At 47.4% G+C, this 119,281-nt stretch overlaps 12 protein-coding genes, 3 long non-coding RNA genes and 2 other non-coding genes across 31 annotated transcripts; 7 read left to right on the top strand and 10 right to left on the bottom strand.

The window, feature by feature from the left end:
- Positions 1 to 780: 780 nt before the first annotated feature.
- Positions 781 to 11,920, bottom strand: Eef1g (eukaryotic translation elongation factor 1 gamma). The gene is made up of 10 exons (NM_026007.4): positions 11,736 to 11,920; positions 10,587 to 10,745; positions 9,736 to 9,799; positions 9,455 to 9,597; positions 8,974 to 9,117; positions 6,325 to 6,454; positions 5,853 to 6,057; positions 1,471 to 1,643; positions 1,252 to 1,376; positions 781 to 1,017 (listed from the first exon to the last, which is right to left on the bottom strand). Exons 1-10 carry the CDS (start codon positions 11,745 to 11,747, stop codon positions 859 to 861), a joined length of 1,314 nt encoding a protein of 437 aa, NP_080283.3. The 5' UTR covers positions 11,748 to 11,920; the 3' UTR covers positions 781 to 858.
- An 830-nt stretch (positions 11,921 to 12,750) lies between these two features.
- Positions 12,751 to 25,129, bottom strand: Tut1 (terminal uridylyl transferase 1, U6 snRNA-specific). 2 transcript variants are annotated; one of them, NM_197993.3, is made up of 9 exons: positions 24,940 to 25,129; positions 23,384 to 23,574; positions 19,559 to 19,874; positions 19,118 to 19,218; positions 16,139 to 16,617; positions 14,832 to 14,941; positions 14,587 to 14,697; positions 14,308 to 14,400; positions 12,751 to 13,927 (listed from the first exon to the last, which is right to left on the bottom strand). In NM_197993.3, exons 1-9 carry the CDS (start codon positions 25,019 to 25,021, stop codon positions 12,801 to 12,803), a joined length of 2,610 nt encoding a protein of 869 aa, NP_932110.1. In that variant the 5' UTR covers positions 25,022 to 25,129; the 3' UTR covers positions 12,751 to 12,800. The 2 variants fall into 2 exon arrangements, with proteins under 2 accessions (NP_932110.1, XP_030106934.1); XM_030251074.1 differs by lacking the exons at positions 23,384 to 23,574; positions 24,940 to 25,129 and adding an exon at positions 23,625 to 23,978 and having other exon boundaries at positions 12,753 to 13,927.
- Positions 25,130 to 26,660: 1,531 nt separating this feature from the next.
- On the bottom strand, positions 26,661 to 37,041 carry Mta2 (metastasis-associated gene family, member 2). 3 transcript variants are annotated; one of them, NM_011842.3, is made up of 18 exons: positions 36,579 to 37,041; positions 35,429 to 35,496; positions 34,855 to 34,948; positions 33,088 to 33,205; positions 32,892 to 32,955; positions 32,577 to 32,694; positions 32,211 to 32,313; positions 31,825 to 31,924; positions 31,521 to 31,709; positions 31,362 to 31,436; positions 31,176 to 31,234; positions 30,839 to 30,936; positions 30,565 to 30,704; positions 29,782 to 30,010; positions 28,572 to 28,661; positions 27,931 to 28,049; positions 27,677 to 27,825; positions 26,661 to 27,471 (listed from the first exon to the last, which is right to left on the bottom strand). In NM_011842.3, the coding sequence occupies exons 1-18, from the start codon at positions 36,604 to 36,606 to the stop codon at positions 27,306 to 27,308; spliced, it is 2,007 nt and encodes a 668-aa protein (NP_035972.3). In that variant the 5' UTR covers positions 36,607 to 37,041; the 3' UTR covers positions 26,661 to 27,305. The 3 variants fall into 3 exon arrangements, with proteins under 3 accessions (NP_035972.3, XP_030106793.1, XP_030106792.1); XM_030250933.1 differs by lacking the exon at positions 36,579 to 37,041 and adding an exon at positions 35,929 to 36,488 and having other exon boundaries at positions 26,662 to 27,471; XM_030250932.1 differs by lacking the exon at positions 36,579 to 37,041 and adding an exon at positions 36,242 to 36,488 and having other exon boundaries at positions 26,662 to 27,471.
- Gm10353 (predicted gene 10353) lies at positions 36,571 to 42,898 on the top strand. The gene is made up of 4 exons (NR_165499.1): positions 36,571 to 38,309; positions 40,412 to 40,515; positions 41,662 to 41,849; positions 42,155 to 42,898. It is a non-coding gene; the product is annotated as a predicted gene 10353 (long non-coding RNA).
- Positions 37,379 to 49,298, bottom strand: Eml3 (echinoderm microtubule associated protein like 3). 3 transcript variants are annotated; one of them, NM_001374671.1, is made up of 22 exons: positions 49,009 to 49,298; positions 47,991 to 48,162; positions 47,657 to 47,914; positions 47,458 to 47,571; positions 45,652 to 45,719; positions 45,415 to 45,538; positions 45,021 to 45,191; positions 44,805 to 44,874; positions 44,609 to 44,719; positions 43,915 to 44,010; positions 42,502 to 42,657; positions 42,201 to 42,342; positions 41,681 to 41,832; positions 41,474 to 41,599; positions 41,267 to 41,398; positions 40,432 to 40,499; positions 39,845 to 39,933; positions 39,676 to 39,773; positions 39,457 to 39,544; positions 38,284 to 38,382; positions 37,928 to 38,058; positions 37,379 to 37,831 (listed from the first exon to the last, which is right to left on the bottom strand). In NM_001374671.1, the coding sequence occupies exons 1-22, from the start codon at positions 49,028 to 49,030 to the stop codon at positions 37,628 to 37,630; spliced, it is 2,691 nt and encodes an 896-aa protein (NP_001361600.1). In that variant the 5' UTR covers positions 49,031 to 49,298; the 3' UTR covers positions 37,379 to 37,627. The 3 variants fall into 3 exon arrangements, with proteins under 3 accessions (NP_001361600.1, NP_659121.1, XP_030106738.1); NM_144872.1 differs by having other exon boundaries at positions 47,657 to 47,917; positions 49,009 to 49,267; XM_030250878.1 differs by lacking the exons at positions 37,379 to 37,831; positions 37,928 to 38,058; positions 38,284 to 38,382; positions 39,457 to 39,544; positions 39,676 to 39,773 and having other exon boundaries at positions 39,780 to 39,933; positions 45,652 to 45,766; positions 47,454 to 47,571; positions 47,657 to 47,917; positions 49,009 to 49,089.
- Positions 49,299 to 49,604: 306 nt separating this feature from the next.
- Rom1 (rod outer segment membrane protein 1) lies at positions 49,605 to 51,579 on the top strand. Its single transcript, NM_009073.4, has 3 exons — positions 49,605 to 50,377; positions 50,737 to 50,983; positions 51,074 to 51,579. Exons 1-3 carry the CDS (start codon positions 49,788 to 49,790, stop codon positions 51,290 to 51,292), a joined length of 1,056 nt encoding a protein of 351 aa, NP_033099.3. The 5' UTR covers positions 49,605 to 49,787; the 3' UTR covers positions 51,293 to 51,579.
- Positions 51,580 to 51,724: 145 nt separating this feature from the next.
- On the bottom strand, positions 51,725 to 58,587 carry B3gat3 (beta-1,3-glucuronyltransferase 3 (glucuronosyltransferase I)). Of its 2 annotated transcripts, none has more exons than XR_003952823.1 (5): positions 58,313 to 58,587; positions 56,981 to 57,155; positions 53,063 to 53,257; positions 52,589 to 52,879; positions 51,725 to 52,225 (listed from the first exon to the last, which is right to left on the bottom strand). XR_003952823.1 is itself a non-coding variant. In NM_024256.2 (5 exons), exons 1-5 carry the CDS (start codon positions 58,392 to 58,394, stop codon positions 52,127 to 52,129), a joined length of 1,008 nt encoding a protein of 335 aa, NP_077218.1. In that variant the 5' UTR covers positions 58,395 to 58,568; the 3' UTR covers positions 51,725 to 52,126. The 2 variants fall into 2 exon arrangements, 1 of the variants encoding a protein (NP_077218.1); NM_024256.2 differs by having other exon boundaries at positions 53,063 to 53,423; positions 58,313 to 58,568.
- Gm36629 lies at positions 57,119 to 60,362 on the top strand. Of its 4 annotated transcripts, none has more exons than XR_003952913.1 (3): positions 57,119 to 57,211; positions 57,301 to 57,352; positions 57,644 to 60,362. It is a non-coding gene; the product is annotated as a predicted gene, 36629 (long non-coding RNA). The 4 variants fall into 4 exon arrangements; XR_003952914.1 differs by having other exon boundaries at positions 57,301 to 57,765; positions 59,074 to 59,163; XR_877713.2 differs by having other exon boundaries at positions 59,074 to 59,161.
- A 1,856-nt stretch (positions 60,363 to 62,218) lies between these two features.
- On the bottom strand, positions 62,219 to 80,904 carry Ganab (alpha glucosidase 2 alpha neutral subunit). 4 transcript variants are annotated; one of them, XM_006526677.2, is made up of 26 exons: positions 80,802 to 80,885; positions 79,567 to 79,765; positions 76,593 to 76,697; positions 76,331 to 76,439; positions 73,899 to 74,026; positions 71,567 to 71,746; positions 71,045 to 71,110; positions 70,214 to 70,283; positions 69,953 to 70,040; positions 69,774 to 69,870; positions 69,348 to 69,528; positions 68,342 to 68,495; positions 68,018 to 68,253; positions 67,800 to 67,926; positions 67,605 to 67,684; positions 67,222 to 67,365; positions 67,001 to 67,097; positions 66,386 to 66,487; positions 66,007 to 66,250; positions 64,596 to 64,660; positions 64,343 to 64,419; positions 64,185 to 64,259; positions 63,923 to 64,036; positions 63,691 to 63,803; positions 63,457 to 63,557; positions 62,289 to 63,336 (listed from the first exon to the last, which is right to left on the bottom strand). In XM_006526677.2, exons 5-26 carry the CDS (start codon positions 73,985 to 73,987, stop codon positions 63,227 to 63,229), a joined length of 2,610 nt encoding a protein of 869 aa, XP_006526740.1. In that variant the 5' UTR covers positions 73,988 to 74,026; positions 76,331 to 76,439; positions 76,593 to 76,697; positions 79,567 to 79,765; positions 80,802 to 80,885; the 3' UTR covers positions 62,289 to 63,226. The 4 variants fall into 4 exon arrangements, with proteins under 4 accessions (NP_032086.1, NP_001280550.1, XP_006526740.1 ...); NM_008060.2 differs by lacking the exon at positions 79,567 to 79,765 and having other exon boundaries at positions 62,219 to 63,336; positions 80,802 to 80,904; XM_006526678.2 differs by lacking the exon at positions 71,045 to 71,110.
- Positions 80,905 to 81,070: 166 nt separating this feature from the next.
- Positions 81,071 to 85,974, bottom strand: Ints5 (integrator complex subunit 5). The gene is made up of 2 exons (NM_176843.3): positions 85,813 to 85,974; positions 81,071 to 84,202 (listed from the first exon to the last, which is right to left on the bottom strand). The coding sequence occupies exons 1-2, from the start codon at positions 85,890 to 85,892 to the stop codon at positions 81,226 to 81,228; spliced, it is 3,057 nt and encodes a 1,018-aa protein (NP_789813.1). The 5' UTR covers positions 85,893 to 85,974; the 3' UTR covers positions 81,071 to 81,225.
- Positions 85,975 to 88,201: 2,227 nt separating this feature from the next.
- Positions 88,202 to 90,078, bottom strand: 1810009A15Rik (RIKEN cDNA 1810009A15 gene). 2 transcript variants are annotated; one of them, NM_025463.3, is made up of 4 exons: positions 89,997 to 90,078; positions 89,713 to 89,837; positions 88,861 to 88,958; positions 88,202 to 88,550 (listed from the first exon to the last, which is right to left on the bottom strand). In NM_025463.3, the coding sequence occupies exons 1-4, from the start codon at positions 90,033 to 90,035 to the stop codon at positions 88,441 to 88,443; spliced, it is 372 nt and encodes a 123-aa protein (NP_079739.1). In that variant the 5' UTR covers positions 90,036 to 90,078; the 3' UTR covers positions 88,202 to 88,440. The 2 variants fall into 2 exon arrangements, 1 of the variants encoding a protein (NP_079739.1); NR_104416.1 differs by having other exon boundaries at positions 89,713 to 90,078.
- Lbhd1 (LBH domain containing 1) lies at positions 88,202 to 95,083 on the bottom strand. The gene is made up of 6 exons (NM_001286103.1): positions 94,882 to 95,083; positions 94,646 to 94,805; positions 91,711 to 91,926; positions 89,713 to 89,837; positions 88,861 to 88,958; positions 88,202 to 88,550 (listed from the first exon to the last, which is right to left on the bottom strand). Exons 1-6 carry the CDS (start codon positions 95,029 to 95,031, stop codon positions 88,520 to 88,522), a joined length of 780 nt encoding a protein of 259 aa, NP_001273032.1. The 5' UTR covers positions 95,032 to 95,083; the 3' UTR covers positions 88,202 to 88,519.
- Mir5136 (microRNA 5136) lies at positions 90,187 to 90,262 on the top strand. The gene has a single exon (NR_039598.1). It is a non-coding gene; the product is annotated as a microRNA 5136 (primary transcript).
- Positions 90,191 to 90,574, top strand: 5730408K05Rik (RIKEN cDNA 5730408K05 gene). The gene has a single exon (NR_027866.1). It is a non-coding gene; the product is annotated as an RIKEN cDNA 5730408K05 gene (long non-coding RNA).
- On the top strand, positions 90,276 to 90,425 carry Snora57 (small nucleolar RNA, H/ACA box 57). The gene has a single exon (NR_169267.1). It is a non-coding gene; the product is annotated as a small nucleolar RNA, H/ACA box 57 (small nucleolar RNA).
- Positions 95,084 to 98,027: 2,944 nt separating the features above from the next.
- Uqcc3 (ubiquinol-cytochrome c reductase complex assembly factor 3) lies at positions 98,028 to 98,947 on the top strand. Its single transcript, NM_001160356.1, has 2 exons — positions 98,028 to 98,255; positions 98,345 to 98,947. Exons 1-2 carry the CDS (start codon positions 98,136 to 98,138, stop codon positions 98,492 to 98,494), a joined length of 270 nt encoding a protein of 89 aa, NP_001153828.1. The 5' UTR covers positions 98,028 to 98,135; the 3' UTR covers positions 98,495 to 98,947.
- A 4,347-nt stretch (positions 98,948 to 103,294) lies between these two features.
- On the bottom strand, positions 103,295 to 107,413 carry Ubxn1 (UBX domain protein 1). Of its 2 annotated transcripts, NM_146093.2 has the most exons (10): positions 107,376 to 107,413; positions 107,205 to 107,290; positions 107,049 to 107,102; positions 106,847 to 106,953; positions 106,674 to 106,743; positions 105,256 to 105,447; positions 105,115 to 105,166; positions 104,706 to 104,822; positions 103,609 to 103,801; positions 103,295 to 103,439 (listed from the first exon to the last, which is right to left on the bottom strand). In NM_146093.2, exons 2-10 carry the CDS (start codon positions 107,261 to 107,263, stop codon positions 103,390 to 103,392), a joined length of 894 nt encoding a protein of 297 aa, NP_666205.1. In that variant the 5' UTR covers positions 107,264 to 107,290; positions 107,376 to 107,413; the 3' UTR covers positions 103,295 to 103,389. The 2 variants fall into 2 exon arrangements, with proteins under 2 accessions (NP_666205.1, NP_001348973.1); NM_001362044.1 differs by having other exon boundaries at positions 107,205 to 107,413.
- Between the last annotated feature and the right edge of the window lie 11,868 nt (positions 107,414 to 119,281).

The following is a 119,281-nucleotide window of genomic DNA, read 5'->3' as shown; positions in this document are numbered from 1 at the left end:
GGCTTAGCAGCTAAGAGCACTTGCTCTTCCAGATGACCTGAGTTTAGTTCCCAGAACCTACACAGAGCAGCTCACAACTGCCTGTAACTCCAGCTCCAGGGGCTCCAATGCCCTCTTCTGGCCTCCAGGGTTCCGGAACAATCATGCATTATGTACACACACACCTTTAAAACAATGGATATGACCAGAGCTGATCCCCAGCCAGTGGGTCTAACAGGCCAGTACATACCCCAAGTGGCTAGTCTTCTAGAGTATGAAGCATTTAAGCTGGACAGTGCCATCCAGCCACTCACCTACCTATGCCGCAAGGCATCTAGGAGGAAATGAGCCCTCCCTATCCCACCATCTTCTGTAGAGCACTTAACTGTACTGGAGAGATGCAGGCCCTATGAAGACTCCTGAGCATGAGGACTGCATACGAGGTTACTCCAGAACCCAACCCAGACAGACAGAGAACAGCAGCTATGACAGAAAACACCTCTGCACACTGTGAGCTACCCCTTAGCTCAGCAGACACTTTCTTCAATGGTTACAGTCTGGGAGACACAGCTTCTAAGAATTTGGTAATAATTAAGCCCTATGTCACCACCCAGTCTGTTTCTCATCTTCCCCAGCTAGAACAGCATCATTGTAGGAAGCAGGGCAATAAAGACAAAACTGAGGCCAGGCCTCTACTTCTGCTCTTCTGAAAACTTCTGCCCTGCCACAAGGATGTCTCAGGCATCGGCAAAAACTTTGAAGAAGCCACCAATCACAAAGGAGGCAGGACAGGAAAAAGTTCAATGTTCAGTTTTCTTTAATGACCCCCATCTCCCTTGAAGGGTAGGTGCAGGCAGCTAGGCGACTGGCAAGACTTGTTCACTTGAAGATCTTGCCTTGATTGACGGCTTTGCCCACATGCTGGAAGGTCCCCTCCCAGGAAAAGTACTCTCGAACCAGGGTCTGGGTTTCCTCGCTCCCAGGATCCAGTTTCCGCCATGTATACGACTCATAGTCCACCTGCCAATCTGGACTCAGCTGAGGATTTTTAAAAAACAAAACAGTACAAAGGCATGTGGTTAGACACTGGACATCGAGGCACCATTTCTGTCCAAATTCTAGCTCAGACATGACAGCAGATGCCAGGATTCCCACTGATTTGAGCATACTTCCTATATTTAGTCCAGAATTCTTCCTTCATACCCACTGGCCATGGCTCAAGACTCCTAGTTTCCCATATTATTACCTCCCTCCCCCCAACATCTTCCTTACCGGAAAGGCAAGCTCTTGGCCTCGGAAGACCCAAACACCAGAAATGGAGCTGCTGTTGTTGGTTCCAAAGAGGATAACACTAGCAAAGGCATTCTTCCTCAGTTTGTCCAATCGCTGAAACATCCCTGGAGGGGGGGAAAGGGAGACTTATCTAGTCTCTGGAATCATGTCACCCACTACCTTGGCTCCTCTTCCTCCCAGACCCACTCCTCTTCTCACCAGTGATGAGGTTGCAACTCATGAAGGTCTGGGTCAGCTCTTCAGGGAAGCGGTACTCGGCATACCACAGGGACCAGCCATCTTTATCAAAGTGCTCCCAAAAATATGGCAGTGCCACAGAGAGGGTGTCCTCATTGGAGTACTTACGCTTAAACTCATCCAACACAAAGGTACTAAAGAGAGAAGAAAACATAGGAGCTCCATAAGGAGCAAGCCCTACCGAGACTGCAGAGCATCTCTAGGCCAGTGGCCTTTTCAGTTAGTACTTACAAGTATGACGGAAGTGGTCCCTGTAATGTAATGCAATGGCAGACACTAATAGCATGAGTAAAGAGAACAAGAAGCATGACATGAAGAGCTAAGACATTTCTCTGTCCACCTGTCTTGACATGCACAGACAAGACTCAGAGCATCCAGTGAGCCAAAACCTTTTAATGTCATAAAGTTAAAACAAGCAATTTAACTATCATTTGTTCAAGGTTTCATTCTGGTCATGTTCATTGTTTTGTGGTTTTACATACATATTTTTTTAGAGTGTTGGGTATTAAACTTGGAGGCGGAGGTTCACACACACTTAGACAAAGTGCTATACATTCTAGTTACACCACCAGTCCTAGCTTTTTGAGGCAGGATCTTGTTAATAGTCCCTGTGAAAGACAAGACTCAAAGCATCCAGTGAGTCCAGCAAGGAGGACACAGGTGGCTGCTGCCCCCAGGTGGTGGCTAAGAGCAAGGTAGTCTGTTTTTCTCTCTCTAGCCTCTCCTGGACAATGCTCAAGTCTGAGCCTCCCTCCCCGCCATACAGGCCTTCTCAGGTTACAGGCTGGAACCAGAATTCGGAGAACAGCCACCTCAAATCTTTATTTACACCCAGGTCCTCTAGTTCTTCTTTGTCCACTAACAAGTTTACATACTGAAAAGCTCTTAGGTCCAGGTTATCTTCAAAGTAACCTGACACTCCAGGTCAGCTGCCAAGAAAGCTAGCCAGCATGGGCACAGGAGGTATTACTTTCCCATGGCTCGGGTCCTATTTTTTTCTTTCCTTCAATTATAAATTGGTCCGCAACCATCTTTAAGTCCAGTTCCAGGGGCTGTGCCCCCTCTACCCTCTTCTGACCTCCTCAGGCACTAGACATGCACATGGTACATATAAAATAGAAATAAATCTATAGAAACTGTTAAAAACTGAACATGGACTGAAGAAAATCTGTAATCTCACTAAGTGGGACAACTAATACTTCATGTCCTTTCCTTTGGCCTTTGTTTCCAAAGATGCAGCCATGAGTTACCAAGTTTTGTGTGCAACAATTTAATCCTGTGACATGCTAGGGCTAATTCTTACCAGGTATGGTAGAGCACACCATAATCCTAGCATTTGAGAAACCGAGTAACAAAAAATCATGGGTTCAGGGGGCTGGAGAGATGGCTCAGTGGTTAAGAGCATTGTCTGCTCTTCCAGAGGTCCTGAGTTCAAATCCCAGCAACCACATGGTGGCTCACAACCATCTGTAATGGACTCTGATCCACCTTCTGGTGTGTCTGACAGTGTACTCACATAAAATAAATCTTTAAAAAAAAAATCATGGGTTCAAAAACTGCCTGGAATCCTATGTGAAAAGAATTTTTAGCAGCTAAATCTTGTACTACATACAACCTACCACAACCTGTTAAATAAAATGAATTAGCAGAGCGGTTTAAATTACTAGCATAAATGCTCCTGCAAGTTGGGGATGATGGTTGTGCCATACTCAGTGCTTGGGAGATAGCAACAGAAGGATCAGGAGCCCAAGGTCATCGCCCTCAGATACATGCCAAGCTCCAAGGCCAGCCAGAGCTACACAAGACCCTGACTCCAAAGCTACAGTTTAAGGCTCTCTTGTTATACTCAATCCTTTAACTCTTGAGTTATATTGTTACCTTTCTCTCATTTCATAGCTGAGGTTAAATGGTAAAACTTTTCCAAGATTACTAGCAAAGACAGAAGTCTGCTCTTTAACCACAGGTCCCAGATTGGTCTGCAAATGTCCAGGAGACAACTCATCTGAGAGGCCTAAAGGCCTCACAAACTCTCCTCCTTCCAGCAAAAATGTATGACTAGAAATTTCTTCAGACTCCATGTTCCCCCTTGCTCCCAAATAGTGCAGATCAGGTATGGTCTCTGCATCTGTTATCTCCGCAGGGACAAGATGCTGTCTCAAAAAGCTAGGGCTGCCACTTTATAAGCATGTGTGAACCTCCAACACTCTACAACCACAAAACAATAAACATGACCAGAATGAAACCTTGAACAAATGTATGACATTAAAAATACTAAAGTCAGGCTGTGGTGGCGCACGCCTTTAATCCCAGCACTTGGGAGGCAGAGGCAGGCGGATTTCTGAGTGTGAGGCCAGCCTGGTCTACAGAGCGAGTTCCAGGACAGTCAGAGCTGTCCTAAGGAAAGGCATTGTAGTAGCTTGGGACTGAGCCAAGGAGGCTCAGGAATTAAGGCCACTTCTTTGCTACACAGTTGAGACCAGCCTTTGATATATTAGAATCTGTCCACAAAACAAAACAACTGGAGAGAGAGCTCTGGTTAAGAGCACTGACTGCTCTTCCAAAGTTCCTGAGTTCAATTGCCAGCAACCCACATGATGGCTCACAACCATCTCTAATGGGAACTCATGCCCTCTTCTGGTGTATCTGAAAACAGTGACAGTGTATTCACATACATAAAAGGGGGAAAGAAAAAAAACCTTCCACAAACCAACAGCAAACAAAAATCCTAAGGGAAAAAACACTTTCAGCGTCCCATCATGTAACATTAAAAAACAGACATTTAAATAAACATCCTCAAAGGTATGCCAGCAAGACGGCTCAGTGGTTAAAGGTGCTTGCCTAGTGACCCGACTTTGATCCCCAAGACTCACAGACTCATTCCAATTGTCCTGACTTCATACACATCAACGCTGCGCCTCTACAGTTTGTCTACGGCTGGCAAGAGCAGGCACACACTCACACATAAATTGTAAAAAAATTATTTTTAAGGAGAAAAGGCAGAAGGAGCAAAGCTGTTCAAAGATTTTGTTTTATTTCGCTTTGTTTATTTCCTGTCCATAATATGGATCAACTTACTATGTGTAAGAAGTGTCTAGATTACAACAACATATGTTAGATACACTGTAGATTTACTTTTTACATAACAAAACTTTGCTCATTAAATCTATCCTGGTGCAAGGCTGGAGGTTAGTAATTTGAGTTCAAAACTCAATGTATTCTTAAAAAGCAGGGCTGCAGATGTCCTGAGAGGCTGAGCAATTGTCTTAAATGAGCTGGGGTTCCATCCCCGGCACCTTCCAAATCTTCCATGCACACACACAACTTAAATAGCAACTACAGCTGGGCAGTGGTAGTGCATACCTTGAGTTCCAGCACCCGGGGGTCAGAGGCAGGAGGCTCTCTAAGTTCCAGACCACTTGGTCTTCAGAATGAGTTTCAGGACAGCCAGAGTTATACACAGAAAACAGTCTCAAGCCCACCCGCCACCCCTCAAAAAAAAAAAGAAAAAGCAGGAATGCTACATCTGAAGTCTTCTTGGTCTCATACCAAAAAAGCAAACAAAAACTAGAAATTAGGACTCTCAGACAGAAGTCCCTGTCCTTTGGTATAATCCTTGCTGCAATTTCCAACTCTACAGTCAAGAGTATTTCTACATGCTGGTTTACAAGGCAATCACTTAAAACATCACAAAATGTAGGTGGGTCAAAACTGAGCCTGCATGGCTGCTCTGTAGTCAACTTGACCAGGCTAAATGAGTGAGTGGACCCCAGCTTTCATGTCTCTCTGCCCTTCCCAAAACAACTAAAGGGACGGATATTTTGTCTCGTTTTCCCTTTGTTTTTCCTCAGTTGTCCCAGCAATGAAAAAGTATTATGAAATAGACCATTATTGTGCACAGGAAGGTGGCTTTAGGAAGGGCAGAGATGCTAGACTTTGGGGACACACCTGTAATGCTAGTACTTGAGGTGCAAGGGCACAAGGTCCAGGTTCAAGGCAGCCTGGTCTGCACAATAACAAAGGAAGGCATGGTGGCATGCATCATGCTTGGGAGGCACAGGCAGGTCTATAGACTGCCTTTGAGCCACAGGAAGACCCTATCTGAAAAAAACAAAAACAACCCCCACTACACTCCACTTTAAACAGGCTTTTGTCCTTCTGTTAGAAAAATTCCAAGAGGCTGAGGACATGGCTCAGTGGGTAAAGTGCTTGCTATGCAAGCATGAGGAACTGAGTTCAGACCCTCAGCACAACCTGGACACATGAGACCTGGACTATACTTACACCCATCAGTATTGTAACAACCTAACATCGTAGCCCTAGATGTGAGAAGAGCACCAGCTTACCTCTTGGGCAGGTGAGCGAAAGGGTCCTTGGCCTTGGGCTCAGCAGCCAATGCCTGCTCACACTCATCCATCTCTTCCTCAGGAGCTGGGGCAGCTGCCTTTTTTTCCTCCTTCCGCTCAGCCTGGGGTTTCTGTTTCTCCTCTCGTGAACCCTTTTCTTTCCTTGGGGTATCTTTTTTAGGCTGGCTCTCTGCAAACTTCTTAGCTAGCAAAGGATGGAAGAAAGTAAACATACAGCCTCTTTCTTTTTTCTCCCAAACCCGGCAGCAGGCAGGGAAAGTGATGGCTCGGACAGCCTAAGAAGCCTCAAGAAGCAAAACACACATCGTCACACAGCACTGCAGTTTGATGTAAACGTCAGTTACTGGGTGACACCCACGTTCTCTGGGTGAACAAGGCTATGCAAGTCAAAGGGTTGACAGGCGCCAACTGGACCCTGACCCTATCACATGCCCAGTCTCTTCAGACTTACCATCAAACTGAGCCATCTTCTCACACAGCTTCACCTCCCCCAAGATAGCCCTGAACTGGGGCTGGTTAATGCAGGTAAGGAACCACCGGTTGGTATTGGGGAAGGCCTGGCGAAAAGAAGGCTCTAAGACCTGCCAAGAGGGAATGGCAGAAACAAGATCAATAATGGAAAGGCCATGAACAGATTTCAAACCACAGCAAAAGCCCCTTACCTCCAGGTCCACTGTCCTCTCCATGCCACATCAGAACCTTAAATGACTACACCTCCAGGAAGACTCCTTTTCAAAGAAAAGTTTTCAAAGAAGACTCCTTTTATGTGTATTGAGTGTTTTACCTACATATACACATATACGACATACATGCAGTGTTCCCTGAGGCCGTAAGACAGTGCCAGGATCCCTTGGAAATGGAGCTGTAGATGACTGAGGCATTATATGGGTGCTGGTAATTAAACCCTGGCGGAAGGGTGGCCATTGCCCTTAACCACATAACTGTTGAGCTCTTTCCAGTATTCTCTGTGTTTCAGTCAGCTTTATTACATAACCCAAGTGAGCCTTTCACATCAGGATCCTCCCATCTCCACTCTGCTGTGCTGGGAGTATAGGCGCTTTCTCCCTCGTCTTTAGTTCAGTCGAGGATGGCTGTTCCCAGTCCTTCATGCACCATTGCTACTTAATGATTTCATATTCTGCTCTTTCATCTATTCTTTTCTTTTAAAGTTTTATTTATTTCATGTAAGTGAGTACTGGTGTGTCTTCAGCCACACCAGAAGAGGGCATCAGATCCTATTACAGATGGTTGTGAGCCACCATGTGGTTGCTGGGAATTGAACTCAGGACCTCTGGAAAAGCAGCTGGCGCTCTTAACCACTGAGCCATCTCTCTAGCCCCTCTTTCATCTATTCTTAATTTTAAAAATTTCATGCCAACAATCCCAGCACCAAGAAAGCAAAGCAGAGGCAGGCAGAGCTGAGTTTTAGGGCAGCCTGGTCTACAGAGAAACCCTATCCCCCCCACCCCCCCAAAAAAGATTGAAAAGGCTGTAAGAAGAGCCTGTCTAGAGTACCGGGGGGGGCTAGGAATGTGGCTTAGTAGCAGGTGACCCAGACATTGGTCAAGGCACCGGGTTCCAAATCAGCACCCAAATGGGGTAGAGTGGGGTGACTACCACACTTATTTTGCTATGACAACCCTCCAAAAAAAGATACTTCGTGTGTGATGCTAGGAATGGGACATAAAGCATGCCAGGTAAATCACTGGGCTCCACGCTAGCCCCGCACTGCGACTCTAACACACACAGAAGGCACAAGCAACCCAAGACTAGATAGAGCAGCAACACAGCACGTGCCCAGCAGACACAACACAGTCCTTCCTTCAAACCTCGTCCTTGAAAAACTTACATTCATTCTTATGTTTTAGTGCTTTTCTTCCAAGTATATCTGTGCCCACTTAGATCATAAAACACCGGCTCCCCGAGTTGGCGTTATATAGTTTTAAGCTGCCATTTGTGTATTGGGAAATAAACATAGCCTCTGCAAAACAAGAACTCTTCGAGTGCTGAGCCATCTCTCCTGCCCCACACTACCATCTTACAAGCTCCTGTTTGGTACTTTTCTGTATCTGGGTGTCTTGCCTGTGCGTTTGTCTATGCACCACGTGCATTCCTAGGGCTCACGGAAGCTGGAACATCAGATCTTCTGGAAATGGAGTTCCAGTTGTGAGAAGCGTGTGGGTGCTGAGAATCCACCAGAGTCCTCTGGAAGAGCAGCAAGCATTTTTTAAAACTATTGACTCATCTCTCCAGCCCCTGTCATTTTCTACTTTGTCAAAACAGGAGTGGGTAGAAGGGTAAATCATGGAGACAGATCACAGAATTCAGTTAGTCACGCACCGCAAGTTCTGCAGTGACTTGAACATGTACTTGCTGTGTGTTGTGGCCATGGAAGGATTATAATGAACCCTGTGAGGCACACCAGTCTGGCAAACAATGGCATTTTTTTTTGTTCTCACTGGACTGTAATTCTGAACCAGAATGGGTCCAGAGCTGCTGCCGCCTAGAAATCAGCAACACAATATTAAAAAAAAAAAAAAAAACAAACATGGGGGTTGGGGGCAGCTGGGGATGGCTACCTGGTTTGATTCCTAGCACACACATAGTAGCTCACAGCCATCTGTAACTCAAGCTCCTTGGGATCTGCATGCATGCACACACATATGCAAATACATGTAGACATAAGCTGAATACCACCTTGGACTTATCACAGATAAATAACTATGAGAATTCTTATACCACTGCATCTTTAAACACTGAAGTTAAGACAGAGACCTGAATCTGCCTCCAAAAGCTCTCGCTGCTGCAGTCACTATCCCTGTCTCTTACATCTTTGATTTTTGCTTTCTATTTTTGATATCACTATGTAGCCTAGGGTGGCCTTAAACCAGAATGATCCTCCTGTCTCAGTATCTCAAGTGCTGGGATTACACAAGTATGAGCTACCACACGCAGCCTTTATCCATCTTTAATAAGATGGAAACAGTCACAGTTCTCACTGTTGGGATCCCTACAATCATTAACTACTGGTCTGTCTTAAGCAAAAACAGGGTTACCCTAATACAGGTCTAACCCCTGTCACATGGGATATAAACCTTACCTGTTTATAGAGCCACAACAGGGTACAGACAACTGTAATATCAGCCAGTGTCACTCGCTCGCCCACTAGAAAAGTTCGAGTCTTCAAGTGAGTGTCCAGCAGCCCCAGGATTCGCTTCACCTCCTCTTTCGCATTTTCAGTGGCCTGTTGTTTTGAATACTCAAGCTTAGTGGGTACCAAGTCCCTTTCCTCAGATCCCCCCACCAACAGAACTAAAGAAGCCATTTAACCAGCCATCGACTCAACCCCCACCCTCTATCATTAGACTCTAGAATCAGTTGAAACTTATCAGAAATGAAATCACTCGTGTTAGATATCTTCATGATCAACATGACTTTATTTGCACCATACTGATGGTAGCCACTTTAGTCTGCATTGCCCCCACACTCCTGCTATCTTTTCCTTCATCTGTCTCCCAGTCCCAAAATGTAGGCTCTGACTCTATCTCTGGCCCAGCTTCTCCCCAAGTTCCAAAGCGTACCTGTTTGTTGTGGTGCATAATGCCCAAGGTGGGGAACACCCAGGTACTAGCTGGAGGAACGATGTCACTGTCAGCAAAGCTGACCCACTGCACCACCTGAGCTGCCGCCTCTGGCGTACTTCCTCGCAGCTCCTCATTGCTTACTGCAAAGGCAGACATAGAGCTTAGAACTTTGACCTCATGCCAAAACCAAGCCGGGTCTCTGATTCCACCTTGTCCGCCACAGCCGCTTCTACAGCCTTACCCCCATACCCTCTCACGCCTGTATCCCCACAAATTACCATAATAGGCAATGGCATTGCTCTCAAACACACAGAATCCATCATCACCCTCAAATGCTGGAACCTGTGGAGAAAGTAGCAGAAAACATAAACACAGAGATTTCTCAGTAGCCAATTCTCCAGGCTGAATTGTTCTAAATAATATGTTAAGACAGACAACTCTTGCTACGCTAATTCATGACATCTCAAGCTCAGAAGTGAAAATTACTTAGTATCCCTCATGATATGAATTCACAAGGGTGAAATTCAAACATAGCTAAAGTGTGGTGCCCCATACCCTTGTCTGAAACCAGCCAGCAAGCTACTGAGACCCCACCTCAAAATAAACAAATTCAGATATGGATGCCACCCAACAATCCCACAGCTTCACTGCCCAAATCATTAGGTGCCATCCAGACTTAGCATTTGCCTCTATATTTAGATTTGGATATTTAGCTCTACTCATGCTCTATGGGGTAAGAATCCAACTCTCAAGACATACTTAGTACATACATACAGATAACACCTGGTGAAAATACATTTTATCCTACAAATATAAACCAGGCCTGGAACTCCTGACAGTCACTGAACAGCTGTGAATACAATGGAACTTCATAATTACAATGGAGACAGGATCTTACTATACTTATAGGCTTGCTTCACACAATCTCCCTGCCTCGGTCTCCGGGAGCTTTCAAAATTATTTTTTTCCTTTGGGCAGTCAAGTTCAGAGGCTTTAATAGGTTACATTCCTAGCCCCTTAAAATTTCTTTAAAAAAATATATATATAAATAAATACACACACACACACACCATGGGGGCCATCTCCAGAATAATGGAATTCTAGAGATCCCAGATGCTTCCCCACTCACCTTGCCGGCAGGAAATTTTCGGAGAAATTCAGGGGTGCGGTTGGTTTGGCCAAAGTGGAAGTGGGGTGGTGCGGAGAGCACGCGGACCTGAGCCCCGCTGTACTGAGCAGCGATGAGGGCCTTGAAGGCCCTCCAATTTTCAGGGTATGTGTACAGGGTCTACAAGAGAAAGGGTGAAGGATGGACTAGAGGCAAGGAACCCTGAATGCCACTCCCCACGCACACTTCCATGCAATTCCAATGTGCACAGCTTAGATTCACTCCTAGTGAACCGAGTATGCCCCATGTAATCAGAGTCCTCTGAAATACCAAGAAGAACATCCCAGCTGCTAAATAAAGCTTACCGACAGATGTGACCTCTCTTAAGGACATCTCTAGAGGCATTCTTCCCTTCAAAACTTCTGGTCCCATCTGCCTAAACACACGAACACTCACACCCATCTCTCCCAGAACCCTTGTTTCATTCATTGGCGGTGACCCGGAGTCTAACTACTTCCAGGCTGCTATCACTTCAAAAGCACACACACAGACCAAGGGATTTCAAAGTTCCCCTCAGAATCGACACGCTGAATTCTAATGTTCATCAGTTATTCTTCCTGAAATGCCTTTCTTTGCACATGGCGAATTAGCAACCCTCTGGTCCTGTCCTGCAGTGAGTTCCCAGTTGTCTCCCTACTAAAATCTCACCAGCAGGGTCCATATGGGCTCACTTCACCCCCCCTTTATTCCTCTGGCTCCCAAACCTCCCCGAAGGTCAACTCCCAACGTGCCAGTCGCCCCTTCCCACAAAGACCCTCTCCTTTCCACGTCCTCGTTGTTGTCCCACAAAACGGTGGCAAAAGTTCCACCAACCTGCTCAGACGCCACACCTCAAAATGGCAGTGAGGTTAAACACTTTTTAAAGGTCCAGACAATGGAGACCCAGCATCTTTTTTCTCCTCAACCCCAGAACGTTCCACCTCTAGCCTCTGAGCCCCAGCCTCAGTTCCCCTCCAGGCCCTAGAAACCATGCTCTCCGACCGTACGGCTTGTGAACCCCAGATCGGCTCGCGGCTTGGGTCTGAAACTCCCCTGGCGCCGACTGGCCCCACTCAGGCAAAGGATGGCGGTGGATAGGGTGACCCTAATCACCGGAGCCGGCAAACTTACCCCAGCCGCCATGGTGATTCCGCAGAGAAAGGGGGTGGGGCTGTCGGTGCTGCCGCAAAGTAAGCCGCAAAGGAGACAAGGGAGGAGGAAAGGAGAGAGCAGTGTGGAAACAGCGGCCGGAAAGCGAGGACGGCATAAAAGGCATACGCACGACAGTTCCGTCTACAGCCCCGCTGAGTTGGAAAAAGCGAGGGGTGGGGCCCGCAGCCTGGAGCGCAGAGAGCGGGCGCCTGCGTAGTATAACTCTGGACGATCCTGCCCCGCCCGCGTCGCCGACCAATCGGAAGCCTGATAGGAGACGGAGCTCACCCAGGGAGGGGAAAAGTGTGAGAACCCGGCGGAAGCACCGCCCCTCGAAGGCTGGTATCTGGAACCCGTGACAAACTACAGGAACTGCCTTAAGGAAGGGGTGGCAATTTACTGAATTCCTTTTGTTCCTGTTCGGGTTTTTTCTGTAAAGGGTCTGTCTGTTCAGCTGGGGCCCACGGCCGAAAACATCTGAAAGTAGGTCTGCTCCGATTAAACTCCGTGCTGTTAAAACTTACACAACAAAGCAGCACGGACCAACTTGCCACGTCACCAGCACCACTCAGGCTTGGCTGCGCCCCAGAGGGTCGGGTAAGGCAGCCCAGTTCTGATACAATAGTTTACACATATCCAAATTTGAAAATAAATCTTGACTCCAGCTTATGGGCAATTTGAACTCTCTTTCACGTTAAAGGATAGAAAAGACAAACCCTAAACCCAAATTTGTGGTTCCCATCACCTGGAGCAGCAGGACAAGTCTCGTGTGGGCAAAGGTTGTTCTCAGAAATCAGTGCCTTTGCCTCGTGGAGGTGGCACTCCCTAGGAAAGTGCTGGCAAGTGGGAAGGAGAGCTCTGAAGTGGAAGTCATAGGACTGTTTTAGAGTAGTCAGGCCAGAAGCTACATTGAGGCAAAGAAAAAAGGCGTTACCAGGAGGAAAACAAAGACCTCGTAATGGTCTTATGAGGGAGTATGCAAAAGAACATTAAATGTCTGTATGAAATAAACTAGCAGCTTTATTGTTTTTGAGGTTTGGTTCCTCACTTGAGGAGATTTTTAAGTGCTTGAGGGATAAAACCCTGTAGAAAATGATGAAGACCAGGGAACAGGCCTTGGGAGTCCTGGAGTGGGGCCACAGTGAGTGTCTGCTCAGCCTGGGAGGCAGATGCCACAAAGCTGAGGAGGGGCTCCCCCGGCGGCCTCTCTTGCTCACTATTGGGTCCTTTTAGTTCCTGGGTCACACGAGCTTCCATTGCCAGCCACTCTGCTCCTGTGGTGGGACCTCCTCTACCTTCTTCCTTGGTTTGTTGCTGTAATCGTCTCCGGGCACGCCGCCTCCCCTGCCATACTTGGTGCCACAAGGCACAGCGCCAGCTCACTGATGATGGGTGTGATGCCTCCTTCCCTGTCTCACCCTGAGACCCTTCTCCAGCCACTTCAGGTTTCATGGGATTATGCTCAGCTGCCTTGTCTAGACAGTTTGCAGTCATCAGGGGCAACTCCTCCTCTGGTGGTCCCGAGTGCAACAAGGCCCAGTCCTGAGGTGTCTCTCGAACCTCTATTACCATTTCTTCTACCTCATTTTCACTGTGGTCCCCTGCACATCCCTGTGGCTCCTCTTTCCCTTCCTCGAAGCTCTTTTCTTGCCCACCAAGTCTCTGTCTTTTGTTCACCCCTCCCAAGGGAGAGTCTTTAATTCTGGCACCTTCTGACCGTCGTCTCTTGGTTCCCTGTTCTATGTGGCATCCTAGTGCTTCCCTTAACACATCCACCAAAGCCATAATGACCTGTGGAAAGGGGGCAGAGGGTAAGGGGATGAGCTTGGCAGACAGCAGGGAGCTAGGGGAGCTGGGCTGCAAAAGCGGGAGCAGTCCCCAGTCCCGGCCCCGGGAGGAACGCTGCTGGTACTGGAGACTTCGGCAGTAACTGGCTGCTGCCCCACAACAGCTCTGCAGACGTTTAGCCACCCGGCCGGTCACATTGGCTGCAACATTGTGACTCAGGTCAAAGGGGTCCTGGAGATTCATGGGGCCAAGGCGCAGCCCTTCCCAGAGATCAGAAGGCAGGCCCTCTGCCACCATCAATGGCCGACCTTCCCGCAGGGACAGCAGGGAGCCAGAAAGATCCAAGCAAGATACGCAGGAGAAGAACTGGGCCAGCAGGGAACCTGATGGAGGCAGATTAGAAAAAAGGGGGTCACCTGGAAGCCATAACTGGGACATCCCTGCAGCTACTTCAGTGGGACTCTCTTCCCTTCATAGGACTTCAGAAGTGTCCTGAGAAACCCAGCCATGCCCTGCCTGACCCAGATGCTTCTGCTTGGCCTAGAGAGCAGGGAAACTGGGGAATACACCTCTTACTTGCCTGCCCAAGATACGTGTTTTTCCATCCATAAAACAGCTGCCATAGGCTACTATGAAGACCATGCCTTACACACAAGTATAATATATGTCTCTTATTCTTGAGCATGCCTTGCACACAAGTATATGTCCCCTATTCTTGAGCCTGTCATCACAATCAGTTTTCTACCAGGTTCCCCAGACTCACTGAGAGGCTCCACGTTGGTGCTGGGCTCCAATCTTGAGGCATCCTTAGGGAAGCTACAGTCCCAGCCATCAACTTCTACCTGTTCCCCTTCACCTGTGACAGTAAGAAGAGACAGTCAGCCCAGAGCCAGTCAGCCCAGAGTCTGCCATTGATGGTGGCAGAGGGCCTGCCTTCTGATCTCTGGGAAGGGCAGAGCCAGAGATCTCATCTCGGGGCTTCTGAAGTGTGAAGGGGTGAGATGAAGCTGAGGTCATGACAGTAGAGGCCGTTCTGCAGTACCTGCTCTCTGGGTAAGCTGGGCCACAGTAGGAAGTACTGGAGGGTCTCTGGTCTGAAGGAAGTAGATCACTAACAACGTCAAGGCGTAGTTATTGAGAAGGGGGCCACCTCCTGGATAATAACCAATAATTCAAGTTAGGAAGAAGTATTTACAAGCCCTGGTTTCTGTGCCCACCTCTTTTTTTCTTGCTAAATCCCTGCCTTTGCCTGACACAAACTTGGGCCAAGTCTGTTCTCATTCTTACCTGACAGCCCATTATGCTGAGCCCAGCAGCGTAAGGTATACACAAGGGGCCGGACTCGACCATCCATCTCAGAGCAGAGATTCAGGAAACGTGAATTATATAAGGCCAACCTAGGACAATGGAGAAGCAAAGGTGTTAGAAATTTTCCCAAAGTTCTACTGACATAATGATCTTATGAGGGAGTATGCAAAAGAACATTAAATGGATCTTAGGGATGTGGCTCAGTGGTGGGACATTTACCTAGCACTGATAAAGCCCTGTGTTGTATCCTGAGCCTAGGGATGAGGTAGGGGGGAATATGTATCCACTGAACCTTAGGCAATACTACATTCCAAATGCTCACCCTGTACTGTCACCATTCATAAGACATGTTGTTTATTTATATAGGACTGCTCAACGGCCAGGTGTAGTAGCACGTGCCTATAATTTCAATACTCAAGAGATTGAATAGGAATATAGAGACACTGCCTCAGAGACACAGGACCAGTGAGATGGCTCAGTGGGTAAGAGTCTGCCACCAAGACTGACGCCCTCAGTTTAATCCCTAGGAATTATGTTACAAGGAAGAGAACTGATTCCCACACGTCATTCTCTGACTACACTCAAGATGAGATGCGGACACAAATATAAGAAGCATAGTAGCAAGAATAGTTTATTCAATGCAAAGTGATAATACAGATCTGAAAGAAATATGCGGGCCACATGAATGAGAGTATTCGGAGGCCCAGTTATAATCTGTGGCCTCCTTTTATGGGGTTCAAGAGAAGGCATTTGGTTGCAAAGCTCTTAATATACAAAGAAACAAAGCATGGAGTAGGGAAGGAAAAATAGTGAAGGAAAACCCTGTTTACTTTTAACCTAACAGTTCCTAGGTTTCTGTAGCTACAGAACTCTTTCCTACGCTTTTAACCCCAAAGGAGGAGGCAAAGGCCTATGAGCTCAAGGTTAGCCTGTCTCAACACAGGCTGTCTCAAAAAAACAAAACCAACAACAAAAAGCAGTACTGCAGAGTCAAGCATAGCAGCACATGCCTGTAACCCCAGGAGTTAGGAAGCTAAGGCAGGAGAATCACAGGCTTGAGGCCAGTCTGGACAATGGAGCAAGACTCTGACTCAAACGCACAAAGTATTCCAAAGGAAAAAAAAACACTGAAATGGAAGCCAGGTAGGAGGTGACATTCGTGGAAGAAAGGAGGACTGAACCAAAGAAGAAAAACAAATTCAGCAGGCATAAGCTCGTCCACATCAGGACCCCCTCCTCATATACCCCAGACCTTAGAGCCAGCCTTCAACCCCACACAAAAGTACCGGTTACTGAGGGATACATCTCCATGAAGACCTGAAGGCCGATGACAGAACTTGACCACAGGACGCCGGGCAGAGGGCACAGTTTGGACTCGGTACACTCCAGGGACACAGCCACGGAGAATAGATCCCACCAGCTCTAACACTGCTGCTGCCTCCTCCTTCTCGTCCTTTGAGGCTTCTTCTGCTAATTCTAGCTCTTTCCCCTGTTTCCCCTCTTTCCTGTCCTCCTGCAGTGGTGAAACTGGAGGCAGAGACTGAGGAGAGGTGACAGTGTCAGAGCCCAAAGCAGAGTCGGGTGTCTGTGGTGCCAGAGAAGATGGGGTGTCAAAGTCCAGGGACTCAGACTCTTGAACAGAAGTTGGAGACAGTGAGTCTAGAGGAGAAGCTGGGGTGCAGGCCAGCGCCTGAGGATCCAGGGAAGAAGCAAGGGCTGAGTCCAAGGATGAAGTCTCTGGAACCTTTGGAGCCTTTGGGTCTGGCTGTAATGGAGATAAAAGGGAATGAATCCTCCTCCTCCTCCTCCTCCTCCTCCTCCTCTTCCTCCTCCTCTTCCTCCTCCTTCACCTTCTATGTACAGGCTTTACTCTGCAGCCTTACATAACTCATTTATGTAACTCATTCTCCACAGTCCTTTGAAGCCAGGCAATGGTGGTACATGCCTTTGATCCCAGCATTCAGGAGGCAGAAGGATCTCTGTGAGTTGGAGGCCAGCATGGTCTACATAGTGAGTTCTAGGACACCTAGGACTACATAGAGAAGCCCTGTCTCAAACAAACAAGAGAAACAAGGTGTACACACAGCTCAGACTGACCTTAAGACTTTTCCCTTTCCTTTTACGTCTTCGCTTTTTTGCCTGCATATATGTCTGCACCACATGCACGCAATGCCTGTGAAGGCCAAGCAAGGGCATCAGACTCCTGGAACTGGAATTATGGACAGTTGCAAATGGAAGTGTCTGTGCTGGGACTCCAATCCTTGGTCCTCTGGAAGAGCAGCCGGTGTTCTCAGAGACTTCTTTCCACCCCCATGGCCTCCAACTTTTCACAATCCTCCTGCCTCAGCCTCCCAGAGATTTAGAGTCATGCTTTAAATTAGTCTGACAATCAAGGCTGTCCAAAAGACTACTAAAGCATACAGCCTATTGCTGCTGTCCTTAATTGCCCCCCCCAACACCCAGTGTCTGCAGAAGACATTATGGATTTCAGGAATAGAGCCCAGAAACCCCTGAGCTGGAAATGACCTGAATGCTTCCTCTGTGAAGACTAGCATTCATGGTACCAGAAGATATCAGTCAAACTTCCAAAGGAACAAGGCGACAAACACCCTTAACCTGCTATCGATGCCTATGGAACAACATCAATAACCAACATAGCATAATACCCCTAAGAGTGCAGTAGTGACACACATATTTGACAGTAACTGGCAGCTTTCTAATTGGACTTAACACCTGCTCAACCAGAGGATAACCATGCCTGAGAATGGAAACAGATTACCTACTTGGTGCTATGAAGTCATGGATCTTGAAGAGAACCAACAACCACTACTTTATAAAACCAGCATAATCCCTAACAATCATTTTTTAAATATTATTTTTGTATTTATTTATATGAGTACACGGTAGAGTGTGCATCAAATCCCATTACAGATGGTTGTGAGCCACCATGTGGCTGCTGGGAATTGAACTCAGGACCTATGCGAGAGCAGTCAGTGCTCTTAACCTCTGAGCCATCTCTCCAGCCCCCTAACAACAATCTTAAACATTTGTGCTTATAACCACAGGAAGTACTGACTTCACCCCTCATCAAGGAAACTTTTTTTTACAATAGACAGAGATCACTACAGAAAAGCACAGCTAATGAAAATGCAGAATTGTGGAGCCCAGTCCCATCTACAGAACACTCCTGCACCTAAGGCTCGGTGGACATTGTGAAGGAAGGAACTGAATAAAGATAGTAAGAGCCACAGAATCGGGGAGGCTGTGGTGTGTTGGGATGATATGTTTGTGCACTGTGGAAAGGTTATCTCTGTATTATTCAAATGCTGATTTCTGTACCACACAGAGTACAAGCTGCACTTTGATACTGTTATTCTTATGGCTGCATCATATTTTGTGCACACTCTCTTCAACACCTTCTGATTGGTTTAATAAAGAGCTCAATGGACTATAGCAAAGCAAGAGAAAATAGATAGAACTTCCAGGCAGAAGTAGAACTCTGGGAAAGAATTAAGCAAGAGGGATTTGCCAGTCAGACACTGAATAAGAAACAGGTGCTAGTACTCAAGAAATAACAAGCTACGTGGCAGAATGGAGATTAGTTTAATCTAAGAGGTAGTTGGGAACAAGCCTAAGCTAAGGACAAGCTTTCATAACTAATAAAAGGTCTCCAGGAGGCCAGCATGGTCTACATAGCAAGTTCCAAGGCAGCCATAGCTACATGGTGAGACCCTGCCTCAAAAAATACAAAAACAAAAACCCATTAGGCCAGATGGTGATGGCACATGCCTTTAATTCCAGCACTCAGGAGGCAGAGGCATACAGATCTCTGAATCTCAGAATTTGAGGCCAGCCTACATAGAGAAACTCTTGTCTCAAAAAACCAAACAAATAACAACAAAACCAGTAACACAGACTTTTGCTTTTTCAAGACAGGGTTTCTCTGTGTAGCCCTGGCTGTCCTGGAACTCACTCTGTAGATCAGGCTGGCCTCGAACTCAGAAATCCGCCTGCCTCTGCCTCCCAAGTGCTGGGATTAAAGGTGTGCGCCACCACTGCCCGGCAGTAACACAGACTTTAGAAATGTCTATCTTCCTGTGACACTGTTATCTTTCACTCTCTCTAATGAACATCCATCCATATCCACATTCTCACAAGTACAGGAAGGCCTCGGGTTAAGAACCATCATGTCTACCTGAGACTAAAATGAGTTTAGGTAAAGCATCTGTCTGAAGTCACACAACTGCATGCTCCCCTTCACTCACCTCGGTCTCTTCCATATCACCCATGTCCAAGAAGAGGTCGAGATCACAGCCATGAACATCAAAGCTATTTACAGTAGAGCCAAAAGGATGGACCACACAGCCTGGGTACCAAAAAATAAAGATAAAAAAGGTACTAGGGGGCTGGCAAGATGGTTCAGAAGGTAAAGACCTGATAAGCTGAGTCTGACCCCAGGACCTGTGCAGGAGAAGGAGAACCAGCTCCTGAAAGTCACTCTCACCTCCATAAGCATGTGTGCCACTCGTCTGAACATAGAATAAAGAGCGGTAAAAGGACAGGGAGCTCCCCATTCAAGAACATACTCAACTACAAAGACAAAAGAGCAAGAAACGAAATACCTACAGCTTAGGGAGGGTTCAAAAATAGGAGATGGAGACTGACAGAGGTGTAAGAGAAAGCTCAGATTACAACAGGGGACTCACCAGGGAAGAACTCTGTGAAGACCTCCTGCATCAGGGCCACAACAAGGTTCCGAAGCTGCCGCTCAGCCTCAGACAACTCCCTCAGTTCCACAAGCTTCACCATCTGGGCCCCCACATCCGCAGCCTCAGCCAGTGCTTGGACCAGCTGGTGACTACTTGAGTCCACTCCTTTGGGAGACTTGGAAGCTGGGCTCTGGAACTCCTTCTGCTCCCTTGGCCGGACTCGAAGTCCATGTCCCCCAAGGCTGTGCTTGGGCTGTGATAAGACAGCCTCCCGAGCACTTATGTCTCCCATCTCCACGATGGCAAACACCCCCTGGAAAACCACATGAGAGCAAAGATGATGGTCTTTGGCAACCAAAAATCCAACCAAAAAAAAAAAAAAAAAAAAAAAAAAAGTCTCAAAACAACAACAACAAATCCAAACATATGTTTTAACAGTAGATGAGAATCTTTGAAATGGGAACCAGCCCATATACTGGGAATATTTACTTGTTTTGTAAGAGGGAACATACTCAGATGTGTCGTCGTCATCGTCGTCATCGTCGTCGTCACCCTTATCCCATACATTTTTATTCCAGGCTGCCAATTACAATTTCATCTCTTGCCTTCTACACTTGACAGTAACTTAATTTCAGAGGTTAAAATAAGATCCATCAAGCCATGCTTGGTGGCACATGCCTGTAATCCCAGGGGAGAAGCAGGGCCTGGTGAGATGAGCTCTCTGGGCCTCGCATGGTGAAAGAATACAACTGACTACTGAAAGTTATTCTCTGACTTCTCTATCTGTGCCATACATGTCCCCCTGCTCACCTACCACACACACACACAAAACAAATAAAATGTAACTACACAAGGAGCTGGAGTGATGATGGCTCAGAGGTTAAGAGCACCTATTGCTCTTTCAAAGGACCTAGGTTTGGTTGCCAGCACCTCCATGGCAGGTCACAACCATCAGTTACATTAGTTCTAGGGGATACAATACCCTCTTCTCACCTCCAAAGGCACCGGGTACCCACAAACATGTGGGGTAAAGCTCACACACATAAGTCTTTTTTAAGAATTAAAATGCAAAAGCCAGGCATGGTAGTGCACACCTTTAATCCCAGCACTTGGGAGGCAGTGGCAGGTGGATTTCTGAGTTCGAGACCAGCCTGGTCTACAAAGTGAGTTCCAGGACAGCCAGGGCTACACAGAGAAACCCTGTCTTGAAAAACCAAAAAAAAACAAACAAACAAACAAACAAACAAACAAACAAACAAAAACTTTAAAGGAGTTAGAAAGATGGCTGGGGGGCTGGAGAGATGGCTCAGTGGGTAAGAGCACCCAACTGCTCTTCCGAAGGTCCAGAGTTCAAATCCCAGCAACCACATGGTGGCTCACAACCATCCGTAAGGAGATCTAACTCCCTCTTCTGGAGTGTCTGAAGACAGCTACAGTGTACTTACATATAATAAATAAATAAATCTTTAAAAAAAAAAAAAAGAAAGAAAGATGGCTGGACAGTGATAAGCTTGGTTCCCAAGTTCACAACCTTCTAGAGTTAAAGGCACTTATGCACAACTTTACACACAAACACATGTGTACATAATTTAAAACAAAAACAAAATCTTGGTCAGGCTCAGTGGCACACACCTTTAATCCCAGTTCTTGAGAGGCTACAGTAGGCAGATCTCTGAGTCTGAGGCCAGGCTGGTCTATGCTCCAGAACAGCCAGTCAGGGCTAGAGAGAGACTGCTTCAAAAAGAAACAATAAAGCCAGATGATGGTGGCACACACCTTTAGTCTCAGCACTCAGGAGGCAGAGGCAGGTGGATCTCTGTGAGTTCAACTACAGAGTCAGTTCTAGGACAGCCAGGGCTACACGAAGGAACCTTTCTTGGAATTTTTTTTTTAAAAGACAAAAACAAACAAAACCCAATGAAATCTTTTCAGAAGGAAAAGAGTTGGCAAGAAGACCAGGAACTCAAGGCCAGCCTCAGCTACATAACAAGCTTGAGGCCAGCCTCAGCTACATAACAAGTTTGAGGCCAGCCTCAGCTACATAACAAGTTTGAGGCCAGCCTCAGCTACATAACAAGCTTGAGGCCAGCCTCAGCTACATAACAAGTTTGAGGCCAGCCTCAGCTACATAACAAGCTTGAGGCCAGCCTCAGCTACATAACAAGTTTGAGGCCAGCCTCAGCTACATAACAAGCTTGAGGCCAGCCTCAGCTACATAACAAGTTTGAGGCCAGCCAGAGAGACATGAGATTTACTCTCAAAAAAACCAAAAAACAAAGAATAACCTTTTTCTAGCTGGTTCTTTTAATGATAAGAGTCCATGGCAGGGAAGGTCCATATGTGGGATTCTAGAGAAATCTCTCAGTGATTAACAACTCTTGGTATCTTTCGAGGGACTGGAATTCAGTTCCCAACACACCAAACAGCTTGCCACCACCTGTAACTCCAGCTCCATACAATCCAATGGCCTCCTCTGGCCTGGCACCTGTACTTACATACACATGCCCTCACACAGACACCCACCCACAAACATTAATAATAATAATTCATGTTGGGGTAAAGTGCTTGCCACCAAACCTGACCCTGATTTCAATCCCCTGAATACAAAATATGACAGAACAGAATCCCAACATTGTCCTCTGACCCCCGCATTTGCACCATTGACCACACAGGTGCACACACAATACAATTTTAAAAAGAATACATGTTGGGCTTAGAATGCAGCTCATTGATAAAGTTGTGTGCATAAAATCTTGGATTTAAGCCTTAACACCAAAATATAATAATTTTTTTTAAAAATGCCTATTACTACTAATATAAACACACACACTCTAATAATTAACCCTGTCTTCAAGGAACTTACTATCTAGGATTACCAACAATATGACAGCTAGGCTGCTGTGATTTGGGTGAGCTGAACATAACTAAATATATTTTTTCTTTTCTTTAAGGTAAGGTAAAACATTAGCAGGAACAAGGCAAACATGGCTGCTTGTGGATGAAAACACATGTTCTCTTATGTCTTCTGTTCCATAAAGAGGCATTCTGTAGAGTAGTAAAGACTGTAGTGTCAGCATGAAGACATATTCAGATGAAGAAAAAGAAACTGATACCAACAAATCCCTATGTCCAGTCAACTAGTTTTCAAGTGGATAATAAGACCACTGGGAAAAGAATGGCCTTATAGATATACTGGGTCACCTGATAGTCAAAAGCAAAAGGATGGTGGACCCTTACCGCATCCTTATCATAACAAAAAAATTACTCAGATCTCACCAGCACACAGGCATGAATCACAGACAGGCAGTGATGGATAACTGATATGGGGATGGTTTGTAGAGATAAAGGCCACTTTCCTAGCATTCAAAAGTACCCAGGTTCAATCCCTAGAACTAAAAAACAACAGAGAGAAAAGAAAAAAAAGGGGGGGGGGGCGAGGTCCAAAGAATAGGGCAAATGCCTTTAATGTCAGCCTTTAATTCCAAGACCAAGGAGGCGGAAGCAAGTGAGTTTCTGTGAGTTCAAGGCCAGCCTGGTCTAGATAGCAAGTCCCAGTCAGAGTTACTAGGCAAAACCCATAGTTACGTGATAAGTACCCTGATACATGCATGCATACATACATACATACATACATACATACATGTCTGGTAAACAAGCCCTCCATAATTAATACTGGTGAATAAAAATCCAAAGGTGTCAGAAGCTCACCAACTGAGCTACTTAATGTTCTGAATTGTCTACCAAGGGCAAGCCAAAACAGACTGCAGGTTTCTCTCTCTGCATATGAAGCAAACACATTAATCCCAGAGCCATTCACTCTACCTTGTCCTTGTCCATGACAATATTGGCCACAGGGCCAAATGTCTGGAAGTACTCAGAGAGCTGAGCAGAACCCACATCCCTGGGGAAGCCACTGACAAACACACTTCGGAGTCCCTGTGCCTTCCTGGTAGCTCGGAGTTGCACCAAATCCCGGTGCTTCCGGCCTTTCAAGTGGGCATCGAGGCTGGGTCCTGGAGAGACAAATGTCAGACGTAAGCATAAAAAGGGTCTGTTAGTGTACCTGTTCTCTTGCTCTGCTCTGTACATATGGACATCTTCTGTTCCTTCAACGACAAAGGGTGACACTGGGACAGAGTTGTACCTCCTTCCACACTTGATATTCTTCCCTTTTCTACACAGTGCATTCTCTAAGGGGTCTAAGTGAGAAAGGGCTACAGTGTAGGTAGGTCTTAAACCAAACCAACAAGAAGCAGTAAGCAAAGAAACATCTGCACACTGGAGAAGAATTAAGTAACTTGTCCAAGGCCATATGTACAAGAACTAAATAAATTAGAGCCCTGAATAATTCTCAGGAATAAAAAGTAGGTATTCCATAGCCAGGCAGTGGTGGCGCACGCCTTTAATCCCAGCACTTGGGAGGCAGAGGCAGATGGATTTCTGAGTTCAAGGCCAGCCTGGTCTGTAGAATAAGTTCCAGGACAGCCAGGGCTATACAGAGAAACCCTGTCTCAAAAAACCAAAAACAAAAAAACAAAAACAAAAACAAAAAGGTGGGTAATGCAGACATAACATTTTCTCAGACATATGATGGAAATGATAGTGTCTAACATATAGGCATCATTCATGTACAGCTCCAGCCTTCTGGGATGTGGGCTTGGATGTGTAAGTGTAGAAAATTAGCTATTATTTAATTATCAGTCAGCTGCTTGGTGCCATGGAAGCATGTTATGTGAACAAAGAAGGCTCCTAAGTTGCTGGCTTGCCCTAATGAGCAGAGTGCTGGGGGGGGGGGGGGGGTGTCATTCACAAAGAAAATACTAGAAGGCCCTGTTTAGGGGAGATCACAATTGCGGACATAAAAAGTAGGATCTGATGTGTCATTGAGTCGTTCACAATGTCACAGAATGATCTAGTCCACCTTCCCTACACCTTTTCCTCACTGGCACCTTCGGCCCTCATTCAGATCACGCTATTTCACTCATCCTCGCCTCTAGAGAAAGCCTCCATTGGGGAGTCTCCGACTGAATTACTGCCTTCTCTGTGAACATACCCGTGGTGTACTGAAACTACCTCAGGCCAAACAATGAGTTCCTAAATCGCCTTCCCTACTCCAGAGACCAGCAGAAGTACCAGAAACAGAAGGGATGGACAGCGGGTGATGATTTTAAAGGGAATAATGAAACTTTCACTATGGAGATTTTCCATAGCAGGAACCACAGGTCAGATTTTTCCCCACTCTCCAGTGCCCTAGGATATGATGAGTGAAAATAGGTGGATGACCCTATTTTCAAAAACAAAAACACCAAAAACACATAACCTAGATAACCCTAACTTTCACTAGCACCCACCCTCCTCCCTCACTAGCCACCGCTTACGGTTGGCTGTAGTAACATCGCAGAGGCAGCAGCGAAAGCGGCCACGCGGCAGCGATACAACGTCCGAATCCACCGCCGCCATAGCCACTCTCCGGTACGGAACGCCTACAGCCTATTTCGCCGGAAACACACCGGAACACACAACTAAAAATTGTAACGTGCGTGCGGGGAAGCCACTTCCGTCAATGTAGTAGGAAGTGACGTCGTGTCCTTTGCTGCCATATTCCTCCAGAAACCTCGTTCGTAGGATTGAGAGTTCCAGCTCTAAAACACTTTCGGGAAAGGCCGCCCTTCGACGATGCTTATTGGCCTACAGTTAACTAGTTGGAGAGCTTCGTTCTACTCCAGCGTTGATTGGCCCGAAGAATCGTGAATATTCATTAAGCAGCCACAAAGGCGTGCTTGCTTCTTGACAGCAGAAGTCCTTCTTTGCCAAGTGGTGGCGGGCGATCTATGCCTTTATTTCACCACACAACTGCCCCCTCAATCTCTTATTTTACCCTGCGAATAGACGCAGAGGGTGGGTGTTTCCAATCGCTTGCCTTGTGGAGCTCAGGGACTCCCGCATCCTCAGGTCAGTTCCTTTCTCTGCAGCCTGATCCTTCTACAAGTGTTCTCAGAGCTGTCCATCCCTGTCTCTCCCACCCCCATCAGCTGGATTCAATGAGCGCAATGCCAGATGGCTGATAGCTTAGTCTGCCAGTTTCTTCCACAGATGTAGTCTGAATGAAGTATATTAACGAGGCCCGTTTCAAGGCAGTACAATGAAGAACTGACTACAGTGGTAAGAGATAAGGACATTCATTCAAGAATGTGGAACGGGAAGTGTAGCAGATCCCCAACCAGAATTAGTCGTGTGGTTTCAGAAGCAGAGGAGAGTATGAAAGCTGGTCGATCATAGGGCCCGTGATGAAATGGAAGGGCTACCAGGTGAGAGCTCAGCAGCTTGTGCTGTGATTATCAGCCGCACAGTAGACCTTAGGCAGAACACCAACCAGTCTGCGACCTTGACTGAGTCACCTATAAGGCCCTGTGTCCCTCCTTATTGGGCCCTCCTCAGGCATCTAATCCTTATGCCAACCCAAAAGAGCAGACCAAACCAAAAAAGAGAATACTGCAGTACGCTTAAAAGCAGGGGCAGTTGCTAAGGTTGATTGTTAATCCTGAGGCAGCAGTCTGTATACATACACCACTGAGCTTGAATTGCAGTCTTGCTTCCCCGTTGCTGAGATTAAAGGTAGGGATGTGCCAACACAAGCAGCATTTGTTGGAGTACATCTTTGCCTGTTAGCTAACATTTCCTAGAATGCCTAAATGAAAGTTAAGGCTGAGGATGTAGGTAGCTCAATAGTAGAGCACTTGCCTAGCATTCTCTGGGCCCTGGGACCAATTCCCTGGCATCCAAAGGACAAGTAGGTAACAGGCAGACATCCTCACACCCTTCTGTGGAGACGGAGAGCCCTTAGAGCTCGGAACAAATCTAGACCAAGATAATGCTTGCACTTCAGCCCCAATGGGAGAAGCTCGAGTCCCACAAGAAGGCTAGCTGGCACAGACTTCCTCCCAGTCCGGCTGCATGTCTCAGAAAGCTGCTCCTAGACCAAGCACCATCTGTACCTCCTTCATTGTCCTTTGTCCTCTATTTTCCCTCTCAAAAACACCCCCAAAACAAAAATGCAGCGCACGCGCGCGCACACACACACAGAATAGCTGAGCCTGGAGGAGCTGAAGAAAACAGCTTTTTATTTGTCACTGTAAGAACCAATTACAGAATCTGAGGTTAAAAAACAGACAAAAGATCTTTATTTCTGAGAATTGGCATATAAAAGGCAGAGGGAGAAAGGGGAGGGAAGAAAGAGTGAGCATGGGCTGGGGTTGACGCCATCTTAGGGCTCTCAAATTCCAATTAGGAAAGTCCGGACACCGGACAGTAAGAGTAACCCCCCATTAGAAAATAAGGAAAAATGAGACATGGCAGTGTACTTCCCTTCCCCTGCCAGGGACTAACACCTGATATGTTTACTCTTCCCCTCCTCCATCCCTTTTACAAAGGGAGGTTCATTTTTAAAAAATTAAAAAACCCTCCCCCCCAACTGTCCAAACCACCTGTGGGTCCCAGGCCCCAAATAGGGTAGGTACACACACAGGCAAGTTCCTATAGGCTGTGAAGCCCAAAAAGGGACGTTACTGGCAGTTACAGGCAGTAACTAACACCAGAGGGTGTCCAACCCCTGCAAGGACACACACACACCAGGGTCAACCCTCCCTCACTCCTTACTCCCTTTGATACCAAAAGGAATGAAGATTTGTATGTCCTGGGCACCCACCCCTCTACCTCTCATCCCACCTCCCTTCCCCTAAGATGCTCAATCCTCCAGGACAATGGGCTCATTGGTGCTGGCAGGATGTGAAGAAGCGGGCAGAGGAACTGGGGGCCGCACTGTCATCAGCGTTGGTTTCACCTTCAGGGGTAGGTTGGGCCTTCGGGCCGCTCGGCGCATTTCCAGGTGAGTTAGAGCTTTCCTTAAAGCCCTGGCCAAAAAGAGCAAGACAGAAACAGGAAAGCTTGATGAGCATCAAGACTCAACCAGGTTCAGCTCCACAACGCCCTCTACAGTTCTACCCTCTGGTACCCACATTCTCTTGTGCACCTATCTTTCTCAGATACGCCTACTTCCAATGCTGGACAACTTGGATTGCCAGCCTCTCAGCCCCTCATGGTGGACTCCCTCCCTACCTGGTGTCCTTTGTGGCCACAAATACCACTGGATTGGGAGCATCAGCAGGGTTTAGTTTCTGACGCTTGGCTGCTGGCTGTGAGCTTGAACGAATCCCTGAAGCCAGAGGCCTTCCATTGGCAGAGAAGGGGACCCCTGCCCCTGCCATCTGGAAAAGGATGGGGTACATAATGAAGGAACTACCTTCCTTAGACTCCTATTAGAAACAAAAGCCCACCCTGTTCAGCTTTCCCAACCCACTCTGTCAACTCACAGTCTCATAGGAACGTTTCACCATAATGCCCCCCAGGCCTCGATTCTGGGTCAGCTGGTTTCTGTTGATTGGTGTCTTGGTACCCCGAGGTGTTTTTGGTTTCAGAGGTGCCTGAGCCACTGTCAGTAGAGGGAGAAGGGGGATGAAATAGAAAATGTTCCCACTTTCCTTGCCTATGTAGTTTCATTACCATTCTTTCCTCCCTCTCTACCCTGACCAGTTGTTTACTCTAATGGCCTAAAGATTAATAATGGAGAAAATGGCCTATCAAGCTACTTAACCTTATTTAAAAACACATTATGCTTTCAGATCAGAAAATACGTATATAAAGCCACTTCTGTGCCAGAGATGGAGCTCAACGGTAAACCACTAAACCAGAACATATGAGGTTCTGGGTTTTGATCTACAGCACCACCACAAAAAACAATAACAAGAAGGATCATCATAATAATAAGCACACACAAAAGCTCTAAGTTGTGTGGACTCAGTGTCAAAGAAAAACTCTGGGGAAGAAGACTTAAGATAGTAAAATTTAGCTGTCAGCCTGACTGAAGAAAAGACTCTTAGAGAGGCTGGCACCACCCCAACTGTCTCTCCACCTTCCACCCACCCTGGATTGGGTGTAGTTCCCCATCTCATACCCAGATCTTTGACGATAGTTGCCAAGGGCAGCCGCACCAGAGGGTGAATTTTCAGTGGCGTCTTGGCAGCCTTAGGAAGTCGGATCGAGCCTGGAGAAGAGAGGAAGGCTCTGGGTACTCTGCAGTGAGAGGGGAACCCCTGGGTACTCTGCAGTGAGAGGGGAGCCCCTGGGTACTCTGCAGTGAGAAGGGAACCCCTGGGTACTCTGCAGTGAGAGGGGAACCCCTGGGTACTCTGCAGTGAGAGGGGAACCCCTGGGTACTCTGCAGTGAGAGGGGAACCCCTGGGTCCTCTGCAGTGAGAGGGGAGCCCCTGAGTACTCTGCAGTGAGAGGGGAGCCCCTGGGTACTCTGCAGTGAGAGGGGAGCCCCTGGGTACTCTGCAGTGAGAGGGGAACCCCTGGGTACTCTGCAGTGAGAGGGGAACCCCTGGGTCCTCTGCAGTGAGAGGGGAACCCCTGGGTCCTCTGCAGTGAGAGGGGAACCCCTGGGTACTCTGCAGTGAGAGGGGAGCCCCTGGGTACTCTGCAGTGAGAGGGGAGCCCCTGAGTACTCTGCAGTGAGAGGAGAGCCCCTGGGTACTCTGCAGTGAGAGGGGAGCCCCTGGGTACTCTGCAGTGAGAGGGGAGCCCCTGGGTACTCTGCAGTGAGAGGGGAGCCCCTGGGTACTCTGCAGTGAGAGGGGAGCCCCTGGGTACTCTGCAGTAAGGGGAAGCCTCTAGGCACTCTGCAGTGAGAGGGGAGCCCCTGGGTACTCTGCAGTGAGAGGGGAGCCCCTGGGTACTCTGCAGTGAGAGGGGAGCCCCTGGGTACTCTGCAGTTTTGTTTTGGTGTTTTGAAATGGTCCTACTGTGAAGTACCAGCTGGCCTAGAACTATTATTGTCCTGACTCCACCCCTCCAATGCTTGGGTTATACGCATGCCTAGCCTTGGTTTTTGAGACTGGGTCCTAGTAAGTAATCCAGGCTAGCCCAGAGCTCATTACATAGCCCAGTCTAATAGGACCTAGGTAGCTATATCCTGTCTCAGCCTGAGGGCTTACATTCTAGGCATGCACCACCAGACATGGCAAATCAAAGTTTCTGAAGGAACTTCACTGTTCTCTTCTGTGGCCAAGATCTCTAAACACCCGCTGTGGCCTAGTATCCCTACAGTCACTGGGCTCTGGCCAGAGCAACTTTGGACTCATTGCTAGTACTCCAGTCCTTACACTCTGCCTTGATGGCATTGGCATTGATAGGTGCATAGGGTCTTCGGGCAGCCCTCCTTGGCTGTAATAGATCTCGGCACATTCGTCTGGCTAGACGAGTTAGCTTTGTGGTCTGGAGCAAGAAAGTTTGCCTGTTCTTAGCCAGCAACTTGGCCCGGTTAGCACTGGTTGTATAGGGGGAGAGACTTTGGGCTTCAGGTCTGGATAAATGACCTCTTGAGTGTGGCTCCTAGAGGAATGACATATGAAAAAGAGAAATCAACAGTGCAATTCTGTCCTCTGTCTCCTGCAGACAGCCAACTGTTTCTACCTGACCTCTTCAGTGAAACCCCGCCCAACCATCCTGGCTTCCCAATACTTAGCAGGTGCTCCTACGCATTTGAGTGTCTCCATGGAAGAAGAGGTCAAAGGTTTTCTGGCCTTTGCCTAAAGCACTCATAGGACCACTACTCTCCCCATCCCCACGTGTTCTTGCAGTTATTCTTTTTTGTTTGTTTGTTTTTTCGAGACAGGGTTTCTCTGTGTAGCCCTGGCTGTCCTGGAACTCACTTTGTAGACCAGGCTGGCCTCAAACTCAGAAATTCGCCTGCCTCTGCCTCCCGAGTGCTGGGATTAAAGGCGTGCGCCACCACGCCTGGCATCAGTGATTCTTTTCTATTTGTTGAGACAATATCTAAGTATGTAGCCCCAGCTAACCTGGAGCTTGCTTTGTATACCAGACTGGCCTCTAACTCACCCACCTGCCTCAGTCACCATGCCAAGTTCCCACCCACTGATTCTTACTGTGGTGCCCCGAGCAGCCCCTTCAAGTTGGGTAGGGGTCTTCAGTCCCCCGTATTTCTTCCAATAAATCCAACAGGAAGCACAAAGTCGGCACTGCATGTTAGGGGGTCCCCAGGCATACCACTGGGCAGACTGTGTGGCTACAAGAGTAGAGAGAGAAGGGAAATTTGCTGGCAGGAAATATGCCACCCAAGATCCTCAAATTCCCAGGACAGAGAATAAGCCACCCTAGGACCACCTATCCCCAGCAACCCTGTCCCCCCTTGGAACTCACTGTGGCAGCTCTCACAAGTCAGGCCCTTCTGGAATCCAGCCCCATTCATGCCAGGTTTTGAACCCACAGAAATGATCTGGTTAGGGTTTGGCTTGGTACTAATGAACGAAACAAGAGGAGAAGACAGAAGCTAGTTAAGAAAACAACCCACTTGTGTCTCTCTTACCACCACTTTACTTTCTATTTCCGACTCTCTGGAGTTCTGGGGATTAAGCCTACAGCCTTGTGCATACTAAGCCCATGCTTCTCACTGAGCTACAGCTTCTACAATTGCTTCTGCTTCCTGGTTACCCCCAATCATTAAGGAAGACACCATCTCCCTTTCTGCCACACTTACTAAGTGGGGATGTAGACCTGTTTCAGTTTGCTGTCTGCTTCAGCAGCTTTCAATCTTTTCTGTAAGAAGGAGAAAAACAGAAAGAAATTCAGAGCATCTCAGTACAAATTGAAATCAAACAAAAGAAACAGCAGAGAGGTAAGCAGATAGCCTCTGGTCCAGCCTCCCAGCCAGCCTGACCCATACCTGCTGAATATACCGGTCTGTGGTTTTCCACATGTAATAAAACTGGACTATGCTTGCAAGTGACTTCCAGGGTAGCTAAAAAGAACAGCAAACAGGATGAGATGGCATGTGATCCTAGCTCCATCGTCGTTCTCCCTCCTCCTAGTCCTGTTCACTTACAAAGTCCTGGCGGATATCATTGAAATCCTTCCCGTACTTCTCCAGAGCCTCTTCAAACAGCATGGCTTCAGAAGCAGACCATTCCTCCATCTCATCCCGACAGAGCACCGGGCCTCCCTGTGGTACTAGGGTTGACATAGCCTTGGCCAAGTCATAGCCATTCCTTTGCAAGGTATCCATGGCATGGAACTACCAAAAATATAGAACAAAGCTAAGGACTTGCTACTCTTTAAGCACCTTCTTCAGGACTCCCGCCCTCCTCTCCTGCCTCAACACGCCCAACTATCTATCAGCTGGCACTTACCAGAGTGATATCTCGGGACGCAGCAGCTGCACTCATGTGCAAGCTTGGCTGCCGAATTGAGCTGCTGCAGTCTAGGGCTCTCGCGAAGGTTCCCACAGCTCTAAAGAGAGATTGAGAAGTCAAGAAGGGTTCTCCCCTTCAAAATTCAAGCAGGTTCAGGAACTAATTAGAAAAAGAAAATGCCCAGGCCTAAAACAAAGCCCACTTTAAAAAAAAAAAAAAAGAAAGAAAGAAAGAGAGAGAGAGAGAGAGAGAGAGAGAGAGAGAAAGAAAGAAAGAAAGAAAGAAAGAAAGAAAGAAAGAAAGAAAGAAAGAAAGAAATTGGATGAGACGCAGAACTCAGTCCATTCCTCCCCAGCCCACCTTCCTGATCCACCCACCCTCACCGGGCCACCACGAGAAACTGATCAATCTGCCGGTCTGTGAGAGGGTTGTCTGGGTCCCAGACTTTCATCTCCATCTTCTGTTGGTTTCGATTATCTGATTCTCCTGAGGAAACAACAGAATCACCACGGAGGGAGAGAGGGAAATAACTCATAGTCACTCACAATGGCTCTTTTTCCTCTGCTCTGCTTGGAGTCTATCAGACCTCAGAACTCCCCTCCCAGCTGTGCCCACTTGTCTCTCTCATGTTCCTAAGTCTCACCCTGTCAGAGCCACAACACAACACCTAGCAGATTCCACACTGGTACCCCAAATCAAGCTATCAACAGAAACTTTCATGTTCAAGCACTTCTTGTTCTGTTGCTTACCCTCTGCCAAACGATCTGGGATCTCAGCTTGGAATTTGCAACCAACTCTGATCTCCCCTTGATCAGCCAGAAGTGTCTTCTGCACAGGATCAAACACCAGTGAGTAAAAAAAGCAGTCCTGAAGAGGAAGAGAGGAGGTTAGTGGGAAGGAATCTGCATGGACAGTAAGGTCTCTCCAGACACAGACACACACAGACACACAGACACACACACACACACACACACACGGCTGTGAGGTCCGTGGCCCCTTTACCACCTCACTTGCCTTTAGGGGCAACATTCTCTCACCTCCCTCTTATCCCAACAGCTCCTCACCTCCTTGTCTAGATACTGGTTTAAGATGTCTGTCTCGTTCAAGAGAGTCACGCTGCACTTCCCCCTAAGAAAAAGGACAAACCCAAAAGTCCTGGATGAGCAGCCCTCCTTACCTGCCATCTCCAATACACCACCCCCTTCTCTCCATCTTCTAAACAAGGGCACATAGACCACAGTGACCCTGATCGTCCTATACCTTATGTGGGTGGCTGGTAATGATTCAAACTGCCGAGAAAGAAAAAGCTCTCGGTGCTTCAGTTGATGTCTCTGCTGCTCGGAGACCCCTGGCTGTTTTGATTCCTCCTCAAACTCCCCTAGAATAGTGAGGAAAAACCAAGTCATAAACTAATTCAGAAACAGGTACCTTAGCCAGCTAGCTAGTCTGGTAAAGGAGAGCCTACCTCAGCTGCTGCCCAGCACTGCTTTCCTCGGGCAGCTCACTCTTATCCTACCAGCCCCCCCTTTCGGCCTTACACCTCAGTGTAGATGTTCCATCCTCTCTTTAATTCCGTCAAAGGAATTATCCCATCCTTATACTGTGAGAGTATAAGGATACCACAGAAATGCACCCAACCCTAGCTGCCAACACGCAGAAAGCACAAACAGAGCCATAATACAGTGTGACATCATATTTAGCTCTTTCTTGCACAACCAGTCCGAGGTCCTAAAATCCAGTTAAGAAGAAGTAAAAATAGCACACATGGTCGCTGTTTATTTACCAGCTCCTCTTCATACTTCAGGACTCCTTGCTGTGTCTGAAACATCACATGCAACCTAATGCTCCTTCTCTTTCTACTTGGCTAATAATAGTTTGTGGGCTTTCAAGAAGGGCAACTCTGAAACCAGTGCCAACACCTTCCTCACCAAGAGGCACCAAGAGGCCTGCACTGAAATCTCCGTAGAAACAGTTAACCTGGCTAAGTGCCAACCAAAGTAGAAGACAGAAACCTCAGGCACATGCTCATCGGTGCATTGTTCCCCTGAAAAATGGGGGTACAGATTTGGGGTGGGGGTGTCCGTGTCTCTCTGTGCTCTAGGAAAACCCAGAGGTAGGGCAAAAAGAACCACACCCCTACCCCTTCTGATTGGATAAGGCCAAGGTCAGCCCCTGCCAGATGGAGCCGGAAACCCCAAAGGGCCAGGAAACTTGGTAGGCCCAGTTCATTAACCCTTTCATGACTGCAGCCTGAAAAAGAATCTAGGAGGGAAAAAGGGAGTTAAAAGAAAACTAAGTGATGCGGGTAGTGCTGGCACACGCCTTTAATCCCAGCACCAGGGAGGCAGAGGCAGGTAGATTTCTATGTTCAAGGCCAGCCTGATTTACAGAGTGAGTTCCAGGACAGCCAGGGCTACACAGAGAAACCCTGACAAAGAAAAAAAAAAAAAAAAAAGGAAAGAAAAAAGATAAAACTAAGTGAAAAAAAATTACAATATAAAGATCATAGAGAAAATGCAGACAAAGCAAAAATAAGTAAAAATGACACTAACTGGAATGGAGAGGAAAAATGGTGAAGGCAGGGAAGTCCAAGAGAACTGCTCCTAGCTTATCATCTCTATTAATGTTTTGGCATCGCCTCCAGACTACAGCATAAGCCTCTCTGTTATGCAGACTTCTCAAAACAGTATCTTCCTCTTCACCTTGGCCATCACTCACTAACCACTGTCCCAAAGTACCCAAAATGTCCCCGAGTGCCTGCTTCTCTAAAGCTCTTTTCATTTCCTATCTAAATATCTCTCCACTCACACACATAAGCCTCATTTTGGCTTTCCTTATCATGGTCTGCCCGCCCTGCTTCCAACCCCAACGTGTAACAACAGGCCTCCCTCCGCAGACCAGGCACTTCCCACCCCCCCCCAAACTCACACCCTCCCTTGGGCATGCTGCCAGGGGAAACACCTGCAGGAACATGTCTAGTCCTCAGATCCTGGGGAAGGGAGATGGGTAAGGAATGAAGACACTCACGAGCATTACTGTCAGCCAAGCTGTTGAGGCTACTAGAAATATCCCTTCGCCGGAAAAGACAGACAACCTTTGCTTCCACATTTCCATTTGCAGTCTAAAGGAGGGAGAAAAACCGAGAAGGAAAATTGGCCATTTGAAAGTGGAGATGCATGCCGGGTGTGGTGGTGCACGCCTTTAATCCCAGTACTCGGGAGGCAGAGGCAGACGGATTTCTGAGTTCAAGGCCAGCCTGGTCTACAAAATGAGTTCCAGGACAGCCAGGGCTACACAGAGAAACCCTGTCTCAAAACAAAACAAAACAACAACAACAACAAAAGAAAGTGGAGGTGCTGGGGGGAGGTGGGGGAGTGGAAGTGCGCAGAGTCAAAAGCAATATCTCCTTAAGGGTCTAAGTAGAAGAGCTAGAAAAACTTAGCAGTAAAGACTTAATACTCAAAGATAATTTCAGAACCAATGAAAAGGGTCTCCATGAGTTTAAGATCAGCCTGGTCTACACAGCAAGTTCCAGGCAGCCAAGGTTACATAATAGAGAGACCCTGTATCATTAAAAAAAAAAAAAACCAACTCCACTCACCTTATTGAGCTCCTCAATCCGTCTAACCAGGTAAGGATTGCTGGAGGAGTTCTCAAAATAGACGTAATCTGTAGGAGGTGGGGAAGAAACAAGAGGATCAGAGGAGAGGGCACCCAGATGAAAAAGTCGCTCTGTGTGGACCAAAATGAGACAAAATTCTAGATAGAGATGAAGTGGAGATGAGCAAGAGGAGAGAGTTAAGAAAATAAGTACTAGTCATTAGCTGGACAGTGGTGGCATATGCGTTTAATCCCAGCAGTCTGGGAGACCAAAGCAGGCTCTTGGTTCAAAGCCAGCCAAGTCTACAGCTCAAGTTCCAGGACAGCCAGGGTTACACAGAGAAACCTTGTCTCAAAAGAAACAAGGGGGAAACCTGCCTCAAAAAGGAAATGGGGGGTGGGGGAAGAGAAGAGAGAAAAAAAGAAAAAAAAAAAAAAAAAAAAGGAAGGAAGGAAAAGAGATATTATGGAAATACTTTGCCAGGCAGTGGTGTCACACACCTTTAATTCCAGCAGTCAGGAGGCAGAGGCAGGCGGATCTCTGAGTTCGAGGACAGCCTGGTCTACAGTATGAGTCCCAGGACAGCCAAGACTACACAGAGAATAAACCTTGTCTAAAAAGAAACAAGGAAAAAAGAAGAAAAAGGAAATGAGTTTTTACCCCCTACCCCTGCAACACCCAGTTCTAAAGTCAGATCTTCACTCAAAAGTGAGACTTAAGAAACAAGAACAAGAATTTCCCTGGAGTCCATACAACTTTGCACTCAAGTTGCATCCTTGTATAGGAGAATTGAGTAAACTGTTCAGGCCCCACCTTCGCGAACGCACAAGCCGCCACAGAAAAGAAAACCCCTGCGCGCCTAGCCCCTAGCGCGGCTGGCCGGACGGTGGGTCACTCGGGCCCCTTCCAAAGCCAAGGCCACTTCCAGCCCGGCGATCCAGTCACAGGTCTCAAGAGCACCGTTACGGCTGCAGGTAAGCCTCTGCGGTAGACTCTGCGCCCGATAGCGTCGCCGCCGCGGAACCATGGCTCTTGATTCCGGTTCCGGTCGGTGCCGCGGCCCACACGACCCCAGATGTGGCTCCCCCGCGCCTGCGGACACCGAGTCTCCCTGATCCCGGCCTCAGCCTCTTCCGCTCAGGGTACTCACCTCCCACCCGGTACATGTTAGCCGCCATGGCCGTTCCCGCCGCCGCCTCCGGCCACACAAAGAGGTCCCGGAGGCTCGCGGGGGCAAAGCTCAGCTCCAGACGAAGCCCCCAGCGCGTGGCTGACGCTTCGCGGAAGTGTCGATGGGGCCCGAGCAGCCGGCACCTCTGCTCGCTCAGCCGCCGCGGCTCATCACTGCCCGCGCGACGACGACACTGCTATAGCCTCACGCCGGGACACCGAGGCCAGCTCCGGTCTACTCGGCTTCTTCCGGAACGAGCTCGATTCCTGCCTGACCGGAGTGAGGTTCCAGCTCCTAGCGTCCTCACCGAGTCCCAGCAGACGTCGTGCGGTGCCAACCGCTGGCAAGGTTTGCCCTGCCCGCGTCCGGGTTCGCCTCCTTCCGGAACACCTTCGGCCGATCCGGAGAACAAGGCCCAGCGCTCGGCTCAGGTCGGAGAGCAAGACCCCGCAGATCGGCCACTTCCGGAAGGAACTCGGCTCCTTTCGCTCAGCCGCGGCCTCGCGCTCGGTTATTTCCGTTGCAGCTCGACCCCGCCCCTGAGGGCGGTGAGGAGCCGGAATTAACTCTTTGCACTATGGGTCCTAGCAGCTCCCCGGCAGTGGCGTCGAAAGGCGCGCGCGCGCCCTCACTCTTCTTGAGGTTATTTGCAAGCCGCTTTGCCTGTTATTTGCATATTTGGTCTGAACTCCCTTTTCTCTTCCCGCCCTGCACTTTTTTCTTTCATCCTAACACAACTGGGCCCCTGAGGGGACCCGCCGCACAAAAGCACCAGGCAGTTACTTTTTTCTTTTTATTGCCCCTCACCGAGCAGAGGGTGTCGGAGCTGGGTTGCCTGGCTCAGCCAGCAAGTCTGTTGTTATTTTGTGTGCAGTGGGGTGGTTAGCCCCTCCAGAAAAATGCGCAATTGGGAATGTATGAAGTCAAAGAAAAAGCCAGCACAGGAAAAGACTGTCCTTGGTCCTAGGGGTTTTGGCCAGGGTGGGGCCAGACCACAGTACCAGAGGGACAAGACCATCCAGCATCAATCACACGTCCAGGGAGGAGGCAGGGGACAGAGAGGGCGTTCTAGATGGTGTGGCAGGAGCGGGCCCAGAGCTCCCTGCCCCCAGCACTCGCCACTGAAAGATGCTAGCATCCTTGCCACCTAAGGAGACAAGGTATGAGTCGTCGTGCGTGAACCGGACACTAGTCACATGGCTGCCATGGCCTGAGTACATACGACTTGGCGCCTAGATGAGAGAAAAAAAAAAAAAAAACAACTGGTTGCAGCAATGGCAGGGTACCAAACCTACCCACCTGGGCCCAATGGTCCCCTGAAGCCTCACCTTGGCTCGAGCACATGGGTACTGAAAGAGGTGTACTTTGCAGAAGTCGTCTGCCACAGCCACCACCCGTTCATTGTGGGAGCGGCAAAGGGAGTTGATGTCTGTCCCATCAGAGCCATCAGGCCACACACCTAACACAACAGGTGGCCTGAGTCAGGCTGCTACCACAACCTAGAGTTGCAGTGTTTCAGGTCTTCAGGTTGCCACTGCGCTCCAGACAATCCCAAGGGGCCTCCTAGCCTGGATTTGCCACTATGACCCCCACCCCGAGGTGGCACACGCCCAGGATTCTGAGGGCAGAATGGGTTCTTCCTTGTTTCCCCAGCCCTCCTAACGGATTCCAGATCCTGGCTCACCATAGACGTGGAAGCCCAGCACACAGGTATAGGTAGCCCACTCCCGGTCTCTGCTCTCATAGCGGTTCCTCAGCAGTTTGCAGCCTCCAGCCACATCCCCTAGGTGGAAATCGCCTACTCAGCCGTCATTCTTCCCTCACTTGACGACATGAACTGATCATAGGCATAGCGTCCACTATGAACCCCACTGTGTGCTTCCCAAGTTCTCACTGACTTGGCTTGGCTTTAAGTTAGGCCTGCATGATGGTGCAGATCCTTAATCCCAGTCCTAGTGGGGCAGACAGATCTCTGAGTTGGGGGCCACCCTGGTCTACAAACGCAGGTGACAGAGGGAACCCTGTCTCAGAAACAGAGAATGTAGCCTTAGACATGCCTAGAGCCTCTGGATAAAGCACTAACAGTTTCTCATCAGCTGCCCCTCCCCCACTTGCCCTAAGGAGCTATCCTAAAGCACTGTCTTCTTGGTGCAGCCGGCTTTTTCCTTTGTTTTGGTTTGTTTTGGTTTGGTTTTTTTTTTTTGGGGGGGGGGGTTGTTTTGGTTTGGTTTTTGGTTTTCCGAGACAGGGTTTCTCTGTATAGCCCTGGCTGTCCTGGAACTCACTTTGTAGACCAGGCTGGCCTTGAACTCAGAAATCCACCTGCCTCTGCCTCCCCAGTGCTGGAATTAAAGGTGTGCGCCACCACGCCTGGCCTTTCCTTTGTTTTGTATTTTGAGGCACAGTCTTCCTATGCAGCCTTGGCTGCCCTAGAACTCACTATGTAGACCAGGCTGGCCTTGAACTCATAAAGATCCAGCCACGTATCTCTGCCTCCCCAGTGCTGGGATTAATGGCATGCACCACAATGCCTGGTCCATTTTTCAACTCCCTTGAGTTCTTGTTGGAGAAGATAGAGTGTGAAACTGTAGCTTACCTACTTACCGGGTTATCCCTATGTCCAATTCCAACCTCCATTTCCCTCCACATCAGCCCCTCTGCTTGATGTTCCTCTACTACCATCAGCCCTCCTGACTAGAAACCTCCTGTCGGCACCCACATAATCTCTTAGGAGACATAATTAGGAGGATGACAAATGCAAAAACAGCATGGGCCACATAGAGAATTCTAAGCCAGCCTGATGCAAAAAAAAAAAAAAAAAAAAAAATTAAATGATCCCCATCTCCCTGCCACTCACAGTAAAGAATCTCATAATCCCCAGAATTGGACATGATGAAATTCCCATCCTTGGACCAGTCAAGGTGAGTGATAAAACTGGAGTGCCCCTGGGGAATAAGAGTCAAGAATTTGACAAGATGGCTACCATTTCCCATCCCCAGGCTAGCCCTTAATGCATCAAACCCCTGTTACTGTGCCCACAGTTAACAAATCCCACCTTCCACCCCAGCATCCTTACCATACATCTGCCAAAGCGGCTGGACTTAGTGCCACAACTGGAAACACTATAGATGTAGATCATGTTGTCATGGGAACCAATAGCCAGGTACAACCCATCTACAAAGAAACTTATTCAGATAAAGAAGAGCCAGAGCAGGACCCAGGTCCAGGGTGGGGGTGGCTCCCACCTGGGCTGTACCGGACAACTGAGAGCTGTTCATTGCCGTCAGTGACATCGGATACAATCTCTCTGGTCTCTGTGTCCAAAACCAACCACCTGAAAGGAAAAGGGAAGGAAGCAAGGAGGCAAGATGTGAGCCTACCCCCAGGGAGGCTCTGAGCAAAGAGTCAGCAAGAAGACAGAATATCAGGCTGTGGTGTCTGGAAGGAGGCTGGGGGATGGGATGAGGCTAAGGGCATAGAAGTGCTGAGGGGCTTCTGATGTCTCCTGAGAAAGAAGTCAGAAACTGCAGACCAGGCCAACCACAGAAACCTTGTGGAGTCAGTCAGCCTGGCACTTCCCTGTTCGCCCACCCACATCCACCCCTCCCAAGCCCACTGCTTCCCCATCCTGGGCTGCTACCAGACTGAAGAGTATACATGGGGAAGACTTGGTGACAGCAGGAGAGGGGAGGCCTGGGTTACAGAGAAGCACCCGAAAGGTGTGGTTCAACACTTTAGTTAGCCTTGGTCACCTCTTGTCCCTGTCCCCGTTACCAAGAACCCTTCCTAGACTTCCCTGCTTTTCTTCCTAGGAGGTCTGGCATTCTCTCACCTCCCTGTGTTCAGTCCTACAACCACAACTGCCCCACTTGGGTGGAAGTCAGCACATAAACCCGTCTCCTGGGAAGAAAAAAAGGTAAATTGAAGAAATGGTTTTTCTAAGGGGCCCATGAGATCAGGAGAGAGACTTCAGGGGGTGGGGTTGAGGAAGGGGTAGTAGAACGTACATGAAAGTATAAGCTGAAATTCTAGAGACATGAGGATTCAGATGGAAATCAAGGTGTTGGGGGAGGAAAGAGCCTAGGTCACAGTCAAAACTGAGTATTATGTAAATGTTAATTAAAGATAAAAGTTTGCCGGGCATTGGTGGCACACACCTTTAATCCCAGCGCTTGGGAGGCTGAGGCAGGTGGATTTCTGAGTTCGAGGCCAGCCTGGTCTACAGAGAGTTCCAGGACAGCCAGGGCTACACAGAGAAACCCTGTCTTGAAAAAACAAAAAAAACAGAACAAAACAAAACACACACAAAAAGAAAAAAAGAAAAGAAGATGGCTTTCTAATAAGAGAAGTTGGATGTCACTTTGTCATCTTAGTAACTTTAAAGGATCCTCCCAAGGCAACCAGAGAAAAGGAGGCATGAGAGACCTGGGATAGAGCCTAGTAAGGGGAAGAAACCGAAAGCACCTAGCAGTGCTACAGATGAACCAAAATGAGGTCTGAGGCAGCAGCAACGCCCAGGTGTCAGTCACTCTTACCAGTCTCTACAGAGTTCATATCTGAACAGCCTGTAACCACAGTACAGTCAGTTCTCCCAGACACAGAAGGAAAGGCAGGATTAGGGAGTCAGAGCACGGGTAGCGTGGCAGATCAAGGGCAGCTGACTCTACCTTTAGGTCCATGCTCCAGGCCAGTGCATGGCCTTCCCCATCCCACAGGCAGAGCTGCCGGTCATGGCCACAGGTGAGGAAGCGATTCTGGGACGGATGTGTACACAGTCCCCAGAGCTCATCAGTGTGGCCCTGCAGTAGAACAGAGTTACCACAGCTCTTCCCCAAACTCCCTTCCCTACTTGCCCTGGCTTTTAGCTTCCAAACCTGGATAACAGGGGAGAAGCCTTGAGCCAGATCTCCCCTCAGTAATGCATTCTTTGTGGTTCCCACCAGCAGCTCAGAGCCAAGCCCTTCAGCAATGGCCCTCACAGCTCCAAAGTGTTCTGGAATCTGCGGAGTAATGACAGAATGTCAAAAGCATACTGACCATTCCTCTCCCCATCCCTTCCTAGACCCCAGCGCATCTCTCACCTCTGCCTCCTGGAGGGCCACCAACCCGGGCCCCCACTGCACCAGTCGTCGGTCCCGCCCACCACCACTCAGCACTGTCCCATCCCGGCGGAGACACAGGGCAAAGATGGACCCCTCGTGAGCATGGGCCTGGGCCACGATCGTGTAGGTCTCTGTTGGTAAAGGCTAGGTAAGTCATGCTCTTAGAGAAAGGAGCAGCTTAGAGCATCACAACACAGACTAACTCTAGCTCCCAAGCACCCACAGAAGACTCTTTAAGCCTCATCATGACTACCAATTCAGCTCATAGTAATAGTGGCAAAAAAAAAAAAAAAAAAGGCCCTTTGAACTTTGAACTTTGAACCTGAGATTTAACAAATTCAAATCCCTAGCCTTCTCTCCTTTACTGTGTGGCTCCCCACCTTTCTAGACAAAGCCCCACGGAGTTCATCAGTTCTCCAGGGTAAAAGGAAACGCTCTGCTCTGTTCCCACAGAATTTCTGAGATACAAACATCCTAAATGCTAGCCCTAACCACATACCTTTGGCCCCACCCCTGCCTGGGGTCTTGGAATCTGAGACACTTCGACCCCAGGTAAGAATGTTCCCCTCGGAATCTCCAGTGAGGATGTCTCCATCAGGAAGGAAGACAAAGCAAGGGATGAACTTGGGTTTCTTGTATTTCTGGAGAGGGCAGAGGACAGGTGTCACAGGACAGATGTGGATGCTGGGGCACATTAGAATCAACACATGTCACAGGATAGCTGGGGTGCTGGGGTGCATTAGAGTCTACAGCACTTAGCCCCACTTCCCTCTCCACTGCCTCACCCATCCACACCTCACCCCAAAAACACCCTGCTTCCGGGCGAGGAGCCCATTCCCGGGAGCCCCTGTCCCACCGCTCCAGTTCCAAAAGTGGACATGCGATTTCCCACTGGTGACAATACAGCTGCTGTCACGAGGGCTGAAGCCAACAGCGAGGACTGAGTCATTTGTACTCTGAAAAAAAGAAGACACTTGATTCAGCCAATCTAAGTCCTAAGCCTGCCTTCCTCCCTCCCTCTCTCTCTCTCTCTCTCTCTCTCTCTCTCTCTCTCTCTCTCTCTCTTTTCTTTTGAGACATGGTTTCTCTGTGTAGTCCTGGCTGTCCTGGAACTCACTTTGTACACCAGGGTGGTCTCAAACTCAGAAATCCGCCTGCCTCTGCCTCAAGTGCTAGGATTAAAGATGTGCACCACCACACCCTGTTTTGGTTTGTTTCTTGTGACAGAGTGACTTGTGGTTGTCCTAGAACTGCCAGTGTAGCCGAGGATGGACTCCTGAGTCTCCTGCCTCCACTTCCCAAGTGCTAAGTTTACAGGAATGCACCAACACAAGTGGCATTTTGTTTTTTGATTTGCTGTTCTTTGTTGAGACAACTTACTCTATAGAACATCCTGCCTAGAACATCAGATCTTATTACAGATGGTTGTAAGCCACCATATGGTTGCTGGGATTTGAACTCAGGACCTTCGGAAAAACAGTTGGTGCTCTTAATCCCTGAGCCATCTCTCCAGCCCTTACTTCAGCTTTTCAAGTGCTGGAATTACAGTCATAAACCACTACAACTCTTCAATTTTTTTCCCCAAGACAGGGCTTCTCTGTATGCCTTGTTATCTTGGAACTCCCTCTGTAGACCAGGTTGACCTTGAACTCACAGAGATCCACTTGCCTCTGCCTCCTGAGTGCTGGGACTAAAGGTGTGCACCACCTCTGCACATTTACTCCTATTGCCATATTGAGATTGAGTTTAGGGCCTTGTGTGTCCTGTTATGGGCTATATCCTCAGCCTTCTTTCCTCCTGCTCAGTCTCCAGAGTAGCTGGCATGATAGCCTTATGCCACCAAAGTCTACTCTATAACTCAATCTTCCTAACAGCTGGTCTACAAAAGCCCGGAGACCTCAAGATAATTCTTCCTTCAAGGCTCTGGTTGAAAGCTGAAGGTATAGAGCAAATGGTAGAATGCCTACTGACATATTAAAGGCCCTGGTTTGACCCTCAACACTGCAGGGGGGGGGAGCTGATCCCCTAAATAATTATAGTCCCCGTTAGAACTCCTGTAGTTCCCAATGCACAGATGGAGAAACAAAAGCTGAGAGAACTGAGAGTTTGTCTGAGTCGGAAGTGTATGTATAAGTAAACCTGGAACTGTCTGTATTCCACCACTCCCACCCTACCCCAGATCCAGAAACCATCAAGCCACCTAGGTTCCTCACCTTAATCTCAGCCAGCTTCACTCCCCGGCTACAGTCCCACACTGACAGCATGTGCTCATTGGAATCATCCACCACACACAGAAAAGCACCTTGATCCTGAGGACGAGACACAGCATGTGAAGCCGGGACGTCTGTACATGCCTGCTATGAGACAGGGATCTATCACAGGTTGGGAGGGTCTCTTTCTCAGGAGAACTGGCTGTGTGAGCCCAGAACACTAGACCTTCCCCAGGCTTCCTGGTAAAATCAAAGAGTGGTGTCCTGAGCAAGAATAAGGGTCTAGCCAGATATGGTGGCACGTGCCTATAACAATTGGTGGGCAGAGACAGAAGGAGCAAGAGTTCAAAAACATCCTCATCTACATATTGAGTTACAGAGGCCAGCCGAAGGTACATGAGACCCTGCCTCAAAAACAAACAGTCGGATGTGGTGGCGCACATCTTTAATCCCAGCACTTGGGAGGCAGAGGCAGGCGGATTTCTGAGTTCCAGGCCAGCCTGGTCCACAGAGAGTTCCAGGACAGCCAGGGCTGCACAGAGAAACCCTGTCTCGAAAAAACAAAACAAAACAAAGCCAACCTGGTCTACAAACTGAGCCCCAGGACAGCTAAGGCTACACATAGAGGAACCCTGTCCCAAAAAACAAAACAACAACAAACAAACAAACAAGATCGGAAGCTTTGTGCTCAGCTCACCGCTGCTGAAAAGGCCAAGGCCCCCACACCTCGCTCAAAGGCACCCAGTCCAATCTCCTGCAGTTTTAGGAGTGTCTCTGAGTCCCAGATATGAACCACGGGCTGCAGGGGCTAGTGGAAGAGAAGGGGTCAGAACCGGGAAGAAAAGCTGACCTGTTATCTCATCCTATCTGCTCGATATTCTGCTTGACATTACCTTTCCATCCTTGTCCACTCCAGCTGTCTGTCCTGAGGCTACACGAACACCATCAGGGTGAACAGCAAGGCTAAGGAAGGGGAAGAGAACTATAGGAAAGGGGTCTCTCTCAAGACCACCCAAGAAGCAGCAAGGCAGCTGTCTTTGCTACCCTTCCCCCCGTAGACAGACCCTCTTCCTGTCAAGCCCACCAGCCCCAGACCCCAAGACCCTCACCATCGAACGCAGTCTGTGTGACCCCGGTAATGTCTCTGGCCGCCACCTCCAGGACCCCCTGGGCCTCCCCCAGGCCGGTACAGCACCACTACACAGGCAATAAAGTAGACCACCTCCCCAGAGCGCAGCACAAATAGATTAGAGCGAGAATCACGACCCCTGTACCCATAACTGTGTTGAGGGGCATGGTCAAGGAAAGGGCCAGATGAAGGACAGGAAGAGGAAGAAGGGAACATGAAAACGGCAAAGCTCCCACTTGGCATCACCATCCACATTAGGGTGGTATGGGATAATTCACAGGATTCCTTGTCCACCCCCACACAGAAAGAAACTGTAAAGAAGGAAAGGGACCCATTGTGGGCAGGGGTGATTCCCACGGAACTGAATAGGATACACCCAGTCGAGGCTCAGGGTCTCTGGGGGCGGGCCGCTGGGCAGCTCCTCAAGACTTCGGATGCCAGACGGAATGTACATGGTGATGGGACGGCCACGAAGGAACATCTTCACTGAAATGCCTTCTACAGGAAAAAGCAGGGAAATAAGCCTCCCTCCTGAAGGCCAGAGCAGCAAACCCACCGTACCTGACTAATTCCATCATGCGAGTTCTTCCCTCCACTTCTCTGTTACATACCTAAGTTATAATTGCTCCTCCGAGATCCGGGACCCCCAGGACTGGACAGAGGGTCTTTGTTCCCCCGGCTATTGAGAAGAGGTAAAAGTATAAGACCAGGATCAAGTGTCAAGACCTGAGAGAAGTGGGGACAAGATACTGACAGGAGCCGGGCATGGTGGCGCATGCCTTTAATCCCAACACTCGGGAGGCAGAAGCAGGCGGATTTCTGAGTCTACCAAGTGAGTTACAGGACAGCCAGGGCTACACAGAAAAACCCTGTCTCGAACCAAAAACAAAAAACAAAACAAAACAAAAAAAGATACTGACAGGAGGTTCCTCCCAGTCAGCCTGCTAATGTGGGGTCACTGTTAGGGCTCTAGAGAGATGGGGACTTTTAGTTGAAAGAGAGGTGGGGGGGGAAGGAAAGAAGGAAGGAAGGAAGGAAGGAAGGAAGGAAGGAGAGAGAGAGAGAAAGAGAGAGAGAGAGAAAGAAAGAAAGAATAAAAGAAAGAAAGAAAGAAAGAAAGAAAGAAAGAAAGAAAGAAAGAAAGAAAGAAAGAAAGAAAGAAAGAAGGAAGAAAGGGAAGGCAATATAAAGGTGAAACAACAGAACCATAGAACTATAGCCTGTGCCCTTTCTTCTAGGCCTCTACTGACCTTTTTATTTCCATATTTGTAAAATGAGGTCAGAATATATACCAACCTGCCTTTCAGGAATCTGGAAGGTAGGCAAAATCTCCCAAAAGGAAAGTGACAATTGAATTCCAGAGGTCACTATCACTGGATGATAAGCTAACAATAGCTCTTCAGAGAACATAGTAGAAGGTGAGAAAGGACAAGGCTGGAGTAGACCTTCAGGTCCACTAAGACAGTGACCCCACACCAGCAGGCTTCCTGGCACTAGGATGCTACAGGAGTAGGCAGAGCAGGACTCTGTAGGGAATGGGGATTGGCTGAAACTCTGAGGATAGCCACTGGGAAAGATCACCAGAGCTGCTAGGTATCTTCCCAACACTCTGGAGGCCAAGAAAGGACTATCATACCTGAGACCCTGTCCTTTTTTTTTTTTTTAATATCTTTTATTAGGTATTTTCCTCATTTACATTTCCAATGCTATCCCAAAAGTCCCCCATACCCTCCCCCGCCCTCCCCTACCCACCCACTCCCACTTTTTGGCCCTGGCGTTCCCCTGTACTGGGGCATATAAAGTTAGCAAGTCCAATGGGCCTCTCTTTCCAGTGATGGCCGACTAGGCCATCTTTTGATACATATGCAGCTAGAGTCAAGAGCTCCGGGGTACTGGTTAGTTCATAATGTTGTTCCAACTATAGGGTTGCAGATCCCTTTAGCTCCTTGGGTACTTACTCTAGCTCCTCCATTGGGGGCCCTGTGATCCATCCAATAGCTGACTGTGATGAGACCCTGTCTTAACTAACTAAATAAACTGTCATCAGAGCTTTTAGCTCCTAGAATTTTGGAAGGTATGTTGTGGTATGAAAATGTCAGCAGAACCAGAATCAGGAAAAATCGGGTCCAGAGCTTGACTCTGTGACCTGAGGCAACTGACTGCCCTCTCTGAGCCTGCTTCACCTGTGCAACAGAAAACATGAGAGACCACCTAGTCACCAAAGATGTTACAGGGCCTGAATGACATGGAGGAGAGCTGCAGCACAGGGCCCCAAACATTGCAGGAGTCCCAAGGAATGCTTTGTTTCTTTCTTCCTGTTGGGTAATGAGGTCACCTACCCCACCCAGGAATGGAGAAAGTCAAGAAGCTAAGCCTGGGATACAGCAAGTTAAAGGAGGAAGGTGAGGCTTACCCACCTCTCTGTGCTCCCTGACCGCAATAGCAGGTTAGCTGAGGAAGCTGCCTTCCTGGAGAGTTTCTGCCTGGGCCGCTCTGAGGGGGAGGAGGAGGAGGAAGAATTTCTTCGGGGCCTGGTGGGACAGAATGAAAAAGTGAAAAATCAAGCCTGTTTCTCAGATTTCCCATCCATCCTAGCTACCACCACAGGATACCTACGTGTCAGAACGCTGAAGAGGCTGCACCGGCCTGAGGATTCCTGGGGGGCCAGGGGAGCCTGCCCCACTGCTGCTGCTGCACCCTCCTTCAGACTGGGTCCCACTAGGTTCTTCACTGCCCCCCTGAAGAGCTGGAGGACCATTGCTCAGGCCAGGGGGTCCAGAGGATGGAACAATCTCCAATTCTTCTTCCGTTTGGGTGCCTCTGGTCACCAAGGAAGGGCTGCATGTAGGTGGCAGTCCTGGAGGGACTGTGATGCTGCTGAGGAGACAGCAAATTAACCTGATGCCCCAAAGTTCCCAGGAAGGCAGAATGAGTGTGCTAGCATATATACCTGTTCCTTGTCGGGGCTGATATGCCAGAGCCCTGCAGGGTTGTGGTGGAGCCATGCAGCCGCAGCAGGCGAAGGGCTTCTGCTAAAGCCGCTTTTACCAGTTCCATCTCTTCTTCCTGCACCCGAAGTCGCTGGCTCAGGGTCTGCAGGGTCTCATGAGCAGGGCCCTCACCTGGGAAAGGGGCAAGAAGCACTCAGAAAAGTGCCACTACCTGGAGGGCAGAGCTGGTTTTGTCCTCCCACCCAATGTTACAATGCAACCATTCAATAGAGCTAACCCTTTCGAGTAGTCTAAAACTCGAAAGCTCATCCAGCGGCGAGGAGGTGGACAGAGATGGTAGGGGGCCAAAGTGCCTCCTCCTAGCAGGACAGGCAATGAGCCTGGCAAAACTCTTCCTGCTGCTGTCTCAGCCTCCACAGAGACAAAGTATTATGGAATACCAGGGGGGGGGGAAACATGGAATACTGCCGAGGTACGTGGGAGCCAGAGAGAGACACAGGAGCAATACTGGTGTGGAACCGCACGCAGCCCTCTCACCCCACCAGCAAGCGCAAGTCTCTACAAATGCAAACACAGCCAACAAGCTAGAGACACAGGAAAGTGAACTGGACAGTAAAGTCAGACTGAGAGGCCGGGGTGTAAGGCACACAATCCGGTGACTGTACAGCATATCAGTGGAGAGCTGTTACAGTGTACATCCCAAGGTAAGGGTAGAAGTCCGAAATAAGAAGACCCGGAATTCCCGGGGAAGAGGCCCAGTGTGACACAGTGGTCAGGGAAACTCAGAGGGGCACAGGGAACCAAGGAGTAGAATGGCATTAAGGAAGTCCAAAATGACTGTAGCGGGTTCCTAGGAACTAGAATTGGACGACCTGAAGAACTGAGGAGGATGCTCAGAGCCCCCGAGGCGCAGGAGCACGCGAGCACGCCACTAGACAGCGGTCCAGCACTAGCAGTGCCCGTCCGGCTGGCGCTCAGGGAATCCAGGCCACGCCGGCCGCCCCGCCCCGTACTCACCGGGCCCCGCAGCCCCGTCCATCCGGCCCCCGCGTTGCTCCGAGCAGCGTCGTCGGAGGCGTCTAAGCCGCGGGGGCCATGGCTAGGGAGAGGGGAAGGAAGCACTCGAGCGCGCGCGGAGGGGAGCCGTGCCACCCCTCGGGGGCGCTGACGAGCGTGGGGGTCAGGAGTTAGAGGGGGGCGCTGTGGAACCGGTTCTTTTACTCTCTCGGGGTTAGGCTCCCGGGGTGCGGTGACGGGCCGTCCGGAGCCCCTGCGCTGCAGCACAAACAGGCGCGGGACACGGAGTCGCCAGCAAGCGCGGGAGGGAGGCGGGCCGGAGGGGGGGGGCGGGCCGCCAGGTAACCCTTCCCTGTCCGGGACCCGAGGCTCAGGCCGGAGGCGGGGACACACGGCTGACCCTTCACCCCGCCAGGCTCTTGCCCGGCTTCCGGCCCGCAGGCTCCCAGAGGACCTGGGAGGGGACGTAGAGCTTGAGATCTGGGTCTCTTAAGCCTGAAGCCCAGCGTACCAAACTCACTTCCGCGAAAGGGCAGGGCGGGGTCACGAAATGGGCCTTAAGCCCGGGGGCGGGGCCTTTCCTAAAGGGCAAGGCTAAGAAGCATCCTGAATCGGAGCCTGCAGAGGGTTATTAAGGCTAGAGTGGAAGGATGTCCAGGGTATTGGGGTCAGGGTGGCATTAGCCCTGTTGAAGCCAGGCTGGGCTGACTCAGCATCCTGCCTGCCCTAGCCAACCCCAAGCCCCGACGGCTTCTCACTCCCTTGGGCAGAGATGGGAGATGGCGCCGGTGCTGCCCGTGGTGCTGCCCCTCCAACCCCGTATCCGTTTGGCACAGGGCATCTGGCTCCTCTCCTGGCTGCTGGCATTGGTCGGTGGCCTCACCCTCCTTTGTAGCGGGCACCTTCTGGTACAGCTGGGGCACCTTGGCACCTTCCTGGCACCCTCTTGTTCATTCCCTGCTCTGCCCCAGACTGCCCTGGCAGCGGGAACGGTGGCTCTAGGCACAGGGCTAGGAGGCGCAGGAGCCAGCCGGGCAAGTCTGGATGCAGCTCAATACCCCCCCTGGAGAGGGGTCTTGACTCCACTGCTAGCGGTTGGCACAGCTGCAGGTGGGGGGCTGCTGACCCTTGCCCTGGGGCTAGCCCTGGCTTTGCCAGTAAGTCTCAACCAGGGACTGGAGGAGGGCCTGGAGGCTGCCTTGGCTCACTACAAGGACACAGAGGTGCCTGGACGCTGTCAGGCCAAACGTCTGATGGATGAGTTGCAGTTGAGGTACCATTGCTGCGGGCGCCATGGCTACAAGGATTGGTTTGGTGTTCAGTGGGTCAGCAACCGTTACTTGGACCCCAGTGACCAAGATGTAGTTGAGTAAGTGACTGATTTGCTTCTTTTGTCTTCCTCTTCCTCCTTAGCCTTGAGATTCTTACCTGGACGTGCGATAAATAGAGCACGGTGGCTGAGAGGCTGGGTTATAATTCTATTTATCAGCCCAGGGCATGTTGCTAAACCGCTGTGGGCCCATTCCTCATCTGTAAAATGGAGATAACTATGCCCGTCTTTATCTTCCAGACAGACTCCTATCTTACAGAGTTGTGGAGATAAATGAATTATGCAAGCTTGAATAGTGAAGAACTCAGTAAATGTTGTATAATCATTGTTCTCAACTGCCCCTGCTCTCAGATGCTCCTCTCTGCCGCCTCATGACTATCTTGTCTATGCCTTTGCAGCCGGATCCAGAGCAATGTGGAAGGCTTATATCTGATTGATGGCGTCCCCTTCTCCTGTTGTAATCCCCACTCACCCCGGCCTTGCCTGCAAAGCCAACTCTCGGACCCCTATGCCCATCCACTCTTCGATCCTCGGCAGCCCAACCTAAACCTCTGGGCCCAAGGGTGCCATGAAGTGCTGCTGGAACACCTGCAGGGTTTATCAGGCACACTGGGAAGTATTCTGGCTGTCACCTTATTGCTGCAGGTTAGTCAGCTAAGGGCCCTGACTCCTACTTTCAGCTCTGTGACCCCAAACCCACTGACAATCACCCTTTGCACTTGCTTCCCCCCACAGATTCTAGTGCTCCTTGGTTTGCGGTATTTGCAGACAGCGCTGGAGGGCCTTGGAGGAGTCATTGATGGGGAAGGAGAGGCCCAGGGCTATCTTTTTCCTGGTGGGCTGAAAGACATACTGAAAACTGCATGGCTACAGGGAGGGCTTGCCCACAAGCCAGCACCTGAGGAGGCCCCACCAGATGAAGAACCTCCCAAGGAAGTTCTAGCTGAGGCCTAGAAACCTGAAGAGGTGGGGGTGGGAAGGGGAAAGATGGACAAATGTGGAAAACTTACAATTCGTTACTCAGACTCAGGGAAGGAAAGGTCCCTGGGGTTATAGGAGTTAAGAGCAAGCGGAGCTGGGCTGGAATGAGAAGTCCAGGTGTCCTGGAACCCAGCTGTCTCGTTGGAAACCACCAAGGTTGAGAACAGATGAGGGCGACAGGGAAGTGACAACCAAAGGACTAGAGAATGTTTCTAGCATCCAGATTCTACAATAAAGTTTGTGGACAGAAATCACTGTTCTCCCGCTCTCTTCCTCTCTCTGTCTCTGTCTCTCTCTCTTGGCTGGGAGCCTGAAAGACTCTGCAGAGGAGGAACCCAGCCTATGTAAGAACATGTACCTGATCTCTTGGGTAGGTCTGCCAAATGAAGGAAACCATGAAGCCCCTCCGGGTTGAGATTCTTTATTCTAGAGGTAGGAAGGGGATCGCATGCTCAGGTGGGGAGGGTCCAGCCCAGCTCCTCTAGCCCCCCACTGCATGCTTGTCCCCAATAAGTTACCCTTTTCCCACAGCTACCCTCCTTTCTGAGTCCATCTGTCCTGCTCCGCCCCAGATGGGGCTGATCTGGCTCACTAGAGAAGCTGCTTGTCCCCAACATGTGGGCAGTGCCACATGGCAGGCTGGGGGAAGGGAGGGAAGCAACTGGGACACACCCTGTGGTTGGAGGGGCTGCCTCTGGTTCTCAGGGGTCAGGTCTTTAAAAAAAAAACCACATCCTGGGCTGGCCTGGAGCCCAGTCCCACAAGGTATGTGCCTAAAATAAGGTAGAAGTCAGGGTGAGGTTGCCATCACACCTCAATGGCTGGGTCTGAGCCCTGGCCCTGCCGTTGTAGCTGCTCCTCCTGCTTCATCTTAGGTTTCTCTGTCCGGGTGTGCCATACCAGTACCTGTGAAGGAGAGTTTAGGGTCAGGACCAGCCATAACCAGGGCTCTGGGGTGTTAAGATCTAAAATGGATTCCACCCCACCCCACCTCTTCTACATTCAGTGTTGGTATACAATGTATAAAATATTGGGGTGGGAGAACTTTACTGCCTCTAAAATGGAGCTGTGTTCCTTGTCTCTCTGATATATACATGGGTTCATATTAGTCTGTAAGATGAAATGGCAGGGGCTCTACTCTGACTCTCAGTAGCCTTTTTAATAGAGTGAAAGCAAAGTTGGTCAAGCTCTGGAGGGTTTCTCGTGGTTCAAACACCCATTCCCAGTTCAGTTAGCTGCTCAACCCAGAGCCTTTCTCCATCCTCTTACCTGAGTACAATTGGCAGCCCGTGGCTCCAGGTCCTTGGGATCTACAAGGTGGCTCAGGAGACTACTTTCCAGGTGGCCCCGGGGTGCAGTAGCATCAAACTGGGCATTGGGCTTAGCCAATAGCAAGGGCAGGGCAACCGCAAATCCCGCCATGTCCAAGGGAAAGGGCCTGTTGGGTTCCCATGCTGTGTGGAAACCCACAACGCGGCCATCCTGTACCTGAGGACCTTCAAATCGCAGGCCACCCACCAGCCCCACAGGCCACACTGAGACACCGCGAGTCCAACGCATCTGATGGAGATGAGAGAAGAAACAGAGAGGGGTGGTCCAAGAAAAAGAACTACTTTGTTTATTGACCCCCTGCCCCTAGTGCTCCCCATCTTCACCAGCAGCCCACATCAACACGGGTAAGCAAGAGAAAGAGGGGAGCTGGTCCCACCTGGCTCTTTCTCTGTCTTTAATCTCAGGGCTCACCTCCTTAAAGAGCTCCCGGCTGTAGGTGTTGTCATCGTCAGCAAAATACACGACTCCTTGGGTCCCTGGTGGCGGTGGATCCTTCTCCCCCCCAACAGCACCCCCTTTTCCTCGGAGCCAGTCGAGGGCCTTATTGCGCTGTTCCACTCCTCGGGGCCGGACCCAGCCTGGCTCACCTTCCCTAAGCCGTTGAGCCTTGGGGGTAAGGACAGCCAGGTGTGTAAAGAGGAGACCAGAGGCGGCCAACAGCCCCGAGACCAGCGGGGTAGGGCTCTCAGCGTCCTCCACTAGCAGCCAGTGTAGACGGGGCACCAAGCTCAGGGTCTGGGACAGCCGAACCAGCTCTGCCTTTTGTACCAGCCTGCAGAGGGAGAGATGCAGGAAGGAAGGGGCCAGGTAACCTTGGCCCTCTACACTTAGAATGACAGCTGCTCCTGGTCACTGTTAGCATCTTCTCTGGCATTTCTCCTACCGGTGCCCAAGCTGTGTGTGTATGTGTTACTTAGGATGGAACCCAGGATTTCAGGTATTCAAACAAGTATCAAGAGACTGCCAAGTTACCTCCCTCTCCCTTGAGTGTCAATTTCATGCAGATAGTCACCTGCCCTATCTTTCCAGTCATTGGTCATAACCCACTTCAACACCAGGACTCAAGCTGGGCACGACTATAGGACAAATAACTTGGGATCACATGGATCTTGGTTTGAATTTTTTTGTACTTTGTTGTGTTTTTTTTTAATTTTTTATTAGGTATTTTCCTCATTTACATTTCCAATGCTATCCCAAAAGTCCCCCATACCCACCCACCCCCACTCCCCTACCCACCCACTCCCCCTTTTTGGCCCTGGCGTTCCCCTGTACTGGGGCATATAAAGTTAGCAAGTCCAATGGGCCTCTCTTTCCAGTGATGGCCAACTAGGCCATCTTTTGATACATATGCAGTTAGAGACAAGAGCTCCGGGGTACTGGTTAGTTCATATTGTTGTTCCACCTATAGAATTTGTTGTTTTTTGATGCAGGGTCTCATGTAGCTAGGCTGGCTCAAACTCAAATGCTAATGATGGTCTTGAATTTCTGTCTCAGCCTCCCACTGCTGGGTATGCTACAACACCCTGAATGTTCAATTTTATTTGTTTTGTTTGTTTGTCTGGAGACAGGGTTTCTCTGTATAGCCCTGCCTGTCCTGGAACTCACTTTGTAGACCAGGCTGGCCTCGAACTCAGAAATCCTCCTGCCTCTGCTTCCCTAGTGCTGAGATTAAAGGCGTGCACCACCACGCCCGGCTGAATGTTCAATTTTATAGTTTATCAAATGAAATACTTTGTGGAGTATGAGGCCAGCTTTCTACATAGCAAGTTTCAAGAGATCCTGTGTCAAAAAAAGTAAATAAATAGGCCAGGCAGTTGTGGCGCATGCCTTTAATCCCAGCACTAAGAAGACAGAGGCAGATGTGGACCTCTAAGTTTGAGGCCACCCTGGTCTATATTGAGAGTCTCAGAACAGCCAGAGGGCTACACAGAGAAACCCTGTCACGGAAAACCAAAATAAATAGATAAATAAATAAATAAATAAACAAATAAATTGAAAAAAAAAAAAGGCTGGAAATGTAGCTCAATGATAACATGTTTGCCTAGCCAATATGCAGTTCAATCCCCAATAACAAACAAATAAAAAAATAGATAAATATTTTGTAACAGTTTTATTAGTTTTATTATTGGCTTTTTGAGACATTTTTCACACTGTAGCCCAGGTTAGCCTCAAACTCAGCAATTTTCAGGGCTTGGTTTGAGTGTTGATACTACAAGTATGCCATTATGTGTAGCTACACTATCATTCAGTGTTAGGGATTGAATCCAAAGCTTTGAACATGCTACACAAGCACTCTGCAACTAAGTTATACCCCCAGACAAAGATATAGTTCTGGAAAACTAGATAAGCTGGTCATGGTGGCACACTCCTTTAGTCCCAGCATTCAGGAAGCAGAATTAGACAGATCTTTGTGAGTATAGACCACTCACTGTGTAGACCATGTTCTACACAATAAGCTACCAGCCAGCCAGTATGAGACCTTACTTCAAATTTTAAAAAAAGAAGAGAAGAAAAGAAGAAAATGAAAAGAAAAAGAAAAGAGGAAAAACGAGAGCCTGAGAAATGGTTAAGAGACGTTGATGGTCTTGCAGAGGATCAGTGTTTGATTCCCAATACCCTTAGCATCACACAACAACCTGTAACTCTAGTTCAGGGGATTCGCATCTGCGCTTCTGCCTGTCTTCTAGCCCTTTTTGGTACCTGCACACTTTCAGTGCACATACATACCCTCAGGCAAAAACATACACTTAATTGAAGAAGTAAAGAAGTAAACAAAGTTACTAATTCTAATTTATTTTAACTAATTGGGCTTTTAGAGACAAAATCTTGGGCTGGTTTGTTGGTTATGCCTTTAATCCCAGATCTCGGAAGGCAGAGGCAGAGAGGTGTTCAAGGCCAGCCATGGCTACACAGTGCAACCTTGCATCAAAAAATAAAAATAACAACAGAATCTCATTTTGTAGCCTAGGTTGGCCTCAAAAATCATACCAATCCCTCTGTCTCAGGCCCCTCAGTACTGGGGATTACCAGGCATGCGTCAGCATGTCATGACTGGCGCAATACAATTTATCAAGTAAAACACTTTAGGAAATGACTTGAGTCTCACGTTTACTTAGGAATCAAGCTGGATTAGGAAACTGGGCACAGTAGTGAGCACACACCTTTAATCCTGTCATTTGGGAGACACAAGCAGGGGAATCAGTCTAGTCTACAGAGTGAATTCCAGGACAACCAGAGCTACACAGAAAAACCTTCTCTTGAAAACCTAAATAAATAAATAAATAAATAAATAAATAATAAAAATTAAAAATGAAACCCTACAGGCCAGGTTCTTTTCTTTCTGTGGTAAGGCTCCCAGAGAGGAGTTTTAGAGGAAATCCCAGTCATTCTCCAAATGAGAACATTATTTGTTTCTTCATTTTGAGAGAGGATCTCCCTGTGAAGCTCTGGCTAGCCTGGAACTGACTACCTAGACCATAGACCAAGCTGGCCTAAAACTCTAGAGGAGATCCTCCAGCCATTGTTTCCTAAATGCTGGGATTAAAGATGCACACAATCTCTGCCCAGCTATGCACCGGGAGTGAGTGGTTTGCCTCTTTTGGGTTTCCTCGTGGTTAACATCAGTTTGATGCTCAAGGAGCTGCTGGTGGTGTAAGTTAATGAGTCCAGGAAGGTATGCTGAAGACATGGTGACAGAAGGGCTTTTTGGCTGCTGGTCCCAAACCACACTTCAAAATGGGTTTTCTCAGTATTAAACAAGATTTTGACTCTAAAAAAGAAAGAGAGAGAGAGAGAGAGAGAGAGAGAGAGAAGGAAGAGGAAGAGGAGGAGGGGGAAGAGGAGGAGGAAGAGGAAGAGGAAGAAGAGGAGGAGAAAGAGGAGGAGGAGGGAAGGAAGGAAAGAAGGAAGGAAGGAAGGATTTGACTAAACCTGCTTAGCCCTGTTTTCTAAATTTAATCAGAAATTTTTGGGGTTTTGTTTGTTTGTTGGTTTTGTTGTTGAGTATTTGTGTGTGTGTGTTAGCTTTGAGACAGTCTAACCAAAAGATTCCTAAGAAGAGTTCATTCAATGGCAAGCTCAAATTTTCTTTCACACTTAATTGTCGTTAAAGTTTTGCAATAACTCGGTAATCTACTTCCTAATACTCCTTTGTCTATTTTTAAAGGAAAAAGACATTTTCCCACAAACCTGACTAAAGATGCGGATCACTTTTCATAACATTTGGCAAGCTCTAGTTTAAGCATCACCCCATACTTCAGTGCCTCCCCAGATTCATCATTAACCCTCTTCCTGTTCAATACAGAGCTCCTGAGTGTACCAGAGCCGTACCTGGCGTAGGTGGGGGTAATGACATAGATAGTAGGCAGGGCCTCAGGTTCAGGGGGCTGGGCTGGGACAGGGGGTGGGCGACGGAGATCAGCTTGCAACTGGGATATCCTCAGGTCCTTCTGCCGAAGCTGCTCAGCTGCAGCTCGAAGCGGAGGGAGGCAGTCGCAAGGCTGGCCTGGTACCAGGAAGCACCAACAGGGTGAGCAAGTTGTGACAGAGAACCACAGGATAGTAAGTAGTTCAAAAACCCAGGCCAATTCTTTTTAATTCCTAGCCAATACAGAAATTCCCTTGTAACTTGCTTTTTTTTTTTTTTTTAGAATGGTGTCAGAGACTCTTCACCTTTCACTGTTACTGTGTTACTGTTTTAAGGTAGGTCTTGCTATAATGGCTCCAAGCTGACTGACCTCAGACCTTTAACCCACTGACCTGTTTCCCAAACGGTGTGCCACAACATTCAACTCTTCAATTTTAACCAGTTCCATCTGTCACTCTATTTTTCTTTGCTGGGGCTCCAACCCAGGGCCTTACACTTGTGAGTGTTCTACCACTGTGCTACACCCTCAGCCCTGCCACTATTTTCACTAGTACATTTCGACGATTATCTGTCAGCCTTTCTGTCCTTTCTACCTTCTGATCCTAATTTTACCTTCCACACATAAGGAATATAACAGTCTGAACTAGAGGCTCTCCTGTAATGGCACTACCTGAAAAGCGTTTACCAAGCTCCCACATAAAAGGCTGGATTCAAGGCGCTCCGTGGTCACGTGACCACTGACTTGTCAGTAAGTTCACAGATTCCATTACACGACAAATATTTATTGAATAAAAGGGGGGGGCAGTCCCTACTCCCTAGCTACTTTAGTGGAAGAGGTAGACACTAATAAAGTCATTACAAATTGTGATATGGGCCACTTAGAAAATTAAAAGAGATCAAGACTAATAAGGGTTACTTGAGCTAAGGTGGTCAGGGAAGTCCTGATGTGACATCTGGCCTAAAACCAGGATGAGAAATAGATGGCCTGGAGGTGGGGAGAGCACAGCTGGTCAAAAGCTGGAGGGGACAATGAACCAGGGGGTTCTCAAAAACCTATCAGCAAGCCGGTCTGAGAGGCAGAGCAAGGGGAGGGTGGAAAATAGGTTGCTTGGCGGCGGCGGGGTCATTTGGGGCTTGACCGGTATCCGCGGAGTTGCAGACTGCCGAGAGTTCTACACAAGGGGTCACCGAGGGCTGTCCCGAGGGCTGAGCGAGCGGGAAGCCGCTGTCTGCGGGTCTCATCCCCAGCGCCTTGGGCCGGCCCTCCGCACACCGCCCCGCCCCGCCCCGCTCACCGAGCTGCACCAGAGCGTAGAGGAGGCCGGCGATCGACACCAGGAAGTAGGCAAGAAACACGTTCTTCAGCTTCAGCTTCATGGCCGGTGCCACCGGGGCAGGCGGGGTCCACCGGGACCGGCAGGGACAGGTCCGCCCGGCCCTCCGCCCTCCCGCCGGCCCCGCCCCGGCCGCCCGGGCCGCGCCCCGCCTTCCCCAGGCTCCCTTACTAGTTCCCGGGAACGCGGGACTCTGAGCGACACCTGGGACCACTTCCGGCTAGTGGCGTCCCTCCCACAGGCAGCTTCCGGTCCCGCCTCCTGGTAGGCCATTCAGGGCGTTGACGCTATATCCGCTGGGTCAAGCGGTCGTGGCAGGCTGACCAAGAGCTTGTGTGGCCTAGCTCTATAATCATCTTGAAGCTCCCAATTGAGCACAAGCTCCACCCTTGTCACTGAGTTTTCTAGACTCACTCAACCATCCTTCAGCCTCAGCATTGGCTGCTTAAAGAAACGGTTGTTCATTACTTGTTCAACCAATGAGTGAAATCTAAAACGCACCAGGTGCTTGGCTAGGTCGTTTCCAGTGATTCTCAATCTTCCTAATACTGGGACCCTCTAATACAGTTCCTCATGATTTGGCATCCTCCCCATCATAAAATTCATTTTGTTGCTACTTCAAAACTGTAATTTTGCCGTTAGGAGTTGTGATGTAAATGTTTTCTAATGGCATTCCTGCTGGTCCCTCCTGCTTTGTGCTGATTGTCCTGGTTGTCTGTTAGGTTGTGCCACCGCTGCTTCGTGTTCGCTATCCCTACTCTACCGAACTGAACTGCTGATAGATTCATGAAATGTCTGAGTGGATCAAGCTGCCACTGCTAGCCTGTGAAGTGAACTGCAGATTTCCAGACAACAGACAAAAGCTACTCCAAAGAATCTTTCTAAACATGTCCACATCCCCCGTATCTTTCATTTTCCACAACCTCTGGTGGGTGGTGGACTACAAGGGAGGTTAAAGTGTTTAAGAATCATCATTAAAAATAGGATTTGAAAACAGTTACACATGTTCGTGAGGACCAGAGGACTTTGGAGTTTTAGCCTTGGGACCTCAGGTTTGGTGCTCTAACTGTTGAACCATCTCATCAGCCTTCCAATTTTAGGCCAAAATTATGTCATTACCATGGGACAATTTTTAAAAGTTCCTTCTAGATTTTCCGCTCCACGAGCTGTAGTTTCTTCAGGGTCACCTCTCTTCAGCAAGTGACTACAGAGCTAAAAGTGGGTACCAAGTCTACACTACAACAATGATACTTTATTCACGGATATGTAACAATTTACATATTTAGTCCAGGAAGTAGCTTGTCTAATATGCAGTTTTTCTTTGTCCCACCCCTACCCCCAAACCCCCATCCCCGCCCAAAACAAGGTTTCAGTTTCTCTATTTAACCACCCTGACTGTTCTGGAACTCACTTTGCTAGCTAGGCAAACTCAAGAGATCTGTCTACCTCTGCTGGGATTTAAGGGGCATACACCACCACTGGCCAGCATGTGCACTAGTTTCTATCACCAAAAAAACCTGGGGTAGTGGTACATGTCCGCAATTCCTGGACAACATTGAAAGTGGAGGTAAACTCCACTATATCTCAAGATGGTCAGCATGGCAATGGTGGCACACGCCTTTAATCTCAGCACTTGGGAGGCAGAGGCAGGTAGATTTCAGAGTTCTAGCTTGGTCTACAGAGTGAGTTCCAGGACAGCCAGAGCTATACAGAGAAACCCTGTCTCAAAAAAGAAAGAAAGGAAGAAAGGAAGAAAGGAAGAAAGGAAGAAAGGAAGAAAGGAAGAAAGGAAGAAAGGAAGAAAGGAAGAAAGGAAGAAAGAAAGAAAGAAAGAAAGAAAGAAAGAAAGAAAGAAAGAAAGAAAGAAAGAAAGAAAGGAAGAAAGGGAAAGGGAGAAAAGAAATATAGTCAGCCTAGGCTACCTGGAACCCTGTCCTATTACACAAACTGTTTCTCTTTGCTGAACAATAAATAGTTTCAACATATATTCAATAAAAAAAAACTCACAAAAGAAAATACTATGTTCCTACCAGTAACTATGTTTCTGTTTCAATGTTACATCATAATAAAAACATTTAAAACTCCTTTCATTTAGCTCTGTAAAAACCATTTAGGAATTATCTAGTCACCCTATCATACAAAACAAAATTTCAGAACTTTTTTTCCTGTAACCAAGTATCCACTACTTGTCCTTTCTCCAATCTTCCCAACAATAGTTTTGAGACTTAGTCCAGAATAGCCTTCAACTTAAAAGTCTCAGGATCTCAGGATGTCCTTGAACTATTCCACCATTCCCAGAAAGGTTTTTTGTTTTTGTTTTTGTTTTTTTTTTTAATCCTTATCTGAAAGGGTCTGTGGTCTAGAATGGCTTTGGACTCCCAACTCAGGCAATCTATCAGACTCCAGCTCTTTGCTAGCAAGTTCAACATAACAATGGGAGGATTTTTTAAATGCTGATATAGGGCATGACCATAGGTCAAATTCCCAGCATTGCAAACCAATTTTTTTTTCTTTTTTTGTTTTTTTCACGACAGGGTTTCTCTGTATAGCCCTGGCTGTCCTGGAACTCACTTTGTAGACCAGGCTGGCCTCAAACTCAGAAATCCACCTGCCTCTGCCTCCCGAGTGCTGGGATTAAAGGCCTGTGCCACCACACCCGGCTTGCGAAGCAATTTTTAAAAGCTGAGTATGGTAATGCTATCTATTATACCAGCACTTGGGAGGCTGTGGCTAAAGGATCAGGTGCTCAAAGCCAGTGGGCTACATGTCAAAATCCCGTCTTAGGTTGGGCTCAGTGGCATAAGCCTTTAATCCCAGCTCTAAGGGAGGCAGGAAGAGCTTTTGACTTCCAGGCCAGTCAAAGCTATATGGTGAGACCCTAAATCAAAAGGTAAATTTAAAAAATACTGTTGGGCTGGAGAGATGGCTCAGTGGTTAGGAGGCAGAGGCAGGCGGATTTCTGAGTTTGAGGCCAGCCTGGTCTACAAAGTGAGTTCCAGGACAGCCAGGGTTATACAGAGAAACCCTGTCTCGAAAAACCAAAAAAAAAAAAAAAAGATCGCTCTTACAAAGGTCCTAAGTTCAAATCCCAGCAACCACATGGTGGCTCACAACCATCCATAATGAGATTTGACGCCCTCTTCTGTTGTCTGAAGACAGCTACAGTGCTTACATATAATAATAAATAAATCTGTTAAAAAAAAAAAAAGTGCTATTAACTAAAAATAGCCTTCTGATGAAAACATTTGACCCTGTATGTATTTCCAAAAGACGCCCATTAGCGCTGATCACTACTTATTATGTCCACTTTAAAATATGACAGTTGCTGTGAATATGTGTACAGGCCAGAGGTTAATAAATATCTTGAGTGTTCTTCAGGCACCATCCTTATTCTTTTGTTTTGTTTTGAAACTGGATCTCTCACTGGACTAGAACTTACCAAGTAGGCTAGGCAAGCTGGCCAGAGCCCCAAGGATCCAACTGTCTCTGCCTCCCAAGAATTAGGCTTACAGCCTGGCGGTGGTGGCGCACACCTTTAATCCCAGCACTCGGGAGGCAGAGGCAGGTGGATTTCTGAGTTCTAGGCCAGCCTGGTCTACAAAGTGAGTTCCAGGACAGCCAGGGTTATACAGAGAAACTATCTCGAAAAAAACAAAAAAAAACAAAAAAAGAATTAGGCTTACACACTCAGCTTTCTTTACAGTGAGTCTGTGGATCAAACTCAGGCTCCTATATTTGCGAGACAAAGCAGTTTTCTGACCAGTTCACCTCCTGAGACCCATTGCTGGGTTCTTCTAAAGGACTAGCATCTCAAGCTAAAGCCGCCCTCAGGTTGGCTCATTTTGCTGAAATGAAGCAGCTTATACAGAATAAAATGGTAGGCCACTATTTACTGGAGCGATTTTGTTCAGTTTACAAGTATAATTCAGACATCCAATTATTATTTATGTTTTGTTTCGTTTTTTATTGTTTCTCCTTTTTATCAAAACTTGTCACAGTTGGGAACCCAGAGGAAGTAAAAAAAATTCCCACAAATAGTTCTCCTGGTTCCTGAGTCCTCCCTCAACCCGCTTACCAGGGCTTGAAGCCACCCCTGGGTACACATGATCGTCTCCCCCCACCCTCAGTCTTCTTCCCAGCAATAAATACAGGTGACCGTGATTCAGTGAAACCACAACTCATGTCTCTATCTTGAGTGTCCCAAGGGGACCAGAGGGGCAAAAGAAGTTTAATAACCTTGCCCTCCTAATTGTGTGGAAGCGTCTCCCTCTAAGATGGGAGAAATGCAGCAGCTCTGGAAAGAAACAGGAAGACAAGGTTGAGATGAGAAGGAAGAGGACGTTCTCCAGGAACCTCAATCTTGATCCATTTGTCCCTTACCAAGTAAGGGGTGGTCCCAGTGTATCAGTGGAACAGAGAAGGGGACATTCAGGGGAAGGAATGAAAGGATGGGCATTTTGGATAGGAGGGAACAGGGAAGAAGAAAAGGAACCCTAATGTTCACTGCCCTCATCTTCTTCCAAGAAATGGCATCAACAAACAAGAGGCTTGAATAGATGGGGTCTAAGGAGAAGGTAGGGACCCTAAGGAAGAGAAAAAGAACGACAAGGCCCCTTGGTCTTCACAAATGACTGTGCTCCAGTTACAGCAACAGGATACTGAGTATGAAGGGCTTGGTAACACACAGAAGGAAAGACTAGGTCACAAGTGGAATTCAGAGCCCTAGGACAGCCCTGTCATCTTGCCCAGATGTTGACAGAATCTGGGTCGTAGAATTAGAAGGTGAAATCTAGGTAGGGTCAAACTCCAAGGCAAAAGAAAAGGTAACTCAATACCATCATGCCCTTCCTCCCAACTCAGAACAAGTTCCTTGGGTTATCGAAGATGAATACTCCAGTCGGATGCCACGCTGACACCAGGTTTACGCAATATCAGCACTGAGGTCTCAGGGTCATGCTGGAAGGACAGGCGACTTTCAGGGGATCCTGTGGAAGAAAGGCAAGCACCACAGTCAATAATAGGCTACCTCTCCATAGCAAGGTTGCAACCCTGTCAACCCTACCTCTGCTTCTTTTCCCAATTTCAAGGCCAGACCTATCACTAACCTTTGGTCTGGAGCACCACAGCTGCTGGCTTTCCAGCCCCCATGATGACTACTCGCTCAATCCAAATAGGTGTCTCAAGGTGGCCTTTGGGGTCTGCTGAACTGGAGGCAACAAAAGCAAATGCCAATTGGAGAAATGGGCAGGAAGATAATCCAAAGCGAAGTTCAAAGGCAACAAAAGCACAGCGAACCTGAGCACCCCTGAAGGCAAGGCCCATAGAGGACACCCCATTACCTAGAGACCAGTGTGCTGCCAGAGAAAGAGAACCGCCGCAACAGGAACTCATGGCGAGTCTGATAGTTAAAGGTGTGTCCATCATCTAGAAAGAGCTCTCCTTGGGCAGTACCCTGTGCAGGAAGAGGTGAGGAACTTAAGCCAAAGAGGGAGTGCCTTCATTCACATCCAGAGGACTGAGTCCTAGAAAACAGGCAATAGTTGAGATAGCTCTCACCCACTGGAAACTCACCTGGGGACTGAGAGCAACAAAGAGAGTGATAGGATCGTCCTTCATACAGTCTGAAGAGCGCCTCACACGCATCCATCGAGGCACAATGGTTCCGCCACGCTGGAACACGGGGATCTAAGGCAAAAGTGCTGCAGTGAAGCACTACTCCTTCAGGCCTTTCAGCATCTTATGTTCCTTCCCTCTGACTCCCCAAATTATATATTTTCTCCCCTTCTGGAGAAGTACAAGCAAACAGAGATGGCAGCTAGAGAGATATACTCACACTGCTCAAAGTTACTGGCAGATACAAGGTCTGGGGCCCATGATGCTTCTGATAGCTCTGAATGTCATACCACACCTGTGGATGACAAGATACTGGATCACTCAGTGCATAGGGGTTCCATGCTTTTGCTTCTTTGCCCACAATATTCTGTAACTTACTTCTTCTTGGCCAGGCAAATAGACCTGCACTCCGTGGGCCCCAGCATCCGATACAGGGTGAATAAGGAGTGCATCACCTAAAACATACCAGAATTAACAGGGAACGAGGGCATTTGCTGCCAGTCTAGAGAGCATTAGAAGATCTGTCTGTCACAAGTCCAGCCACAGTTACTCCAACTCCACACATACACATCCCACACATTGTTCTTAAGCTGAAGCCCAACCTCCTACCAGCTGTCCTCCCATTTCTCACCAAGCATGAACTGATCCTCTATACTGAAGGTAGACATATCCTCAGGATACTGTACCCAGAGGGGCCTAGGAAAGAAGCAAGACAGGAAAGGAAGCCATTATATTCTCAGAGGTCAAAGATGCTCTCCTCCAAGAGCTAGCAATTAGAATTGCACTGGGGAGAAATCCAGGAGCTTTCAGCCAATGGATTCAGGACTTTAGCTGCAGCTACAGAACTCCACCTTGCCCGGTCACTGTACTTTCTCTCTTACCTCCCTAACTCCACTCTTCTACCCACAGTTCTCTGTCTTTCAGTGGCTTCCTTGAGCACTTCAGTGACACATAGCTTGCAAGGCCCTTTAGGGGCATAAGCATCATCTCTATTCCTAATGACAATCTGTCTACCAGTTCCTTCCCAAGGCCCACTGACTTTTCTTTTCTCATTTTCTGGCTTGTTTCAGTGTTTTGGCACCTGCAGCCTCCTCGCTGTGGAATGTCCTTCCCTGAGATCACAAACACCTACTTCATTCATTGTACAGGTTCCTAATGTGGCTATATTCTCAAAAGTGCCTTTTGTGACTACCTAATCCTGTAACTTCATGTTTCTTATTCTTGTCAATAACTTATCACTGTGGGCAATCTTCTTCAGGTTAGCCTCCATTACTCACACTTGTTCCCTTTAGTCTTTCCATGACTCTCTCTTGTTTTTGTTTGTTTGTTTGTTTGTCTTTTGTTTGTTTGTTTGTTTTTCGAGGCAGGATTTATTTGTGTAGCCCTGGCTGTCCTGGAACTCACTCTGTAGACCAGGCTGGCCTCGAACTCAGAAATACGCCTGCTTCTGGTTCCCAGTGCTGGGATTAAAGGTGTGCGCCACCACAGCCTGGCAACTCTCTTTTTGAGACAGGGCCTTGCTATGTAGCACAAGCTGGTTTTGAACTTTCATTCCTCCTACCTCATACCTCAGCCTCCTAAATTTCAGTATTATAGACATATATAACAAGACCAGGCTTTTTATCATCATCATCATCGTCGTCGTCGTCATTGTCATCATTACAATTTTGAAGGCATGGAGGATCATATGCCATGATATGGTGGTCAGAAAAAAACTTGCAATTTCTAGGAGTCAATTCTCTACTTCCATCATGTTCTAGAGACTGAACTCCTATATTTGATAGCAACTGCTTTTACCCATTTCATTTGCCTGTTTCTTTTTTTGGTGACATTGGGGCTTGACGGAACTCATGGCTTTCTACATTAAGAGGCAAGTAACTCCACTACTGAATTACATCCTCAGACCTCTCTTCCATATTCATATTAAAACCTTACAAACAAGGCCCTGGAAAGGGAAAGAAATAGGCCCAGAGATGCAAACCAGACCTCATTATCTCCCAGTCATCTATCTGACTCTACACAGACCCCACTGACTAATTTACCTCATGACAGGAAACCCTTCCTTGTGAGCTTGATAGAAGAGGGTATACCAGAAGGGCAGCAAAGAATATCGCTGGAACAAGGCATCTCGGATTGCATCTTGGTATTGAGACGCTAACAGCCATGGCTCTCGCCGCCCAGTGTCCAAGTGGGCATGAGCCCGAAAGAACGGCTGGTAGGCACCCATTTGGTACCAGCGCACAAGCAGCTCTGGCTCTGGGTTCTTGAAGAAGCCACCCACATCCGCTGGGAGAGGAGAAGGAGCAGGTTGCAAAATGGCAAAGAAGAAGCGCTGGCAGCCATTCATATAAATATTCTTTGTTCATGCCCAGGTCCTTTGACTTTATCCCAATCAAAACCCCAAATGTCTCCTTCTCTTACCTCCACAGAAGGAAAGCCCCACCAGTGCCAGGCTGAGACACATAGGGATAGAGATCTTCAAATGATCCCATTCGGCAGTGTTGTCCCCTGTCCACACAGCTCCTAAAAGGGTCAAAGGGGAAGGAGCCTGATATAGAGCAAGGAACTCAGCCTTTATCTAGGTATCCTCTGACCTGCCACTGTCACTAGACAAGTGTCCAGGACACTCTGATGAGAGTGAAGTTAAACACAACTCTTTTTTGGTACTAGGAACTTAGCAAAGGCCTTGCATAAGCTAGGCAGTGCTCCCCCTCCATCCCTGCCAGAAGGCTTAAGCGAGGTTTAGATATACCATTCATATGTCAAAATATACAGCTGGAGGTTGCAGTGTGCAGCTCTCCAAAGATACTATGGCTCCTCTGATCTGGTCTTCATAATTTTGTGTTACACCTCTGTATTTGCTTACTCTTCCCTGGAGACAGAGTCATACTAAACACATCAGGGTAGCCTAGACTACCTGGACAGTTTAGGCAGCCCTACGACTAAAGCTATTCCTGACTCAGCAACCTTAAGTGCTAGGATTACAGGCATTTACTCCCACACACAGCTGCCACAGCTCTAGTCTCCAAACCTTACCAAAGCGCTGGGAGCCTGAGAAGAAAGCCCTACTCAGGACAAAGGGACGCTCTATGCCCCCAGAGCGCTGTATTAGCCCATCAGCAGTCGCCATGTGCTAGGAAGAAAGAGAAGAGAGTGAAGAACAAATGCCATCTGTCATCTGGTTGACAACTATATATTCTCCATGTTTAACTACTGTCCTCCCTTTGTCTGCCAACTTTCCTCTCCCGGTTCCTTACCACATATAAGCCATAGATGTTATGGATGTCCCGGTGCTCCCAGCCTCCATAATGCACAGCATCCTTCAACATGGTGACCTCAGGACCATTGAACACAGACGGTTCATTCATGTCATTCCAAACATAAAGATTAGGAGCTGAACCCTGAAAACACAGGTACCAATTATGTATGGGGGGAAAAAAAGAGGACGACGGTCGACAGTAAACACTGTCAGAAAGAAAGCTTCTAGAAATCCAGAACCAAGTCTTTTTCAGAATCCTCCAAGATCTTCAAGTCCCCACGAAATGTTATAGGTCAAACAAAAGCAATGGTCCTGAACTGAAAAGCTGATTCATGAAGGAAAAGTAGAAAAGACAGAAGGCATATGGATAGTCTTTCCTACCTCATAATTGTCAAAGCTGAACATGTTAGACCACCAGGCCCTCATCCTTGGATTAGTGAAGTCAGGGTAACTAGCTGAGCCTGAGAGAGAAAACACCAACTCTGAATTCCCAAAGAGGCAAAACCAAAACATAACAAAATATCTCTACCTCTTTGGCTGCTCCATAGCCTCCCCTTCAATTATGGGCCTGCCTACCTGGCCAGCACCAGCCCTCGTAATCAGAGCCATCCCGAGTTTTAACATACAGCCCATGGTTTCGCAATTCTTCGTGAACTCGGTAGCCAGAGTCTACCTTGATGTGGGGGTCCACAATGGCCACCAGCTGGGAACAAAGAACAGAAGGAGAAATGGTGGAGACTACCATGCCTCAACCCTATGCAAGAAGACCAAACACAGCTACAGGACCCCCTTACCTTCCGCCTCTTGGAAGCCAAGTGCTCAAGCATATTGAGGGGCTGAGGAAATCGGGTGGGGTCCCAAGTGAAGTACCGCTTGCCATCAGCATGTTCAATGTCCAACCAAATGACATCACAAGGCATGTTGTGATCATCAAAACCCTGATCCACTTCCAAAACATCAGCCTCATCCCGGTAGTTCCAGCGACTCTGGTGATAGCCGAGGGAGAAGAGTGGGGGCAATGCCTGGGTCCCTGCAGGTTTAAATGAAAGGGTCACTGGAGCTGAAGAAATAGCAAAACTTAAGAGCACTTGCTAGCCAGAAATGGAAATATCACCTACCTGTGAGACTAGCATACTGCCTAAAGACATCAAAAACCGAAGGGCCAAGCATTAGGAAAACATCAATAATGCCACTCTCTGACATCCAACGAATGTCTGTCTGTGGAGTCTCCCCAGAGCCCTGCAGGTAATCAAGCATCTTCCCAAACAGGGTCTGTGAAGGAGACAAAGGGAAGTCAGCTTTTCAGTGCCAACTTGAAACAAAAGCAGCACTTTCTCCTGAGTCTCACACAGCTGGCTCCTAACACCTCACTATAATTTAATTTAAGAGTCAAGTCTCTACCCCTGTAATCCTAGAACTTGGGAGGCAGAGGCAGGCGGATTTCTGAGTTCGAGGCCAGCCTGGTCTACAGAGTGAGTTCCAGGACAGCTAGGACCGCACAGAGAAACCCTGTCTCGAAAAACTGAAGGGGAGAAATAAAAAAAGAGAGAGAAAAGTCTCATTTCCTCAAGGAAGCGTTCACGGACCACACATCAGCTTGCCATTTACCACTCCCGAAGTCCTCTGCCTTATAATAACCTGATAATACCTGTCTTCTTCCCTCACACTGGGAGCTCTTTTCTTTCTTTCAAGACGTCTTTACTTATGTGTTTTATGTATATGACTGCTCTATTTGCATGAATGCCTGAATGACAGAAAAGGGCATCAGACAGAAGAGGGCATCAGATCCCATTACAGATGGCTGTGAGCCACCATGTTGTTGGGAACTGAATTCAAGATCTCTGGAAGAGCAGCCAGTGCTATTAACCACTGAGCCATCTCTCCAGGCCCAGAGATTGGCAGCATAACCCCTGCAACCTAGAGTGTTCCTACAGAATGGACAAGGAACAAGGGAATCTTCTCAAGCCAGAGAAGCAGTGGCTTCACATGAAGGCAACCTAGCAATGACTATGACTGTCTCTCAAATAAGTTCTGCCATTCATTCGTGTTTTCACACTCACATCCGCATCCCTAGCATAAGGCATGGCAGACTCTCACCACATCTCTCCCATGCCATGCCCTCACCTTCCCAGCCGTGTTGGAGGATATATCAACCCAAGTCTCAGCAGCATTAAGCCAGAAGATGCCCAGGTCTCGATGAAAGCTGTGTGCCAGGAGCACAGGCACAGACCCATATAGAGCCATGGGGTTGTTCAGCTCATACTGGAACACATCCAAATTGTACAGGCGGTACGGCTCACCGCCCCTGGTGGTAGACAGACAAGACTTAGGCTAATCAATGGCCAGGCTACAGCTTAAGCAAATGCTACTCCACAGACATAGCTGAGAGAAAACGAAAGTCTCTTTCTTTAAAACAAGTGCATAAGCAAGGAGGTAGCCCAGATACAAGAAGGGAATTATGCTTGTCTACAATATACAACTGTATGAGCAAATCCCCAGCCCTGACTGCCTCCTTTTCTAACCCCATCCTAGTGTTACTATCGGACTCACTCAGTGACCTTCAGTCTCAGGCTGTCAGCATGCTCAGGGATCCCATACACATGTTCCATTCCTGGCAGAGAAAAGTCCAAACCTACAGACGTGGGGCCTGAAAGAAAAGGATGATTTACAGAGCTTCTGTTTGGCAAGATACCTCTGTGCCCCTGTCCAGGGCTTTCCCAGCCTCTCACCATAAGGCTTGCTGTCAGAATGTGTTTTGAATGTCTCCTCCCAGGCTCCTGGCTCATCCTTCTCAGCCTTTTCCTGGGTCTCCTCTGGCTGTAAGAAAAGTGGACTGATACCCACTCACGTCCCAGTTATCTTTTCCCACTCTCAGGGTCTAAATCTCATCCTTTAGGATGAGAACAGGCTCAGTTTTCTTGTGGGCCTTTACTCTCCGGCCTCCCAGGCAGCCCCATTCTCCACTCCAACCACCTGGCACTTCAACTTACCTTGTCACCATCCCCAGGTGTTGCTTCAGGCTGGGCTCCATTGCCTTCAGCTGGGTCTTTTGATTCTTGCCTGGAAGGTAGGAGAGCTGTCTGCTCCAATCCAGAGGGGGCGGGGACGAGGGGCTAATGGAAGGAGGGGTGAGGGAATAGAGAGCCGAGGGTCCAAAGGAATGAAAGCACTGAAGGAAGGGACTGACTGTTAAAGCTCGGGAAGGGACCCCAGTGAGCTAGGATGGGGAGACAACTGACAGAGGAAAATGAGGAGAAAATGCCAGCAGGAAGTACTTTCTACATACAGGCCCATATCAGCAGCCTCTGTTGATATCTATAAGAGATGGGCAAGATGGTTCAGTGACCTGGGTTCTAAATACCAGTCCTGGCTCTGCTGCCATCATAGAAAAAAATCTGACCTTTCTTGATCATACTTTAGAAAGGCAAGTTGGTCAGACCATAAAAAACGCCTCTCCAGACACACTCTGCGACTGCAAAAGGTTTGGCCAAAGAATGCTTTTCAGAGGCAGCTTGCTAACAGTTCTCTCCAGAGTCTCAATGTATTCCAAGTGAGAGCCAGGAATCACAGCGAAACAGAGCACCCCTCCAGCCCTTAGCAGAGCAATAAGCTTCCTACATTCCGTAAGCACTTCCAGCACTCATCTTCCCCCCAAAGGGCTCACAGCCAGGGGACAGCAAACAAGGACCCAAATACCAAGAGGGGGAAGGACAGATGGTGAAGAGGAGGGAATAAGAAGGTCCGGGCAAGTTCCCCAGAGGGCCAGCGTGAGGGTGGGTGAGGAAGAGGAACAGGTACAGTACCAGTGGCCATGGCTTTACCTAGAGAAAAGGTTCTTGATCTTATCCCACACGCTACCGAGCGCGAGACTAACTTTATCCGAGAAACTGGGGCGGGCAGGAGGAGATGAGTAGGGAAGGGGGAGGAGGCACAAAACCAACACAAAAACAGAAACATAAAAGTGAGTTTCAGTAGACAAACTTCCAGAGATGGGGGGAAAAGAAACCGCAAATAAATAAATAAATAAATAAATAAATAGGAAGAAAATACACTAGGGGAATGTGATGATGTGAGAAGGGGAAGGAGAAAGCAGATCCAGGCAGACTTCCCAGAGGAGGTGCCTAGTGTATAGCTCAGGGACAAAAGTATCTGCCTCCTGATCTGTACAAGAAAGAGAAAATTGCAACCCAGATCTGTCTTTACCCTCACTGAGAGTATCTCCCACCCTCCTGCCCCATCTGGCTGTTCTGCACCCAGTCTCTTCCCACAGTACAATACCAGACTTTGTGACATTTCTAGGCACTACCACAGTAAGTTCCCTGAAGTCCCCACCCTGTACTCACGGGACCCTGGGGGCCCTCTGGTGCTCAAAGGCCATAAGTCCTCGGGCATTGACACTGAGCAGGAGGCTTCGATCTTCTAGCAGGTCAAGGCGGAATGGCTGTGCTGTCAAAATGATTTTGTAGGGTCCCTCAGCCACTGTTAGCTCCACACTGTTGTCATCACGGCCAGAGACTGAAAGCCTAGAGAAGAGAGAGATCAAAGGGGATACACACATATATATATGGAGGCAAAGACCAGAGACCTGTTACAAGCAGCAGCAGGTCATAGCCCAGGGAAAAACAAACTCATTAGAGCCTTTCTCTCTTTAAACATTTTTGGGGACTGGCAAGATGACCCAGCAGGCAGATGCATGCTACTAAACTTGACCTGAGTTTGAGTTCCAAAGACCAGTGTAGAAGAAGCCAGCCAATCCCCAAATTATCCTCTAACCTCTACATGCATATGGTACATGCATACCTATACATATATGCCAGTATACTCAGAACAAAACTTATTATTTTTTGTAATTTACTTTGTGGAGACTTTTGGGAGTCTGACTTTTCCTCTTCTCATGTTGAGTGTAGAAGATTGAACTTAGGTCCTTGGGTTCAGCAGAAGGATCTTTACCTACTAAACCACCCTACTGGCCCTAAAATCAAGCCTTGGTATAGGAGCACACATCTGTAACCCGGCACTTGGAAAGAAGAGACAGGGCTGCCTCTGGTCTAGAGCATGTTCCACACCAGCCAGAGCATAGTAAGACTCTTAAAGATTAAAGCAAAAAGCTAAAGAGACAGACAAGTAAAATGCTTGCAAAAGGACCTCACTTCAATCCTTAGAACCTACATAAAAATGTAGGTGGGAAGCCGGGAGTGGTGGCGCACGCCTTTAGTCCCATAATCCCAGCACTCGGGAGGCAGAGGTAGGCGGATTTCTGAGTTCGAGGCCAGCCTGGTCTACAGAGTGAGTTCCAGGACAGCCAGGGCTACACAGAGAAACCCTGTCTCAAAAAAAACCAAACCAAACAAACAAACAAACACCAAAAAGAATATTAAATGTCTAAGAAACTGTCTCATTCCAGAGAAACCTGGAGAAGTGTGACAACTGAATGCTGCATGGTGTTTTGGCTCCAGAGCAGAACAAGTAGACTTGGCAAAACCTAAAGAAACCCAAATAAATATATATGGTGGTTGATAGTGCAGTGCTACCAATTCATCTGGGAAGACAAAGGAATGACAGTTATGTTAGCAAGACACAAAGGAAGGGCACAAAGGAAATCATTCCTTCAACTTTCCTATAAATCTAACCCCACTACAAATTATGAAGTGTAGGTGTGTGTGGAGGAGATGGACACTGGAGCCTTGCACGGGTCAGCAAGTGCTCTACCTCGGAGCTAAAAGCTCTCCAGACCTACTACTGCGATTTGCTTTTCTTGAATAACTTCAGCTCAGGGCCTACCAAAGTACTCTATAATTGAGTTGCAGCTTTAATCTCAAGCTGTTTTCTTTTTTTCTTTAATGATACCTTTAGTAAATTAAAAGGTTACAACCTAGGAAAAGATACCCACAATATATAAATGGTAAAGACTCAAGATTAACAAATTCTATAAGGCAGTAAGGACAAACCACATAAAGAGATGAATGGGTGTAAGCTGTCAACTATTATCTCACACAACAGTAAACCCAAAAGACCACATATAAACAAGGCCTAAGGCCTAAGGCCTGGTAAAGAGATCAGTTAGCAAAGAGCTTGACTCACAACCATGAGGAGCAGAGTTTAATCCCCAGAAGCAGATAAAAATGCAGTGTGGTAGCTTCACATAATCATCCCAGTATCAGAGAAGTCAGGTGGATGCTGTGGATCACTGGTCAGCCCGCCTAGCCTAAGTGTGATCTACATACTGTACTCCAGGCAAACCTGAGTTACAGAATGAGAGTCTGTCTCCCGAGAGAGAGAGAGAGAGAGAGAGAGAGAGAGAGAGAGAGAGAGAGAGCGAGACTGATACAGCCAGACCTATCATCTATGTAAATGTATGAAAAAATGTAAAATAGATATTTGAACAGTTGTATTCTAAACAACCAAGGGAAAAAAAGAGGAAAAAAGGCTGGCAGACTACAAAGGTGTGATCTTCTTTATAACAGTGATACCTAGCCTAAGCCTGACAGGAAGACAAAACTTCACCTGTCTGCTGAGTGAATATGGAGTGAGAGGAAGTAAGACAGAGGAAGAAGAGAAGCGGGGTGGGCTGGAAGATGAGGCTCGACTTCTCTGATGCGAGAAACTAGGTTACCACCCAGATTCCTTGGGAAGGAAAAGGGCAATCAGAGAGATACCTTCTCGGGAAAACGTTACCTAGCTGTGGGGGGGTCAGCCACTAAAACATCTGGCACTCGGTATCGAGGCCGCCGGGGCTCTAGCTCATCGATCCTGATCCGAGTCATGTTCTTCTGAAGGCCCTGGAGCTCCAGCACAAGCAGCACCTGCAGAAAGAGAAACTCGCCTGAAGCTGGAGAGACTAAACCCACCCCATCATCATCTAAGTAATGACATAGCGTCTCTCCTCAGCCTTTTGCCTACAGCTTTGATTTAAAAGCAAGGTTTTGTTGGTTTTGTTTAATTTGGGTTTTTTTGTATGTAAGTGTTTCACCTGCATGTATATATGTGTACCATGTGTGCACCTGGTGCCCACAGCATGGCCCTTGGAAATAAGAGTTTTTAGATATTTTGTGATCCATCATATGAGTGCTGGGAAACAAATCTTGGTCTTCTTAAGAACAATAGGTGAAATCCAGGAGTAGAGATGAACACCTTTAATCTCAGCACTCGGGAGAGCTAGAGGCCAGCCTGGTCTATAGAGTAAATCCCAGGATAGCCAGGACCATACACAGAAAACTTGTCTCAAAAAACAACAAAAAGCAACAAGGGCTCTAAATTATTCAGCCCTCTCTCCAGTTCTCTTGATTTTTTATTAATTAATTAATTAGCTATTTTCTTTATATATTTCAAATGCTATCCCAAAAGTTCCCTATACCACCCCCCCCCCCCCGCCCTGCTCCCCTACCCACCCACTCCCACTTCTTGGCCCTGGCGTTTCCCTGTACTGGGGCATATAAAGTTTGCAATACCAAGGGGCCTCTCTTCCCAGTGATGGCCGACTAGGCCATCTTCTGCTACATATGCAGCTAGACATACGAGCTCTGGGGGTACTGGTTAGTTCATATTGTTGTCTCTTGATTGATTTTTAACAAAAGGTCTCACTATATAGCCCAAGCTATCCTGAAATTCATGCCTCTGCATATCTCTGCCTCTCAGTATTAAAGGTATGCACCACCATGCCTGCTAGCCTTTTTTTTTTTGAAACAGGATCTCATGTAACTCATGCTGGTTTTGAACTTACTATGCAACTGATTGCTGCTGTTCTTAAAACTCTTGATCCTCTTGCCTCTGTCTCCCAAGTGTTGAGATTACAGGCATGCCCCAGTTTCCTATACTATAGATTGTAACCCCTATGACAAGGTATAACTCAATGGGGGAAGGGGGGTTGTCATGAAAAACCTGACAAGTAGTTTCTCAATATGTAATGGAAAAATTTTAATCAGAATCAAAAATGAAGCTCAGTTGATAGTGTACTTGCCTAGTTCAAGATTAGCACAGTATAAAACCTGCTTTGATATACACTCCTGTAATCCCAGCATTCAGAAAATGAAAATAAGAAGGTTAGAAATTCAAAGTCATTCTGAGCTACAAAGTTAGTATGACGACAGCCTGAAACTACATGATACAAAAATAAACAAAACCGAAAATCAAACTCATAATGAACCTAAGCTTTTCCTAGCCGTGCTCACCCATGTTACATCGCCCAACTTCTCTGAAGCCATGGTTCTCAACACACTATATTTATATGCCAACATAGTACTTCAAATGCCATCACGGCACACAATGCCAATGAACACTGCCTAAACCACTATGGCTCAGACTGGAGACTCTGTGTGTTATCAACTGTGATCCTTTTACTATACATACAAAGTTTTCTGCTCTTACAAAAATATGACAGTGATGGTGACGCACACCTTTAATCCCAGTGCTCGGAAGGCAGAGGCAGGCGGATCTCTGTAAATTCAAGGCCAGCCTGGTCTACAGTGAGTTCTAGGTCTGCCAGGGCTACACAGAAAAACCCTGCTAGAAAAGACAAAAAAACAAAAACCAGTAAAGTTATTTCTGTACCAAAGAACTGTTGTGAAATAAATTTATGATTTACTTAAATGTTTGATTTGTACACACACCAATATTCTCTCTTTCTGAGTTCTTTGATTTGTACACAGAACTAGTGTTCTCTCTTTTCCTGAATCCTATAAAAATTCTTGCAAAAAAAATTTTTTTAATTGCAAATTTAAGTTTATAATGTTTTGGCCTAAGGAACCTGAGATCAGATTTCTTCCAAATTAAACGTCTCCAGGACAGAGATGGTTCAAACATTAAAGAGCACTGGCTGCTCTTCCAAAGGACCTGGATTTGAGTCCTAGCAGTCACATACTGATCTATAACTCCAGTTCTTGAAACAACTCTGTAACTCACATCCCAGTAGATCTAACATACTCTTCTGGTCTCCATGGGCACTGCAAACACAATTGTACAAAGACCAACATGGAAGGCAAAATACTCATAAACATAAAAAAGTAAAAGTCTCAAGATAAGCCTGACACAAGACATTTATTTACAAGTTTTTCTTTCCCAAGTTACCACCCATTTCCCCATCCCTACCACTCTTTCTTGTCTTGCCTGACCTTGGTGACTTCATGGATCAGATGGACTGTAAGAGCATCAGGACCAAGCTGCAGAGTGTCCAGCAAGGCACGGTAAGGAGAGAGGCCTGGCCGAATGCTTCGCTGCCGTCTGTCAAATGCAAGAGTTGGGAAGTAAGGTTAGAGAGCATCTCAATATCCTTAGGTGACTCTACTTAAAATTATCTTTCTTACACAGCCCACCTCACCTCCCACACACACCTCCCAGGTCCCCACTTTCCATTCACCTCTTCTAGAAACATACTTGCAAAAGGAACTCTCATCACAGGTCTTAAAGTTGCTTCTATCCACAGCAAGTGTAATCCCCAGACAGACCCCTAAGTATGCCAGCACCAAACTTAACCAAGACCTATGGAAAGACAAGAAGAACAGTTAACACTCTGGTCAAGAAGGGCTTCACCTTCTTGATATAACCCTAACAGACAACTCATAAAAGCAATCCTATTAATTAGGAAAAAAGCCAAGTAGACCAAGAACGAAGTCAATTCTGAGTGGGAATGGCGGAGCACATTTCTAACCCCAGCACTCGGATTCGAGAAGCAGAGGCAGGGCAGATCTCTATGAATTTGAGGTCAGTCTGGTCTATACAGTAAATTCCAGGTCAACCCAGACTATACAGTGAGATCCTGTCTCAAAGGAAAATTTTTTTAAAGAAAAAGAAAAGTTAGTCTTGAAGAGATGGTTTGTTCACACTGTCCCTGAAAAAACAACCCAAGAGTAAGTGGACAAAGTCTGTCTGTGTGGCCTTTAGAGGCCGAGTACTGACTGTAGTTACATCAGCCTCTCAGAGGAAAGGAGCAGTAACAGCCAATCCCAAAGGAAATGGTGTACCATGTGTGTACATCACAAGAACAAAGCTAACTATGCCTTTCAGGGGTAAGTCATCAGATGGAGTCAATCTGCTAATCACAACTCCTAAGGTCCTAGAACGCTAGACACCCAGTTCCTTTGATGTACAGTTCTGCAACTTCAAAACAAATCACCATCATCACTAAGGTCAGAGTGACAGCTGAAAAACACACTGAGCCTAGCTAACCGATGCATCCCTAGCTTTAAAATGACTGCAGTGGTAAAAGAATCAATACCCTAGCAACACCTTCAGAGACTGATTTAATTGGCCTAAAATAGTGACTGTTTAAACTCTCTATGGCATGCTATATGCTTGCAGTACACAGCTATTTGGGAGGCTAGGGCCAGAGTTAGGAACCACTTGAGCATAGGAGAGACTAATATGAGCAGCACAGTGAGAACCTATCTCAATAATCATAATGCATAAATAAGCACCCCCTAACCCTAACACGTAACCAAGACTCAAAACTACTTTCCATACATTTATTTTCCCCCTTTCTTTCATTGTTTTTCTTAGTCAGGTTAGGTCAGGAGGTTTTTTCCAGATGGAAAATTCAGCCATACAGGAATAATCAGCCATGACTTTTGAACAGCTACGCAGAGGTGAAGAGCCTGGAGCTTAGCCCTGACTGTGGCTACGACCATGACTTCCACACAGTGCACAGCACAGCACACTGATCGTCAGCAAAGCAGAGCAGACGTGCTAAACTGAAGAGCCTCACATCCAGGTCCCCACAAACTGTCACTCCCACAAGGTGCATCAAATGAAAGACTATGGTTTAGTAACCTCATTTAAGTAAGTTTGGGGCTAGAGGGACAGCTCAGTAGCTAAGAACAGTAGCTGTCGATGTTCTTCAAAAGGGCCTGGGTTTGATTCCTAGTACCCACATGCCAGTTCAATCTTCTGTAATTTGTTTCAGGGGATCCAACACCCTCTTTTGGCATCAGACATACACATGGGGGCACAGACATGCATGTAGGAAAGGAAAACATAAAAACACATAAAGAATAATAATAAGATTTTAGTTTGGAGGTTATTTACCTACTAAATGATTCCTAAAAAGGGACTCTCAGATTTTAGTGTCTGTTAATGTGTGACCCAGGCAAAGACAGGATTGTGAGGCCAGCCTGGTCTTCACAGCAAGTTCCATGACTGCCAGGGCTAAAGAGAGAAACCCCGAAGGAAGGAAGGAAGGAAGGAAGGGAGGGAGGGAGGGAGGGAGGGAGGGAGGAAAGGAAAGGAGAGAAAAACTGATTGAGTATGAGCAGGAGGGAGAGAGGGAAGGGTAAAAGGGGAAGGGAGGGAGGGAGGAAAGAGAACCTAGCCAAGTGTGGTAGTACAGACCTATAATCCCAGTACTTGGGAAGTAGAAACAAGAAGACAGTTCAGTCATCCTTAGCTACATATTAAATTTAAGGGCTAGCCTAGGCTATGTGAAACCCCATCTTGAAATCCAAGAAACACTTGTTGTATGTATTAAACAAACACTGCCAAACCTTGGACCACAAGTTTTATTTAAATTTTTTGCAGTGTTGAAGAGTGAACTCAGGGTCTCACTCATGCTAGGCTACATCCAGCTACATTCTCAGCTTATAGCACCAGCCTTTTAAACAAGTTCTTCCAGTGACTATGATTTAAGCAATACAGGAACACACTAAGATGTGTTCCCCAGGGAGTACAGAGGGGACTCATAAGAAGGCTTAGTAGAAGCTGGGCAGAGGTGGCACACACCTTTAATCCCAGCACTTGGGAGGCAGAGGCAGGCGAATTTCTGAGTTCAAGGCCAGCCTGGTCTACAAAGTGAGTTCCAGGACAGCCAGGGCTATACAGAGAAACCCTGTCTCGAAAAAACAAAAACAAACAAACAAACAAAAAAAGAAGGTTTAGTAGCTAAGAGCACTTGTAGCCACGTGTAATTACCTAAGCTTGATTATCCAGGACCCACATGTGGGACGGAGAAAAGCAACTCATTCCATACATGTACAGAGGTAAACTCACATACATGTGCACACAACTCACACTGGGAAAATAAACGTTAAAAACAGAAAACTCATTTTAAAAAAGGGGGAAGTCAGGCATAATGATGCACACCCTTTAATCCTAGCACTTTGAGGCAGAGGCAGACAGAGGCAGAGGCAGATGGATCTCTTACAGGTTTGAAGCCAAGCCTGGTCCACATACATAGTGAATTCGAGGTCAGACAAGCCTAGATTGACAAGACCTTGTCTCATTATATAAATGAATAAGAAGGGGGTTGGGGCAAGGCAACACAGAAGATATGGTTCTTCTAAGCAATAAAACCAAGAAAGGGCTTATCATACACAGTTATCCAGCCTCCATATCTACTTGGAAGGTAAAAGAAAGTTACCATATAGTGAGGTGAATGCAGGTCCTGTTTGATCCCCAGAAGCACCAAAAGGAAATTGTGAAGGGGATCAGTTAATAAAGTTCCCTAGAAGCAGGAAATTTTGGAAAGCTGGCAGGCAGCCACCAGTAGTGAAAAAAGGCAGCCAGCAAAGTGAGAAAACACTAGGAACTAGCGTGCTAGGCTTTGGAGGAAGAAGTACCTGTAAGACAAACAGAAGACAATGCTACTAGAAAAATCTAATCAGAAGGCATTGATACAGCCTGGGTCCTGAGGAATGGCTACTTATGTAGCGGTAGTGAGCAGTTTAGCTCGTAAATACTCCCTGGAACCCTATCTTCAAGTCTTTAAAATAGGTTTGGAGAGATGTCAGTAAGGAAATGATTGGTAAAGAATATTTTCAACATGACTTGTTGGCTCTAGGAATGCCTTAAGCATCCCAAACGAGAGGTGTTCATGAGCTAAGTCAAGTATGAACTTTAGGGTAAGTTACATCTGTTTATTGGAGAAGAACTTGAGTATATGATTCACCCTTTTTACACTGCTGTCGACAGTACACGCCTCTCCCGACCCTTTACATCCGTTAGGTGTACCGCGCTTTACGGCGCTGATGTGTTTTCAAGCTTTTTTTAAGGTTCTACAAAACTCCAGAGAACAGGCCAAATTATTTGATACATGTTGTGTTTGAGCAACATTATCCATGCAGACTGTGAACTTACTGGACCCTGCCCCAGCCGTGCCCAGCAAATGAACACTAATGAAACTGGCCCAGGCTGGTCGGGAGGGCAAGGAAGGAATACAGGACGATCTGCCCATCGTATTGCTTCCAACCTGAAAAAGGAGCAGTGTGGCAACAGGCTGCTTTTTTACAGGCTGGGATGCATTTCGTCCCCCTACCTGCCTCGACAGCCCTGCGCACTGCAGGAAGGAGACGAAAGCATTGACCACCCCGAACCGCCAAGGGAGAAGGGGCGGCTGGGAGCGGACAAGACCGAAGACAGCACCCAGCTTCAGCCTTTCTAAGCCCGGCGAGATTCAGGAACCCCACAGACAAGGGCCGCAGCGACTCGTGAATCTGCCGCTGGGAGGCTGTAGCCAGAGGCCACCACCACGAGGACAAAGAGCCCGTTGCGAGGCCAGAAGTAGCAGGGTGATGGGAAGGCATACAAAAAGAAGCAATATGGGGCTCGGGGGATCTAGGGCCGTCCGGACGCGCCCCCGGGTTCCGGGCTCCTCACCGCCTCCTACGCGCCGCCACTGCCGCTATTGCCGCCATCTTGTACCGGGTTTGCTCCTTGACCCGAACCTACCCGCCCCTGTGCACGTTGAGCCACGTACCCTAGTGCCCGCCCCTTCCGGCCTTCCGATTGGCTCGTCCAGAGCGCGGCCGGACGTCTATCCCATTGGTCGAGCGCGTTCTTTATTATGAATGGGGCGTGCCTCGACGCCCCGGGCTCTGCGTTCTCAGGCTTTTGGCAGCTTTCCGTGTCAGATAGAAACACTGGACTGTTTGTCTCAACTCGGCAAATTTTATTTAGAAAAAATGGTGGGGTTTGAAAAAAGTGACACCACTCATTACGTACGGACTTAGAAGCATCCACCCTTCTGTAGCACCTTAGGCTCTTCTCTCAGTTTAACCTCGCACAACTTGTAGAGAAAAGGTCAAGTCCCCTGCCGAAGCAGAGTGGATGGCGGAGGTGCTTGAAAGCGGCCAGAGAAGAGCCCCAGGCGATCGATGTTGCGGTGGAGGACACTGTGCAGCACAGACAGATGTGGTCCTCCTTCAGCTCCACCCTCCCTGGCAAAGTCCCGGATGAAGCGGCCACGTTCAGACTGGAAGATGAACTTCTGGGGCAAGGGCCCATGCTCCCGAAGAAAACCCCAGACACTAAGCAGCAACAGACGCACTTCAAAAGGTGCCAGTTGGCTAAATACCTCGTGCATATTACCCAGGGCTGGTGGCAAGAGGCTTCCCTCAGCCATGACAGCCACCAGGATACAGGATGCCTCCAGATGCCAGGGGGAGTGGGTTGTATCAGGGTGTCGAGAGGCTTCCCAATGGCTCAAGAGGGCAGCCAGCAGCCCCCGCAGCAGCACGGAGCAGTAGCACAGGGCTGGGGGAGCAGCTGCTACCAGCTTCAAAAGCTCAAACAGCAGAGGTTGTTCCCGGAAGCGCCTACCAATTCGGAGATCCCGCTCCACGGTGGCTCGTGCATGATCCTCTGGGGGCCAGGCCAGCTCAGCACCAGCTGCATCAGGACACACGCTCTCCACTAAGGTCACCGCAACTGCTTTGGCTGCCTCTGGGCTCAGGGTGGGAGCCCCCCAGCAACCCTCACGCTCGCTGTTCCCTGATGCGCTGCAGCAGTGCACTAGGAGGCTAACGAGGCTCTGGGTGTTATAGATCACTTCTTGATGGTTTCGAGATTGAACAATTTTAGGTGGCTTTAAGCCACGGCCGATAACTCCAGCATGGAAAACTGACCAGATCCCTCCAGGACCCGGCACTGCTGCAGTATGCCTCCGGTTAATGTCCAACAATGAGGCAGAAGCCAAAGGGGTTGAGACAATTGAGAGGGTCTCATTGTCTCCATCCATTTCCCCTCCAAATAGTTCTGTGTTGCCCCGATGTAAGGCTCCCTCTACAAGCAGCTGTAGGACAGCCTTGAGCCCAGCTGGGGAAGTCTGAGAAAGGCGGGTAAGAAGCTGAGAGGCTGAAGCCACACCAGGAGGGCCATGCAGCCTTAGAGAAGAGAAGAAGTGGTGTACTCCAGCTCTCACTAGTCCCAATAGTTGGGAAGGGGACAGGGCTTCAGAAGGAAAGGGACATATTGCAAGGAGGGAGGCAGCAGCTTCAGCTACTTCCTCCTCTGGGTGTAGTAGGAGAGGAGCCAGATCAGCCAGGTGAGCTGAGGCAGACTCCCCAAACCGGGCCCCTAAGGCTGAAGGGCCCTCACCACCCTGCTGCTCCCACCCCACCAACAAGGCCAAATTTCGAAGAAACCGGGCTGTGAAGGGAGGCTGTAAAGTCCCTGCATGCACTCGAGCCAGGCAGCTTCGGAAGGCCAGGGGAAGAAGGCCAGAGAGACTGACCACTAGCCCTGCATATAGCTGGGTTGCCAAACTCAACTCTTCAGGGCTTCTGGCTCTGCTCAGTAGATGACCCAAGGCCTCAGGTCCACAGCTAGGTCGTGTATAGACAGACAGTAGGCCCAGGAGCTGGTGTTGCCAGAGGAAGCGCTTCCGTTCTAGCCGTAATGTCTCTCCACACAGTTCTCCAACATGGTTTCGTAATGCATCAAGAAAGGGCACTGGACGAGGAGGTGGGGGTGGGCCCAGCACCCCTTCTCCAGGAGACCCTCCCCGATGATGAACTAGTTTTTGTAGATGTAGCAATAGCAGCTGGATCAGCCGGTCACAGGCCTCTCTCACGGTGTCTGGCACAGCCAGGCCCTGGGTAGTAATAACTGAAGCAGGCATAGCTGTGTCTACTAAGAACTGCAGCAGGCGGTAGGCACCAGTCCCAGAGGCCTGGCTCACTAGATGCACAGCCAGGTTTAGCATGTTGTCTAGCTCTTCTCTGGGGAACCCCTGCAGGTGTTGTTGCAGCTGGCTTAGCACTGCTGGGGGCTTGAGGCAGTCCACAAGTTCTCCAGATACTGTGCCGAGCAAAGCTGGTGACATGACTGCCAGCTGCAGTAGGAAGGGAACTGTGGCCTGAAGAGAGGGCTCTCCATTCCGGCCCCCAGAACCCCCTGCCAAACTATCATGAAACATGCGCAACAGTTCCCGTCGGATGCTGTCTCCATGGCGGGAAGCCAGGTGCCCTAGGATGCCTACAACTGAGGCAATCTTGGGTACCCGTTTTTCCCCAGGGATGGCAGGAGATCCAGGGAAGGGGTCTGTAGAGGGGGGTTGAGAAGAGTTTCCACAAGCACTAGCTCCTCCTCCAGCCCCACTATGGACACAGAAGTCCTTAAGGCCACAAGATAGGACTCGGGAGATGATGGTGCCAGGAAAAGAAGAGCCAATATGGGCCACAACCCAGTCAAAGTGTGGGGAATGCTGGACAGAAGTGTCTAGCAAGGCATCCACACATGCATCTGGGCAGCTACCAATGAGGGCCGAGAGGCACTGCACATAGATGTCCATTAATGTGCGGGTGGCCCTGCAGCCCATCCACAGCTGCAGCAGTTCATTGAGAGAGCCAGTGGCATGGGGAACACGCTGATGCTGACCTGAATATGTGCTGCTCAGTTGTCCCATGAGGTCAATGGACCATGCACTAATCACGGGTGCCCAGGCCTTTGGGTTGGCCCGGATAAACTCACACAGCACCTGCTGCACTTCATGCACCACATCCTCTAAGCCAGGTCCACCAGTAGGGACATGGGATGGTGGAGGTGGACGGAGGTGAGGTGGACCAGCCACAGGACTTTCTTCTAGGGCAGCTAGGTGGGCCCGGACACTCTCATCAAAAACACCTCTCAAGTGGTCCAACACAGCAGCCCGAGCAGGTGGCAAAGAACGGAGCAAGAGAAGACCACATCGAGCATGTTCACGAGCTGAGAGCTGGTGGCCCAGAATAGGGTCTACACCGGTCAAAAAAGCCTTGATTTCTTGGGACAGCTCCTGAGCACTGTAAGGAAGAAAAAAAAAAAGAAAATCAAAATACTGGGAGATGTGAAGTAAGTTATATTCCTTTCATGAGCTCTGGTTTCTTTTTATGTGATAATAGGGTAATACGTGCCTCATAAGAATTTATGAAGGTTTAGAAGCATACCCATTCCTGTTACACCTTGGTCATTCAAGAAATGCTATTTGTCCTTCAGCAACAATAATCATAGGAATAACAGATTACCTTTCAAATATCCACGTTCTTTTTTCTTTTTCAGTACGAGGTATAAAACCTAGGCCTTTAGGCCTACTAGGCACCATCTCTTAAGCTACATCCCCACCCCACTTTTAAGTACTTCACCAGTACTTTTTCAGTCCTGACAACAATATGGTTATTATGATCCCATTTTACAGGTAAAGAAATTAAAGTTAAGAAATCAGGATAAATATTACAAAGAGGCAGGAACCATTTCTAAACTCCTAAAACAGAATTCCCTTTTGTTAAGGTGATGGTATATGGGAATTACTCAATGAAAAATTGAATTAGCTAAATATATTGAGATTCTATACCTACTTTAACATCTTCTCAGCCCCCCCTCTACAGCACAAGCACCCTGAAATCTCTCAATGGTCAGAAAACTGTAACCTTACTAAAAGCTCTCCCTCCCAAATGTGTGCTTTTCCATACTATTCAAGAATTCAGCCTTAACCAGTGACATACACCTTCAATTCCAACACAGACAGATCTGAGTTCAAGGCTAACCTACATAATGAATTCCGAATTCCGAGACAGCTATGTCTATCCATAGAGAGACCCTGTCTCAAAAAAAAAGAAAGGAATGAGCCGGGCGTGGTGGCGCACACCTTTAGTCCCAGCACTCAGGAGGCAGAGGCAGGCAGATTTCTGAGCTTGAGGCCAGCCTGGTCTACAAAGTGAGATCCAGGTCAGCCAGGGCTACAGAGAAACCCTGTCTCGGAAAAAAAAAAGGGGGGGGGGGGGGAAGGAATGAAGGAAAAGAGAGAGAATTCTAATCACGCACCCACTGAATTAAATGCCTTCAGTGTGCAGAGAATGGGGGTGGGGGATCCCCCGGAGCACAGAATATAAGCCTTTCAATTCGCCCAATATATAAGCTGTGTCTTAAGAGTCTCAGAAGGCGATGTTGAGAAAGTAAAACCCCTTCCCTCTTACTACTATCTGTTCTGTCAAACACAACCGCATTCTCTGGGCAGATAAGGTTCTGTACCCTCCCTTTGATCAAAAATAAAGGCACCTCAATACGAGAACAAATATTGCGGCTCCGAGCCTTGGCTCCCCAGAAACTCTCATGTAGTCCAAGCCTCCTCCCGTAAAAGGGGCAAGGAGGCTGGGTTCTCAGGAGCGCTGATGTCCCCAACTGCTGGCAAAGCAAGGCCGGCCGAAGAAGGCACTGAGGTCTCGGGAGAGGCAGAACTACGAGCAGGGCAGGCATTGCAGCCCAGAGTTTTTAGTGAAGCGGTCCCTGAGTTCCGGGAAGACGCGACCAGAATCTCTGAGAATCCTGACGCGGGTTCTCTAGGTAAGATCCAGCTTTCTGAGGAGAAGGCTGGCGGGGCGGCGCGATGAAGGAAGATACCAGGGGCTCTGACTACCTGAGAGGCGCGGGACCGTGGGTGGCGGGGGCAGGCCCGGGTGGCCCTGGGGCCCCGGGAGGGTCGCACAACGCGGACATCCCGGAGCCCTACCCGGAGCCTGAGGCGGGAGCGGCGGAGCACAGGCGACGCATGCGTGCTGACTGGAAACGCGACAGAAACTATCGACCCCGCCTCTCAGGAAAATCCGTCCGGCTAAGTCTGGAGCCCTAGTACTTTGGTTCCGCGTCGCATCGGTCACAGCGGGTAATAGGCTTGCTCTCAGCACAACCTTCACACCCACCCCCCAGGGGCTTCGTAGGCATAGGAAAGCTTCCGAGGCTTTCTTCTACATTGCAATCTAATAATCTGTTAAAGTATAAACATACCGGGCAGTGGTGGCGCACGCCTTTAATCTCAGCACTTGGGAGGCAGAGGCAGGCGGATTTCTGAAGTTCCGAGGCCAGCCTGGTCTAGAGTGAGTTCCAGGACAGTCAGGGCTACAGAGATAACTCTGCCTCGAAAAAAAACAAAAAAGGAAGGAAGATCAACATGTTTTTTATTATTTCTAAATGATATGTATATGAGTTATTCTCAGTCTAGAAGAGGTCATCAGACCTCCTGGAGCTGGAGTTACTGGTGGTTGTGAGTTGTGTGACATTTATAAAGTAGTCTGGAGATGGAGAGATGGCTCAGCAGTTAAGAGCACTTAACTGCTATTCTTGCAGAGGACTAGAGTTCAATTCTTAGTACCCATATGGCAGCTAGTTCACAAACTGTAATTGCAATTCCAGGGCTTCTGATTCTGGTCTCCATGGGCATATGATACACATGCATCCATGCTGGCAAAATATTCATATCCATAAGATAAATCTAAAAAGAAAAGTTTAAGGCCAGTGGTATTGTACACATTCAATCACAGCATTTGAGACAGGGGTAGGTGGATCTCTATAAGTTTGAGGCCAGCCAGTTTTATAGAGGGTGTCCCAGGGCAGCCAGGCTACAAAGATCTCCCGTCTCAAAAATAAAGTAAAATAAAATAAAAAATTGTCAATGAGGATGGAAAGATAGTTCAGGGGTTAGGAATACTTGGTGCTCTTTCAAAATGCTCAGGCTCAGTTCCCAGCACCTACGTGGCAGTTTACAAATATCTATAACTCTGATTCCAAGGGATCCAACAGCCTCTTCTGGCCTCTGAAGACTCCAGGCATGCACTACATACATAGTGTACACACACTATATAGTGTACACTATATAGTATACACAACATATATAGTGTACACACACATTGAGCACAGGACTCAAAACCACAAGGTTGTCAGTTATGGATATTTAGTTGAGAAGGAATGAAAACCTAAATGTGGCAAGCCCATGTCTAATTGAGTTTTGTTTTGACACTTGCTGTGTGTATGGGGACATGTGCTTGCCACAATTCAAGTGTGGAAGCCAGAGGACAAGAGTAGAGTCAGCTCTTTCCACTATTTGGGTAACAGGGATAGAACTCAGATTGTTGGGCTTGGGCCAAGTACCCTTACCCCTGAGTTACATCACTAGCCTCCCTGTATCTATTTAGCTGTTTACAATGGTAAAAGTTAGGAAAGGGGGCTGGACATGTCTTTTATACCCATCACCCCAGCACCATGGAGGCAGAAGCAGAAGGACCATGTGATCAAACCAAGCCTGGCCTATATAAGGAAAATCTTCGAAAACAAAACAAAGTCCTCAGATCTGGCATCTCACTGAGTGCTGACTGGGAAATACAGGCCCTCAAGATGTAGATGGCACAGGGGTTGCCTCGAATGCAGGTACCCTGGGTTTGAATCCCTAAACACAACCAAAAAGAAATGTTCCTTACTTAACTCTAATGCTAAACATAGTGTGGACTATGATCAGACCCTCTCCTCCCTATCTACCACCCTTAATCGTCTGTATGTTCCAGAAATGCAGAATTGGAAGTGTTTAGAAAGATGGGGGGGAGGGCACTGAAGAAGCTAACCAGTTTCATTTTGAGATAGGGTCTTACAGCTGGGCAGTGGTGGCGCACACCTTTAATCCCAGCACTCGGGAGGAAGAGGCAGGCAGATTTCTGAAGTTCGAGGCCAGCCTGGTCTACAGAGAGTTCCAGGACAGCCAGGGCTACACAGAGAAACCCTGTCTCGAAAAACCAAAAACTAAAAAAAAAGAAAAAAAAAAGAAAAAAAAAGATAGGGTCTTATAAAGCCCTGGAACTCAATGTGAGGCCTTGAACAGAGATCTGCCTGCCTCTCTGCCTGGCAAATGTTGGGATTAAAGGCATGCGCCACCATGCCTTCACTTTGTAGCTTCTTGTCGCCTTTGTTGCACAATGTGTCCTTCTTCTGAAGTGTCTCCACCCACACGCAAAGGCCTTTCTACATGGCTCATCCCTGCTGCACTTCATCCCACACGGTGAACGCACTAAAGCTTTATTACAAAAGGAGTTGACTGCTAGAGGTGGCCCTCCAGTCTTTCTCTGTGTCCTCTTCGGTCCCAATATACACCTCCAGGGGAGGTCAGGGTCCGCTGTAGAAGAGGTGTCTAGGAAAGTGAAATATGCTAATATTTTTTCCAAAGTTCCTCCAAATCTTTCTCAGTGCTGTTGACCATCTTCTGGTAGAAGAGGCAGGGATTTTAGCTCTTATCTTCAAGATCCTCCATAGCTACGTCCTGGGGAGCTTTTATCTTCTTTTGTTGCTTGGGCTGTGGCTGACTAGTCCTGGTTGACTTGGAGGGGGCTTCCACTGAACAAAAGGAAAGGAAAAAGAAAGCATTAAAGATAAAACCCAGGGGCTGGTGAGATGGCTCAGTGGTTAAGAGCGCCGACTGCTCTTCCAAAGGTCCTGAGTTCAAATCCCAACAACCATATGCTGGCTCACAACCATCCATAACAAAAATCTGATGCCCTCTTCTGGAGTGTCTGAAGACAGCTACAGTGCACACACTGTAAATAAATAAATAAATAAATAAATCCTAAAAAAAAAAAAAAAAAAAAGATAAAACCCAGGTAAAATCCAGACTTCTTGTTGTGTAGCCTCTGTGCCCAAGACTTACCTTCCATGGCTGCTTTTTCTTTCTGGGCAAGTCGGATCTGCTGCAAGAGTTTCCTGCGCTTCTTCCCAGACAGCGTGATGTTGGCACGAGCACTGGACCTGAGTGACAGGAAACAAAAAATATCCAGGTTCATTTGTACCAAACTGAGCCTCAAAAATGACCCCAGCTAAGAAAAGGTCTCACTCTGTAGACCAGGCTAGCCAACAGGCAACCTTTCTGTCTTAGTCTCCTGGCACTGGAATTTAAATGGGAGCATCATTGCCCAGTTTTTGTTTTATAAGGTCTCTGCATTCAAATTACTGAATGGGCTCTGGTGTCCTCAGGGAACTCTTTAACACTTAAGACTTTTTAACAATTTGACTTCAATATGTACCTCAATAGTATTAAGTCAGTAAGTTCTGAGTTCGAGGCCAGCCTGGTCTACAGGGTGAGTTCCAGGACAGCCAGGGCGACACAAAGAAACCCTGTCTTGAAAAAAAAAAAAAAAAAAAAATCCAGTGAGCAGCTGGGGGGTGGTGGGGGTGGTGAAGGACTTTAATCCCAGAACTTGGGAGGCAGAGGTAAGTGGATCTCTTAGTTAGAGGCCAGCCTGGTCAACACAGAAAGTTCCAGAACAGCCAGAGCTACAGAGAAACCCTGCTTGAAAACCCGAGACAAAACAATCAACAACAGCATCAGAATCCTGTGAGCAATGATACCATAAGAGGCTAGTAGTTTGGAAACTAACATAACTCTCAACTAGTTGCTGCATAAACGTGAAAGAGAACAAGAAATTTGGAGACCTCTGGGATGCTCTGAAACCTGGTAGGAAGTGGGTAGGAATGTCCAACCGGAGGATAATACTGTACGTACGCCCGCTTCTTGAGGTGGTGCTTCGTAGTCAGCCCTTCGTCTATCACAGCCCCGACCACCTGGCGTTTCCGTCGCCGATCCCTGCTTAATACCCTGCGGCGCTTGAACAACTTCTTCTTCAGCTCCTGCGGAAGAAAAAGATGCGCATGTAAGGTTCTGCACACCCACCCGGGATCCTCCGCACCTAACAACCCCAGCCCCTAACTAATCCTGTTTCCAAAGAGGAAAATGCCGGGAAGCAAAGGGAAACAAAGACGCAGTTCCCACTCCCACAGTTCAGTCACCGTCCGGGGACGATTGATCTTTCCTCCCGGAGGTGCCATGGCTACACTCCGCGGCTCATTCCAAAAGCCGCACTTCCGCTCCGCTCACAGGTTCCGCCACACGCAAAAGACCCCGCCCTCTGATGCCTCCGAACCAATCGCAGCTTGGAGGCGGGCACCAGGGGTATATAAGGTTGTTCCGCGCGTTGCGGGGCCTTTCCAAGGGTGGTTTTCACGTGAGTCTTGATTTTGTCTTTATATGCGAGGGAACTACTGGGAACTGGGCCTGACTTTGTAGATCCTCCTTTTCTTGGCGGGGACCGGGCGTGCGGTCCCGCTCCCCGTAATGTACGGAGGTAGAAGAAAGGGCTCTGGCCCTCTCGGCGTTATGTCTTCGGTGCTTGCGGCTTCCCGTTCGCGGGTTCTATCCTCAGACGCCGGAACACTTAACCGTGCAGAAATGTAGCTAGGTCCCGCAGTCCCCTCTGGGTTACTCAACGCTTTTTATTTTATTTTAGGTCGACATTGACGCTCCCGGAGTGATGGTTAACATTTTCTTTGCTGTTTATTATTGAATCAATAAAGTCTGTGAACCCTAAGGACCCTGTGTTCGCTACCTTTTTTTTCTGCGACTCGTAATTTGCAAATCTTTAGGACCGAAAGCACATGTTGGGAGTGATAGTGACTATTCACTAAAGATCTCTGGTCGATCTTGTGGGGGGACTTAATAAGCTAAATCTCAACCAGGATGTAAATCTTTATGAGTATAGAAAGTGCGCTCCTAAAGGCATGGGAATCAAACCTGTAGTTATGGTAAAAAGCCTAGCGTAATGGTGCGCACGTGTAATCAGCAGAACTAACCTGGGGTAGCATGCACCCTTATCTTCAAGCTTCCTGGCATTTAAACTGGCGGTAGGCACAGCTTTCTCACTAAGATATTGGAAGTAAAACTAGGATCTCAATCCTCCACAGGCATGCCCTGTGGATGTTCTCGGGGTGGACTTGTCTCCGTGCTGGGACCTACATAAACAGCCTTATACAAGGAGGCCATTGCCATTCCCAGTGCAGAATCTGGGAGCCCTAGCATCCTTAGGTTCCTCACAGCTCTCCAGGGATAATTGTTGCTAAGCGAGATTTGCCTGAGGATTCAAGGACCCTCCTTTTCAGCTGCCCTACTAGAAGTAAGAAAAAAAAAATCCAATGGCTGGACTGGGTATAAAAATTAAGCCCTAAACCGGGCAATGGTGGCCCACACATTTAATCCCAGCACTTGGCAGGCAGTGACAGGCAGATTTCTGAGTTCAAGGCCGGCCTGGTCTACAGCGTGAGTTCCAGGACAGCCAGGGTGATACAGAGAAACCTTGTCTCGAAAGACCAAAGAATAAAAGTTAAGGCCTTATAAGACATTCAGTTAAATCTCAAAAGATTTCTGAGAGTTTCCATTCTGCTTTTGTTGGTCAAACATAGAGTTGGAATTTTGCCATTGTATGAATAGCTAGTAATTGAGAGTGTTTTCCTGGTTTGCACAATTTGTGTCCTGGTTCATAAACCTGGAGCCTGAGGGTAATACTGGGTTACCAGGTGGGGAGACCTGACATCATTACTGGCTGGGCTCAATCTGAACTGCAGAGCTGGTGTGAATTGTGTGTCCTGCAGCTTAGAGTAAGCCAAAGAGCTTTGAAAACAATAATAATGGAGATGAAATTGGAGGAAAAAAAAAAACACCAATACTTACCCCCAAAAGTACTGAGAGGTGGGAAATGGGGATATTCCATAAATCGTGTTCTATAGATGCAGGACCCTGTTGGGTCCCAAAGAGGACAGAGATTGGGAGTTTCCTGACCCTCTGTATCTTCAGGAATCCAGAAGGCATCTTGTTCTTGACCCCAGCCAAGTCCAGGGTTTATTGTTCTTAAAGGAGATGTGGGATCCTGTGGGATCCAGGCCCAACCTGGGAGAAGAGTAAATATTCTTGATATGCTGTGTCTTTAATTGATTTGAGACAAGGTCTCTCCATGTAGCCTTGGCTGGTCTTTAACATGTAACAGGACAAGCTGGCTACCATGCCTGACCCAGATAAATAAAGATTTAGTTGTTTTAGTGTGCATAAATGTTTGCCATATGCATGTCTGGTACATGAGGATGTTAGAAGAAATCTGATCCCCTAGACCTGGAGCTACAGATGCTTGTGAACTACCACAAGAGTTCTAGAAAACAAATCTAGGCCCCTCTGCAAAGGTAGCAAGTTCTCTTAGAACTGCTGAGCCTCATTATTTGTGTGTGAGGCAATAGAGTTTTATTCTACCTTTAATCCAGTACCGGGTCAGTGGAACTAGTCAAATTTCTATGAGATCCAAGCCCAGCTTGTGGGAGTGGGGTTGGTAATTTGTGCATATTTGTATTAGGAGGCAGAGACTGACATCAGGTATCTTCCTCAATTGCCCTTCACTTGATATACGGAGAGCTTGCCTATGGAGTTAGTCTAGCTGGGTAGTTTGCTTGCTCCAGGGATCTCAACCTCTAGAGTACACTGCGATTGCGGGTAAGCTGTCATGCACAACTGGTCTGTCCATATAGATAACAGGGATCTGAGTTCAAGTGCACATGCTTTCAGAACAAGCACTACCTACTGAGCTGTCCCTCTATCCCTATTCTCTCATTTATAAAGGGAAATTGTCTCCTTTAATTGAGTTGTTCTGAAAACTCTTAAAAGTATTTAGCATTGTGACTGGAGCATAATGCACACACACACACACAAAACCCAACAACTCTTTATGTTTTTGTTTTTGTTTTTCGAGACAGGGTTTCTCTGTGTAGCCCTGGCTGTCCTGGAACTCACTTTGTAGACCAGGCTGGCCTTGAACTCAGAAATCCACCTGCCTCTGCCTCCCAAGTGCTAGGATTAAAGGCGTGTGCCACCACACCCGGCAACAACTTTTTAATAACAACATACAGCCGTTCATTAACCTCCAAAATGTTAATTACCTCTAGATAGATACAGGGTAATTACATCATCTTCCTTCCCCAGTAATGAGCCATTAAAATATTATTAGACACCAGCAAGATCCGAGCCATGCAAGATAAATAATAAATCATATCTCCAGAACAAAAAGGGACAAAAGCAAATTAAGGCTACAGGTGAAGCTCAGTAGCTGATAAATTACCTAACATGCAAAAGGCCTTCATTTGTGGGGCTGGTCAAACAGCTTAGCCAGCAAAAGCTCAAGTGAGCCAAGTATCAGGGTGCTTAATTGCTAAGACCCACATCCATCGTTGTCCTGCTTAACACAGGGTCTCAATGCATAGCTCTGGTTGTTCTGCAACTCGATGTGTGGAAACTCAGATCCTGCCTCTGCCTCGAAGTGCTGGGATTAAAAGTGTGCACCACCAGTGGCCCAGCCACATAAACATTTTTTAAAAAGTGCTTTAAAGCCCTGGGTTCAATCCTCAACAGTACAAACAAAGGAAAACAAAAACCATGCACACAAATAGTAGAGAGAGAGTGTCACTCCACAGGTAAGATCACTCACTGGCAGTGAGTTCAGTGCCCAGATCCCACAAGGTGGACTGACAGAACAAGCTCCCACGAGACAAGGACGAGCCATTATCCTCAGACATACATACACACACCCATACTCACAAGCACATAAAAATACTATTTTTAATGTTTGGAGTCACATGCACACTATGTAGATCAGTCTGGCCTCAGGTCTGCCTTGTCTGCCTCAGATCGGCCTGTCTGTCTCCAAAGAGTCTGGATTAAAGGCAGAAGCCACCAAGTTTAAAAACATTTTTTTCTTCCAAGATAGGGTTTCTCTGTATGGCCCTAGCTGTCCTAGAACTTGACCTGTAGACCAGACTGGCCTCGAACTCAGAGATCTCCCTATCCCTGTCTCTTGAGTCTTTGGATAAAAGGCATGTGACATCATCACTCACCTAGATTTTTTTTTAAGGTGACGTCACTCATTCCAAGATCAGAATGGCCCGCTAAACCAGGCAGGGTGTAGAGCCTGTAGCTCTACTTTGTAATAATCTCAAGTACTCAGATGGCTGAAGTTAAAGGAGTACAAGAGTTCAAGGCCAGCCAGGGCTACACAGTGAGCTCCAGGTCAGTCTGAGGTACAAGGTGAGCCTGTCTCAAATTAATTAATTAATTAATTAATTTAATTAAAAAAGGACTGGAAATATAGTGAAGCAGTGCAGTATCTCTCTAGGCTCTCTCTTCAGTGCTTAAATAAAGGTATAAACAAACAAGCAAGCCAGGCATGGTGTTAGAGGCTTGTATCTACAGTTTGGAAGGCTGAAGCAGGAGGACCTTTAGTTTGAGGACGGTTTGAACTATATAGTGAAACTTCTTTAAAAACAAAACAAAACAAAACAAAACAAAAAAACACTCTAATTGTCCACTAGTGTTCATCAATGATATCAGCTGCCTAGACTTCTCTCATCCAGTGTGTGTGTGTGTGTGTGTGTGTGTGTGTGTGTGTGTGTGCACGCACGCCCGCACACATGTGTGGTACAAGGATTGGGACCCAGGGTTCTGTGCATGCTATTATGCACCTTCTTCCTACACCACACCACACCTCCTCTTTCTAACATTCCTGGACATCTATTGTGGGTCTAAAATATCTAAATGTCAATGGCCTGAACGAATCAGCCACCACTTTCACCTGGCTCTTCACTTTGATCCTGGAAGAAAGCTTCTGCGTCTTCTTCACCATCAGTGAGCACCAGCAACTCCTCATGTGGCCACTGGTGGTCTTCCTGGTCTTCCTCACTCCCCTCTGAGGCCTCTACCACAATAGAGGGCAGGCGGGGCTTTTGAGACACCTGCATAAGTACAGCAGGGGTGTTGGGCACAATTCGAAGATGAGCCTGTCACAGGACGTGGTATAGTAATACTGACCTCAACATCCTGATGATCTTCACATCTGCCAGTCTCTTCTCTGTTTTTTGAAAGGGGGTTGGCCAACTGAGGACTTTCTGGATGCCATGGAGAGTCTGGGTTATCTCCAGACCAAGATCCATCCTTGCTACTCTCTGGCACAAGGGCCATGATAGTAACTCTGTAAACGTGGAGATGGTTGGATTCCAGGTCAAGTCCCTGTGTCCAGTGCCCACACAGACTGTGCTTTAATCCTCTTTGGAGAGGGCCTCTTAATCACTGCTGAGGAAAGCATGATGACATGCTGGGAGATTATGGGCCTTCCATGGGAGGGAGATGCCAAAGAGGAAAGACAGAGCTTTAGTCTGTGTACTCCCTGAGACACTGGGGATGGCAGGCAAGGTAGGAGACAAGGGCATCTGGATTAAAGCCCTATAAATAAAGAGCCGGGGTGACGATGGATTTCCCAACTCCTTTTTTTTTTTTTGATTTTTCAAGACAGGGTTTCTCTGTGTAGCCCTGGCTGTCCTGGCACTCACTTTGTAGACCAGGCTGGCCTCGAACTCAGAAATCCACCTGCCTCTGCCTCCAGAGTGCTGGGATTAAAGGCGTGCGCCACCACGCCCAGCTTCCCAACTCCTTTTTTACTGGTTTTCTCAAGTGGACTTGGTTTGGTTTTGTTGTTGTTGTTTGGGTTTTTTGTTTTGTTTTGTTTTGTTTTTTTGTTTTTTGTTTTTGGTTTGGTTTGGTTTTTCAAGATAGGGTTTCTCTGTATAGCCCTGGCTGTCCTGGAAGTCACTCTGTAGACCAGGCTGACCTCGAACTCAGAAATCCACCTGCCTTTGCCTCCCAAGTGCTGGGATTAAAGGTGTGCGCCACCACGCCCAGCTTGTTGTTGTCTTAAATATATGTAATGTCTATTACTGTTTTCCGTGAATAATATCTGTATGAGGTATCAGAAGTTCTAGGCCTGAGTTACAAACAGAGCTGGCATGTGGGTGCAGAAAATTGAACCCAGATCTTCTGGAAGAGCAGCTAGAATTCTCAACAGCTGAGCCATCTTTCCATTTCTGGGTCCATTTGTGTGTTATTTAATGAACATTTATGTGGCTTTTGCTATTTGCTAGGGACCCTTTTTATTACTTTAAAGGTATTTATTTTTATGAGTACAGGTGTTTTGCCTGCAAGTATATCTTCTGCCATGGAGACCAGAAAAAGACACTGGATCTCTTAGGGCAGGAGTTACAGATGGTTGTGAACACCATGAAGGTGATGGAATCAATCTGGACCCTCTTGGTACATAGTCAGTGCTCTTAACCACTGAGCCTCCTCCCCTAGCTTGCCAAGAACTCATTGTTTGGTGATAGTCGTTGTTATTGTTGTTTGGTTGTAGATTTTTGTTTTGTTTTTTTGTTTGTTTGTTTGTTTGTTTGTTTGTTTTTAGACAGTTTCTCTGTATAGCTTTGGCTGTCCAGGAACTCACTCTGTAGATCAGGCTGAGCTCAAACTCAGAAATCTGCCTGCCTCTGCCTCCCAAGTGCTGGGATTAAAGGTACTTAATCCCACTACCACCCTATATATCTGCATACCAGATGAATTCTTTAAAATATTCTACATATCAGTCAGGTGTTGGTGATACTGGCCTTCAATTGTAGCACTAGAGAAGTAGAGTTGGGCAGATCTCTGAGTCTGAGGCCAACCTGGTCAACAAAGTGAATTCCAGGACAGCCAGGGCTACACAGAAAAACTTTGAAACCGTGTCTCAAAAGAGGGGGTAGGGGGAGTTAAGGCAGGAGGTTGTAAATACAAGGTTTCTTAGACTACAGAGTATGCTCAAAACCAGCGAAGAGAGCTAAGAACCTGCTTATGATGACAATGACAACAATGATGAAGAGGAGCCAGGTTTGGTAGCATAAGCCTTAAACTCCAGCTCTCTAGAAGAACAGGCAGGCAAAACTCTGAGACCTCAATGCTAGCCTGGTCTACTTAGAAAGATCTAGGGCAATCAGGACTACAAAGTGAAATCCTACAAGCTCTTAAAAAAAAAAAGAGGGGGGACCATATTAAGTAAACACACACACACACACACACACACACACACACACACACACACACGGTCGTACCAAGCTTGTCCAATACTCTGAAGAGAAAAACAAAAATCTGTTTCCTATTCTGTACACATGGCTTTGAAGTGTTTGTCCTAACCCCTATATGCTTTGTTTTGAAACAAGGTCTTCCAATGAAGACTTGATTGGCCTCCAAATCAGAATCTTTCAGATTCACTTTTCTTAAATACTAAGATTTCAGATGTTAGCTGTTATATTACATTGTATACTTAAAACAGTAGCTGAGCAGTCCTTTATTAATTTGAAACTTCCAAGGGTTGAAAACAGGCAATGCGGGCTGGTGAGATGGTTCAGTGGTTAAAAGCACTGACTGCTCTTCCAGAAGTCCTGAGTTCAATTCCCAGCAACCACATAGTGGCTCACAATCATCTGTAATAATAGGATCAGATGCCCTCTTCTGGTGTGTCTGAAGACAGCTACAGTGTATTCATATACATAAAACAAGTAAATAAATCAGAAAGAAAGAAAGAAAGAAAGAAAGAAAGAAAGAAAGAAAGAAAGAAAGAAAGAAAGAAAGAAAGGAAGGAAGGAAGGAAGGAAGGAAGGAAGGAAGGAAGGAAGGAAGGAAGAAAACTGGCAATGCTTTTTTGGTTTGGTTTGTTTCTTTATCGGGACAGGGTTTCTTTGTGTTGCCCCAGCTGTCCTGGAACTCTGTAGACCAAGCTGGCCCTGAACTCAGTGATCCACCTGCCTCTGCCTTCCAAGGCATGCACTATCATTACTCAGAAAAAAATGGCAATTGAAATATCCATAGCAACCATGCACTCTTTGAAAGCAAAGGTGCTTAGCGCTATTTTTTTTTTTTAATGTGCATTGGTTTTGCTTGCACGGATGTCTGTATGAGAGTGTCAGATTCCCTAGAATTGGATTTTCAGACAGTTGTGAGATACTGGGAAATTGAACCAAGGTCATTTGGGAGAGCTTAACCTTTGAGGCATCTCTCCAGCTCCAACTTTTAAAAAAATTTCTGTGTGTGCACGTGCGCGTGTGTTTAGCCCTCTCTAGCCCAGCTGTTTCTCTATGATTTGAGGCCCGGCCCCGCCCCTCTCCTAGGTCGCTCTAGCCCGCATAGGGAGCGGTGAGATGTCATGGCTTCCTTCTAGGCTGCGGGAGGAAGCGGACGGCACCTCTTTTGTAGTGTAATCCGCCATGGAGGTGGCTCGTAAAGCACTTGTGGCAGTTGCAGTGCTAGGCGGGGGAGCTGGCGTGGGTTCTATTCTGTTTGCTCTTGTGACCCCAGGAGAACTACAGAAGCAGTCGATGCTGCAGGTAAAAACAACCGGACTCCCCGAGCTGGGTGTGCGTGGGACGAGCCCCTGTCTTTTCGCCCAGAATGCAAACATCCTTCTTGCCCGCAGGAGATGCCGGAAAGGGACTCGCGGCGCAGGGACGAAGCAGTCAGGACCACGGAACTGGTGATGGCTACCCTGAAGGACGCCGCAGCCACGAAGGAGAACGTGGCCTGGAGGAGAAACTGGACAGTTAGCGGGGATGGCAGGTCAGCATGACACCAGAGCTCGCCCGTGGTCACGGGAACCTGTAAGGCTCCTTTCTTGGTGCTCCGGACATGGAGTCGGGAGATACACCAGGACTCTCTCCAAGTCACTGGGAACTGCGGTTGGGGGAACGCCTTTAAAGAGCACATCGCCTGACAGGGTCGGATGTGTGGAACCAACGGAACTAATAAATGCAGTTCATCCATTAAGTGGATTTCGCAGCTGGACATCTAATGCTTAGAGAGCTGTGAGAGAGCGCAATGTGCGCTGAAGACCTAGGCAACTGCATGCCATCCTACCCCTGAGAGTTCTTAAGTCCAATAAGTTTTCTGACTATTCAAAATAGGTCATATGATCTAAGTTTGCTTCTGCAACTGTTGGGTAAAAGACTTTAGGAAAAAGTCTGGTTTTGTATGTCACAATGTGTGTTGTGTGAATGAAAAATGAAAGTCGGAAGTCACCGAACACTTTGGAAAGACCATCTCTATTTATACACTCTATCCAGCTTGTAGGCAAAACGATTTCACCCACTGAGCCATGTTACCTAGACAAATTCTTCTTTGAGACAGCATCCTTCCTCCACTCCCAAGTGCTGTGGATAAAGGAGTGAAATCCCACGCCCAGCTCCAAGCCACAGTCTTCAAATTAGAGTAGTCCTTGAATATTAGGTTTGCAGTGAATACTAACAGGACTTCTGTCCTTTAAGCAAAGTTGGAGAAGGGTTTCTTGACTGTTCCAATGCCTCCTCTTTACTATTTACTTTGGTTCAAGCCTCTTAAGAGAATCCGACTTACTATTACTGGAACTGCATGTCAATCCAAACATAGCACGACACACACCTATAACCCCAGGACTCAGGGAGGTGAGGTAAGAAGATAGCAATTTTAGCCTGGTGGTGGTGGCACACTCCTTTCACTCTAGACTTTAATCTCAGCACTCAGAGGTGGTGACATAGGCAAATGGATGTCTGTGAGTTCAAGGCCAGCCTGGTCTACAGAGCAGAGTTCCAGGACAGTCAAGGACACACAGAGAAACCCTATCTCAAAAGAATAGCAGGAAAAAAAAAAAGATAGCAAGTTCAAGACAAGGCTGGGCTCCTATACAAGGAGACAACCTGAAAAGGAAAATAAATACAACTACATGATACAAAACCTCTGAGTTAGGTGGGTGGTGCACACGCTTAATCCCAGCACTTGGGAGGCAGAGGCAGGCGGATTTCTGAGTTCGAGGCCAGCCTGGTCTACAGAGTGAGTTCCAGGACAGCCAGCTCTACACAGAGAAACCCTGTCTCGGGAAAAAAACAAAACAAAAACCCTCTTTGAGCTGAGTATGAATATTGTACATCTTTAGCCCCAGCACTTGGGAGACAGAAGCAAGCAGGCAGGTATCTGTAAGAGGCCAGCTTGGTCTACACAGTACATTCCAGACCTGCCAAGAGAGTGAAACCCCCTCTGAAGAACAAACCAAGGTCTCGTTCTGTCCATTAGAGGTCTTAACTGACCAGGGGGACCTCAGGAGGCAGAGGCAGGCATATATCTGAGCTCAAGGCCAGCTGGTGTACTAAGGGAGGAGTTCCATGACAGCTAAGATTACACAGTGAAACCCTGCTTCAAAAAACAAACAGAAAGAAACTATCTCAAAACGGGTAAGAAAAAAAAAAAGCTGAAAAATGGAGCAGTACATGGTAGCTTCTGCCTCAGTCTCAGCACTTGGAGTCTGAGTCAGAATTTTAACATGTTCAAAGCTATAGAGTATGTCTCAGGCTGTCCTAGATTAGAGTGGAGACCCTACCACCGCAGCTGTGAATGACTGTGTGGTGAAGTGATGGGCTGTTGAATGGCTATAGGTAAAAACTTCTTAAGCTAAGCCTGAAGACATAAATCCTAAATCCAGCCCCTGGAAGCCGTATGGTGGATGGAGAGATCTGACTTCTGTTTCATCTAACCTCCACAGGCATAGCCATAAACAAACAAACAAACAAATGGCTCCTCATCCTCCAGGATTTCACTATAGTATTATTCTTTCAGTGTCTGAACCAGTTAAAGTATATTTTGGAAATGTCACTGAGAGCACAAACCATTGAAGCAGGCCTGGTGGCACAAAAGCCAAGCAAGCAAGTCATAGCAGCTGGAACTACAGGGATTAACCATGTCACAAATCTTTTTTTTTGGTTTGTTACTGAGAATTAAGCCCCAGCACCTTGGGCATGCTATTAAACATTATCCATCAGCCAGGCATGGTGGCACACACCTTTAATCCCAGCACTTGGGAGGCAGAGGCAGACGGATTTCTGAGTTCAAGGCCAGCCTGGTCTACAGAGTGAGTTCCAGGACAGCCAGGGCTATACAGAGAAACCCTGTCTCAAAAAACAAAAACACAAAACAAAAGAAAAACATTACCCATCGATGAGACCCACCTCTACCACATATACATATATATGTGTGTGTGTGTGAATATGGATTTATGTATATTTTTACAACACATTTTTCATTGAAGGTTCTTTTCTATGTCTATGTAGCCCAGGCTGGCTTTGAACTTGAAGCAGTCATCTGATCTCAGCCTCTCAAATGCTGGGTAGGATTACAGGCTTGTGCTACTACTAGCTTCATTTTTGTATTCTAGAACTTGTAATTTTCAAACAGTAGCAGCTGAAAATATCTTTGTGGCTAGAGATAGGACTCACCTGCTTGAATACTCAGCTATCATACATCAAATTGCAAGTCTGATTCCCCATAATTTAGGAATGGTATGCTGGTAATGCCAGCACTGGGGATAGTGGAAGCAGCAGCAGACAACAAGCAGGGTCCAACATGGTAGTACACACTTGGGAGAAAGAGGCCTAGTCTCCACAGAACATTCCAGGACAGCCAGGGCTATACATTGAGACCCAGTCTGCGAAAACCAGGGGGGAAAAAAAAATCAAAAGTTCAAAAAGTATATGGCTGCATAGCAGGTCCAAAGTCAGTTTGGGATACATTTGTCTGTCTCATAACACTTAATGTTTCTGTGGTGCAAACCCAGAAGTGAACACCAGAGTTTGTTCTAGCTGCTAGTGTCAACTTATATTTACCCGTGTATGTTTTTTGTTTGTTTGTTTGTTTGTTTTTTGAGACAGGGTTTCTCTGGGTAGCCCTGGCTGTCCTGGAACTCACTCTGTAGACCAGGCTGGCCACGAACTCAGAAATCCGCCTGCCTCTGCCTCCCAAGTGCTGGGATTAAAGGCTTGCGCCACCAAGCCCAGCTCCGTGTATGTTTTTAAGGCAAGGTCTCTGTGTAACCTTGTGCGGCCTGCCTCTGCTGTGTGCCAGGTTTAAAGGCATGCACCACCACAGCCTGGCCTATTTATTTACTTTCTTTACACAGGTGTTATTAACGGCCTCTTATGAATTGTGGCCTCTTCTCTGCACCCAGGAATAAGGACAAGTCAGCAGAGATTTGACAGACACTAGGGCAGTGGAAAACACACCATAAATCTGGCAGATAAGGTCTTGAGCCAAGCAGGGCATGGAGACACACACCTTTAATCCCAGCTCTCAGGAGACGGTATGACTACAGAGAGGCCCTTTCTCAACAAAACAAAAACACCCGACCTAGGCTTCCCAAGTGGGTGTAAAGGTTCTTATATTTGTGACCAATGTCAGACTGGACCACACCCTGTAATGTGCTGGTCTGATCTAAAATATTAAACTTGACCACAATAGTCTTTATATCTTAATATATACACATGAAGCACTTTTGACTATAGGACCTGGAATCCCAGCAGGCCAAGGCAGAAACAGAAGTTCAAGGCCAGCCTGAGAAATACAGTTAAGACCCTACATGAAAAAGTAACTTGGGGATACAGCTAAGTGCTTTCTCAACAAGCATCAAGCCCTGGGTTCAATCCCCAATACTGCAAAAAGTGTGGTATGTATACAGTACTCATTTTTTCAAGCCAGGGTCTCTCTGTATCCCTGGCTGTCCTGGAACTACTCTGTAGACCAGGCTAGCTTGAAAATGAAGAAATCCACCTGCCTCTGCCTCCTGAGTGCTGAGAGTAAAGGTGTGCACCACCACACCCAGCTTAAATTTTTTTTTTTTTTGGTTTTTCGAGACAGGGTTTCTCTGTATAGCCCTGGCTGTCCTAGAATTCACTTTGTAGACCAGGCTGGCCTTGAACTCAGAAATCCGCCTGCCTCTGCCTCCCGAGTGCTGGGATTAAAGGCATGCACCACCACGCCCAGCTTAAAAATTTTTTATAAAATGCATTTGTGTTTTGGCTGCATGTATATATGTGTATCACGTACCCATGAAAGTCAGGTGTCAACTTCTGGAACTGGAGTTACAAATGGTTATGAGCCATCATGTGGGTATAGAGAATTGACCTCAGGTCTTCCTCAAGAATAGAGCTCTTGGGCTGGTGAGATGGCACAGAGGTTAAGAGCACTGACTGCTCTTTTGAAGGTCCTTAGTTCAAATCCCAGCAACCACATGGTGGCTCACAACCACCCGTAATGAGATCTGATGCCCTCTTCCGGAGTGTCTGAAGACAGCTACAGTGTACTTACATATAATAAATAAATCTTAAAAATAGAGCTTTTAAGCACTGAGCCAATCTCTCCAGCCCCTCAAAACACCTTTTAAGATTTTTTTTAATTCGAGTGCTTGTACATGCTTATGAATAACAGGTGCCATATAAATCCCCCCACTGCTAAGCAGCTAGTCAATCCTAGACAAACCTATTGCAAACTGAAAAGGTCCTACTTTAACTGCCCTCCCTTTATCTTCTCATATTGCCCTTCTCAGAAAGGCAGTTCTGGAAGGAGCCAGGCATATACAGAACTCAAAGGGTCTATTTATTAGGAAGGAAACGTCAGTGCTTTATCAAAGATGAAGAGGTTAGAAAGAGATGGTGGGATGGAGAACCCTCAGCTGGGACACTTCTTGGCCACAATGAGGACAGCAGAAGGCACGAGTCCTAAAGATGGAAAAGAGTTTGAATTACAAGGATACTTAGGGCCTTCAAATTTCTGGACTCTATAGTATGAGTCCATTAAACCCCTTCTATCCCAACTGACTACCCACCCTATCCACCCCAACTGCCCCTCATTCCTTTAAGCGCTAACTCCTGGTCTCACATAACATACCCAGTTCCTGCAGAGGCCGTTCCATATCAGCCTCTGAGAAAGCCCGTCTGGGGAAGCCACTGAGCAACTGCACAGGGTCCTGGTCCTGTCCAGGCTCCTCCCCACGGTGAAGCTCCACGTAGAGCCTCACAGCTGCCAGCTGTTCCCGGGCCCGGAAAGTCTGGGTCAGTGAAGTCCCATCAGGCAGCCTAACCTAAAAGGCAAGAGAAAGATGCAGTACTATGAGCACTGAAACTGAGTGAGGACTAAGTATGGGGTGGCTTATGCCTAAAGCCTCAGCACTTAGGGTTAACAGCACAGGCAGATTTCTCAAGATAAGCCTGGTTTACACAGCTTCAGGGCTGGAAGAACAAATTCAAGGCTGGCATCAGGTACACACACAAGCCCCTGTCTTAAAACAGAACTATGACTAAGCAGGGTGAGGCCAGATAATGGCAATGCCTATAGTCACAGCACACAGAAGAAACAGGAAGATCACCAGAAGCTAGAGGTCAGCTTGATCTTCATAGTGAACTCCAGGCCAGGACTGTGTAGCAGGACCCAGGCCCAAGAATAAAATAGAGCAGAGTGGTGGCACATGCCTGTAATCCTAGCACTTAGGCAGAGGGCAGGGATAGCTCAAAAGTCAAGACCAGTCTAGTCTACGTAGTGAAACCCTGTCTGAAGTACCCAAGAAAGGAAAGGAGGTACTAGAGCTGGCTCTGCTTCCCTTGGAGCATCTGAACCAGGACAAATACTACTTAAAGGACCCGATGAACAACCACTCATGCTCCACCGCAGCAGGTGATGGTAATGGATTCGATACCTCACAAGACAAGATGGAATTACTTTTAAAAGTCACTGTGAGGACCATATTATGAAAATAGCTGTGTAATGAATCTAAAACTGCTTAGTAAGGATGAAGTAAGGATTTAAATAAGATGGGCAGGTGAAATTTGATCTTTCCAAAGAGTAGAGGAGATAGGATTTCAAAAGTCATGTACAAAGAAGGGAGAGATTTGGCAAAGGGGACTTAAGCGTGAACAGCTCTGGGCTGTCTGGCACTTTATAAGCCAACACGGGATTCCAGAAGCAAGACGGTCACTTGAAAACAGTACCTGTATACGACACTGGTCATACTCCCGCTTAGTAGGGGGCTCCTGGCTGGGAGAAGAAGGAACAGGACCTGGGTCTGTTGCTGGTGGGGATGACCGAGAACCCACACTACCACCATACTGAAAGACAAAATGGAACACTACCTCAGAGGGAGCACACTAGTCTAGCATGTATAAAGGGTCACCCTCCAGTACATGGGCCAAACACACACACACACACACACACACACACACAGAGGTTTGGCAGTTCACAGCTTTTAGTTAGAGTACTTGGAAGGCTGACGCAGGAGAATACTATGAGTCTGACACTAGTCTGGGCTAGAGTAAAATTGCCTCAAAAAAATCATGCTAAGCACACTTTAAGGAAATTAACCCACATACTCCACTATACCCAGACTTTCTAATCACCCACCTTCTTGGCTCTCTCTGCTTTGTCCCTTTCAATTTTTTCTCGAACCCTTTGTCTAGAATAGAGACAGGAAGAAAATAGGTCAGACATGGACAAGGCAAATCTTCATTTCTTTCCCAATTAGCGACCAATGAGACTTCAGACCTGGCAGCTAACTCTTCAGCCTTTTCCCTCCTGCGCTCCTCCGCAGCCCGGCGCATCTCATCTTCCTGCAGTTTCTGTCGTGCAACTGACAGCTCTTGCCCTTGTCTCCTCCGCTGCTTTTCTCGTTCTAAAGCTTCTCGCTCCTCTCTTTCTTCACGTTCCCGCTGCTTTTGTGCCACAAGTTCCAACATTCTGTTTTGCAGAGAAGAAAGAGGTAAAGTTGGACATGGAGTGGGAAGGTGAGTTTAGACTGAGAAATTAACAAAATAAGGGAATACGGGCTCCAAGACAGAGGAAAGGAAACAAAACCAAAACAGTAATATAAAGAGGACAAGCAGGGCCAGACCTGGTGACACACGCCTTTAATCCCAGCACTTGGAAGGCAGAGGCAGGCAGATTTCTGAGTTCGAGGCCAGCCTGGTCTACAGAGTTAGTTCCAGGACAGCCAGGACTATACAAAGAAACCCTATCTTGAAAAACCAAAGAGGACAAGCTAGGTGGTAGCAGTGCACGCCTTTATTCTCAGTGTTCAGAAGGCAGAGACAGGTAAATCTCAAGTTTGAGGCCAGCCTGGTCTACAGAGCCAGTTCCAGGACAGTCAGGGATAGAGACTCTTGGCTTGAAGAAAAAAAAAAAAACAGAACAAAGCCAAAAAAAAAAAAAAAAAAGTGTAGTTTAAAGGTAGAGCACAATATATCATGCATAGACCCTTGTGGGTTTTTCTTTCTTTCTTTCTTTTTTTTTTTTTTTGGTTTTTCTGTTTAGCCCTGGCTGTCCTGGAGCTCACCTTGTAGACCAGGCTGGCCTCGAACTCAGAAATCCGCCTGCCTCTGCCTCCGAGTGCTGGGATTAAAGGCGTGCACCACCACGCCCAGCGTGGGTTTTTCTTATTGTTGTTGTTGGTTTTGTTTTTAAAGAAAGGGCATAGTGATGCATATCTATAATCCCTGCATTTGCAAAGGAGAGGCAAGAGAGTTGGGATTTCAGGGGAATCTGCAGCCACACAGGAGTTTGAGACCAGTCCTGAGCTATGTGAGATGTTTCCTGGTGACTTGCAGCACACCCTCAAAACCGGAAAGGTCAGGTTCTATGATCAGACTTGTTTGTATTTGAGAGGAAGGAAGATGACCCATGACCCTTGGTAAAGTGTGTCACTGGGCTATGGTGGCCCAGGCCTGTAATCCCAGCACTAGAAGAATGTGGCTTCGAATTTAGCCTAGGCCGCATACGGGGTTCCAGCGCAGCCTGAGGTACACAGCTGGACTGCGTCTCAAAAAAATAATGCAAGGCACAGTGAAGGCCACATCTCAGCACTCTGGAGGCGGAGGCAGGAGGATCCGGAGTTCAGCCTGGGCAAGAGTTAGGCAGACTCCAAACAAAACACACACACACACACACACACTGAACTTGCCAGTCACCTCTTGGTCTGTTCTTGTCTCTCCTCTTCAGTCAAAATGGGTCTGCTTTCTCCAGCAGCAGACCCAGAGCCTGCAAACAAGCAACCAGGATTAGTATTTAGAATAAGATCATTCTGATTTTCTCGGGGCCCTTTCAAGGTCTCTAGAATCACAAGATGTCTCCCAGTCAGGACCTTCAGGGCCAACTTGCTCTGAGGGCGTGGGTTCTCGTCCCAGGACATGGCTGAGGGGAGTCTCCAGAGGCTCATCCACATCGGGGTCGTCTTCATGCTCCATCAGCCTGCGCGGAGAAAGTAGGCAGGGGTTGGTTAGCCTGGAGGCCACCTTGCCCAGCGGCTCCCAAACTCCCGCCACCCGTGCGGGTCGCCCGCTCACCAATCCATCGCAGCCTCGATGCCCTGGTTCCCTGTGAGGGCCAGAGCCTTCTCCCTGGGGGCAGAAACACCGTGAATAGCGCCCACCAGCCATGGTGACAGTCAGGCCGGCCAGGCCCGCGGCCTCCCACCACCGGCTAGGGGGAGGCTCCCTTACGCGCGTCCCCTGGGAAAGCCCATCTCGATGAGGCTCTCCAGAGCCGTCAGCTCCGCCATGGCGCCCGCCTCCGCCTCCGCGGGGACCTGCGGGGACCAGAAGGAAGACCGCAAGGGTCAGCCCGGGGCGACTCCGCCCGCGACGCCGCCCTCCCGGCGCTCGCTAACTCACGGGGCGGGAGACCCAGGGACGAGGGGGGAGTAGACAGTGAGTGGGGAGAGCGGAGGGGAAGCGGAAGTGCCCGGTCTGTTTGTGTCACGTGGAGGCAGGGTGGACGGGTGCCGAAGAGAGCCAGAAATGTCCTTCCTGGTGGGCGGGGACTTTGAGGAGGGACAACTGACAGGAAGGAGACCCACCCACGGGGAAGAAGCTCCAGACAGGCTTGAGCCGGTTTGCAGGCTTTTAGGATTCTAAAAGAGAGCCTGGCTATGGATCGGCGGGTAAAAGCACCTGCCTTCAAGCCTAATTATGTGAGTTCGATTCCTAAGACCCACGAGGTTGAGCACAGAGGAAAAAGGATTCCTGTTAGTTGTCCTCTGACCTAAGCACACGAGTCGGGGCGTTCATGATAAACAGTAAAAGTTTATCTCTCTCTCCCTCTCTTTCTGTCTTTCTCTCTCTTTCTTTCCTTTTGGTGTTTTGAGACAGGATTTCTCTGCATAGTCCTGGCTGTCCTGGAACTCGCGCTGTAGACCAGGCTGGCCTGCAATCCAATGAGATCCACTTGCCTCTGCCTCCGGAGCGCAGTACTGGGATCAGAGTGTGTCGCCACCACCTCCTTGCATTTTTTAATTTTCCGTTTTCTCTTTTACTTCTCTTTCTGTCTTTTGGCACCAAGACCAGACAGGCCTCAAACTCAGAAAAATCTGCCTGCCTCAGTCTTCCAAGTGCCAGGACTAAAGTTGTGTGCCACCACACCCATCGGTGATGTATGTAAAAGAAGTTGGGAGGAGAATAACTCTTATATATATTATTAGTAAGTTATTTATCAGAGTCTAGGGAGTAGGTCTAGTGGTGATTTGGTCTAGCATGCTTGAGTCTATGTTCATCATCATTGTTATCACTGTCTTTGTTTTTTGAGACAAGATCTCATTATGAAGCCTTGGCTGTTCTGGAACTTTCTAAATGGATCTGGCTTTAGAGACTGATCTCAAACTCAAATATCAGTCTGCCTCTGCCATCCAGAGTGCAGGGATCAAAGGCCAGAAACATCTTGCCCAGCTATCTTTTTTTTTTTTTTTTTTTTTTTTTTTTTTTTCGTTTTTGGTTTTTCGAGACAGGGTTTCTCTGTGTAGCCCTGGCTGTCCTGGAACTCACTTTGTAGATGAGGCTGGCCTCGAACTCAGAAATCCACCTGCCTCTGCCTCCTGAGTGATGGGATTAAAGGGGTGTCTCACCACGCCTGGCTTGCCCAGCTATCTTAAAACCTTTCTTTTTTTAAAAAAAGATTTATATTTATTCCATGTAAGTACACTGTAGCTATTTTCAGACACACCAGAAGAGGGCATCAGGTCTCATTGCATATGTTTGCGAGCCACCATATGGTTGCTGGGATTTGAACTCGGGACCTTCGGAAGAGCAGCCAGTGCTCTTAACCACTGAGCCGCCCTTAAATTAAATCTTGATTTCAGAATACCCTGGTCTCTATGAGACCTCAAAAACCCAAATCTTAGGCCTTTGAGATGGTTCAGTTGGTAAGACACCTGAGCTGGATCTCTGCAACCCTCGTTGGAAGACGAGAACCTGCTTCTCCACGTAGTACTTTTGTCCCCTGACGCTTAACCAACAAGGATGACATGCAGGCTCCACTTCCATCATACGTCAATAAATGTGATCATAACTAAAAGGAAAAATGAGGCTGGATGTGGTAGTGCACACCTTTGATCCCAGTACTTGGGTGACAAAGGCAGTTGAACTCTGAGCTCAAGGCCGTATGGTCTACAGAGGGAATTCCAGGACAGTCAGATTCACATAGTAAGACCCTGTCTCCCATCTATCCCCTCTCCCAAAACAACTTTTGAAATCAAGGTGTACAGCAGTGTTTATCAGGAGCCATAGATAATTCATACTTGGACCTGCTCACACTGTTGAAGGGGATCTATTGCCAAAGGGATCTTGGTGCACGGTTTTAGTTTGAGAGCAGGATAAGTGATAGTGACAGTGATACTTGGCTGGACAGTATGTACGTGCTAGTGTTGCTGTGCAATGTCTTGTCCAGCTACTCTGTACATGATATAAAACAGGCCTTGGTCCTCTGGGCTTGCAGTACCGGCTCTCTGCCCAAAATGTCCTGACTCTTCCCTCACCTTAGGTAGCTCTATAGCATTTCTCATTTCTTTAGACTACCGAGCTTTGATCGCCTACATGGCTCTTTTTTTCTCTTCATCGGTTTTTCAAGACAGGATTTTTCTGTGTATCCCTGGCTGGCCTTGAATTTAGAGAGATCTACCTATTTCTGCTTTCCAAGCGTTGGGATTAAAGGGGTGAGCCACCACCACCTGCGCTTTTTTTGTTTATTTTTCTTCTACTGCCAGGATCTTCTGCGCTCATATGCAGCCCCAGTTGGCTGTTCTGCTTGGGCTAACCCAGGTCATGGCAGTTCTGCTCAGGCTAACCTGGGTCATGGCAGTTCTGCTTGGGCTAACCTGGGTCATGGCGGTTCTGCTCAGGCTAACCTGGGTCATGACGGTTCTGCTCAGGCTAACCCAAGTCATGGCGGTTCTGCTTCCACCTCCTCAGTATTAGGATGACAAGTGTGACTTACCATGCTTGGCTTTCTGTTTTCCTTCTTTTTCTTTTTTTCCTTTTGTTTTTTGTTTTGTTTGTTTGTTTGTTTGTTTTGAGACATGGTCGCACTATGTTTTCCTTTGTTTTTGTGATGTGATGTCACTATATAGCCCTAATTGGTCTGGAACCCAGGTCCTCTGCAAGAGCCGCATCTTTAAAGCTAATTCTCTTCAGTCTTCCAGAAGAAAGGCAACAGGACAGTACAGCAGAGTTTTGTGGAACTGCTTACAATATAAATAAGACATGGAGACTTCTATGTAGTTTAAAGCTGTTGGCCTTATGCTGGGGTAGACTGAAAGGCTCTGAAAGGAGTCCCTCGCTCAGGCCTCTATCAATGACATCTATCTTGCCAATTTCAGGGCTTCTTTGACCTTTTACATTCTGTCAGGGTCTTTCATTCTCTCAGCTAGCTTTTATCCTAACCTGACTTTCCTGGCAGTATCCCTGCTACATGACTAGCTTCTTAGCTTTCTGTTTCACTCTGGTCTCCCTTCGTTTTTCTCCCATGTCTGCCTCGAATCTCCAGCCTCTATGCTTGTGTCCCTTGTCTCTCTGTCTGAAAGTTCTGCTGCTGTACTTCCTGCCCCAGCTATTGTCTGTTAGCTCTTTATTATAACCAACCAGAGGTTAGATAATGCCAGACCATCTCTTAGACTGCCTTTAGACAACAAGAGTTGCCTGACTTTCACATTTTGTGCAGATATTGAAAGGACATTTACAAATAGAAAAGCGGTGATGAGCCATAGAAGTGACAATACCAAATCTTGCCAGCATTTAGCTCTCTGCATGCACAAAATTAAAAATACAAAAACACACCTCAATACAAGGTAAGGAAGGTCACCCCAACAGAACACAGTAAACATTTGCCCAAGTTAAAGCCTAACTAGGCTACTCCCTGGCTTTGTGACCTTAGATTAACGTTCTGTGTCTGTTTCCTAATGGCTATTAGTATGTATATTGTAGAGATTCTGATAAAGTAAGAAGTAATAATTATGAAAATCTTTAGTACATATGTTATCAGTTTCAATAATAGCTATTATTATTATATACCTCTTTTTTGTTTGTTTTGTTTTTTGTTTTGTTTTTGTTTTTTGTTTTTTTGAGACAGAGTTTCTTTCTTTCTTTCTTTTTTTTTTTTTTTTTTTTTTTTCTTTTGGTTTTTCGAGAAAGGGTTTCTCTGTATAGTCCTGGCTGTCCTGGAACTCATTCTGTAGACCAGGCTAGCCTCGAACTCAGAAATCTGCCTGCCTCTGCTTCCCAAGTACTGGGATTAAAGGCGTGTGCCACCACTCCCGGCTTATTATATAACTCTTAATAATCCTTAATAAACACTTGTGTTCAGAGCTGTAACTAAGCCAGGCAGATGTCTAAGAGTTGGAGGCCAACCTGATCTACATAATGCCAGGCAGTGGTGGCACATGCCTTTAATCCCAGCACTTGGGAGGCAGAGGCAGGCAGATTTCTGAGTTCAAGGACAGCCAGGGCTACACAGAGAAACCCTGTCTCAAACAACAACAACAACAAAAATAAAAAACAAAAACAAAAACAAAACAAAACAAACAAAACAACCCAACAAGTTCCAGGCCAATTAAGGCTACACAGTGAGAAGAAAGGAAGGGAGGGAGGGAGGGCGGGAGGGAGGGAGGGAGGGAAGAAGGAAGAAAGGAAGGAATAAAAGAAGAAAAGAAGGAAGGGGTTTACTCAAAAGAAATTGCTTTAAGCCAGGCATGGTGGCTAACACCTATAATTCCAAAAACTTGTGGCTGACACAGGCAGGAGTATATCAGTAGTTCAGGGCCACTCTAGGCTACAGAGTGAGACTTTATCCAGCCTCCAGCCAGGGTTACACAGAGAAACCTTGTCTCGAAAAACCAAAAAAAGAAAAGGAAAGGAAAGGAAATGAGAGGAGAGGAGAGGAGAGGAGAGGAGAGGAGAGGAGAGGAGAGGAGAGGAGAGGAGAGAGAGGAGAGGAGAGGAAAGGAAAGGAGAGGAAAGGAAAGAAAGGAAAGAAGTAGGCCTACTGGTTTTAGATAACTTCTTCAGAGGACTCACAGACTATTAAAGCCAATAAAAAGCATTTGCTGGCTGATGGCCTACACAAGGAGTTGCCCAAGTTGTGTATCCCCACTATTTTTTGCATTTAAGGCAAGCAAAACAAAAAGCAACAACAACAACAAAAAAAAAAACAAACAAAAAACACACACATCCTGGTTGACATACTTCAGTTAGCAAGAACTGTTAGTGAGAAGTGAAACTATAGAAGCCGAAAAGCAAGGTTAGTATACTGAGGAGCTTTCCTGGACACTGGATATAGACTAGGCTTTGTTGGATTAAGCCGCATGCCGGGTTTTAAGGTCAGAATGGTGCTTCATTAATGGTCAGGTATTAGGGGCTACTAAAGTCCAGGGCCTGTTATATTCTGTGTTGGTTTTATGGGCGTGAATCAAATCATGGACTCATCTTGGAGCAAGGAGTTGTAAATACATTGTGTCCTTATCATTCCTATGTTGAGCGCTAGAAGTGAAAGGATCACTGCCCCAGCCATGGCTATAAGTAGAGCAGTTAACCAGGGGGAGCAGGACAACAAAGATTAGTACCAATTGTTAGATTCTTGACATCTCTTTTCTCTTTCCTGAAAGTTATTTCTGACCATAGCTACATTTTCTCTCTAATTATCCCTGACTGGTTGACATAGAAAGCAACTAGTTTCTCCCAGTGCCATACATAGAGCTCCTTTCAGACAACTCCTTGTCTCATCAAAAGGTGATCCAGCCCTGTGTGATTGATTCTGTAGATTGTCAGCTAAGGAACCTGTCTGGGCTTCCAATGGAAAGCAGAAATGTGTAGATGGCCCAGGTCTGTGTCAGGTTGAGCACTGGATTCCATAAAGGTTTCTGTTTGTTTGTTTTTCAAGACAGGGTTTCTCTGTGTAGTCCTGGCTATCCTGAAACTAGCTCTGTAGATCAGACTAGCCTGGAACTTACTTTATAGACCTGGTTGGCCTCAAACTCAGAGATCTGCCTGCCTCTGCCTCCTGAGTGCTATGACTAAAGAAATGTACCACCACGTACACCCCATGGAGGTTCTTAAAGTTTTTGTCCCCCATTACTAGTGCTGTAGTTCCAACTGTAACAGAGTCCTTGATACCTACCCCCACCAACAGAGCAGGTAGAATAGGGATGGCTTACCACTCACAAGAGGGCCCTGTCCTCTTCTCCATTATAGACAAACATCTGAGGTGTGACATACATGAGGATGCAAAGTAGTGTGCTCTCCTTACTGTAAAGAGCTCAAAAGCACACTGGGTTAAATACTAGCAAACAAGCCAAGTGGTTTCAGGGGCCTGGAAATGCATTCATCTACCATTTCTGGGGTTGATCAACTGTGTGTGGCTACAGGAATCTGCATAGAGAAAATTTTCTAGGAGGTATCTTGGTAGAATGAAGCAGGCACGGTTCCTTTGGAAATATCCCAGTGTGGGCTTAGGGTCGTCCTATTTACAGCTGTTTGAAAGTGGAACCAGGGGGCTGGTGAGATAGCTCAGTGGGTAAGAGCACCCGACTGCTCTTCCGAAGGTCCAGAGTTCAAATCCCAGCAACCACATGGTGGCTCACAACCATCCGTAACAAGATCTGACTCCCTCTTCTGGTGTGTCTGAAGACAGCTACAGTGTACTTACACATAATAATAAAATAAATCTTTAAAAAAAAAAAAAAAAAAAAAAAAAAGAAAGTGGAACCAGTTTGATTCTAACATAGTATGGGGTCTTGAGGCCCAGGCCCAGTCAGCAGTCCTGACATATATTTGGTTGAGAATGATTAAGGAACAGATGTCCTCGTTCTTGTACTCTGAACACAGAAGGGCTGCTTCCACTATCTTCTCTACCTTGTTCTTCAAGGTTACCAAAGGAATTCCAAATTGGAATTCTGGGGAGTTGCCAACTGAGGGGGCTCATATTCCAGGGGTATAAAGATGGTCTTTAAAGCCGGGCGTGGTGGCGCACGCCTTTAATCCCAGCACTCGGGAGGCAGAGGCAGGCGGATTTCTGAGTTCGAGGCCAGCCTGGTCTACAAAGTGAGTGCCAGGACAGCCAGGGCTACACAGAGAAACCCTGTCTCAAAAAAACCAAAAAAAAAAAAAAAAAAAAAAAAAAAAAAAAAGATGGTCTTTGTCTAGTAAAATTGCCTTCTAGTGTGGACCATTCAGGAATAGCATAACCCATCTACTACTGGTGTTGCCACTGTCGTCGTCGTCTTCTCCTCCTCCTCCTCCTCCTTCTTCTTTTTTGAGACAAGGTCTCTCTTTGTAGCCCTGGCTGTCCTGGAACTCACTTTGTAGACCAGGCTGGCCTCGAACTCAAAAATCTGCCTGCCTCTGGCTCCCAAGTGCTGGGATTAAAGGCGTGTGCCACCACTGCCCGGTGTCACTGTCTTCCTGTTCCTTCGTTCAAGGCAGAGTTTCTTTGTGCAGTCCTGGCTATTTTGGAAACCACCCACTCTGTAGAGCGGGCTGGCCTAGAATTCAGAGATATGTCTTCATCTGCCAGGGACTAAAGGTATGCATCACTACAACCCAGCTATTATTATTTCCTGTAGCCTACTTTAGCTGGAGGTGGTGGGTCCACCAGGTGGCACCAGCAATCTGTAAGGGTGGTGAGGACCACCGGTAAGGGTTATTTTTTTTTCACCATGGTTCCAGGGGCTGAGTTGGAATCCCCTTTATTCACACAAGGTAACCAAGGTGTACCTTGAGGCAGCCTGGCTCCTGATGCTGAAAAGAAAGATAGTGCCCGTGTTCTTGAGCCTACCTTCACTATACTGTTGCATTTGGTACCATATATGTGCTTTGTTAGAAGGTGCTCGGGCGGTTCACAGTCTGAGAATGTATGTGAGTGAGGCAGTACCCATATTCTCAAATTCAAGTCATGGCAGTTTCATTTCCCCTGAAAATAAAGGGGTTTGGTGTTTCGATGTTGAATTTGTTTTTGTTTTTCGAGACAGGGTTTCTCTATATAGCCCTGGCCATCCTGGAACTCAGTCTGTAGACCAGGCTGGCCTTGAACTCAGAAATCCGCCTGCCTCTACCTCCCAAGTGCTGGAATTAAAGGCATGCGCTACCACCGCCCGGCTTGATGTTGAATTTTAAAAACCAAAAACCAATTGAAGGGGCTGGCGAGATGGCTCAGTGGTTAAGAGCACCAACTGCTCTTTCGAAGGTCCCGATTTCAAATCCCAGCAACCACATGGTGGCTCACAACCATCCTAACAAAATCTGATGTCCTCTTCTGGAGTATCTGAGGACAGCTACAGTGTACTTACATAATAAATAAATAAATCTTAAAAAAAAAATTGAAGTTCTCTCTCTCTCTCTTTTTTTTTTTCAAGACAGGGTTTCTCTGTGTAGACCTGGCTGTCCTGGAACTCACTCTGTAGACCAGGCTGGCCTCGAACTCAGAAATCTGCCTGCCTCTGCCTCCCGAGTGCTGGAATCAAAGGTGTGTGCCACCACCGTTCATGCTACTGATGGAGAACAAGAGATATACACACACAAGAAAGAAAGAAAGAAAGAAAGAAAGAGAGAGAGAGAGAGAGAGAGAGAGAGAGAGAGAGAGAGAGAGGAAGGAAGGAAGGAAGGAAGGAAGGAAGGAAGGAAGGAAGGAAGGAAGGAAGGAAGGAAAGGTGCTCTTTAGGTTTTGTTGGTTTCATTTTTACTTGTTCTAAGGAAGAGGAAGACACTGACTAATGGTGAGAGAGCTCCTGTCCTGATCAAGGCACCTTTCTTCACAATACAGTTAAACTGTGAATGTAGCTTTGTGGGCAGGAGGGAGAAAAGGAAAACTTCAGAGTTTAAGAATATAGAAAAAACAGGGGGGCTGGAGAGATGGTTCAGCAGTTAAGAGCACCGACTGCTCTTCCAGAGGTCCTGAGTTCAATTGCCAGCAACCACAACTGGTGGCTCGCAACCATCTGTAATGGGATCTGATGCCCTCTTCTGGTGTGTCTGAAGTCAGCTACAATATACTTACATAAAACAAACAAATAAATCTGAATGAAAGAAAGAAAGAAAGAAAGAAAGAAAGAGAGAGAGAGAGAGAGAGAGGGAGGGAGGGAGGGAGGGAGGGAGGAAGGGAGGGAAGGAGGGAGGAAGGGAGGAAGGGAGGGAGGGAGGGAGGGAGGGAGGAAGGAAGGAAAGGAGGAAGGAAGGAAGGAAGGAAGGAAGGAAGGAAGGAAGGAAGGAAGGAAGAGGTATAGTTGTTACAAATAAAAATGCAAACTTCAAGGACAGAAAAAGAAAATCACAACCCAACCCAACCCAAAATTTAAACTTGGGCTGGAGAGATGGCTCAGCTGTTAAGAGCACTAACTGCTTTTCCAGAGGTCCTGAGTTCAATTCCCAGCAACCACATGGTGGCTCACAACCATCTGTAATGGGATCTGATGCTCTCTTCTGGTGTATCTGAAGATAGCTGCAGTGTATTCACATACATAAAAATAAATATCTTAAAAAAAGAAGAAGAAATCAAAATTTAAACACTTGAAAGCTGGCATCGCAAAAGAAAAGCTCTCCTGATTTACATACTGAAAGTCTGAATGCCCTGGGAAATTGTGCCAAAGAATTTAGAAAGACAAATGTACAATAAAAATGCCAGGTGTCAGCCAGGCATGGTGGCGCACACCTTTAATCCCAGCACTTGGGAGGCAGAGGCAGGTGGATTTCTGAGTTCGAGGCTAGCCTGGTCTACAAAGTGAGTTCCAGGACAGCCAGGGCTACACATTGAAACCCTGTCTCGAAAAACAAAACAAAACCAAAAAGAAAAAAAAAAAAGCCAGGTGTCACTGGGCAATGGTGCCACAAGCCTTCAATTTCAGTACTTGGAAAGCAAAGGCAGGCAGATATCTGTGAGATCAGATTGGCCTACAAAGATTGTTCTAGGACAGCCAACACTACATAAAGAAACCACTGTCTTGATAAACAAAAATTAAAAAATAATAATAATAAAGAAAAAAGCTGGGAATGGTGGCACACGCCTTTAATCCCAGCACTATGGAGGCAGAGGCAGGCAGATTTCTGAGTTCGAGGCCAGCCTGGTCTACAAAGTGAGTTCCAGGACAGCCAGGGCTATACAGAGAAACCCTGTCTCAAAAAAAAAAAAAAAACAAAAAACCCAAAAAACAAAAAACAAAACACCAGAAAAACAAAAATAAATAAATATGCTTTGCTTAGAGAAATTGCTTTTGTCCTTCCTTCTGTTTCTTATTTCTTCCATCTTCCTGCCTCTTTTGTGGGAGAGAGAGAGAGATTTGCTTATGTACCCTAAGCTAGCCCAAAATTCACTATGGAGTCCAGGATAACCCAAACTCCTGATGTTCTTGCCTCAGCCACCTATGTGTTAGAATTACACTTATGTCACCAATCCTAGCTTAATTACCTCTTCTCACTGGAGACTGCTATGTTAGGTGGCTTCGATAGGCCAATGACACTGGAGGTGAAAGAATTCACCAAGATTAAGAATGCAGTAGTTGAGAGGTTATTAGGCTATATTGCAGTTTGGCTGCTGCAGGTAATGTAGTAGTGAGTGCACACAGGCACTCCAAGAGGCAGCACTCTGGGAAAGTTTCCATGAAGGCTGCAGGCAGTGTCTCAATATCATGGACTCCCAGAGCAATCACAGCCAGAGTTTATGATAATTCTTTCTGACAAGATAATAGTCCTGCTCCAAAGCACCAGCAGCTTTGTATTATGCCCATCTGTAACAACAGCCCCGTTGTGAGGTTAGAATCCCGCATAGCTATCAGTTTCAGAACTGTCAGACTGTCCCCACCGACAGACCAGAAAGCCAAAACATTAACAAGGGACAAGGATCTGTCTTCTGAGCTGGGGAGAAACATACAGGTCAGAGCCTTGTCATTGTTGCTGATTTAATACAAGGTCATGGGCCAAGGACATAAAAGACTTAAGAGTTTCTTTGAAGGAGGAAGGGAGTAGCTTTTGCAAGAGACTGGAGGTCAGATGGTAACATCAAGTCAAAAGTCTTCAGTGGTGGGAAGAAGGCATCAGTGTCCATAGAAGTGAGACATTACCATGTGGGGCTTGTTGGAAGAAGAGATAGACATCTCCAAATGACACACTAATAGCCTGCAGAAATTTCCAGGGTGAAACAAAACTAACTCTGGATAGGCAAAACCATGGTGAAATGCCAGGGTTCAGCTTTGTGTGTGTGTGTGTGTGTGTGTGTGTGTGTGTGTTTGTGTCGGGGGTTGTTTTCTTTTCGCGTGTGTTTTGAGACAGTCTCTCTTTGTAGCTCTGGCTGTATTAGAATTTGCTACTTAAACCAGGTTGAGCTTGAACTCAGAGATCTACCTTTCTCTGCCTCCAGAGTGCTGGCATTAAAGGCATGTGCTACCATGCCCAGCTCTGTGGGAAAGTTTTAGGTTTGTTTGTTTGTTTGTTTTGTGTTTATTTGTTTGTTTTTGTTTTTGTTTTCGAGACAGGGTTTCTCTGTATAGCTCTGGCTGTCCTGGGACTCACTCTGTCGACCAGGCTGCCCTCAAACTCAGAAATCCACCTGCCTCTGCCTCCCAAGGGAAAGTTTTAAGACAGACCAAATCACTCCTGTTAATGGGAGGAGGTGATTGTGAAAAGATGAAGTCAGTCTTAGGGCTCAGGTCTGGCGTTCATTGACAGAGTTGCTATAGTTTGTCCAGGTGGCATAATGTACTGAGAGGCAGATGAATCTTTCACTCTACCTGGAACAAAACTTAGTGAAAAAGACTTTAAAAACTCCGAGGCTGCGGCTGTTTGTAGATCAGGGAGTCTATTTGGTATCCAAAAGTGAACTGGGGGTGGGGGTAAGTCTGAAGAGGAGTGTCATGGGAGATTTTTAAACACTTGTGTGTACATCCTTGTGCATGTGTGTGTGTGCACGTAAGTATATGCTTGCTGCGGGTATGTGTTCACATCCATAGGAAGGTGTGTGTGCATGTATGTGTTTGTATTTGTGTGGATGTGTGAGAGGGACATGTGAAGACTAGCAGTCAAACTTGACTCAGGAAACAGGTTATCTCATTGACCTGAACTTTGTTAATTAAGCCTGGCTTGTCACTGAACTCCAGGGGTCCACCTGTCTCTGCCTCCTTAGTGTTGAGATTACAAATATGATCTATTGTGCCTGGCACTGTATTTTTTAAAAAGACTTATTTATTTATTTATTTATTTATTTATTTATTTAATGTATATGAGTACACTGTAGCTGTCTTCAGACACACTATTATAGATGGTTTTGAGCCACC

This window comes from Mus musculus, chromosome 19 (assembly GCF_000001635.26).
Source record: "Mus musculus strain C57BL/6J chromosome 19, GRCm38.p6 C57BL/6J".
Lineage (NCBI taxonomy): Eukaryota > Metazoa > Chordata > Mammalia > Rodentia > Muridae > Mus > Mus musculus.
Note: the sequence above shows the minus strand (reverse complement) of the source record. Positions and strands in the feature narration are given on the sequence as shown.

Excerpts from the sequence above, each read along its gene's own strand:
- Eef1g (NM_026007.4), bottom strand. Across the intron at positions 9,800-10,586 it reads GAAAATTTCCTGCCGGCAAG|GTTCCAGCATTTGAGGGTGA; the intron begins GTGAGTGGGGAA and ends CTTTCTCCACAG. Across the intron at positions 1,018-1,251 it reads GCCAAGAGCTTGCCTTTCCG|CTGAGTCCAGATTGGCAGGT; the intron begins GTAAGGAAGATG and ends AAAAATCCTCAG.
- Tut1 (NM_197993.3), bottom strand. The coding sequence starts at position 25,021 with ATGGCGGCGGTGGATTCGGACGTTGTATCGCTGCCGCGTGGCCGCTTT. Across the intron at positions 16,618-19,117 it reads GTGATATGGAAGAGACCGAG|CCAGACCCAAAGGCTCCAAA; the intron begins GTGAGTGAAGGG and ends TCTCCATTACAG. Across the intron at positions 14,942-16,138 it reads GATGTATCCCTCAGTAACCG|GTTGGCCTTATATAATTCAC; the intron begins GTACTTTTGTGT and ends CCATTGTCCTAG.
- Mta2 (NM_011842.3), bottom strand. The coding sequence starts at position 36,606 with ATGGCGGCTAACATGTACCGGGTGGGAG. Across the intron at positions 30,705-30,838 it reads GACTTGTGAGAGCTGCCACA|CCACACAGTCTGCCCAGTGG; the intron begins GTGAGTTCCAAG and ends CTACTCTTGTAG. Across the intron at positions 30,011-30,564 it reads GGGCTGCTCGGGGCACCACA|GAGCCACACTCAAGAGGTCA; the intron begins GTAAGAATCAGT and ends TCATTCCTCTAG.
- Eml3 (NM_144872.1), bottom strand. The coding sequence starts at position 49,030 with ATGGACGGGGCTGCGGGGCCCG. Across the intron at positions 39,545-39,675 it reads GCCGCTTTGGCAGATGTATG|GGGCACTCCAGTTTTATCAC; the intron begins GTAAGGATGCTG and ends CTTATTCCCCAG. Across the intron at positions 37,832-37,927 it reads ACCCATGTGCTCGAGCCAAG|GCGCCAAGTCGTATGTACTC; the intron begins GTGAGGCTTCAG and ends TCTCTCATCTAG.
- Rom1 (NM_009073.4), top strand. The coding sequence starts at position 49,788 with ATGGCGCCGGTGCTGCCCGTGGTGCTGCCCCTCCAACCCCGTATCCGT. Across the intron at positions 50,378-50,736 it reads AGTGACCAAGATGTAGTTGA|CCGGATCCAGAGCAATGTGG; the intron begins GTAAGTGACTGA and ends ATGCCTTTGCAG. Across the intron at positions 50,984-51,073 it reads CTGTCACCTTATTGCTGCAG|ATTCTAGTGCTCCTTGGTTT; the intron begins GTTAGTCAGCTA and ends TTCCCCCCACAG.
- B3gat3 (NM_024256.2), bottom strand. The coding sequence starts at position 58,394 with ATGAAGCTGAAGCTGAAGAACGTGTTTCTTGCCTACTTCCTGGTGTCG. Across the intron at positions 53,424-56,980 it reads ATTACCCCCACCTACGCCAG|GCTGGTACAAAAGGCAGAGC; the intron begins GTACGGCTCTGG and ends CTCCCTCTGCAG. Across the intron at positions 52,226-52,588 it reads GGGCTGCCAATTGTACTCAG|GTACTGGTATGGCACACCCG; the intron begins GTAAGAGGATGG and ends TCTCCTTCACAG.
- Ganab (NM_008060.2), bottom strand. The coding sequence starts at position 80,839 with ATGGCGGCAATAGCGGCAGTGGCGGCGCGTAGGAGGCG. Across the intron at positions 67,927-68,017 it reads TGGCTTCCAAGAGGCGGAAG|CTGGTGGCCATTGTGGACCC; the intron begins GTAAGGGGGTCC and ends CTTTGTTCCCAG. Across the intron at positions 67,685-67,799 it reads CGAGGGCTGGTGCTGGCCAG|GCTCAGCTAGTTACCCTGAC; the intron begins GTAGGCAGGCCC and ends TTTCTCTCTCAG.
- Ints5 (NM_176843.3), bottom strand. The coding sequence starts at position 85,892 with ATGTCCGCGTTGTGCGACCCTCCCGGGGCCCCAGGGCCACCCGGGCCT. Across the intron at positions 84,203-85,812 it reads CACGGTCCCGCGCCTCTCAG|TGCTCAGGAGCTGTCCCAAG; the intron begins GTAGTCAGAGCC and ends TCTTCCTTACAG.
- 1810009A15Rik (NM_025463.3), bottom strand. The coding sequence starts at position 90,035 with ATGGCACCTCCGGGAGGAAAGATCAATCGTCCCCGGACG. Across the intron at positions 88,959-89,712 it reads CACCACCTCAAGAAGCGGGC|GTCCAGTGCTCGTGCCAACA; the intron begins GTACGTACAGTA and ends CCTGTCACTCAG. Across the intron at positions 88,551-88,860 it reads AGAAAAAGCAGCCATGGAAG|TGGAAGCCCCCTCCAAGTCA; the intron begins GTAAGTCTTGGG and ends CCTTTTGTTCAG.
- Lbhd1 (NM_001286103.1), bottom strand. The coding sequence starts at position 95,031 with ATGGCCCTTGTGCCAGAGAGTAGCAAGGATGGATCTTGGTCTGGAGAT. Across the intron at positions 89,838-91,710 it reads ACCTCTCAGTACTTTTGGGG|GAGCTGAAGAAGAAGTTGTT; the intron begins GTAAGTATTGGT and ends TTTCTTCCGCAG. Across the intron at positions 88,551-88,860 it reads AGAAAAAGCAGCCATGGAAG|TGGAAGCCCCCTCCAAGTCA; the intron begins GTAAGTCTTGGG and ends CCTTTTGTTCAG.
- Uqcc3 (NM_001160356.1), top strand. The coding sequence starts at position 98,136 with ATGGAGGTGGCTCGTAAAGCACTTGTGGCAGTTGCAGTGCTAGGCGGG. Across the intron at positions 98,256-98,344 it reads AGAAGCAGTCGATGCTGCAG|GAGATGCCGGAAAGGGACTC; the intron begins GTAAAAACAACC and ends TCTTGCCCGCAG.
- Ubxn1 (NM_001362044.1), bottom strand. The coding sequence starts at position 107,263 with ATGGCGGAGCTGACGGCTCTGGAGAGCCTCATCGAGATGGGCTTTCCC. Across the intron at positions 104,823-105,114 it reads AAGCAGAGAGAGCCAAGAAG|TATGGTGGTAGTGTGGGTTC; the intron begins GTGGGTGATTAG and ends TTTGTCTTTCAG. Across the intron at positions 103,802-104,705 it reads ATGACCAGTGTCGTATACAG|GTTAGGCTGCCTGATGGGAC; the intron begins GTACTGTTTTCA and ends CTTGCCTTTTAG.